Here is a 139,350-nt window from a genome sequence, read left to right on the forward strand (position 1 = left end):
GGTGAGGTAGGGCTATAACAGGAGCTGGGGCGTGGGTGGGAGCTGGGAGACTCCAGTTGCTCTAAGACCAGGGCTGGGCCCGCCAGGACAGGGCCTCAGAGCCCAGGTTGCCACCTGCCATGCCCCGCCTCATCCTGGCACCTGGATTAAGTGACTTTTCAGGTTGTAAAACTACATCTTGATTTGCAAGGAAGCAGAATCCAAGCCTGGCCTTGTCTGGTTGCTGAGCAGGGAGGAAGGGGAGTGTTCCCTTTTATTCTCCTTTTTGTGTTGGCAACCCCTTGCAATCCTGGGCACATCAAAGAACGTAGTACTCTTTGTAACCCAGGTTAAGGTCACATTATCCCCAACTGTTGCTTCAGTTGGTGCTCCTGTCACTCCCCCTATTTAAAAACGCTTCTCTCACTGCTTAGTACCCTCAGGATAAAGTCTCAACTGCCAATACAACCCAGAAAGTCCTGGGTAGTCTGGTCCCTGCCTCCTCGTGGACTTTCTCTCGCTTCCCTGTCCCCCTGCCTCCACGTCTTCTGGCCCTTTCTCAGTTCTCTCAAGCACACCTTGCCCTTTCCTCTGGGTCTTCACACATACTGTTTTCTCTGTCTCGAATGATTTTCCCCATCACCTGATAATTATATTTTATGTTGAGTGCTTTTTTTTGTTTTTTTAACATCTTTATTGGGGTATAATTGCTTTACAATGGTATTGAGTGCTTTTGATGTCTAAGAAATCTTTGCCTATCCCAAGATCATGAAGTTATTGCCATATGTGTTCTTCTAGAAGTTTATAGTGTTAGCTTTCACATTTAGGTCCATGATTCATCGTGGATTAATTTTTGTGCGTTGTCAGACAGGCTGAGACTCATTCCCGCTTTAATTCCTACTCATTCTTGACAGTTCAGCTTATCCCTCACCTCCTTTGAGAAGCCTTCCTTGACTGCTCCCAGATTAGATCAGTTCCTTCCACTCCACAGCCCATAGCACCCTGTACTTTATTGTAGCACTTGTCACAATTGTAATTAAACAATTATTCGTGTAATTAGTTGTTTAACATCTCCTCTCCTCTTGTATACTGTAGCTCTCTGAACTCAATGCTTGTGACGGTCTTCTTAAAAAACTTTGTACTGAAATATACATTCAGAAAACTGCACATATCAAAATATATAGCTTGAAGAATTTTCACAAACTGAACACACTATATAACTGGTACCCAGATCAAGATGCAGACCGTTATGATGCTAAACATTTTCTGTACCCAGGAGTCCCCTCCCCTCAGCTATGGCTGTCTTTTTTTACCCTTATATTCTTCGCACCCAGCACAGAGCTAGACATTATTAAGCTCTCAAAAAAACCAAAAAAATCCCAACTCTTCGCTGAATGAATGAATTAATTGATGATGCTTAATTCTTCTTCAAAGAACTAGACATGGAATCCAATTTTGGCTCTGGGTCTAGCTCAGTGTGACTTTGAGGACGTCCCTCTGCTTTCTGGGTCTCAGGTTGCTTGTTTACAAAATGGGTGGGTGGGTGGGGTGATGGAGGGAGTTTGGATAATAATCCCTTTGGGCCTTTTCCAGGTATGGCATTTGGGGCAGAATTAGCCCCCTTAGGTTCTGACAATACATTGTCAGGAACTATTTTGGTTTTCTGCCTGGAAATGAGGACCTGGCGGGATTAGAAACTATACCCACGTGGAGCACCAGGAGCCTGGGCCTAAGAGTCAGAGGACGTAGGTTTGAGTCTTGGCCTCGCCTGTGGGTGACCTTGGGCAAGTCCCTTCCCTCCCCTGGGTCTCCTTGGTTTCTTCCCTTAAAATGCGGGGTAGGTTGACCTCAAAAGCTTGACGAGCAGTGATTCTGGCTCCAGGCCTCTGAGCACCAAGTTTCTGTTCCTGGAGCGCGGGAAGCTGGCTCTGGGCTCCTCCCTGCCAGGCACTGTGCGGGGAGAGGAAAGCACTCGATGTGATAACCACCCTGCAAAGGGAACTCGCAGTCTGGCCAGGGGGACCCAATGTTCAGCCAGGAACCGAATGGAAAATGGGCTGATGGTCCAAGTGATTCTCTACGTGTGGGGCTGAAGGGAGAGGAGCTGGAGTGTTCCAAGTAGGGGTAGGAGACCTGGCAGTGGGGGTTGGGAGAAGACAGAGATGGCTTCCTGGGGGAGAAGCCTTTGGAAATTGGCAGGGCAGCCCAGGGGCGCTTCCCAGAGATGGGAGGAGGCAGGAAGGAGGAAATTGGGTCCAGGTGACCACAGAGCAGCAACTTGGCCAGGGAGTAGGAGAGGCGGGAGCTTGGGCAGCCGCCCCACAGCTGAGCCTTGAAGGGGAAGGGGGGGCTGCTGCCTCTGCCTTGGCCTTGGGAAAGCGCCATCTTCTCAGGCCACAGGCTAGGAAGGAGGGCATTGTTGTGAGCTCAGGCGAGAGGGGCCTCTCTTGGAGCAGCCCCCCAGGGCCCTGCCCAGCTATGCTGGGGCTGCAGGACTGAGGGTGAGGAGCAGAGTCAAGCCCCAGCCCCCAGCTCCTTCCACAGGGCCCTCCCTTCAGCTTGGATCACATTTCTGACTCTTCCCGGCTTTACAACCAGGGGGCACTCAGAGCATCTTTACTGAATCCCATTCTTCAGACCGATGACTGAGGCAGAGTGGTCAGTGGCCAAGTTGGAGCTGAGTTACAACTATGCAGATGGTAATAGACAGCAGAGCCTAGAGTTAAGAGCTTGACTGCCGGGGTTCAACTCCCAGCTCTTCCATTTACGAGCTGTATGACCTTAGGCAAATCCCTTAACCTTTCCGTGCCTCAGCTTCCTCATCTGTAAAGTAGGATGATAATATTACTTATATCATAGGGTTGTTGTGAGGAATAAATGAGGCAATAGATGTAAAGCATTAAGATATAAAGCACTGCCACCTCAGAGGCAGCAAAATGGACAGGCTTTGGAGTCACTCCTCTAGTCCAAGCCTTAGTTTCTTAATCTCTAAAATGGTGCTAATAGTTCCTGCCTCTCGAGGCATCTGTGAAGATTAGTAAGGACAAGCTGGCCCCTAATAGGAGTCCACTGGAGGCCTCTCTCTCACATCCCTTCCCTACCTCGTCGTTAGCATGTTCAAGCTCTGTTCATCTGTCCCCAGCAAACAGCTGCCCCTTGGCCACCTTGTAGGCCTAGGAATCTACCCTGGCAGTGGGGTTTGGATTAGACAAGGGTCATTCAGTCTCTGGGACCTAGCTCAAGGGATTCTAGGATCTGGGTACCCAGAGGTGGTCTAGAGGGGGTGGAAGAGGGCTCCAGGTGGGCATGGCCTCTTGGCCTCTCTCTGACTCCTCATTCCATTGGGAAGGGCCCGGTAGAGGAAGCCTAGAGTGGGCCCTCTGAAAGGGGGGGTTCCTACCTCCCTGGTGGCCTGGGCCTAAGGGCCAAACTAATTAAGAATAAATGATAGGGAATTCCCTGGCAGTCCAGTGGTCAGGATTGCACGCTTCCACTGCAGTGGGCACAGGTTTGATCCCTGGTTGGGGAAATAAGATCCCACAAAAAACAACAGCAACAACAAAAACTCTAAAAAAAAAAAAAAAGAATAAATGACAAAGCGCATAGTAGACCCTTGGGAAATAGTAAGAATGGCTGCCATCCATTATCTTCACAACATTCCTGAAAAGCAGGCACTATTGAGCCCATTTTGAAGATGAAGAAGCTGAGGCTCAGAGAGGTAAAGTCACTTGCTTGGGGGTCACACAGCTATATCTAAGGGCACATGGGTTTCCCTGGTGACGCAGTGGTTGAGAGTCCGCCTGCCGATGCAGGGGACACGGGTTCGTGCCCCGGTCCGGGAAGATCCCACATGCCGCGGAGTGGCTGGGCCCGTGAGCCATGGCCGCTGAGGCTGCGCGTCCGGAGCCTGTGCTCTGCAACGGGAGAGGCCACAACAGTGAGAGGCCCACGTACCGCAAAAAATAAAAAATAAATAAATAAAAAATATGTATATCTAAGGGCACAGCTGAGATTCAAAGCTGGATCTGTCTGATCCCAAAGGGGCTGCCAGCCAAAGGCTAGGAATCCCAAGGTCACCAGCGGACTCTTGTTAGGGCTGGACCAGAAGCCATGGGCTGGACTGGGCATGGTGTGGTCCCAGGATGATGAGCAGATCTACTCAGGACAGAGGGGTTTAATGTACCCTCAGAAACCTGCCTGTGAACCCGGCTCCCAACCCTCTAGTATCGTTCTTACTAAAGTTATTTATTCATTCTATGCACATTTGCACACCCCTTCCCTAAGTGTAGCCATGTGCTGGGCCCTGGGGACCCTGGATAAGTCAGACTTGGACATTGCCCTCTGAGTGCTGCTAGTCTGCTAGGGGAGACAGAGGCATGGCTAGAAACTGTACTAAAGGGTGAGGTGGACTGGAGAGTAAGCACATGAGCTGTGGCAACCAACTCGCTGGGCCCCAGCTCTATCACTTATTACCCTTAGAAATGGGGCCAGTTACTAAACCTTTCTGAGCCTCAGTTTCATGTGTGTAAAATGGGGATGATGATAAGATATTTTCTTTCTTTTTTTTTTTGGCTGTACCACACGGCATGCAGCATCTTAGTTCCGGGACCAGGGATCTAACCTGTGCCCCCCTGCAGTAGAAGCACGGAGCCCTAACCACTGGACCTCCAGGGAATTCCAAGATATTTTCTTTTAAGATAGCCATGAGGATTAAATAATATCATGAACATGATATGCTTATATAAAGTCTGGCACATAGAAAGAAGCATCCAGGGGACTTCCCTGGTGGTCCAGTGGGTCCTCTCCCAATGCAGGGGGCCCGGGTTTGATCCCTGGTTGGGGAACTAGATCCCGCACACATGCCGCAACTAAGAGTCCACATGCCGCAACTAAGAGTCCACATGCCGCAACTAAAAGATCCTGCATGCCGCAACTAAGACCCGGCGCAGCCAAAATAGATAAATAAATAAATATTTAAAAAAGAAAGAAAGAAAGAAAGAAAGAAGTATCCAATGAGTATTAGCTGTCTGTAATTAAGTGTAATGGGGGCATAGAGGAGAAACCTATTTTTTGTTGGGGAACAGGAGTCAGGAGAGGCTTCTTGGAGGAAGGGACATCTGGATTGGGCCCTGAAGGATGAAGACTTCACCTGGAGAAGTGGGGGAGGGCACTCCAGGACGATGTACCACAAGGACAAGGGCCCAGAGACCGGGAGGATATACCTGTTTGGGTGTGGCTGAGCAGAGTCAGCTGGGAGGAGTGACTGGAAATGAGGCTGGAAAGCCGGTTTCAAGGACCTCGAGTGTCTCACTGCCGACGAGTCTGGACTTTAAAGGGCTGGGGACGGAGCAGGCCTTTAAGAGCTGGGAAGGGACATGACTGTGCCTATTTTAGGAAGATGACTCTCACTGTAGTGTGGAGAGTGAACCGGAAGGGGAGAGACTGGATGTCAGGGAGCGGATCTGAGTGTGTGCCCCCCGTGGGTTAAAGTCCCCCAGGGGCTTCCCAGCAGCCTGCAGATCAGGCTCTGACCTCTTACTTCCCACCTGCCCACAGGCTCTCTCCTTTGCATGCAACATCGACATCGTCCCCCTCGGTTCGCCCACTAATTCCTGGTCCTCCCTCTGGTCTCCGTCTAGCCATGCTTCCTCCGGGAAGCTGTTCTGGGCACCCCAGGTCTAGATGAGGTCTTCCTCCTCCTCCTCGGGACCTGTAAACTTGCCCAGACTGGACTCTGGCCGAGGGCAGGGACTGTGTGGTCCTGCTCAGGCTTGAGTCCACAAGGCCCAGCAGAGCGTGCCCAGCACGTAGGGGGCGCTTATCCCACGATTGGAGGAATGATTGAACCGCTGAGTGAAGGGACAAGCCCGTTAGCAGGCAGGTGTGATAGTCAAGTGAAAATGATGAGGCCTGCGGTGCCGTGAGGAGAGAGATCCAGCAGGTGAATTGACAGGACACACGATTGATGAGAAGTGAGCACAGGGGGAAAAGAAAGAGTTGGCGATAACTCAGAGGTCTCTCCCTCTGATAGCCCCGATGCCTTTAACCAAGATAGGAAACATGGTTGGGGGCGGAGGTGGGGAGGAGGAGAAGGCCTAGGCGGGAGATGGGGCCCCGGTGCACGCTGTTCCCCGGAATGCCCTTCCTCCCTATCTCCCCACCGGTGGGTCCCCATCAATGTCTGTGACTCTGTCAAAATGTTGCTTCCTCAGAGAGACCACTCTGACCACCCTAGGTAGGCTGGCCCCCTGTGGATCACTCTCTACCAACGTGCCCTCTCCATTTCCTTCCCAGCCGTCTTCATGATTGTCATCGGGTATCTATTGATTTGTATTTTGTTTGTGGTGTGTGTTTCTCAATAGATGGGAAGTTCCACGAAGGCAGGGATCTTGCTTATTTCACTGACCACGTATACCTGGCAGGTTTCGTGAAACACAGTAGGTGCTCAAAACAAGATTTATTGGTATGAATGAGTGAAGGAAGGAAGGAAGGAAGGCCGTGATTGCCACGATAGATAAGGAATTTGACTCTCAGCCTCAGAGGAACGGGGAGCCATGGAAAGTTCTTAAGGGAGGCAGTGTCAGGGTTCAGCTTGTGTTTTAGAAAGCTCACCCTGGGGGCTGTGTGGAAGATGAATTGGGGAGGGAGAAAGGGGGAATTGAGACAAAGACAGTACCTGGGGCCAGGCTTGGAAACCCCCTGCCTGTGGGGGACTGGAGGCCCCTCCCTGTCCTTCCCCACCCCCGGCCAGGCCTGTTGTCTCAGACCCCAGCGGCGAGCAGGCGGTGGGAAGAGCAGGGCTGGCAAAGCTGACACTCACTAATCACGGCCCTCACCCCGGAGCCGCACTGACTGTCTGGTCTCCATGGAGACACGGCAACCTCCGGCCACTTGTTAATGGCAGCTCAACAAGGCTGCAGCAACGGGGACGGGCCTGACCAGCATGCCCCAGCCCGGCACCACCTGTCCCAGCCTGGGCCTCTGCAGCAAACCCCAGGGGCGCCTGAGCTGGGGGACAGAACTGGAGGTCTGGTGGCTGGGAGGCTCCCCCCACCCCTCCGGAGCCCCACCTCTCTTGGCACTGCCAAGCAGTGAGAGGGCAGAGGCAGCCTCTGCCCTGGCTGACTCCTCCGCAGGGCTGCTGGGAAGCTGAGCTCATGCAGGTCACCGAGGCAGGGCCAAAGGGCTGGAGGGGGATGGTGAGGAGAGTGTGTGGGGGGGACCTGCCTGCATCCCACACACAAGAGGAATGGAGGAGAGGGCGCTTCGCCTGCCACGACAAACCTCTGCTCTGCTAGCCCGCGGCAGGGACCCGACTGGGAACCATCTGTCCAGAACCTCTTCCCTAGTTTGCTGTCACTACATCTGAAATCTGAAATGCCACCATTAGCAATTCACTCCTTCGGGAGGCAGCGTGGTGGCATAGCACAAAAACACTGGCTTTGCAGTCAGGCAGGCCTGGATGTAAGGCCTGGCTCTGTCTCACCACCTCTGAGCATTGATCTCCCCATCTGTAAAATGGGATAGTAATTGCACCCACACAGACACACATTCGAACATGCACACTTCTCTGGGCCTACTCTGAGTTATCCTAGGAGGCTGAGCTCAATACCTGTGACTCCTCCCACAGGCCTTTCTTCACACCCACAGCTGAGCTCCATGGTCCCCAGGACAGCATTCACCCTCCTCCTGTAACTGTCTGTCCCACCTTTATCCTCCCCACAGACTGCCCTGTAGGGCAGGGCAAAGTGAGCAGCAGGAGAGGTTTGTCTAGTAAACAAAGGAGGCGGGTAGGGGGAGCCTCCCTCTGCCTTTTGTCCTCCTTCCTCCGCAGGGGGTGCTCAACCCCTAGAGCACTGCTTGAGGGCCTCCTTTCCCGCTCTCCTTCATACCTTTGTTTGTCCATCTGTCTGTCCACCCAGCCATCCTGCAAAGACGTGTGAGAGGGCCCAGACGTGACCCCCGCAGGCAGGCGAGGCAGAGACCAGATTCCTCCGGTCAGGCACCTGAGGCCCACCCACAGCCGCCCCCAGCCGTGTTTCTCCTCAGTCACTCCCTAGGCGACATTCCAAGCCGAGAGGGCCCTTGGAAATCAGCTAGTCTAATCCACTGCAGCCAGATGAAGAAACCAAGGCCCAGAGAGGACTGGGGCTTGCCCAAGATCCCACAGCAGCTCTGTTTTTGGGTTGACAATGTACCAATTATGTGGGCCTGCTCGGGAGGTGGCTTTTGGCTCTCTTGGCCCTGCCGACAGCCATGTTCCCAGTGGCAGCTGGAATGCTGGTGGGAGGCCTGTCTGGCCTTTGCACCCTGACTCCCCAGGGCCGAACCAGGTGGCTCTGAGGGGGCTCAGGGCCTGGGGGGGTTGGGGGGGGAGTGGGAGGATCTCAGAGGGGCAGCCCGGATACCAGCAGGGGCATGGGATGTCTGAAAGATAAAGGAGGCAACATTGATCTTAAAGACTAAATCAGAAGCCCTGAGCGTCTGTCCCAGCTCTGCCACACTCACTTGCTGGGCAACCTTGGGTGCATGATTTGACCTCTCCGAACCTTAGTCTTCTTATCTGTAAAATGGTGCTACCTTTGTAGAATGAAAACCGTGTTGTCAATGGCGACAGCAGTTCAGAGGTGAGGAGTTTTTAACTGCTGGACTGAAAAGCTGTCTCTGAAAGGGGAAGGGACTAGCTCGAGGCCACAGAGCGAACCCACGTCTCCCTCCCATGAGGTCTTTGCACTGAACTGGATACCAGGTTTAGGAGCTGGAGGAAGCATCCAGACCAGGCTGTTCGCTTGCTGAAGGAGAAGGAAACAGGATCAGAGAAGGGGAGCAAGTTCCCCAAGGTCACCCAGTGAGTCTGGGGCCAATGTGGGCCCAGAGCCCGGGCTGGGCACGAAGTCCCCTTGCCCAGCTGCCTCGCTTGCTCATCCAGCCCCCTTGGTTTTGTCTCCCCCAGTGAGTGGGCGCAGAACGGGCCCAGCTTCCTTCCTGCCGCCCTGCCCGCCGTCTGCCACGTTGGCAGAGCCGCCCGCAGCCTCCTCGCCCCTGCTGCTGCCGCTGCTGCCGCGCATCAGCCGAGACCAGCCCGCCGGGAGTTTGCCCAGAACAGCCAGGGCTGCCGGAGCCGGGGCTGGGCCGGCTGACGCTGCCAGACAGGAAGGAGCGAGCCAGCCGGCGTAGGGAGGGAACAAGGGTTGAGCCAGCCCCCGACCTTCCCAGTCCTTCCCCACCCTCACCAGCCAAGAAAGGGAGGCAGGAGGCTTGGGTTGGGGTCCTGGGGCTGGGGTGTGTGTGTGTGAGGTTCAGATAGCCGGGTCTGTCTGTGGGAGTGTGCACGCTTAGGTGTGCAGGGAGGAACATGCTGGGGGTGATTCGGGAGGCTGTGTTTGCCTCAATGCACACAGATGACTCTGTGGGTGAGTTTGTGCTGCTTTGTGATACACAGGGGCCACTGCGTGTTTGTGTAAGCACAAGGGAGGATGACAAGACGACGACTGTTAGTGATAAGGAATCTGTGTGCGTAAAAGGCTCAGCATGTGTGTCTGAGTCTGTGTACTCACCTCATGTCTGGGTGTGTTGGGGCCCCTGTGAATTTGTTATTGTGTGCAAGAGGATAATGACGTAACTGTGAGTTTGAGCTCCTCTGTGTGTGCCCAAGGGACGGCGATTGTACGTGCACAGCAGAGTCATGCGTGCAGCTGGGATTTTAGGCCGGTCTCCGTGCCCAGGAAGACACCGTGTAACAGAGCGCGCTGGTCCAAATGTCCAGGGCGTGGGCACGGGGTGTCTCTGTGCCCGGCGGGCTTTGTAAGCGTGGTTATCTCTGGTGATGCAGGGGATGACCGTGTGTGATGGTCGATGCTCGGCTGTGTGTGCAGAGAACAGGCGGCACGGTTGTTGTGTTCCTGGGGCTGCATCCGCACGGGGCCAAAGCAGCCGTGGCGGAGGTGGCAGTTGCACTCTGCAGGGAGAGACAGTATGCTACGGGTTTGCACTTGTTTCTCTGCTCGGCAGGGCCCTGTGTGTGATTGTGTTTGTGCGTGTCTGTGAGCACCGCGTGCTGGAAACTGCGTGCTTCTGAGTCTGTGGTGAGCTGAGTGTAGGAAGGGGGAGTACATGGCCGTGTTGGTACTTGTCTGTGAGCCCCGGGTTGGATGCGCTCCATGTGCTGCCTCCTGTGTGCACAGGTGGCCGCTGTGTCCAACCGTGTCTTTGTGTGTTTCGGGTCGTCTGAATGTGCACAGGAGGGGGACATGGAGGGGGGATTTGAGTGCGTGCCTGTGCAGGCCCCTTTAACGTGGCAAGTCGAAGAAATGTCGGCCTTCCTGGCAGCAGATCTGGGCTTGGTTCCACTGGGGGTGTCTGCAGAGAGGGGCTCTTAGAAGGGACGTGCTTGAGCGAGAGAGACAGGAAGGGAAGGGGGGGCCAGCCCCAGCTCGGGGTTTCCAGGAGGGAAAGCCAGACATTGGAACTTGTCAACGCTACCTCCTTCCCCGCCCCCACCTCCCCGACTGCTGCCTCCCCTCCTGGCGCCTGAAGGCTGCTGGCAGCCGGACAGACAGACAGACAGTGCACACATCGACTGGCTCACCGGCACAGAGCCCGAACGTGAGCCCCTAAATACATGAGCCTGGACGCCTAAGGTCCAGAGAGGGCAAAAGACATGGGCACGTGTGTTTATACGTACTGGGGGGCAGGGGTGCTGTTGGCCTCTGGTGCTTCAACCCAGACTAGAGCCCTGGCCTAGAGGGGGGAGGAGACTGTCGGGGAGCCTCTGAGGAGGGGGCTCTTGTTACTCTGATCAGACTCCCAAGGCTCCCAGGCCCCCGCCCTGTTTATACAACTGCTGCAGTGACTTTGAGAATCTCATTGCCTCAGAAATCACCAACTGCAGCTCTCTCTTTGTTAGAAGCAGAAAAGAGATCCAGAGAGGGGCAGCGGCTGATCCAGGGTAACACAGCAGAGTCGGAACTGGAAGCCAGGGCTGCTCCTTCCCCTGGCTGTGTCTGCTGTGGCCACTGGCCCGTGGCCGTCTGTCCTCTCCTAGCCTTCCCGTGGCCCATTGAGCTGTTTCTCCCTCCCAGTTCTTCACGATACGACAATGACCTCTGGCTTTTGCTTTTCTTTTCTTTTTTTTGTCTCAAGTGATGTGTTTGTGTGCTTCATAGCCCATCTGTTTATCACAAGGGCTCCAACAGCCTCTAGGGCAGCAGAACCTGGAAGAGAAAAGGAGAGTTTGGTTCTGGGCCAAGGGCTACTGGGGAGGTGGCGATGGGATGGGGAGATAGAGAAAGAGAAGGAAAGGAACTCAAGAAGAGAGGGAGGAGGGGAGGAGAGCAAAGCGAGGAGGGGCCTGGTGGCGCCTCTGAGAAGCATAGCCTGCTTCCTGGCTCCACCTCCAGTCTGGGCACCAGGGGCAAACTCTGAGCTCAGAGGGAGTCCTGCCCCTTGCTGGGTTTCTCTAGGGCCTGGCCTCAACCCCCAGTCCCTGGGGTCAGCAGGGTTGGAATCTTGGGGGCAGAATTTTGAGTGCACGTCTGGTGTGCAGTGACCACACTCACCTTGAGAAAAGAGGGAAGGGGCTGGGGGTGGGAGGATGGGCACGAACCTGGGTGTGTGGCCTCTTTGGAGCTTGGGAGTTAGGTGTGTATGTGAAGTTGTGTGATAGGGCTCTGTGTGTACATCTGTGAACACAGGCAAACAGGCTTGGATTTCACTGGGTGGGGGGACGATTGTGGGAATGTGTGCATGTGTGTGTCTGCTATAGGCAGGAGAGGAATTTTACCCTGAGGGGATAGTTGTGAGCATGTGTGTGTGTGCACACGGCATGTAGAGGGGCGTGTGTGAACCTGCACTTACATGCTTCTGCAGAGGCTATATTCTGTGTACGAAGGTAAGTAAATTATATAGCTATGCACAGCGTGTGTGTGGTTGGATCTGTGTGTGTGTATCGTGTGTTTGATTGCATGAGTGTTTACATGGGAAGTGTATAACTGCATATGTGCACAGCTGTGTACACGTCTGTGATTGTTTTGAGGGACAAGGTGGAGTTGTCTGTATGAGTCCTGACGATGGGTGGTGTGTGCAGTTTTGTATATTTGTGGGACAGTGACTGTCAGGGAGCTGTTCACACGTGTGGTTGTGTATTTGGGGGGACTGGGTTAAATGGGTGGTTCTTGAAGCAATACTTTATTTTTTGTTTATGGTCAAACATCCCCCCCCCGCCCCGCCCGGGATGTAAACTCTATGAGGGCTGGAATTTTGGTCTGTATGTTCACGATACCCTTTGTGTCCAGATTAGTGCCCAACACACAGTAGGCACTGAATCATACTTCTCAACTGAGTGCTGAGCGAGTGTGTGCATGCTTGGCTAGGTGTGGGAAGTGTGTTATATGTCTGAATTGTGTGTGCATGTATCTGGGTGTGTGAACAGGTACATTTCGTGTTGTCCGGGTGTGTGAGGTTTTAGGCATAAGTGGCACGTGGACCAAGTGTGTGCACAGGTGCATGTGTGTGTGTCTAGATCCGCACATAACTGTGTACCTGAAGCTGTGCCCCTTAGGTGAGCATTGCGAGTGTTGGGGGACGTGGCTGTGTGCGTGCACAGTTGTGTGTGCATGTGCAACGGGGGCGGGAAGGCGCTGGCGGCTTCTCCCAGCCTTCAGCACTCACTCAGCTTCACCCCAGGTCGCCTGCTGCGAAATGTCAGTGGCAGAGAAGCTAAAAATACCCGCTCTCCTCCTCCTGCTCACTGCTTGGGCTGACAGGGCTGTGGGGCCCCAGCAGGCCCCTTGGGCCCTGGCGGGAGGAGGAGCTGCTGGGGGAGGGGCGGGTGTGGGGTAAGATAAGGAGGCCCTCCTCAGCACACTCCCTCCCCCTTTCCTCCCTGGCTCCAAAACCAGGCCCCAGGCTCACCTCTGTCAGGAAGCCCTCCAGAACCCCCCAGGAGCTGCCACATGCTGGTGTGTGTGTCTATGTGTCCGTCTGTAGTGTCCAGAGCTGCCTGGGAGGGAGGTGCGGCCTCCGTCAGACCGGACCTCATCTGGGCAGGATAGTGCCTCTTCTGTCAGTACAGGCAGGGACTGGGGAGGACAGAGCTTCAGACAGGGCCTCCTGGGGATGGGCTGTATCTTTCCCCTCAGTCTGAGGGCTCCCAGGGAAAGAGCTGGTGCTGTTTCCTCCCTAGTGCTGAGGGTACAGCCCAGGCTGTATGGGTTCATCTGGAGCTGGTACTGAAGCCACTAGGGCCCTCTGACCTCAAGGCACATCTGCTGCTCCTCAGGGCTTGTGGGCAGGGAGGAGTCTCCGCTCCGCTCACACCCTAGGCCGGCATGTGTTTGTGCTACGGGTATTTGTGTGGGTGCGGGTGGGACATGTCAGGGCCCATGGTCCTTCAGGGACTTGTGTCTCTTCACATGTTGGGCTCCTGGGTGTGTCTTTGCTTACATCTGTGCTGTCAGCAACTGCCTGTCTTAAGCATTGTGGGCAATCAATAAAAGTTTGGGGAGTTGTGTGTTTCTCAGTGTGCGTGTGGGTGACTCCATATGTGAGGCTGGGTTTCTTTCATAATGCAGACCTGCAAACTCTAGCTGGAATGAACTGCGTTAGTATGATAGCTGCTGGTGTTACCACATGGGGATTTTGGTGTGTCAGTGTTTTGGAGTGTCTGTCTCTTATCAGATGGTCAGTGCCTGTTTGTCCTCTGTATCAAGAGGTCTGTGCGTATGTCTGTGTGTTGGGGTTTCAATCCCTTGATTACTGCACTTCTGTGTGTCTACCTGGATGTCATTATGTGAATGGGCATCTCTGTGCCTGTGTGTGTGCCTATGTTAGTTTGATTTCGTGGGTCTCTGTGTCCATGTGTCCCTGCAAATGCTGGAGTTGTCTGTGTGGGTTGAAATCTGTGCACAAACTGGGCACCCTCATCCCCCAGCCCTTTCTCAGGGAATTTTTTTTTTCGGCCATGCCACACGGCTTGCAGGATCTCATTTACCCCACCAGGGATTGAACCTGGGCCACGGCAGTGAAAGCCCAGAACCCTAACCACTAGGCCACCAGGGAACTCCCCCAACCCTTTCTTAGTCTCCCACCATTTCTATGTTGAAGGCCTTGGGTTTTTGTGTGTGTGTGTGTGTGTGTGTGTGTGTGTGTGTGTGTGTGTGTATCAACTGTCCCCAGCCCCAAAGCCTCCAGCTCTGTGCTCTGCCCTCCCACTCTCTCTCCAGTTGGACTTGAGGTAGGAGCTGAAGCAAAGAGGGCAAGCAGGCACCAGGCACGAAGCCCACCACAGCCAGGGGCTGGGGCCAGGCTGCCACCAGGGCACTGCCTCAGCTTTCCTCCAAGCAAGCGGGTAAGCCAGAGCCTCGGTTACATGTAAACACCAGCTGTGTCAAGACAGCGCAGCTTCTTCTAGGTCAACAGACAGCTGTGGGGTTGCTAGGCAACCGCCTGGCTCCCCCCCCATTAATCCCCCCCACCCACTGCCTCTACCTGCAAACCCTCTGCTGGCTCCCCCAACCCTAGAATACCGCCACGCCCCTCCATGCCAATTAAAACAGCGGGCCTGAGTGGGTAGGGGGTCAAGGCTGTGTGAAAGGGGGGGCTCAGGGACTGGGATTAAGGTATGGGGAGTTGTAACCCTTCTGGTGCCAATGCCCCCCTGCCCTCAGTCCTCAGCACACTCCTCCACAGCCCCACCTCACCAGTCAGATGAGCAGAACTGGAGTGATGGTAACTGATTCCCACCCCCACCCACCCCCACTCCCACCCCCGCCCCACCGCCACACACACACACCATAGGCCAAGCCAGAACTGGAGAGATGCTGGAAGCAGATGGAAAGTGAGGGGTGTAGACTGTATTAGTGCTTGGTCAAGTCCCCTCAGGCTCCCCAGCCAAGCCTGGCGGAAGACTGGCTGGAGGGACCTCTGGCAACAAAAGGGTTAAATTCCCCCTTTATTTTCCCCCCTCCCAGGATTGCCACCCCGGTTTCCAAGACAGCACCTGCGCTCCCAGCTGCCGTGCCCGTTTGGTGCCCGTGCCCAGGCCGGGCAGCGCCCCAGGCCCTCGCCCCGCGCAGCCTTTCACCTGGCCTCCTCCGGGGGTCCCGCAGCCCCGGGCTTCCCGACCGCCCCAGGCCCCAGGCCAGCATGGGGGAGCGGGGGGAGGCTCTCGCCCTCTGAGTCGGGTGCGCGGGCCAAGCCGCGGGACGGGGCGACTCGGGCTGAGCTGGAGGAAGGAGTGGGAGGAGGGAGCGGAACGGACAGGGGGCAGCGCCAGTGGCCGCCCCATTAGTATGCGGCCGCGCTCTGCGCACCATGGCAACCGCTCCCCCAGCGCCGAGCCGGCCAGGCAGCCCCGGGCGCAGCGCGCACCTCTCCTCCCACAGGTGGCGACGCGCGCGGGGCGGGCACGCTCGCACGGGTACGCACGCGCGGGCACGCACACTCGGGGCGCCTGGGGCCGCCTGGGGGCGAGCCGAGGGCGCCAGGTGCGCTGGGCCGCCCGGGCCCCGCTCCCGCCGCCTGTGGGCGTGTCCCCAGGTGCTCCAGAGTGAGCCCCGAGGCGGGGTGTACCTGAGGATGTTCTTCCTGTGCCTGGGTGTGTCCCTCAGTGTGCCTGTTGTGCCTCTGTCTCTGGTTGTCCTTGAGGCTATTTGCCTGTCTGTGCTCATTTGCCTCCTTACTCCTGGCTGTATGTGGTTCTGAGTGTGACTGCCGTGGTGGATCTGAGTGTGCCTGTGCCCCTGTATATTTGTGTTTCAGTGTGTGATTGTGTCTCCTATCTTTGTGTCTGTGTGTCTGTATGTTTCTTAGGGTGTGTGTACGGTTGTGTCCGTGTGCGTGCCCATGGCCCTGGGTTTTCCTCTGGAAGAATGCCCCGGGTGCCTGTGACTGTGTATCCCGGTGTGCCTAGATGAGTATTTGTCAGTGTGTGTGTGTGATCTTTGCATGTGACCCTCGGTGTTTGGCATCCGTGTGTTGTGGGGTGTAGCTGTGTGTTGAATTGTGTACCTGTATGTCCCCGAGGACCCATCTCTCCATGTATGACACTGTGCGTTCCTGTGAGCTCCCTGAGTATGTGTCCTGGAGTGTGGCTGTGTGTCCAGGGGCTCCTGGCTCTGTGCCCTTCTCAACTTCACTCCCTGCTGCCTGAGTGAGCTGACACCTGCTCCCTGAGCACTGGGCCCCCTCCTCCCACCTGGCAAGGACAAGGAAGGACACGGAGACAGAGGCGGACATAGAGGCAGAGACAGACAGACTTGGAAGGGGACACAGAGAGCCAAGTAGGCTGGAGAGGTGGTGACCCAGAGTCATGTGATCAGCCTCAGAGCCCAAGACCCAGAAGAGAGAAACAGATCCAAGATCCAGACATTAGAGAGAGGGAGACCCAGAGTCACAGAGAGACCCGGAGCACTAAGTCCGGAACTGCTGAAACAGACCAGAGATCAAGGATGTGGCTCCCCAGCCTCCCTCCCTGTCCCTCCCTCCCTTCCTCCCACTCTAGAGTTTCCAGCCCCAGCTGTGCCTCCTCCACACACCCAAAGCAGAATTCTCTTGGCCCTGGGAGTTTGTGCCCTGAGACTGGAACTCAGCCTCCTCTTTGCAGCAGCTGGCTGTGTGTGTGCGCTTGAGTGTGCACGTGCCACCATCTGTGTGCTGTTCTAGGCTGGTGCCTACTTTGCACACAGCCCTCCCCCATCACCCCCTCCTACACACACACACACACACACACACACTGTTGTCCACACTTTCACTGGCCCAGATCATGCACACCTTTATACACATACCACATAGTCAGCCACACTCATTCAAACCCGGAAACATGCCCTGGGTCTCCCTCTCTCAAACACATCTGCACACAGGGCCAGAAGATCCACCCTGCACACAGCCAACCAGCAAGTCTCACCTTCCTAAGCCCTCCCAGCCAGCCATTCACCCCTTAGCAACCCCTGAGGGGTTCCCAAGCCCTGCCACCCACAGGGAAAGACATAAGACCAAATTTGTCAATACTATCAGACCATACACACAAAGGCAGGGACCCCATTTGTCTTGTTCACTGGTGTATCCCCAGGTGCCTGGGACAGTGCTTGGAATCTTATAGATGCTTAAGAAATATCAGTTGAATTAATGTGTTCACACAGTGTCTCTAACAGTCACTGAGAAGAACCCATGGTAATTTACAACCAGCCGCTCAGTGATAACCACTGATGGATACCACAGTGTTCACACAAGAAAGCATCTTATGCACACCTAGGACAACTCATTAAATATAGGTGTGTGCACACAGGTGGCTGCGTGTACGCACTCAGCACGATAGCTAGGTTAGAGGTTCTCAACTTCGGCCGCACTTTAGAACCACCTGGGGAGCTTTTAAAAATCCCCATGCCCAGGCCCCACCCAGACCAATAAAATCTCTGGATTGAGAACCACTGATCTAGATGAATGGACTCAAAAATGTTGACACAAGGATTGTTACCAGGAATGGGGGTAGAATGGGTTTTCACCTTGAACAGTATAGTGAAGCAGACTCCTGAAGGAGATTGCTTGGGTTTCAACCCTGGTGTCATTATTTACTCACTGAGTGGTCTTTGTAAATTACCTCTCTGCACTTGAGTTTCCTGTCTGTAAAATGGGAATGATAATCATTACAGTAAAGCCTCATGGGATTGTTGTGGGGATGGAATGAGTTTATATATATGGCTTAGAATAGTAACTGGTACATAGTGTTATATAATTATTTCTTACTCTTATTTCTATCATTTAAAAATTTTATTATAGATGAATTGAGGGATGAATTTTATAAGCAAGATTTTTTTGCCTTTAAATTGTTATGAAAAAGTAAGGGCTCAGAGCCAGACTCTGGGCCAACCTACTTCTGCCACCTCCTGTGGGATCTTGGACAGGTCACTTACTCCGTGTCTCTGAACCTGTCTTCCCATCTGTAAATGGGGTGAATATTTTTCTCTACCTCAAGGATTGTCTTGAGGAATAAAAACCTCAGGGAAGCGTTTAATAAATGGCGGCAAAACCCAAATATCTAGGAGCCACATTGCCTTGATGTATTCCGGGATCAGGTGTGGGATTGTGGCTGCGAAGCCCCTTCCCCCAGAAGCCCCAGGGCCCAAGGGCCAAGAGAAGCTTCCATCCCAAAGGCTGGGCCCTTGGGCCGTGGCAGATGTCCCTGAGCCTGCTCTCCAAATACACCTCGGCCCCCCTTAGTCCTCTTCAGCCCAGACTAAGCCACAGACCCTAGACTGAGACCCCTCCCCTTGCTGAGCTCCATTCTCTCCAGGAGCCCTTCCTTAACCTTTCAAGGAGCCCCAGTTCTCACCAAGCCTCCCTCCCATCCTGGAAACCACAAGGCCTTCTCTGGGTTCCATCCCTCTCCAGGTGCCCCTCTCTTTTCAGTGAATCCCCACCCCTCCTACAAAGCCCTCTTCAAGTTACAGAGTCCCCTAGCCCGTGCTGGGCTATAATTTCCTCCCTAAACTCCCATTTCCTTCCTGGGTCACCCATCTCCACCCCCACCCCAATTCCTGGGCACACAAGCCTTCACCGTCCTTCCTCCCCATCTTGCAGAGCTGCAACAATCCCTTCCACGGAATAATCCCCCCACTACCCCTTCCCCACTGCACCTCCATCTCCCAGCCCTCAACCCCCTCACCGGGCCCCACCCTCTACCCAGCCGGCCCCACCTGGACAGCCTTCCCTGATCTCTTCCGCTTCCTCAGCAGCCGCTGAACACTCATTTTCTCCCTGCGGGCGATTCTTGGGGCTGAAAACAAACTTCTCCTGGCCTCTCCCACTGGTGCCTTTGAAGCCACCCACCCCTTCCAACCAACCTCCCCCCTGCCCAGGGGTGACCTTTCCAAAGCCCTCTCCCCTCCCCAAACACACACACAGTGTCTACTCCAAACAGACCTAGCCACGTGTGGCTTCCACCCCCTGCCCTGCTCTTTCCTCCTCTGGGAACTCCCTCATTCTTCTGCCTCGCACCCTGGTCTTGGCCTCCAGGAAACCCTCGCCGGGTCTTACTGCCCCTGCCCCGACTCCCAGCCCCACCCCGGCTGCAGCTTGAGTGAAGTGGATGCCTCCGCCCTCACTGCGCAGGAGGGTAGGAACAACGGCGTCTTCAGCTGAGTCTTGGGGCTGCACAGAGGGGGCTTGGTGGGAGGCTGAACCTTCACATCCAGCACAGAGAATGCAGTTTTAGGGACTGTTACCTGCCCCTGTCTGAACCCTCCAGCGTCCTCTTTCAGACAGGGGTGCCCAGAAGGTGGGGGTCTGTCTCCTGCCTCAGGTGGAGGGTTCCTCTGACCCTCCCAAGGCCTGGGCCTTACCGGTAGGGTCAGGGAGGGGGGCAGGTGGTGCGGAGCTGTCCCTTGGGGTCTCCTTGAGCTTCAGCAGGGAGGGACATAGAGCAGAGCTTCAACGTAAACTGGGTCTATGGGAAAAGCGGCTTGCTAGGGACCAGGCAGCCCAAAGTGGGCTTATTTGGTCAAGGGCAGCCAAGAGCTCCCCAAGGTCAGGGGGTGTGATACAGTTCAGCCCTGCCAGGTCCACCAGAAATAGGCACAGGATTAGGAGTTTTCTTCTTCCAAAGTTTACAAAAGCTGGGAGGAAATACAGACCTGGCATTTGGGGTTCAGAGTGGAAAGAAAGGAGAAGGCCAATGGGTTTGGCCTAGTCAAACCCTGGAGTTTGCATAGGCAGAGGCAGGTGTGTTGGGATAAAAAAGAGGGGGGCCTGGAGACAAAGGAGACCCAGGCCCTGGGGTAGATGGGAGACACACAAACAGGGGATACTCCAGTCTCTGTGGGAAAGGGGGGTGTCCCACAAGGGTTCTTGCGCTCAGGATTGATGGAGTGTCTGAAAGACAGGTATCCTGAACCAGAGTACAACGGTGGGGTCCAAAGGCTGAGGGGACACAGGACAAATGAAGGGGCTGGAGTCAGAGACCTGGGACTGAGGATGGAGTAAGGGGATCTAGAAGCAGGGGAGACCCAAGACCGGATTTATAATGGGAGTTCCTCAGGGAGAGGAAACCAAGGACTTGGGGGAGAACAGGGGTCTCAGAATCATGGGAGACCTAGGACTTAGGGCAAAAGGAAGGTCTAAAAGGCAGACTCCTTGGACCCAGGACAGAATGCATGGACCAGGGGCCAGGAAACCCCAGGGGGCAGTCTGGGGAGCCCAGAGGCAGGGGAGACCCAGGGCCTAGGGTGGAAAGGGAGGGGCCCAGATGCAAAGGTGACTCAGATCTCAGGCAGAAGGGAGAGCTCTGAGGGAGGGAACACATGAAGGTATTTCAACTCCTCTGGGGACCCAGTGGCTGGTGACGACCCCCAGCTGTCACACCCCTTCCACTCTGTCCACCCTCACTCACCCCCTTTCACAAGACACGAGGTTGTTTTTTTGTTTTTGTTTTTTTTTTTTTTGCTTTTTTTCATTTCTTTTTAATACAAACTTGGATCTTTGGGTGTGTCCTGCCAACAGAAAACAACAACAACAACAGAAGAGAAAACCCAAAAGAGTGAAAAATAAGAAAAAAAAAACAAAAAAACAAAAAAAAAAGCTCCCGCAAGAGGTTCCTCTCCCTCCCCCCCACCATGCGAATTTGCACACCACGGGACCACAGCAGGTTTACAGAATGCAATATACAATCCACGATTTATAATAAAACAGTATATACAATAAATAGGATATTGTTCATTTTTGTCAAACGACCTGTAGATAAATTTCTCAGTGCATACTTGCAGGGGCTCTGGACACCTTGAGGCCCCGCTCGCAACCTCTTGCACACGCTCGCGTTCTCTCTCTCTCTCTTTTTTTTGTCTTTTTCTAAAACTGTGTTTTGTTTTTAAGTTTTGTACATTTTTAAAAAGTATTTACAATTGCTGGTTTTGTGCAGAAAGGGCTCACCTTCGGCTTCTGCGTGGAGGAGATGGGCAGGGAGGGGTGGGGGGGGCGAAGGGGCTGCAGGGGGTGCAGGGGAGGTGGGGCGGGAGGCAGAGGGGCAGGCGCCTGCCGGAGGACCATGTGGACGCTGGGAGGGGTCTTGGCGTTGGTTTTCTGAAAGCTGCAGAGAAACACAAGAGAAGAGGCAGAAGTCAGCGGCAGGGACAGACCCTGAGCTCTGGGAAGAGGGAGGTTAAAAGCAGGACCTCCACCCGGTTCCTACCAGGATTCTGAGAGAAGGGAACTGCATTGTTCCTTCTCCCAGAAAATTCCAAGTGGCCCCATCCATGAGCCTCCGGACTGCTTTCTGGCCTGCTCTGAGCTCACTTTCCCCATCTGTAAAATAGGTGTGTGTCCAAGGCCCACACCATTGAGAGGTAAAGGATGTACTGGATGAGGAGCTGGGATTCCAGGCAGTGCAATCTGTTCAGAACTTGAGCTCCTGAGTCAGACACAGCTGAGTTCAAACGCTAGCACCACCATTTAATAGCTCTATGACCTTGGGCAAGTCAGTGAATCTTTGTCAGCCTCAGTTTACTCATCTGTAAAAAGGGGATAACAGAACTATCCCGTAAATTCGTTGGGAAGGTTCAGTGGTTTGAGGCAGATTAAGCCTGGTCCATAAATGTGTCATAAATGATCCTAATTAGTACTAGTCATTATCTTCACGGGGCCTGGGCCAGCTAGGCTCCCCAAGCCTCGGCTTCCTCATGTACCAGTTCGTTTAGTAATTCCTCCTACCTAGGCTGTTCTGAGGAATGACATAATGCGAAGGCAGGGCCTTAGCACAGCACAGGTGTGAACCACTGCTTTAATTTCTTCCAAATCCAACCTTCTCCCCATTCCCTATCAATGTCATTCTGTTCCTTAGAGGGGTGAGGTGATGAGGAAGTCTGTCTGAATAAAGAAATTGCCCAACACAATACCATCTGTTTGGCTGCACCCCGCCTTCCTGAAGCTCAGAAAATCTCGAGTCCCCAGTCCCTACAATCACTAGACAATAGAGATCTCAAGTACCCCCTTTCCCTAGACAGTCGGTCCTAATTATGTTTGCAGGGCTCTGGGGACCTGACTCCCTATCCAGAGCCCTAGCTTTGCTGGGGTGAGTGGGAAGATGCCCAGTGGGAAAGGGGTGTGGGCTCAGTTATTCTCAAGACCTCCAGCCGTTAGCCTGGCTCTTTCAGAGCTCTGTCCTCTTCTCAGAGCCCTGAAATTCATGTCTCCTACATTGGGTGAGTGACCAACCCACCAAAATTAAGGGGCAGGTGTGGGGGTCCTAAAACCACCTTCTGAGACTCCTCAGCAAGCCATCCACCCTCCCCCACCCCTGCAGGAACCAGGCGGCCACAGAAAGCCTTCCCTCTCTTGTCCTCTTTCTTGGCTTCCCTTTCCAACGGGGCCACATTTAAATTCTGCTCAGCCTTGGCTGCTGTCTGCTGGGCAGTCAGCCCCCGGGAAGACTTTTGTCCCGAGGCTGGACTTGCCAGGACTCCCCTCAGGGAGCCAGGTGGGCTCCTGGGAGGTGGGACAGCACCCCATCCTGGTGCCTCAGCCCAGGCAGCATGCAGAGGCGTGAGGGGGAGGGTAGGAGCTGCATCTCTGTTAAGCTCTGGGGTCTCCTGCTGGTGAGGGGAGGATGGAATATTAGCCATAGGGTTAAGAGGTGTGCTTGTTAGGGCGACAGCTGTATTACAACTGGGGTGATGGGGAGAAAAGCTGTATCGCAACTGGGGTGATCGGGGCAGGGGATACAGCTGGGGTGGGTGTCAGTTCTCCAGTTAGGGTGATAAGCAGGGTGGGGGGACAGGTTCAGCTGGAGGGCTGGGGGCATCTATCTGTAGGACAGCTTTACTGCAGTTGAAGAACAGCTGTCAAGCTAAGGAACCCCTGTTGGGGTGACAGATATGGTGTATTGGGGTGACGAGGGGGAGATTTAGGACGGGCAGCTCCAAACTACTTAGCAAGCGAACTGTGCTGAACCCCAGCCTTCCCTGCTCCCCTTAAGGGCCCCGGGGCAGGCTGGGAGCCTCTGCACAAATCCCTGTCACCCCCGCCCCCTCCAGCCCTTAGCCACTGCCAGTGACCCTCTCCAAGCCAGGTCTCCATGGTGATCTCAGCCCAGCAGGCAGCTCCTGCCAGAACCATTCCCGTGGTGCCCGCGGCCAGGCAGCAGGGAGGCTTTCTCACCCTCTGCTAAGCCACCGCTGTCTCACCTTCCTCCTCACACCGCCCTCCCCAGCTTTCATGACTTGGCCAGAATCTGGGGGGATGTTGGGGGGTGGGGGATGGGGAAAGAATCAAAACCAGAGGTTCCTGAGCCAGGGAGAAAGCAGAATGCTATGGCCATGCAGAACCCTGACTTCACCAGGTTCAACTCGCCACGGAACAGAAGCAGTGCTGCTGGGCCAGGTGGCCCGGTGCTGGGCACTGGAGACAAAGCAGACGGCAAGACGGATCTGGTCTCTGCCCTTGAGGGGCTCACAGAGCACAGAGGGAAGCAAAGCGGACCCCAAACCAGGCGATCACACGCAGGGAGATGGGGGTGTGTCAAGGGGAGCCCTGGGGGACTCAGGGAGCACAGCGGGGGCACCTCACCCAGCTTTGGTGAGAGGGCCTGTGGCTCTTCAACACACCGCTGAGCACGGCGCCCAGCACATGCTGGGGTCAACAAGGTGCGCCGACTGAACGAAAGAGCCGTGACCGGTCTGAGTCTGATCGGCGAGTCAAGGTCCAGGTCAGGTGTTGCACATCTCCGGACGCCTCCTCAGACCGCCCTGTTACCATAGCTACTGGGGCACTTATCATTCCCTTCCGTGCTCCTCCTGGGCAGAGACCTGCGTGGGGTACCTCCGTATCCCCGATGCCAGCAGTGGCTGGCGCCCCAGGACACCAGCCATTGTTCACGAGACTTAACCTTTTAGTGCCTCCATAACGAAGGACTGCACGTCCCAGAGTCTCATGCTCCAGTAGTTTTACCATCTGTGAGGCCAGGGCTTTAGGTGGTCTCTGCCTGTCAGTGGGCGCTGGCACTGGGGGTGCCAAGGGAGAGCTGAGCAGGGATTTAAAGTGCTACAGATCACATATAAGTCAGGTTGTCCAAAGAGAGCTGCTCTCCCTGGCAAAAGGAGCATTCATTCAAGCAACCAGCAGACATGTATTCACAGCTGCTAACTGCCAGGCCATGCGCTAAGGTCTAACCCTACCTTCTAGTCTCTACCCTCCAGAAAGGGGTCTCAACATCAAACAAGGCAGTGGAGCAGAAGGCAAAGAGTGCATGAGGATTTGAGAGACGGATATGCTGTGTGACCTAGGGCAAGTCCTTTCCCTCTCTGGGCTTCAGTTGCTATGTAAAATAAGGGGGTTGAACAGGGAATGGCAGAGATCTTCAGGCACTGAGATAGAGCACCAAAGACAAGGGGTCAGAGACAAATCACAGCTGTCCAGGGAGGCTGATCCAGCCTTTCTGATGTCTTCAGGCAAAGTCAGGCTTTTGAGTCCCTTAAATGTGGAGAGGATACTGCTTCCCTGAGGCCCAGACCACACCTGACAGATGGAGACCAGAGTTCTCTGAAGGATGTTCTCTGGACCCAGAGTTCTCTGAAGGATGAAGCTTCCAATTGGGGATGGGTAGGCTGTGGCATGTGGGTGGGTGTGTGGCTCTCCTCCTCACTCCAGGGAAGTTTTTCAAAATCTGTCCACCAGTGACTAGAGGCATTCCTTAAACTCTAGCTCTGCCAGTCATTCCCTCCTTAGAGATCTTCTCCTACCTCCCCCACTGCGGGGCATAGAGAGGGATGCTAGTGGGACCAAATGGGGTTTACTTCCATGGTTGCCCACCAAGCTTGTGTGACCTTGCGCGTATCTCTCACCTCTCAGAGCCTCACGCTCCTTACCTGTCCTGGGAGGAGGCTATACACGCCCCCACCCCGAACACCCACACTCTCCACCCTCCTGATCGGAGATGCCTATATAAGGACAGGCATCTGTCCCACATCTGGGTATGTGTTGGGCATGCAACTGAGTGGAGGCTGAGGAAGTAGCAAGAACATGGAACTGGGTGATCCCCGAGCGACCTTCCTGACTCTACCTTTCTGGGCTTCCCTGCCTGGGTGGCTCTGTGTCTTTGGGCGAGTCCCTCTTCCTCTCTGTAAACTGGAAGGCGCTGAATTTACAGAACTCCAAAAGCCCAGTTAGCCTGAGAGTTGGAACTGGTTTATTTATACACCCCTCCCCTGCCTCATCCTTAGGAGCGCATCTGATAACAGTACGGTTGAGAGAAACCAGCTCATGCCCCGTTACCCAATGCCTAACCTTTTCTCTCACAATTCTCCCTAGTCTACGTGCCCTTCTTTGATTCCTGGAAAAAAAAAAAAAATCCTGACCCTTGAAGTGTCCCCGGCCTGATGAAACACTGGGGAGACAGGGACAGTGCACAGAGATGAGTAACCAGCCTAAAGGAGCTGATGGCATGGTGAGGAAAACATTCCCGGGAAGGGCTGTCATGGATGCATAAAGGGCTGGAGATTAATTGCGCCTGGGAAGGATCCTGGAACGCTTCTTGGAGGAGGCAGTGTCTGAGTGAAAGATAGGAAATGACAGGTGGGAGATGGATGATGACTAGGAAAGGGCGGCCCAGGCCAGGGAACAGCTAAAGCAAAGACACAGGGCACACTGGGGAAAGGGCCTGGAAAGCTCCCTCCCGATCCCACAGTATAGAGCTGGAAAGGGAGGCTGTGTGAGCAGGAGGTCAGGGCTGAAGAAGCAGCCTTGAATACCCGGAATACCAGGTTAGGAAGTCGGGCCTTTATTTTGGAGGCAAGGAGGCTGGCGAGGGGAGGACGCAATCAAAAGGTGTTAAGCAATGAAGTCACCAGAGCAGACATGTTTTAGTCAATTCATCCAGTAAATGTTCTGGGGGGGGGGGAGGGGGAGGTTGCTCCAGACACCATGCATCCCAAAATGCTGAGGGACATGCAGCAGCCACAGTGGGGGCTATGGGCTCAGGAAGCGGGGGCAGGTGTTGGGCAGAGACCTGGCACGCACTGGCTGTGCTGACCCAGGTGGCTGAGCTAGGGCGATAGCTGCCGAGGCCTCAAATTTGTTCAAGACCCATTTTCTGCCCCCCCGCACCCCCCCCCCCCAGGAAGCTCTTGCTGTCTGCCCTGCCCTACCACGGTTCAAGAGGGTGGTCCCTGGTATTTCCGGTGGGAGCACTTCAGTCCCTCCCCTGGAGAGTGATGCCCACATGGAGGCTTGTAATGAACACCTGTTTCAAGGCTGTAAACTCCATGAGGGCAGGACACTGCTCATCTTGTTCAGTGGTACCTTTAGTACCGGATGCAATGCCTGGCCCGGGGCAGGCGCCTGGTTCATGCTGGTTGAACACAGAATTAACCTACTTCCTCCTGCCCTCCAGCACAAACAGACGGCACTATGGCAGCAAAAGTTAGGATGACAAGGAGGGCAAATCTGCCGGGAGAGAAATCATGATGTATTACAAAATCACAAGGCAATCTTCTTTCGGAGTATCTGTACCAAAAGAGAGGACTGCTGTGGATAACTGTGTGTGGACAGAGTTTCTAGCTGACCTGGATCATTTAGGAGTCTGGGTCCTGTTGCCCAACAGGCTTCAGGTCCCTTGGTGTGGGGTCTGTGACTTACCTGGTCTCTGGACCGCCCAGGGAGGACTCAGCCCCACTGTTAAGGCATATAACTAGGTGGTATTTCACAGCCTCCTGCCAAAGGCCCCAAACCCATACTAGAATACAAGCTCCTTCCTAGAAGGGAAGCAGGAAGAGCAGGTGAAGGAGTGCTGGCTACAGAGTCCTGAGCTCGGAGGAAAGGGCCAGAGGTGTGTGACGCGCACAGACGGCGGGGAGGTATTTTATTCACCCATCTACCAACCACTGATTACATGCTTCCTGTGTGCCAGGGACAGGCTAAGTGCTTCACGGGTAATCTCATTTAGTTCTCACAAGAGATGCAGTGAGGTGACGTGACTCACCAGGTCACCCAGCTGGTAAGGGATGGAACCGGGCTCTGCACGGAGGCCTGTTTGTGCCCACAGGCATGCTCCTAGCCACCACCCTCCAGTTTCAGGGCCTTGCTCCCTTGGGTTCCTCTGGGTCCACAGGGATGTGGGGAGATGGGCGAGGAGGAGCGTGAGAGGGCATGCTCATGGAGAGATTATATTTCCAGGAAATGAGGGCTGAGCACAAGAAGGCCTGGCCTGAAAATGGCTGCAGGAGAGGCAAGAGATCGGATTGGAGGGAGGAGAGCCCCAGAGAGTGGGAAGAGGAGCCCAGGAGAGGCAGGGCAGGCCTGGCTGACCCCTGACGTGAGGGCCTCTTGCCTAGGGCCAGAGGCAAGATCAGGTGACCTCTTGAGGTTTCAAGACATGGAGAGACAAAGCCCAGAGCGGCCAGTGCCTGGCCCAGGTCCGGGCATGCCTGCTGACCCTGGCTGGTTGGTGGCCTTGGAAGCCGCCTTCTGCTCCGGTGAGGCCCCAGCTGGTGTAACCTTGGAGGACCTGTGACATTTCTCTTGGCCTCAGGTCCAGGCCTGAGAGGGAATAGGGAGGAGAGGGGGGACTCGAGATCCCTAAACACCTTGGAGGGCCCTTCCCACCCTCCCACCCTTTCCCCAGGGTCTGGAAGGGCTGATCTTCAGCCGTGAGGGCCCAAGGCGGAGCCAGTCTGTCTGGCTCTGCATTCCATCTAAGGGACTAGAAGATGTTTGCGGGGCCCAAGTCTCCCTCACCCCCCACCCCCACCCCACCCCGGCCCCACGTCCCTCTCTGTCCCATCAACTCAGCTCCCAGACCATTCAGGTGCCCCATTCCCCGCTCTGGCTCCTCCAAGCTTTCTTCTTCTAATTCACATTGGGTTCACATTGGGATGTGACCTGCCCTGGCTCACGGTTTCCTCGGCCTGGAATGCCCTCCCCCGCCCCCCCCCCCCGCCCCCGTCTCCATCTCCGTGTGTCCAAATCTCGCCTATTCTTCAAGGACGAGCTCAGATGCAGCTTCTTTCACAGAACCTCAAAATCCGTTTAAAATGTCAGACCCAGAAAGGGTTGTAGTGAGCATCCAATCAACCCGTCATTTTGCGGATGGGGAATCAGGGGCGCAGAGTGGAGGGGGAGCAGAGCATCCAGGCTGGGAGGGGGTGCAGTACTGGGTTCAAATCATGACTCTGCCATTTACTACCTATGGACCCCCTGGGCAGGGTTCAGAGCTGCACCTGTTTCCTCAACTCTCTGATGGGGGGTGAGGGTGAGGACCCGCACCTTCCAGGCTGCTGTGAAGGGTCAGTGAGGCAGTGTTGCACAAAGGGCCCGGCACGAATATATGTCCCTTCTCTCACCAAAGGGGCAGAGCGGTGACTTCTGACCCCACGGCCCACCTTCCTGGTGCACGAGCTTTGCTTCTCCCTGCCACTTCCCACCAGGTGTTTGAGGCTCTCTGTGTGCTTGCTTTAGCTTTTTTGGGGTGGATGGGCACTCCTGAGGACAGGGGCCACGTCTGCTTTGTCTTCCCCGTGTCTGGTATCGGGACGGGCATGGAGGGGCTCAAGACGTGAGGCTAAGCTCAGTGACTGCTCCCCCCGTGCCAAGGGTCAAAAGGGCTCAGTGCCTGTCGGTGAATGAGTGTGTCACTGTCCTCCCTGCTTAAGCCCTCTGTTGACAGTGACACTCCCTCTGTTAACTCTTTTTCCTCACTGTTCTCCTTCCCTATATCCCCAAGGTTTCTTCACTCCCACAATGATTGTAATCAGTCCTTGGGCGGGGCGGGGGGGGGTAGAGTTTGCCCGAGATGAGGGAGTGTTTGGATAAAGAAGGGGGACAGCCCTCCCACCACCATGGTCCAAGCCACCACCACTGCTTGCCTGGGCTACCGCAGCCGGTCTCCCTCCTTCAGCACCAGCCCTGCTCCACTGAAGCTGAGAACGCTTCAGTGGTTCCCCATTTGTCTTGGGACAAAGTTCAAACTCCTTCCAATGCCCTGCATGATCTGGCCCTGCCCCCTCACCCCCTCACTCAGTGTTGCCGTCCTCCCATCGGCTCCTCAAAGCTGAGCCGCTTCCTGCCTCAGGGCTTTACCCACTGCTGTTCCCTCTGCCCAGAATGCTCTTCCCACTTCCCATTTGGCTGACGCCCCCTCATCTTTCAGGCATCAGCCTCAGCGTCTGGTCAGCTGGCCGCAAGCCCTCATGGCCTCCTAGCTTTTCCCCTCTTGCACAGTCCTTCCTACAGCGATAATTACCAACATTCTGTTTACTGTCTTTCCCGCTAAACTGGAAGACCCTTGAGGACCAGGACCTCGTTTGAGGTGTTCACTGCTGTGTCCCCAGTGCCTGGCATGCAGTGGGCGCTGGACAGACGTCTCTGGCTGGAACAACTGAATGCATCGGTTTGAGGACAGTGCTGTGAACTCCCAGCTCTGAGTGGGGAGCGGGGCCAGAATGTGGGGCTGGATGGCATCCCAGTTCCTCCTGCGTTCAGGGCTCACTGGGTGGTTCCATTATGTATCTCACTGAGCCGTGACCTGCCCAAACACCCAGCCCCCTCACCCGTTTATTTTCCCACCCAGAGCCCAGGAGGAAAGGTTTTCGGATTATTTCACATGTCTGGATTATCCATGAGACATCTCCCCTCCAGTGAGAAGGATCAGGAGTTTGACATTTTAAACCCTAAGCAGCTTCTCCCTGGCCTGCTTCAGATCTGCGGCTCTGCTGCTTGCAATGAGGTGCATGGGGAACGGAAGGCCATTTTTAATCTTGTTCTGGTTTCATTAGGAGGAAAACTATGCTGTCCCCCAAGAAATTCTGGTCCACTGTCTATGCCATGCAGAGTTTTAAGAGCCCAAGAGATTATCAAAGTCAACTGCCTTCAACAGATGGGGAAACAGAGGCGGGGGTGGGGTGGGGTGGAGGAGGGGCGAAAGCTTGGTCAAGGGCATGTAGCAAGTTGGCCAGTTGGGGAATGGTCCTTCCCCAGGCCTCTTGACTCCCATGTGCTGCCCTCTGCCATCTTCAGGCACCGAGGGAGCTGAGGTCAGGCAGAGAGGGGGTAATAAGTTTCCACTGACATGACTTCAAGACCCTGAGTCACCCTGGCTTCGAACAGCCTTCCCAGAGCAGGGACGGGGCTTTCCAGGAGCCCTCCTATTCATTCTCCAGGAAAAGGCACTCCCAGGAGGCTGCAGTATACTGTAGCAGAGGTCAGGGGGAGTGAGGGGCTCAGAAAGGCCCCCAGCCCACTCCATCACCACCCACCACGTCTGGGTCAATTTTTGTAACAGGTCTGTTCCAAAAGCGGGATCTCATGGGCCAGTTACGGCTGCATTTCTGGAGCAGGTTGTTCATCAAGAAAATGATTCCTCCAACTCTGTCCCGTTTTACCACTTTGCGGGCATTTCCCCTCTTTTATTTTTCTTTTCCTAAACACAAAATCTTAAGAAAACTCAACGAGGTGACAGTACCTGATAAAACAATATCTGAATACCTAACAATATTTAACGGAATTCTTTTTTTTTTTTTTTTTTTGGCCGCGCAGTGCGGCTTGCAGGATCGCAGGATCTTTGTTCCCCAACCCGGGATTGAACCCATGCCCCCTGCAGTGGAAACGAGTCCTCACCACTGCACTGCCAGGGAGTTCCCTAATGGAATTCTTAAGAAAAGCAATTGGCTTCAGGAAAGGGACTGGCTTTTTCTAGGTAGGAAACATCCTGCCTGGGGATAGACCCGCGCTGGCTACAGGTCCCCAGGCACAGGGAGATCCCAACACCCCTGTTGAAAAATAGCCTTTGGGGTACTCTGGGAGACCAGAAAAGGACATACTGGCCACACCCTCAGCCTGGCCCTTGCCAGACTGCATCGTGAACTAAATGAAGCTCCCAGGGAGACAGGGAAGCAGGCAGGGTCAGTATCCTGGATGGGCCTCGGCGGATAATTATCCAACCTGCTTCTTTCTCCATCTGTCACATGCAGGGCGATGCAAACGCCCTCCCTTGCAAGAGGGCAAGTGGTGAGTGCTTCCTGGGACTCAGGTGGTCCCTGCCCACGACCTAGCATGGATGAGGGAAATGAACGCTTGAGGAACCGAACTAGATGGCCCCATCCAGTCAATGGTCCTCCAGCCATTTCAATAACGGGACCCCCTGAATGCCCAAGCCCCACACTGGGTTCCCCACCCAAGACCCCATCTCCTCCCTAAGACTATTCCCAACATCTAACGCCAGACTCCCTGAATCCCAACTCGGGTCCCCAGTCTTGTCCTCAAATCCTTCCTGCTCGTTGCTATACTTCTTCCCCTTGCCCAAGCTCTAATGTCCTCATGCCCCCACCCCACCCCCACCCCACCCCCGGCTTCTTCCCACTGCACCCGCATCCTCAGACTCACCCAGGAACAAAACCTCGAGGTCCAGTCGGCACTTCAGTTGGCACTACAGGGAGGTGACGGTGAATGTGTCCTCAGGGTGAGGTTCCGCCATGGGCCCCAGGAAGCCGCTCTTGGGGCCCCCACCCAGGCCGGGATGCGCCTGCGGCATAAAGCCTGGATACCTGTAGGCGGTATCCTGCAGGGGCAGCAGCGAGTCCCTCGGCACAGGGGACAGGGTTAAGTCACTAAGGAGTGGGCAGCCATAGCCAGCAGCAGCTGCAGCGGGGCCACGGGGGGGGCCGGGCGGCCGGGCCATCTCCAGTGGCTCCTTGTCGGCCTTAGGTGTGGCCGGCGGGCTAGCCAGGTGTGGGGCACTGAGGCACGCGGCCTCCGTCCTGCCCAGGAAGTCAGCCAGCAGCCCTGAACCCACCTTGCCTTCGTAGGGCGGGCTGCGGGCAGCTGAGCCTGGCGGGTACCAATATGCCGTACCCTTGCAGCTGGGGGAGTCGTAGTGGGGCTGGCCCAGCGGCAGGTCCCGGCAGCTCAGGTGGGCCTGGGCTGCAGCTGCATGGCTCAGGCTGGCCCCCTGGAGCCCATGCTTGAGGGGCTCACAGGCAGCCAGCTTTGTGGGTGGCGGCCGCAGCTCTTCCTTGAAGCCCAGGGTCGGGGAGCAGGTGGGGGAGTAGGCCTTCTGCAGGCCAGCATCAAACACCGTAGGCGGGTGGGCCAGCGGCGGGAAATGCTTGCCATCCAGCTCAGGGGCACCGAGGCCGGGCGAGTCGCAGTGGAAGCCTTGGCCGAAGGTGCCGTCCGATGGCGTGGACGGGTTCATGGAGTAGGGTCCCATGAAGTCACAGGGATCTCGCTCGCCCACGCTGAAGGCCCTCGACTGCGAGGGCAGCGGTGACATGCTGCTGTCCCCGCTGTAGTAGTCCAGGCCGAGGTCTGGGCTGTCCTGGAACAGCGGGTTGACCGGCTGGGGCTTGGGGATGAACTTGGCTTTGGCCGCCGCCCCGCCCCGCTCCTTCTTGGCTGAGCAGGCCCCGCCCCCCCGTCCACCCCGAGGCTGCCGGGGCCCGGTGCTCCGTTTGGATGGGTAGCCCGCGGCGCTGGCCGAGGCGGTTGACGGGAAGCCCAGATGTGAGGCCTCGAACAGGTCCACCTTCTTCCGCCGTCCGCGGCCTGGCTTGGAGCTGCTCTGGAAGAGGACGCTCTGGTTCCAGTTGTAACCGGGAGCGGACGATGCCTCGTTCCAGTCCATCATCAGTTTCTCCAGGCTGGACAGGCTCGACTGGCCCTCGCTGCTCGAGGCCTCGCTGTTGGCACGCCGGAAACCGCCGCCGCCGGGCTGATTGAACTGGGTGCTGTCGGAGGATGACTCGGAGAAGGTCTCGGACACGGCTGTCTGCTGCTTCACCTTCTGCGGCGTGTAGTTGGAGATGTCCAGGATCACGTTGGGCTCGCTGACGTGGCAGTCGAAACCGGGATTGTAGAGCTGACTGAAGGCCTCCGAGGCCCAGTCCAGGCCTCCATAGCCCTGCCGGAAAGGCCACTGAGAAGCCCCCGCAAACTGCCGACAGTTCTCAGGCGAGGGCTGGAAGGAGGAGGAGGACGAGGACGCGGCAGAGGTGGCAGAGGCTGTGGTGCCCTTGGGTACCATGTAGCCGCCGGGTGAGACCGTGCTGGCCCGGCTGTCACAGCGCAGGGGTGTGGGGGCCGAACCAGAGAAGGGGCCCCCCTCAGAGCTGTTGAAGAAGGATGCCTTGCTTGGTGGCAGGCAGGGGCCACCGGTAGGCGGTGGGGCGTAGCCAGCGCTGTGGGCGCTGCTGGGTGAGGCAGGGAGGCTGTTGCCACTGCCGTAGGCAAAGCTGCAGTCCTTGCTGTTGGCGCAGTCCTGGCCCGTAAAGGGCTTAGTGGGTGCGAATACACTTTGTCCAGCCCCGTAGCCCCCGTACTGCGGGGGGTAGGTGCTGGCGGGCGGGTGTGCGGTAGGTGAGCGAGCCACGGCAGAAGGCAGAGGAGCCAGCTTCGGGAAGGTCTCGGCTGCCCGGCAGTCTGAAGCGCCGGGGGTCAGCCCATAGCTCGCTGCCCGGCCCGGCGGGAAGGTCTGGCGAGTGGGCAGAACGGGCTGGAAGGAGGGGTCCGCCCCAGCCCCGCTGCTGCCCACCGCCACCGGGCTGGCCTTGGCTCCCCGGCTGGGGAAGGTGGCCAGGCCCCGCTGGGCGGGCAGGGCGCTGCTGGGGGGCCCTGTGTAGGTGCCTGATGCCTTCCGGGACTCGGGGCGAGAGGCTGAGAGGGCAAAGTCCAAGAGGTCGGAGGAGTCATCCGAGTCGAGCAGTGAGCGGAAATAGCCGGTGAAGAGGTTTTGGCGCTCCTGGCTGAGCTCCGTCTGGCCCGCAGGTGCGGCTGTGCCGTAGTAGCTGCCACGGCCCGAAGCCCCGCTCTCTAGCCCAGTGGAGGCAAAGGCCCGGGCCTCGGTCCCCTGGAACCCGCAGTTTCGGCCCGCTTGCCCGCCCGGGTGCCCATGGTGAGGGGCCCAGCCACCACCCTTGTCCCCGGCCCACTCAGTGCCCGCCTCCCCAAAGCCTGGGCCACTGGGCACCTGTTCCGGGAACAGAGTCCCGTTCTTCCGGGACCGCCTCTTGCGTTTGGGCTTCCCAGTCACAGCGTCTACCTCCCCCCGGCCCCGTTTGCGTGGGTGCCCCAACTCAGCGAGGCCAGGGCCCCCGACCCCGGCGGCTGCCACGGCCACCACCTTCTTTTTCTTGCCGATGCCCTCAAAGAAGTCGCTGAAGGAGCATCGGGCCGCCTTGGCCGCGTGGCCCCCACCCCGGCCACCAAAACCGCCTGCTTTGCCACCTCGCCGCCGGAAGCCCTGCACACGGTGCAGGAAGTGGGAGATGCTCTGTGTGTCGGGCGCCTGGTGCACTGACTCGGGCTCACTGGGTGTCCAGCAGCGGGGCGGTGAGCACCGCCCAGCGCACTGGCTCTGGCGGTTCAGGAAGGCCAGCTTGGCGAGGACGTCTGAGTACTCGGCCTTGCTGTCGTTGGCATCTGCTGCGTAGGACGGCTGGGGAGATGCCAGCTTCTGCTTCCGCCGCCGCCGTTTCTTCACCTCCGGCATGGCCATGGTGGCTGCCGCCACAGTGGCTGCCTCGGCCGCCACCACCGCTGGCTCCTTGGGCTTGCCGGGGCCCAGGAGCAGGTTCTTAGGAGGGCGGCCGCGCTTACGCTTGAGAATGATGGGCATCTCGCCGGGTGGGAAGACCACCACCACGTTCCGCCCATTGTTCTTCATCTTCAGCAGCGGGGTGGGCTCTGTGGACACGCGCAGGCCCAGCTCCTTGCCCTCCACGCTCAGGCTGCTGCTCAAAGACGACACCTTGTACGTGGTCTTGTTCCGCCGGCCCAGTGACACGGGGATCTTGGCCATCTTCACCACCATGCGCCGCACGCCCCGGCACTTGCCTCTGCGGGTAGGGACCACTGGGGTCTGGGAGGATTCGGGCTCCAGCTCTGGGACTGGGCCTGGGCCGGGCAGGGTGTGAGGTGGGGGCGGGGGCGGGGGTGGGGGCTCAGCCAGGGCAGCCGCCAGCCCTGTGGGCACAGGCAGGGGCAGCAGACGGCCCTCGGGGCCGGCGTCTGCCTTGCGTCCCCGTCCGGCTTTCCGTCGGCGACACAGGATCTTTGGCCTATCGGTGCGCCGCAAGGCGTATTTGGGGTGACCCTCAGGCCCAGGAGGGCCATGGGGTGAGCACAAGTCCAGGCGCAAGGGCTCAGCCAGCGGGCAGGGTCCCAGGGGCTGCTGGGGCTCCAGGCGGCGGCTAGGGACGTCAAGCAACTTGGGCAGGGGGTCAAGCGCCTGAGGGTCGAGCAGCTGCGACTCCAGGGAGTCGGGCAGGGTATCTAGGGCCTGCAGAGCCAGGCCCGGCAACCCCAGAGGATCAGCAAGGGGTTGCAGGGGCGGCAGCTCCAAAGCTTCCCCGAGCGGCTCTAGTGCCTGCGGGTCCAGGAAGCGGGGCTGGGGGTCTAGGAGCTGAGGCTCTGGCTCAGGCGACGGTGGCTCGAGGGCCTGGGCCTCCAGCAGCTGGGCCTCGGGGCAAGTCAGGGAGGCCAGCTCACTCAGGATGTCGGCGTCAGCGAGTTCTGAGTAATCAGGGCCGTCTGGCTCGGGCTCTGGTGGCAGACCAGTGGCCGCGGCCGTGGCTCCGGGACTATGGCCTTGGCCGGGCTGGGGACTGTCCCTAGGCTCAGGCTCAGGCTCGTAGAGGGGGTGGCTGGACCGCTCAGACTTGGCATGGGGGGTGGCCCGCTCCTCAGGGCTGCGGATGCTGTTGGCCAGGCTGGGTGAGGAGAAGAAGCTATACTGAAGGTCCCCGGGGGGCGGGGCAGGTGGGCGGCTGAGCCGGAGGCCACCGCAGTCCAGGTGCACGCCGCTGTGCTGCAGGTCCTGGGAGAGCCGGGTCAGGTCCTTCATGATGTCAATCAGCTGGACCACTGGACGCAGGTTCACCCGCCCGTTGTCCCAGCGCCGTCGGGAGCTGCTGCCGTCTCCCGCGGGGGTGGGGCAGCGGGCCTGGGAGACAGGACGGGCTGCCCTCGGGGGCAGCGGGTCGTCCCCCTTGGCAAGGACTGGTGGGCGCCGGGTGCTGGGGTCCCGGCGTGGGGGTGGGCGCGGGTTCTCGGAGAAGGTGTGGGCGAAGGCCTTGTCGGGTGGGCTGGCAGGGGGCCGGGCGGGAAGCAAGGGCCGGGGGGTGGGGGGGCCGCCGGGGTAGTACTTGGGCTCCCGGAGGTAGTCAGGAGAGCTGCACACGGCACTGGAAGTCACCACCAGGCCCTGGGGCTTCACACGCATCCTGACCTTGTCCTCCACGGGCCGCCGGGCGGGGCCGGGGCTGACATGAGGGTGCGAGAAGCCGGGACCAGGACCTGCCAGGCAGCACAGCCAGGAGGTCCCTCACCGAACGCCTAAGTCCTCGTCAGCTTCCCATGTCCTCAGTGATCCCCGGCACCCCTCCCCTGAGTCCCCTCCCGAAGCCCCATCCCCTTGCTGACCCCCAGCTTTTCCTAAACCACCACACGCATCGTGAACCCCCACGGGCCCCAGTTCCACTTATTGACAGCTCACCCACTTTTGTCTAGACTCTGGCTAAGGGCTGGGGGAGAACAGTTCACCCGCTTTGGGGAGGGAAGCCCATCAGCAAGGTGGATCAAACGTCAGGAGAGGGCCAGGCCCCTGTCAGAGGGCCCGGAGGTCCTATCAAGGACACGGCCTCTTCCTTCTTGCCCCATCCCCAGGGCTCTAGGAGAAGCCCGGCCACTCACCCTCGGCTCTGCCGCCTGGGCTGTCACACTGGAGATCTCTGTGGGCAGCGAGACAGGCAAGAGGAGATCTCAGCGGTCTGCTGGCCACAGCCCAACCACTGCCCACCTGCCCACGGGGCCCGGTCTCCCCCACATACCGACCCCAGCTCCCCCAGTACTCCCTCCAGCGCACGCCCAGCTGACCTGAAAGAGAGAGGGCCCCCGTGCCTGGGGGCTCTGCCAGTCGCTGGCTGTCAGCTGGGGGTGCTGCGGGGCAGCTTCGGCCTGAGCCCAGGCCTCGGGGCGTGGACAGCGCCTGGAAAGGACCACCGCAGCTCAGGTTTAGTGAGCACCTACTGCGCGCCAGGCGCTGGGCCGGAAGCTGTCCAGGCATCGTTTCATTTAATTCTTCATACCAATCCTGCGAGGTAGGGGCTATGAATAACCCCATTTTGCAGATGAGGAAATGGAGGCTGAGATGAAGTGACATCATTCACTCATTCATATACTCATTATCTATGGAGTGCCTACTTTGCACAAGAGCTGGGTAGACAAACATTTAACAGATTATGGTAAGTGACTTAATTATTAGCGGGATAAGAGCTGCAAAGAAAAACGGAAGAGTGCCTGAGGTCAGAGGTTTAACAATCATACCAGGGAGTCAACAACGACAAAAGCACACATTCTGGGGACGCCTTCTCTGCTGCCAAACACGGGACTAAGCGCTTTATGTGGACTACCTCATCTGACCCCCCTGCAAACCTGGGATCGATACGATTATCATCCCTGCTTCCACAGTCGAGGAAACCATCCGCTGGAAGGTGGTAAGCACCATGAAGGCAAGGATTTCTGTCCTGCTGACTTCTGTGTGTATCTCCCAACCCCCGGATCAGCACATGGCCCACAAATGTGCTTCAAAAAATATTTACTGAACGAACGAATGAATGAATGAGGCACACAGAACAATCAGCCCTGCCTTTCCCCCTGAGGCTCTCTCTCTTTCCTCTCCAGACCCAAAAGTGGGACCCAAGTAGGATGTGGAAGGAGGGAAGGAGATTAAGAATGTGAAAAGGGACATTCTCCGCCCTCCATGCCACCTCTAGCCTCCATCCGGCCCCTGCTACATATTTTTAGAGCCCTCTTTGTTTCGCCTTCACTGTATTTATCATGACTGCAGTCAATTGCTTGTACGACTGGGTGTTCAGTGTATCTGCTCCCTAAGTATGGGCTCTTCAGGGGCAAGGACTGTGTCTGTCTTGTTTTCCGTTGTGTCCCCTGACCCCAGGGCCCAGGCTACGGATGCTACATAAATATTTACCGAGTGACTCCCTGAGCTGGTCAGGGCAGAGTTGGGATTTAGATCCAGGCATGTCTGACCCCCAAGGGAGCCTGGGGACTCAGGGCCCCGGCTGATCCCCAAGAGCTGGGGTTTGGGGGAGCAGGGAGCTGAATGGTCCTTGACCACTGGGAGGATCGCTACCCAGGGTTGTTAACTCCACAGGAAGACTGCAGAGCTGACTTGGGGACAGGGGAGTGTGGGCAGGGACACTCGTCCACTCGCCTTTGGTGGGCGGCAATTTGCAATCTATGAAGCACCTCCACATACATGACCCACTGAATCTTCACCGAACCTGGGAGACATGGTTTACTGTCTCCACGTTACAGAGGAAACAGGCTCAGAGCAGTTGTATAACTTGCCTGAAGTCACATAGCTGCTAAGTGGCAAGATTCCTAATTCTGCCAAGTCCAAAGCCTCCTTCCACTCCCAGCTCCTGCAACTCTCCTTCAGCCACTCCTGAAAGTGCTCCTTCTAGAGCTGTGGCCTCACTTAAGGCTGGAAGGAACCTTAAAATCATCTAACCCATTGGCTTCCAAACCCTGGGCCTGGGGAAGCTATGTAACCTTGCAGATACCCAGACCCTAGTCCAGGGGAGTCTGACTCATAAATCTGAAGGGACATCTGGGATTCTGCATTTTTAATCGGCTCCCCTAGTGGCTATGCTGTTCTAGTGCCACCTCGTGCGCCTCCCATTTTATAGATGAGGAAACTGAGACCGGAAGAGGGAAAGAGACTTTGCCCAAGACCACAAAATGGCATGAGGAGGGCCTCTTTGTTGCTCATCCAGGCAGAACATCCCCTGTCCCTGCAGGTCCCAGGCCTCAGCTGTTCCTCACTGCCCCATTTACTCGATCACTCAGGGTTCTGTTCTCTCTCATGCCTGCCGGCAGGCAGACTGTGGCCTGGCCCCTTCTAGGCTAGGCTCTCTCTGCTTCAAGAATCTCACTGTTGCTCTCGCAGGATGGGCTGCGGGTAAGACACTCACAAAGGAGCGAAGGGGCTCAGACTCTGTGGAGTCTCCAGGTCAGATTTCCAACAGTATGCTCGATCCACAGTGCTGCCCTCTTTGAGATGCCTACCAGAAGCCATCATCCCTCCCTTACTGAGGGTGGGGCTCACCAACCCTCCCTGCTCTGGAGACCTCCCACTTGGGGCCTGAGGGTGTGATCTTGGCAGAAGAGAGAAACCTCCTCTCCAGTGGTTGCTTCTGTTCCACCCACCCGTGAAGACCTTTGGGCACGTCGTCCTGCCAGACCTCCTGACTCTGTCCACTGCTCTCTCGCAGCCTCCAGGATCTGAGGGAAGCAGCTGGCACCCCTCCCCACCACACCCAGGCATCCATTTTCTTGGACCCCTCCCAAGGGCACCACCTATCCCACGTCTGTGAACAAAGTCGAAAAGGTTCTTCTGTCCATCTGTCTGCTTCTGGGTCAGTGTGTCTGAGCCTGCCTATGGGGACACCAGCTGGCTGGGAGGGAAGGGGGCTGGGGGCCCCAACCTGCTGTGCACAGTGCCGGGAAGGGCCAGCCCACATCCTTGAGTCCCCAGCCCCACCCTCCCCCGCTGCGGCTGTGACCACCCCACCCCTTCCCCAGGCAGCCTCCCCTCCCCCACCCACAGCCTCCCCAGGGGAGCCAGGCTGCCAGCCCCAGCTCTCACTTCCGGCCTCATGGCCCTCTCTCTAGCCTGCATACTCCTCCCCGCCCCCCCAACACCGTTTCCCTCCCAGCCCGGACTGAAGCCTCAGGGATGTCCTCAAATGGAAAACTCTGCATCAAAGGGGCTATCACTGCTGCTGTGAAACTTCCCCCATCACCTCCCTTCAGGGCCTTTATCTCCCAGGATCTGCCCCTTCAGGAACTATGCATCACCCCTCTCAACTTCCTTATCTTCAGCCCTCTCCCAGCCACCCAATTGTACCTGAAGATCTTCTTCCAACCTGACTCCAGACCAAAATCATAACAAAAATAACAACGATGAAAAAAATAGTGGCAGCTGTCACTTATTTGGCATGTAAATGGTGGCTCAGAGAGGTTAAGTAATGCCCTTAAGGACAAACAGCCATGACAGGGAAGAGCTGGCGCCTGCACTTAGGTTTGTTGGGCTCCTCTAAACCAAACTTCTTCACTGTCCAGAGAGTCAGCCCCCTCCCCTGAAGCTTCCTCTAACTGTCCTAGTCCCAACCACCAGTTCTAATTTTTGACTTCTAATCTACCCCGACCCAGCTTCGGCACCCCTCCCACCTAGGTCATCTCATGCACTACCCTCCCTCACCACTAGGTGTCCCCTTAGAGCCACTGACGCCCCCGAGGGGAGCAAGCCCCGCCCCACCCCCTGGAATCATCAGGGCTCCCCACCACAGCACAGCACACCCCACCCCACCCTACCCCCAGCCACACAGAGCTCCTTTGTGCAGCCCTTGTCCACCCCCTTCCTGCCCGGAGCGGGGCACCTGGCAAGCAGGTCTGCCCCAGGCCCGCCCCCTGCCAGCCCCCAGCCCTGGGTGCCAGGTGTGTGGGCACCAGCGCCAGCTCTGGCTGAACCTGAGGGTCACCCTGCCGGGCAGCCCTCCCTTCCTCTCTCCGAGGTCACCCAGGGACTGTGCTTCCCGCCCTGCTCCGCCCCCATCCCCTCCTGCCCTTGGCCCTTCCAGACTCCTGTCCTTGTCTTTCCTTCTGTCTACTGGAGGACTTCCCTCCTCCAGCCCCACCAGGCCCTCCCCACAGCCTCTCACCACCGCCCACCTCCTTCCCCTGAGAGCTCCTTGTTCTGCCCCCCCCCTCCCCGCCCAGGTCTGAAGAACTCCTCCTCCTGGAAAGTTGCTGCTGGAAAGGAAGTGACTTCAGCAATTTGGCCACAAGGCTGGGCACTGCTGAGCCCAGCTCAGCTGAAGGCTTGCCCAGCCCACCTCCAAAGCACAAACGGAGCCACGTGCACACACCACCCCCAGTGTGCAGCCGGAACCCTGAACACACGCTTCCCCGGTGATACGCGGAAGGATCTTCGTGTACACACCCCACCCCACTGTACTCACACATCACCCCAGTGTGTTCAGATTCTTGTCTACACACCTCTCCAGTGTACACTAGCGCCCTGCACACAGACACCATCCAGCGTGGCACACACAACACTCCAGTCTCCCCACACCTGCCCAGGACACGCTCTGAATCCTGCACACTCACTCCGATGTACCACATACACAGCCTCTGAATGTCCCCCAGCCCAGTCCACTTACTCTTGTGTGCAGAACCCTGCACACCTGCGGACAGAGTCCTGCACGTGCCTGCTTGCACACAAGTCAGAGGACTTTGCACACGAGATGCTCTGTGCACATACAGTCAGGTACATCCAGCCCTGCATCCTCCACAGCTGAACCTCCCCACGCTTACAATCCCAGGAGGCCCCGCCCCCAGACCTCAGGCCCCAGGAATGCTCTTTTGGAAGTTGGGTGGGGTCCCCAGGCAGGCTGGGATCTAGGGAGCTTCCTGGAGCCCGAGGCTTGAGGCTTCATGTGTCAGTTCGGGGAGTTGCCTCTGCAGGGCAGGGCAGCCCCACCTGGCCTCTGTGGCTCCTGAGCCTGGGTGGGCTAATTCGGGCCCAGAGTCAGGAGGTGGGTCCTGCCCCCACCCCTGCCCCATCTCATCTCAGGAGGGCAGCCTAGCATACCCGAATTACCCAGGTCCTCTCAGCTTCCACAGACTCTAGAAGGGAGGGGTCCTGCGGGGTCAGCTTCACACATCAGGCATTCTGGTCTCTACCTCTGTCCTGGGTTCTGGTCACTGTCACAACCCCTTTCCCTTCCCAGTTCTCTCAGGTCATCCAGGTGCAGGGAAGAGTCCCCAGACTAGGAGGCAGGACTCCAGGGAACTGCCTGTATATCCACGGACCTCACCTTTCTGGATAATGGGGAGTCTGAGTAAGTTGGGTTAAAATATTTTGATTCTAAAGGGCCTCTTTTTGGCTTAAGCTGGGAGGGGGGAAATCCCTGCCATGACTGGGAAGGAAGTACCCCAGATCCCCACTTCCTGGGGTGGCCAGTCACAGACCCGGCTTCCCTATACACTGTTACCTGAGCAGGCTGTGCAGACAGGCCCAGCTCAGCAAGAAAGGCCTGTCTTCGCCAGTGGTTCCAGAGTGGTCTCTTCGGCGGCCTGAGAGTCGCCCCAAAGCCGGGGCCCTCTGCACGCACTCAGCTGGGCAGGCTCTGGGGTCCAGGCCAATGGGCAGACAGGCAGGCAAGCTCCCATCTGTGGAAACAAAAACAGCACCGCAGACATAAGCATGGATACGGGATGAGCCAGAGAGAGGGACCAGGAGGCCATCCTAGATGGGGTCCACTCTTGCACAGGATGAAATTGGCTCCAACTTCATTTCACTGGGGAGTGTGAGCCTACCTCTTGAAACCCCAGGTAGCATCGTCGTGCGGGTAGGTACATGTACGCGTGAACATGAACACACATGCTATGGTGAAAAGAACCTGGCCTTGGGAGTCAGAATGGTCCTTGGCTCAACTCTCACCAACTATGTGATCTTGGGCAAGTCAGTTAACCTCTCTGTCTCTCAGTTTTCTCATCTATAAAAAGGGGAGAGCTTATGAATGGGGAGAAGCACGCTGGGGAAACTATAAATGCTAAGAGCTCACTTACAACGTAGGTGTGAGAGTTGCTGTTCAAAGTGATGGTGAATGCAGATTTTCATGAGAGGTGTATAGGCAGCTGGCATTTACCCTTCTCCATCAGCGACTGGTTATATGTCTCTTGTTTTCTTTAATAATCGTGGCCCTCCTTACCGCCCCCCCCCAACCGGCTTCCTGCCCATTTGTCTGCCTCCCTGAGGTCTGTACTGAAGCCGAGAGTGGGTCTGGGAACCAGGTCTCATGGACTGCTTATAGGTTTTGGTTGCCTGGGAATGTGTATGTGTGTGTGTGTGTGTGTGTGTGTGTGTGAGAGATCCTGCCTGTACAGATGCACGTCTGTGAGCGTCAGCTGTCTGGGCAAATACACCTGTGTGTGGCTTCCTGGGTCTACTTAGCCTTCTGTATGCTTCTCTGGGTGTATTTGTATGTCTATACGAGTATATGTGTAAGAGTGTTACACGTATGGGACTGTGTGTGTGTGTGTGAGCTGATACTTGTGTTCAGTGTCTTCAATTATATGTGTGGGTGTGTGCACCTGGGTCTGTTCAGTTCTTTGTGTGTGTCCAGCTGAGCCTATGTCTGCACGCCTGTGGGGACACAGAGGTGTGAGTGTGTACCTAATGTGTGACAGGTGTGCCCAGCTGTGGTCAGGGGGTGAGTGCCCATGTGTGCACACAGCTCTCTGCATCTCACTGCTGTCAGGAGCTGAACCAGCTTCTGCCCATCTCTGACTCTCTGGGCGTGTGTACTGGGGCGGGGCGTGTGTCCCTGCAGGCTTCCAATCTCGAGGCCTGTGACTGCGGGCACTGGTGTCACTGTGGATCAGTGTTGCCTCCCTCCTACCTCTGCCTTTCTCTGGGTTTTCAGGGTCATGGTGTGATGGCATGACTGGTCACAGTGTCCCTGTGGGTCTGTTTCACTGTGGGTCAGTATGTGCTCACGTGTGTAACTCTGCGTGTGTGTGCTGTATGACTTTATCGTTGTGCATCTGTGTATGTCAGTGGGTCCTTGTGCCATGTCATTGTATGTCTGTGTCAGTGTCAACATGGGTGAGTCTGTGTGCCATGGTATGACTGTCAGTAAAACGGTGCCTCAGTGTTTGTGTGGTGCCTTTATGTAACTTGTCAGTGTGTGTGCGCACGCGTGTGTGTGTGTGCATGGGAGACCCTTTGTGAGACAGTGTGTGTCTGTGTCACTGTGTTTGTATGCCTGCTTCCCTCCTCCCTCCCTATCTCCTGCGTTCTCTCTCTCTCTCTCTCTCTCTTTCTGTAGGAGCCAGACAACTCCCCAAGCCTGGATTAGGGACAATTTATCCACAGGCAGAGAAGGAGAATTCCAACCTGCCAGAGCCTCCCTCCTCTGATCCGTCCCCCCTTCCCCCCTGGTTGGGTGGGCAGAGAAATGCAGCCGGGCAGCTCCCAAGCCCTTGGGGAGCCCCCACCTCTGCAGCTCCCCAGAGGCCCAGGAGGGCGGAAAAGATGGAAATCTGGGTGGCCCCAGAGCCCTCCAGTGGGGGTGGATTGGCCGCCCCCCCCCAGGCCGCCACAGCTCAGCTCATCTTGGCCCTGTTCTCCTACATATGGTGGTGGTGGGTGGGGGGAGTCTGCATGAGGTCTGCCTGGCCCTGGGGGCTGGGGCGACCTAAGGAGTAAAGCTGCTTCCAACCCCTCCACAGCCTGATACTCCCCAACTGATAAACGCCAGCTCCGACACCCCCGGAAATGTAAATGACTGGGGAACTTGCGCCTGTGCCCGCACAGGCTGGGGGGATGCTGGGAGGCAGGGGACAGCGTGGTGGGGGGAACGCAGCAAGGGGGGAGCAGGGGCTGAGCTGGGACTAAGGCTCCCTTCACGGTGCTCCAAGCGCAAGGCAGAATCACATGTTTCCCATTAGCTGCTCTGGCCTCCTTGTTCAGGGGGTGTTGGCTGGGGGAGATTTGTTCTGGTTGCAGACACCAGCCGAGACCACACAAGAGAGAGAGTAAAAGACAGAGAGAGAGAGAGAGAGAGGAAGAGAGAGAGAGAGAGAGAGAGAGGAGAGATTGAACGCCAGAGGGAGAGGAAAAGACAGAGAGCGAGCGAGAAAGATACACAGAGACACACAGGGAGAGAGACAGAGACAGAGAGACATGAGAACAGAGACAGGCACACACAAACACAAAAGCAGAGGGACAGAGACGGGTGATGGGAGAGGCTAACAGAGTGGGGGACAGGGAGAGCGACAGGGAAGGCGACTGCAGTGCAGAGAGACGAGTCAGAGGCTGAGGAGCGAGTCAGTGAGGCACAGAGTGCGAGTCAGGCCAGGAGGGACTGAGGGGGCGGAGGGCGGCGCTGGGGCCGCAAGCCTGATGGAGGGGACCCGAGGGTGACAGAGCGGGAACCTGCTGCAGGGCCAGGGAGGGCAGGGGCGGTGGGTGGGGACGCGGGTGGGCAGGGGGAGTGGCTGCTCCAGCGCCACCGGGCGGGGCGGCCAGGAGCCTGGAGCCTCCCGCCTCCTGACCCTCGAGCCTGGGAGAGATAACAGGCCGGAATAGTGCTGACTTGCGGTTCAGAAATCCAATATCCTCCGCGGCGCACTAATCGACTACCTGAGCTCCCGGTCCGCGCCGCCGAGCTGCCCCGATTAATCCTGCGGCTCCACAGCCTTAATTAGTTTAACAGTTTCAGGGGCAGGAGAGGCAGGCATAGGGGCTCCCAGACCTGCGGGGACACAGGCCCCCATGCCAGCCCTGCCTGGTGCCCCACCTCCCCAGTCACACCTGCCCCAGCCCCAGAGGCCCCTTTCCACACCATCTGCAAAACACTGGGTCTTTCCTCCTGGGGGACAGTCCCAAGGGCTGGCACCTGGGTCAGAAGGTAGGTCTTGTGGAACAGAGACTCCCCCATCCCAGCTTGTCCCTGCGCCCGTGGCCTGGGTGCTTGCTCTGGCCTGCGCTTTGGGGCCCTGCCAACCGTCAGCCCCGTACCACTGAGCAACATGTCGTCTCTTTAGGGTGACAGACAAGCTCCCAAGTTACTGACAACCCCCCAACAGCATGAGATAATCACACATGTCACTCCCCACACCGGCATGAGATAGGCACATGGTGACATGTCACACATACCCAACAGTCAGAGACACAGGAGCACGAGAGTGACTACCCTCCCGACAGGATGAGCTAAGCGCAGAGACTGCCACTTCCTCCAAGGCCTGAGATGGGCACATCTGATACCCCAGACAGTATGAGACAAGAACACAGGTTGTCACCCTCACAATGGTGTAACAGACATACAACCAGGCGCCCCCTCACCCACTGATAGAATGCGAAATGCACAGAGAGCCTGTCTCTCACTCACTGTCTCTCTCTCTCTCTCTCTCTCTCTCTCTCTCTCACACACACACACACACACACACACACACACACACACCCCTCCCTCACCTTCCAGGTGTGACAGAGGTACGGACCCCTCCCCCGAACACACAGAGTATAAGCCAGGGACACGACCTCACCCCTTCCCCATCAGTCCTCCCTCCAGACTGCAGGATGGGTAAACGACATGTCACCCTGGCTGCTCTGGACGGGTGACAGCCCACCCCACCCCTCCCCCCGTCACTGCCAGCCTGGTGGTGCCGTCCTCTGCCTGCAGAGGCGTCACAGCTCACAGGGCATGAATGTCACCCCAGCACTGCCAGAGCCGGGCCCAGCCACATGTTGCCCCAGTGACAAACACCACTGGCCCCAGGAGGTGGAGGTGCACAGGGCTCTGGGCGTGACCTTGGTCCCTGAACACCAGGAGGGGAGGTGCCGTGGCCTCCCTCCTGGGTAACCCACTGGCCCCGGAGCTGGGGAAGATGAGTGCTGGGAAGAAAGCCACCTGGGCACACAGACAACCTGAAAATGCCACCTCCCCAGGCAGCCACCCCCACCCCACTTCTAACTGAATGTAGCTGTTATCGAGGGAGGGGGCAGACTGTGTAGTGGAGGGAGGCTGTCAACGAGGCCTGAGGAGCAGATCCTACAAGACTTCTTAGAGGCAGCGGAGGGTAGGCAGGGTAGGGGTTGCTGTCACCATGCCCTCAGGGCCCAAGACTGAGGGAGTGGGACGATAGCTTCAGACTCCCACTGTGGCCAGGGGAGCCCCTCTTTCTTACAAGGGCCCCCTCTCCAAATTCAGGCCACAGAGCCTGACAAGGAGGCCAAAGTCCAGGGGCATGACTCACCCAGGGAACAGGCCCAGCCTGCTGGCCAGAAAGTGAGGGAGGACAGGAGCCAAGGGGCCTGGGTTCAAGTCTGAACTCCTCCCAGGCCAAGCACAGTGACCTTGGAGCAGAGGCTCAGTCTCTTTGGCTTTGGGGAGGTGGGGAAGAGGCAGCAGCCAGGGAAGCGCTGAGGCTGCAGACCAGCAAGCAGAGAACTGGGGGCCACGGGAAGGAGGACACAGCGGGTCCAGCCCCTGGCTCCACCGCTTCCTCACCAGGAACCTCAGCTTTCTGTACCTCAGTTTCCTCAGCTGTAAAGCAGGAACGATAACGTCAGCCTCACGAGATAACGCAGCATGAAGTGGACAGGTGCTCAGGAAACGGGAGCTTCTTATTGAAGAGGGGAAAAGAGACTAAGAGAGGGCAGGAGACTTGCCCAAGCCACGGATCAAGCCAGTATCGGCTGAACTCGGCCTCCACCTCCAGGCTTCCCACCTGAAGCTGTTTCTTAAGACTGCTTGGAGACTGTGTGTGCACGTGTGTGTCAAGGTGTTGTTGCTTATAGAGCGGCCCTACTGTCCAGTGAGGATCAAGGAAATGGATAGGATATAGCCTGACTTTTACCCTAAACCCCACTTGGCCCACCTTCAAACTTTGGACCAGAGGGCCAGCTCTATGGGAGGGAGGCAGCCCACACTCCAGCCCCCATAAGCAGCACCAGCACCTGGTGCTCCGAAGGACTGGGGGACTGGGAGGTCAGTGTCTGGGGCCCTCTCGTTGTACAGGAGCTCAGAGAGGGACAGGCCTAGCCTGAGGTCACACAGCATGACAGCAGCAGAGTCCAGAGCCCTGGCCGGCGACAGCCTCAGAGCAGAGTTGTCTAGCCCCTAGGGTGGCTGGAGCTGGGGGGCCCTGGGGGACTGAGCAAAACGTGGCGACAGATGGCCTGCCGAGGCAGCGGCGATCTGGGCGGCTGGCAGGCATGCTCGCTCCCGCGCAGGGAAGCGGCTAATTTTAGCTGAGGCCTCGATGCCAGCTTTGTTCCCCCCACCCACCCGCCGAGGGGGCCCAGCATGCCTTGCGTGCAACCCGCCTCCCCCAGGCACCCCTACTCCCCCGCCTGGCCACTTGGTGAGTAGTGCCCAGACCCCAGGGTCCTAGAACTGTCTGTCTGGCCAGGTCTCATCACACCCAGAGGCAAGGGCTGGGCCCTGGAGGCCTGGCATCCCCACCCCAGGGCCTGCTTCCCATGACGGGAAGCTCATTCTGAAGAGGGGCTGTGGGGAGAAAGGCTAGAGGCCACTGCCCAGACTGGGAGGGAGGGCCTGACAGCAGGGGCTGCCAGTCTTTGCGGGGGGTGGGGGTGGGGGGTGGGGGTGGGCATTGTCCTCCACCAGATACTTAAGGAGACAGGACCCTTATTCTACCCCTGCCCCGAGCCAAACAAATTCTTCTGTGCTGGAGTCCCCCTCCAGCACAGCGTAGTGTTGAGCAAGGGGGTGGGAGTCACTTTACCCTTTCCCTGTTCTTTATAAGCCCGATTTTGCTCCAGGAACTCAAAGTACTTTAAAAAAAGTCAGAGATAGAGCAAGGGTAGTACCCCACCCGCACCCCGTGCCACTGGGGGAAACTGAGGCACAGTCTGAAACAGCTTTCATGGTAGCAGGGGAGGAACAAATCCCAGGAATCGGTGAGGGAAGCCTAACCATGCTCTACTTTGAGTTCTTAGAGCTGGGGGCTTCTTGGGCCAGCTCAGCCCCTAAGACTATCCCCTGCCTCCACCTGGGCTGGTAGAAGGTAAGCTAGATGGATGGAGCCCGTCCTCTGAAACCCTGGGAAGGGAGGCCTGGCATTCTTGGTTCCTGGTACCCCACCCGCTGTTGGCTCTTTGACCTTAGAACCTCTCCTCCTCATCTCAGGTTCAACTACATGTGCCCAATGGGGTGCCAGGACATCTGGCCCCCGCTTGAAAGGGGACTCCTTCGGGGTGATTCTGAAGGGGCCCACTCTCCCAGTTCCAACCCAGGGGCCGTGACGGTAATGGCCAAGTGGGAAATAGATAAAGAAGGCTGGAAAGAAATCTATGTACTAGAAGGAGAGAGTCGGAAGAAGAGAGAGAGAATGAGAAACCAAGGCAAAGAATCAGATTCAGGAAGAGAGAGACGGAAAGAGGGGGAATGTGGGGGCAAGAGAAACAGGGCAGAATGAGGGTGAAGAGGCAGGAAGAGCTGAGGAGGGAGGGGCTGCGGGAGAGACAGAGAAGAAGCCAGAGGAAGGAGAAGAGTGAAAAAGAGACTCAGGAAGAGAGGGACAGAGGAGGAGGAAAAAGACAAAGAGACAGAGAGACAGGCAGGATGAGGCAGAGACAAAGACAGAGAGAGAGAGCAAGACACACGCAGAGGGGAAGGAGATGGAGAAGGAGTTGCCGCGGACGGGGCAAGGCTCAGGGAACTGAAGACACCACAGGGAGCTGGAGACACACAGAGGGACTGACACACCCAAAGACCAACAGACACAGAGTGAAAGGGCCAGACGCACTCAAGAGACTGGGGAGGGAGGAAGGGGGAGACACTAAGTGATAAAGTGTGTGTGTGTAGGGGGGCAGCAGGAGTAGACAGAGGCAAGGAGGGAGGGGGCCTGAAGAGGAGGAGGGGGAGATGTCATCGTCAGAGCTGGGGGGGACCGGACAGAAATGGAATGTGGGTCTGGGCATGAGGCTCACAGATGCATCGGCTCCGGTTTCAGCTGGGGCAGTTGGCTGCTGGGGGGGGAGATGGTGATGGTGGGGAGGGAGAAAGGAGCAGAGCTGACAAGGGAGGGGGGCCTGTTGCCATGGCTGCGGGCACGGCAGGGGCACAGTCTGCTGGCACTTGTAGTTCTGGGCATGGTAGGGGGCAGACTGAGGGGGAAAGAGGGCAGTGATGAAGAAGCCTGGCCCCTGCCCTCGGGGCTCCACCAGGAAGAAAGTTTCCAGAGAGAGGATGGGAGACCTTGAGAGCTGAGCAGAGCTCTGGGCCCTGCTCCACTCCATGGGGGGGACCACTCTCTGGGGTGCCGGTGGGCATCCCTGGTTCCCATCCGTGCCTCAGGCTGGCCCCTGGGGATCCTCTTTCTCTGTCCCCTCCAGTCTAGCTGAAGATCCCGCATGCTGCTGCTGCTGCTGTTTCTGCTTGCAGGGGAGCAGCAAGATTGTGAATTCAGGATCTGTAATCCTAACGCAGAGCCCAGGCCTACCGGGCTCCAGTTGCCAAGGCGACGGAGGGTCAGAGGGCAGCGCAGGGCGCCCGCTCCTCCAAGTCAGAATCCCAATTGTTAAAGCCCAAGAATAAACAGCTGAAGCGGCCATGGGGGGGCCGGGAGGGGGGCTGAGGTCTGCATCGGCTCAGTGTGGTGTTGTCAAGCGAGATGTCACTAATTGTCTGAAGGAACGGGCTGAGGCAGCTCTTAACTGCTTCTGTGCCACCGGAGACACCTTGGCTGCCTGGCCCCATCCCCCGGGCCTCGCAGCATTCCACCGGGCCGGCTCGGTGGCGGGGGGAGTGCTGGCCCAGCACAATCCCTGCCTCCCTTGCACTGAACCCCTACATACTTTGGCTCCCAACCCTCCTCCCTGCCCCGCTTGGAACCTCCCACCTGCAAGCGAAATGCTTTATGTCCCCAGAACCAGTACCCTCCAATTACTGGAATCACACTACTCCTTATAGCCCAGAACTGCCACTCTGGCCTGCAAAAGCCCTCCCAGCTCCTCCAGATCTCTTCTTCCTCATCCTCTCAGAAGTCAGGGATTCTGGTACAAGGTGTGTGGACTGCGGAGGAAAACAGATTTCGGGTTCTTCTGATCTTTGGTGGGGGTAGAAGCCCTCCTACGGGAAGAGGGAAGGTCTGTGGCATCCTCTGTGCAACTCCCTACTCTTAGTCACACACCAGAACTAAAGACCTGAACGGAGCCTGGAAACCTGGTTTCTAGCTTTGATTGTTCTACCTACTTGCTGTGTGACTTTTGCCAGGATATTTTCCATCCATGAGCCTATCTCCTCATTTACTATCCATCCTAAACATTTAATAGTGCCTATTCTGAGCCATGCCATGTCTGGAAGCCCTGCCCAGAGGAACTTCCAACCCAGCGGCTGAGAAAGGCTCATAAGACAAGGTAGAAAGCAATCAGAGATCCATCAGGTAAGATATTCAATGAAAAACACGGAGCAGTCTGGTAAATCGTTCAGTGGACGGCTGCTGCTGTTAGGAGCAGTCAGTACTGGTATCGCCGTTATGACGGAGGGTCGCTAAAAGGGTGTAGGTCATCAGAGAAAAGATTGGGGGGAGGTCGGTTCTGGAAGGCTTCCTGCAGAAAGTGGTACCTGGTAAGATTTGGACAGGTGGGCAAGAAGGTAGAGTGCACCAGGAGAGAGATCTTGTGAGCTGCTCTGTACACTCTCAGGGTCGTGTGCTCAGCCCCGCCCAGAGCAGGAAGGGCGAGGCCTTCAATGGTCTCCCCGCCCCATGGGCCGGCGCTGCCTCCTCCTCCACCTACTGCGCCTCCCGATCTCCGGAGAGCGGAGCCTGGGAGGGGCGGGCCGCCCGTGGGCACAGCTCCCGGAGATTGGTAGCACCTGGAGTGATGTCATGGGGCGGGGTCAGGTCTTCGGACACGCCCCTGCCCCAGACCCCGCCCCCCTGCTCCGGGCCGAAGCGTGGGTCCCGGGAGGGGTCGCTCAGGCAGCCTCGCGGCCCCCTCAGGTGGCAGGCGGGGCTGGGGCGCTGTCCGTGGGCAGGGAGCTGGGCGCGGAAACAGGGGATCCCCCAGAGAGGGCCTAGCCCAGCCCCGGGCTGGACTCGTACAAAAGGCGACTTGTTCTTTCTTGGGATGCCTGCGCCTTCTCAAACATACCTAGAGCCACACTCCGGGGAGAGCTACACCCACACATGGCTGCACAAACCCGCCGGGGTGGGGAACAGGGGGCTGTCGCCAGCCCCAGAGGTTGGCGTTAAGAACTTTGCCCCAGCCACCCCTTGCCACAGACTAAACATCATTCACCTCACCCCATCCTAGCCCAAGTGACCTGGATACTCCCACAGTCTCCTGCAGAGCCCTGGGGACACTGACCCAGTCACATTCTCATGACTATCCTCTCCCTCAGACCAACTCTAGCGGCTCACCAACTCCTCTGGAGCCAGACTGCCAGTTTTAAAGCGGGTGCCACACTACTGTGTGACCTTGGGACACAATGAGGCTCACTAAGGGTTACTTTTTACTGAGCACTTGTTCTGTGCCAATCTTTACAATTGCCCTTTATGGTGAGTACTATTAGTCCCATTTTGTAGCTGGGGAAACTGAGGCTTACGTTAAATAGCTTGCCTAAGGCAGAGGCAAGGATTTGAACCCTGGTCAAACTTGACTTCATAGCCCACGTTCTTCCGTGTATTATCTCTGCCTCCCATCACACCATGCTACCCTCTAACACCCCACCACACACAGTAAAGCCATCTCAGAGTTAGGGTGTAATTCTCCACCCCAAACACATCTCAGTGTCACCGTCTAGTATCAGGCAGCTTCTCTCACTAATCAGTGTGTGTTCTGGGGGGTAGTCTCCTACCTTTAAGCTTCCCCAATCCCCAATGTTGGCTATCAGAGTCATAAATGGGACACAGTAGGAGCAAGGCCAGAACAGGCTACCTCTAACCTTTCCAGCAAGCTCACCTCCACCTCCCCTGACCTTAGGATGAAAAAGCACTGCCATACTGGCTGGGGCTCCAGGCCTGTAGCTCTCCCTGACCCCTTGGGCCAGGACCTTCCCCTAGCCCCCAGTGCTTGCTGAGAACAAGTCCTCGAAACAAACTCCTTCCTGGGGATGTCAAAGCACCTTTCCTGGGGGAGGCGGCTCTATGATCCCCTGAGCAGGGCTAGGATCCGGTTACTCTTTCCCCAGCTGTGCCTGGACTCCTTGGGGCTGACCTTTCACCTCATCCAGGCCAGGACCCAAAGGGGGCTGGAGTCCAGCCCTCACCTCCTGTTAACCCTCTGCATTCCTCATCTTTCCATTCCAGAGCCCCCGCGGGGAGGGGGTGGTCTCAGGAAGCCCAGCCGGGCATGCCAACCTTTTCCCACCCTCCCATCCTGGGGTCTGGTTTCCCAGAGAGCTTTACAGAATGCTCCTCCCTGCCCCCTGCCCAAGCTGCCCTGCCCTGCTGGGATCAGATACCTCCGCCCAAGCAGCTGAAAATGACCTGGGCTATTTTCGCTCTGGGATCACGTTGCAAACTCCCCCTTGAGCTGGCAGCTTCCCACAATCCCTCCAGACCGTTGCCCCCCACTCCTCATCCCTCACCCAGAACCACTAACCAATAGGACAGGAGGGCTGTAAGAGACCACTGGCCTGAGCCCCTCAGATGGGGAGACTGAGACCATGAGGAGTCAGGTATAGGACTGGGCAGAGAACCAGGCTTCCTGGGTCCCCGCCCAGGTCTCTTTCTACTATCTAGCACAGCCTGCTCTGTACCCTAGATCTTAGAGCCTCTGACCCAGCCAAAAACCCAGCCGACCTCCTCCAAGCACCAGAAAGTCACACTGGAGGCTACCCACAAATCTCTGGGCCACCCTGCATGTCAGAAACTGCTTCTGCTACACTCTTTTCTTTGTTTAGAACTGGGACCAGATCTGTACCTGTGTCACAGCTATGTGGACCACGGGAATGTTCGGGGGGTTGCAAACTGGCAGGAAAGACAGGGGGACAGACCCAGAGGAATAGGAGGCTGATTCAGGCTTCCAGAGGTTTACATTGCACAATCCTTCCATGTTCCCAGCAGCCCCTTGCCCCACCTTCTCGGTACCCACCCACCCCCCCCGCCCCGATTCCTACAAACCCAGCCCCCTCCAGGCCCCTGCCCCTCCACCTCAAGCCCTGGTTCTCCTGGGCAGGAATGTGACTGGTCAGGTCTGAGCTGACCACATGAGTGGCTATAAGGCGACAGACCCCCATCCTCCCATCCCCCCAGCCTGGGGGAAGCTCACATACCAAGGTGAGGTGGGAGCTGCTTTAACCCTTTGCAGCCAGGCTTCCAGGGTGAAAAAGAGGGATACTCTACTTCCAATGGCCACTCCCAAACGAGTGCTGCCAGGCTGGGGAGTGCAGGCAGAACCTACTTCCCCCAGTGGGTGGAATGGGAGTACTTGCCCTGCTAGTCCCTGTTAAGAAAAATTATCCTTTGCCACACCAACTGTTTAGTCTCATCTCCCATGACATTTAGAAAAACAGTCATGAACTGGTGCTGAGGGAAGAGAAGGAAAGGAGGTATCATGAACCCCAACCTCGGGAGCCCCTGGTCTGATGGGAGAAATACAACCCTGCCCTGGGGAGTCTGATGGGGGAGACCAGGCACAGAAGCTGGGACAAAGAGCTGAGAGCAGAGAAGAGCATGGAGCCGCACAGAAGTGGGAGGAAGCCAGGGCAGGAGCAGAACAAGCCAGGTGGGGTCAGATCGGGCAGGCTTCCCGGAGGCCCCTCTGCCCACACCCCTCCCCCCAGGCTCTGGAATCTCGGGGGTCAGGGCTGAGGGACAGCCCCGCCCCCTGCTCCCCTCGGGCTTAGGAATTCCACCAGCCAAGAGGGGGGGGGCGGCTGCTTCGGCCTCAGTCCAAGTTGGCTCCCACTGGACCGGGAACTACAGCTCCTCCTCGGCCCCCCCCACACACCCAAGCCCCTGGGCTGGCCCCCGGCCCCCTCCCTCGCCCTCCCAGGCTGGCACGGTGTGTGCCAGGCGCTGGCAGAAAACAAACCCGCCGGGGTGGGTTTGCAGGGAGCGGGGTAACCTTGACACAGTTGCGGCAGTCGCTAATGGCAGACACACACTCCGCCTGTTCTGGGGGGACTGTTGCCGTTGCTAGGAAACCGGCAGCCGCGTGAATGGAAATGGGTCAGTAAACCTGGGGAGAGATAGTGTGACACTCGAACCACTGCAGCTGCTCCAGCCCACACCGAAATCCCTCCTCTTCAATATTTATCACTCCCGCCTGGGCCCTCGGCTCCTGCCAGGCCCTGCACCAGCCTGGCCCTCAGGCCCCCCGCAAGGCTCAAGAGAGGAGGGGGAGAAAAGAGATGTGGGGGTTGCTTATCCGCTCCTTGGGTGGGGGGGAGCCCCAGGAGGGATGGAACTGGTTCTGGAGGAGATTGAACAGGAAACAGTCTAATCCCGTGGCAGGGAAGGGGTTAAAAGGTCAATTCACGCCTGTTCCTGATTTAGGCACCGTGGTAAAATTACTGCGAGTGTGAGCGGGTTGCGACTGCCGGCTTGCCTACCTGCGGAGGGACTGATTAAGACAGGAGACCTCTCTCCCAGTGTGTAAGAGATGGCGGGGGAGGAGGCACCCAAAACATGGCCAGGAATCCCTCACAGCCTGGCAATTCCCCCAATACAGCCCAAGGCTTCCTAACAGCCAGAACTGATGCCCCTCGAACAACCTGAGAGTACCCCAAACGGACAAAAGCTGCCTATTGCCTTACAATGTCGTCCTGTACAGACACTCCCCGCAAACAGCCAGACACTTGCTGTTCAGAAAACCTTGACAACACCCCTGCACAGATACCCCACAACAGAACGTGACAACTGCAATTCAGAACACTGCAGTTCAGCACAGCACCTATAAACAAGCCGACAAACCTAGGCACAGGCAAAACTGTGTTCGACTGTGTGTTGAATCTTCTGTAACTTCCCCATAAGGCTGGAGCCTCCCCACACAGCCTGCCCTAACCCAAAGCCTGGCTCTGCGGTTCATCTATGTTTTTTCCTCCCTCCCATTGTCAGCCTCCTTGTCTTGCACACACCCCAGTAAACTGCCCCTGTGTTTGCTCTTCTGGACACACCATCCCACAAGCTAGCTGCCTCATGCACCGCACCCCCCATTCCCTGGAGGCTGGCTGGTCACTGACACACACATTCCCTTCCCCTAGAAGCAAGCAGAGTCTCACAGCCCTGCCTGACACAAGCTCTCGTTCTTAGGCGCAGGCCTCTCTACTGACAACAGGGACCCTGGGAATCAGCAGCACCACTTGGGTGATATGCCCCCTCCACCCATCACAATCTCAGCCAGGATCCCTGGAGGGTGTGTCTTGGGAAGGGAGGCACTCCAGCTTTCTGGAGGAGGGGGGGATACCTCAACAGGAATCTCCCAGCTGACTCGGTTCTGTGTGCTCCTATCTCCTAGGATACATCAGTCAACACAGGCTCCGAGCCTGTCAGAGCTGGAAGGTGCCTTAGGGAGTCACTAATCCAGCCTCCTCTGCTATGCAGGAGGAAACCGAGGCCCAGAGAGGGGAAGTGCCCTGCCCAAAGTCACACAGCCCAACTGCTGCTTCCAGCCCCTTTCTCTTCTACAGTCTCTGAGAGCCCTCCATGATAACTGGGGGTGGGGGACAGTCAGCCTAGGAAGGTTTCTCTGAGGCAGAGCGAGATGGGACTGGATTAGCTAGGAGAGGGAGAGCCTGTAGTCCTAGAGAGTTTATGAGAACTGCCCAGCAGTGTATTCAGACACATGGGCACCTGGCAGCCCTGGAATCTGGGCCACATAAGCTTCCTCGAATTTGTACTTTGCCAAATTTATCTGGTAGACACTCACCCCCAACCCACTTCCTACCCCAGGGCCCCAGAGAGCTGCCTCCCCAAACCAAAGGTAAAGGGAGGCTGCTCTGTTCCCTATACCTGGCCTAGAATGTACATTCTAGGGAATCCCTGCCTTTTATTATTATTATTAATTTGTTATTATTTTTTGGCCACACCATGTGGCATGTGGGATCTTAGTTCCCTGACCAGGGATTGAACCCACGCCTCCTGCAGCGGAAGCGTGTGGAAGCATGATGTCTTAACCACTGGACTGCCAGGGAAGTCCTCGCCTTTTATTATTTAAATAGTTCTCTGCCAGGGAGCCTCTGGGATGCTGTGAAAGACGTTTTCTGCAAGGTAGTTTTAATTTCAACTCCATTTTGCTGAAAAGCAAAACGAGGCTCACAGAGGTGGTGTAGTTTGTTCAAGTTCACACAGACAACAAATGGAGCCTTGAGTTCCTTCCAGTACACAAGGAAGGCCCATCCAACAGGAAACAGGGAGAACCGGGGGGAGGGTGGGATAGGAGGAGAGGGAAGGGTGGGAGTTGACACAGGCCCAGGCCCAACATCCTGGGCTGAGGGGGAGCCAACAAGCATTTGAATTTGAATCTGGGTATCTGGGTTCCACCCCCCACCCACTCTAGCAGAGGTGGAGTGAAAGGTCAGCAAGGAGATGGGAGGGAGAGGAAAGCAGAAGTCCACCGGCTTCTCAGCCTGCATGGGCCATGCCCCAGGGAGCTGGGCCGGGGGCTGCCCCAACTTCCTGGCCCTAGAGCTGTCTGCCAGCCTCCACCCCCACCTCCACCTCCACCCCCCAACAGCAGAGGGAGCTTTGTGAGGAGACCCTGCCTCCTCCCAGGGCCTCAGTTTCTCCATCTGTACTAAGAGCTAGCCTAGCAGGAAGGATTTCTTAAGGGCCCTTCCAACTTTAACATAATGTGGCGAACAGTCCTAATTCTCAGTCTCCACCACAAATGTATGTCTCTCCCCCAGACTGGAACTAGCTGAGAACCACCTTAGATATGTGTTTAATGAATAAATGAACACTCAACAGAACCAATGTCTTTCCATCCTTCCCAGACCAGCTGAGAGGCACTACTTACCTCGGAAGGCTGAATTTCTCGAGGTTGCTGGAAGGGAAGGGGGATTCGAACACTTTGAAGGCTCTGAAGGGGGCTGTCTGATACACAGGTGCCCTTTATTTCCTGTCCTGACCATATGCAGACACTATGGTGATTGCTTTAAATGTTCTTCAACTTCAAGGCCGTGGCTTACCTACTATCATCTAGCTTTTCAAATGAGCAAACGGACTAAGGAGTGAAGGGACTTGCTCAAGGTCACACAGCCAGTGAGTGGAGGAAAAGGTATTGGAACTGCACCTATCCCCCCTGCTTGTTTCGCACGGTGAGGGTCTGCTGGGTTGGGGCAGGACGTGAAGTTGAACAGGGACCACTGGCAAGGGGAGAGCGGGTCCACCCCAGGAGGGGGAGGTGCCTGCTGAGTTGCCAAAAGGTTCATCAGTTTGCAGAGCACCAAATGGTACTGGAACTAGCAGAGTGGTGGGAAAGCATCTCTTCCCCTCCCCCACAAAGGGCAGGGTAGACCTCTTTCCCTCCCGCAAGACACCGTGCCCAGAGTGAGCCCTAAGAGGTCACTTACCTACTCCCCTGGATCCCAGGGCTCCTGTAAAAGGAAGCCCCTCCCTCCCGGGAGCCCTTTTCTTGATTCCAGGACCTGCAAGGTGCAGAGCCGCCCCCAAAGAAAGCTGCCGCCGCCGTCGAGAAAATTGTCCAGGATTTTTCTGGCACATCCGACCACCATGCGGGAGATGGGGGTTGGGGAGTGGTTGCGAGAAGGTGGCCTCAACTCCCTCCTAGAAGCCCTTAGGCGCCTCCAGCTTGAGCAGGAGGCTCTGGTCCGCAGGCCCAGCCGTTCTCAGGCCCGAACGGTCCGTCTCCGACTTTTCCCGCCGCCGCCTCTCGGGCTACCTGGCAGGCCTGCACAGCCCCCTGATCCCTGCCACCCCCGCCCCCTCCCAGATGAGGCCGCAGAGCTTCTGACTCCTGGAGGAGGTGACGGGCCGAGAGGGAAACCAGGCGGCTGGGGGAGGGGCGCTGCCTGCACCTGGCCCCTCTCCGCCGCCCTGGCCGGGAGGGGCGGGACTGGACCCCCGCCAGACCCGAAAAGCACGGCGGGGGATGGGGGTGGTGTGTGCCGCCTGCCTCGCGTGCAGTATGGGGGGCGGGTCTGGAGATCTCCCCCAAGTACCCTCGCCGCGGGGGCGCCCCCTAGGGTCGGGTTGCAAGGCGCCCCTTCCCGAGCCGCGCGCTCAGCCCGCTCCCCCGGCCGGCCGCGCTCTCCAGCTGCAGGAAATTCCAGAAGCTCTCCATCATCCCGGCGCAGCGCGCAGCCCGGGCTGCCAAGGCTCCCCGAAGGAGAGCCACATGCCGGCCGGCCGCGCGGCCCGCCCTCGCCCCCCCCTTCCAACCCGGCCGGGCAGCCACGTCGGGCCGGGCGGGGGCCCGGCCGGCCGCCCCTTCCCGCGCCCCGGGCCCAGCGGAATGCGTGGCAGCCCCGGCTGGGGGCTATTTTGAGCGGGAGGGGAGCGGCCCAGCCTCGGTGTTTTTGGCTTTTTCCTGGCCCCCGGCCCGCCAGCCCGGGCCCTCGGCTGCCCGCGGAGTGGGGGGGGTCACGTGGCGAGGGGAAGGGGAGGGCCGCCGCGATCCGTCTGGGGCTCGGGCCCCGGCCCAGGCCCGGGAGGCGCCCGGCGGCGGTCCGGACCTGCGCTCTCGGCCGAGGCCGAGCCGGAGCAGCGGGATTATTAATAGCGCGCCTGGCTCCGGCTGCGGCTCCAGGGCGCCCGCTACCTGCACGCCCCTCCTCCGGTGAGCGTGGGCGGCCAGGGCACTCCCTCCCTAGCAGCGGACTCAGGCCTCACTGGATAGCGCCACTGGGCACCAGTAGCCAATCACCGGCCTCGATTTCCTTACCTGTAGATTGGGGGTGAGCTACCTGGCTTTATACGGTGGGTACCAAATAAAGGTTTTGCTTGCTGTGTGCCTCTCCTTGGCCAAAATGCCGCCTCTTTTGGGGGCCTCAGTTTTCCCGTTTATAAAATGAGGGGGTCCGAGAGGACTCTTAACAGGGGAAGAATCCCTCATATTCGAATAATGCATTTTCACTTACAACCCATTTGAGCTTATGGTCTACCCGATGGCAAGATCCAACACTGGGCACTTGCCCTGTATAATTAGCATGCATTAACTCACTTGATTATAAAGTTCCCATAAAGCAGGTAATGTTCCTTCTTTACTGATGAGGAAACTGAGGCTCAGGAAGGTTAAGTGACCCGCCAAAGGTCACACAGTGGCAGAGGCCAGAATTAGCAAAATTCTGGCTCCAGAGGCTGCGTAAACCACTGAACTATAGTGCCCTGAGACGAGCAGGACAAACACTGCCCCGTTTTCACAGAAGAGTAAACTGAGGCTCAAAGTGATTTGCTCAAAGTTGCCTTTGACCAGTTAGTGGCAGAGCTGAGCATCTAACACAGATCTTCCAACTCCTAGTCTAATGCCCTGCCGCAGTCCTCTGAATCTGTTCACCTCCTGCCCTGGGGCAGCTACTGGGGCCCCTAGGATGGGATCTAGAAATGGGCACAAAGCTGTGTCCAGGGCCCTGGAAGATCACCCTCTGCTCCCAAGGGTCAGTCCCAGACTCCTGGGCCCCCAGGGTTCACTAATCCACCAAATTCTATCTAGGCTTAGCCCAGCCTCAGAGCCATGGGGGTGAGGACACCTGGGGGTAAGGAGAGATGGCATGCAGGGGTAACAGCCTGGGAGAGGGCCAGGAGTTGCTTCCTGTCCCCCCGACCCCTTAGCAAGGAAGCACAAAGGCTGGCAGGCCCCCCACTCCGCCCCGGAAACCTGGCAGTTTATTTCTGTCTCTGGGCCCCCTGTTTCCACAGAGTCAGTCCAGGAAGGCTGGCAGCAGCTAGCTTGGAGGGGTGGAGCTCCTGCTCCCTCAAGGGTCCAGCTGCTACCCGGCCCCACCCCCACCTGCCAGGCCAGACCAGACTCCAGAGTCAGAGGTGACATTGGGATGAGGGAAGGAGGGGCTGGAGGCCAGTTGGTCAGGACTCCAAGGAAGGGATCCCACCACAACCACTACCACTACCACCTCCCAACCCAGGGCCTAGATGCTCTCCCAGGATAAGCCAGTCTATACCCAGTTCAAGTCTGCTAAGAATATAACCTCTGGTGTGTCCAACTCTATCTACTCCAGATCATCCTGGCTCATGACTCCTCTGGACCCTGGTCCCAAAGAAAAGCCTGCTTCCAAACTGCCCAATGCTGGTAGAATATGCTGCCCAATGTGGTAGAAACTAGGTATTGGGCACTGGGAATGTGGCTAGTTGCAACTGGGATGTGCTGTAAATATAAACTATACACCACATTTTGAAGTCTAAATATGAAAAAAGAATATAAAATATCGCAATGATTTTTACAATGGCTATGTGTTTAAATGACTATATTTTGGGTATATTGGGTTACATAAGATATATTATTAACACTAATTCATTTCTTTCTTTTTATTTTGTTTAATGTGCTACTAGAAAACTTAGATTACATATGTGGCTCCTATTACATTTCCACTGGGCAGTGCTGTTCTAGATCATATGGTGTTCTGGCTTTGGACCAAGATTTTGCCTGCTCTAGATCAATATCTGTGTGGCTTTAGCTCACCCACTTCCCCATATCCAGACCACAGCCTTACGTGTGGGTCTAAATCTCACCATCCCACACCACCCCTCCCCAGCTTTCTGTGAATCTGGCTCAGCCAGAGATTATGGCTTAGTCTGCTTTAAACCACTCTCTAGTACATTTCTTGATCACCAATTCCCAATATCTAGATCCAGCGAGAGTGTGGCTCTAGAGCACCCAGCCTTGCTTGCTTAGATCACTGTCTGGCAATATTTAAGATCTAGACATCTGCAGGAAGAATAAGGTTCTAGATCAGGGATTGGTAAACTATGGCCAGAGGGCCAAATCTAGCCTGCTGTCTGTTTTTATGATTCAAGTATGATTGGACCAGAGCCATGCTCGTTCTTTTTTTTTTTTTTAGATTTTTTTTTTTATGTGGACCATTTTAAAAGTCTTTATTGAATTTGTTACAACATTTATTCTGTTTTATATTTTGGTTTTTTGGCTCCAAGGCACATGGGATCTCAGCTCCCCCGACCAGAGATTGAACCTGCACCTCCTGAACTGGAAGGCAAAGTCTTTAACCACTGGACTGCCAGGGAAGTTCCCACCATGCTCATTCATTCAAGCACCGTCTATGAAGGCTTTCAAGGTGCAATGGCAGAGCTGAGTACTCATGACAGAGACCCAATGGTCTACAAAGCCTAAAATTTTTACTATCAGACTATTTACAGAAAGTTTCCAACCCCTGTTCTAGACGACCAACAAGTGCAACCCACCATAAATCTAGATTCCAGCCTGAGACTATGGCCCAGTCTAATCTCGATCACCTCCTCCTAGATGGTACTGCTGATCAGGATCTCAACCAGAACCTAACATGTACCCAATGCTGTTTGGGTTCCAGATCCCACTCTGATCTCAGGACATGGGCCCCAGTACTCTTCTCTGGGATGGAAAGGGTGTCCCCACTTCCAAACTCCCCTAGAGAGATCAAGGCCCACTGGCCCTTGTCAATGGCCTTGGGAAGGGGGAGGAAGGGTAGATTCCAGAGACAGCACTGGAGGCTGAGTCAAAGAGTCAAGGGTAAGCTCTTCCTGCCAAAGGGGCAGAACATAATCAAGCCAAGAAGACAGAGTAGCCCCACCCCTCCCCAGCAGGCTCCAGAGCAGGTCACTTAGCTGAGGGTCATGTGGGACAGATACCAATCTCCTGGAAGCTACACAAGGCGCCTCCAAACAGAATCTTCACCTCCAACCACCTTGTGCCTGTCACCTCAGGACTGAGCTGGTACCACTATCCGCCCTTCCCACAGTTTCTCTCTAGGTCTCCTTCTCCATGGCTTTCTTTGAAAATTCTCCCACATCTGCCCTCCTCCCTGCCACTTCTCCTTCCTCCATCCTAGAATCCTAGCCTTTAACCACAGCGGTTAAGATCTCAAGCTCTGGAGCTGACACACCCAGGTTTTGAGTCCAGCTCTGACTTTGGGCAAGTCACTCTACCTCTCTAGGCCTCCTCAGTTTCCTCAGCTCTTAACAGAATGATAATAATGGTACCTACCTCATAGGGTTGTTGAGCGGACTGAACGGGATTATGATGTATAGCACTTCGCCCATAATAAGCACCTGGCCCATAATAAGCATGTTAACGCCAGCTGCTATTTTTACTATTACTGATGATCTAGCTTGGTTCCATGAATGGACTTTGACAAGTCTGTAAACCTCACACGATTTTAACCAAAATGTATTTTAGTATTTTTCTGAAGAGAAGGCTCATCATCTTCTCAAAATGGATCCTTAGCCCAAAGAGTTAAAAAAAAAAAGCGGGGGGAAGCCTTTAGTTCAATCCAAATGGGGAAACAGGCACAGAGGGGAAAGGACTAGCCTAAGGTCCCTCAGAAAATGCGAGGTAGGCAGTTCCCTGGTGGTCCAGTGGTTAGGACTTGGCGCTTTCACTGCCGTGGGCCCAGATTCAATCCCTGGTCGGGGAACTAAGATCCCACAAGCCACGAGCTGTGCGTCCAAGGAAAAAAAAAAAAAGAAAGAAAGAAAAAAGAAAATTCAAGGCAGACCCAAGGGTAGCATCCAGGAGTACCATCTCCTGGGCCCCACTCTTTCCACTAGTCCGAGCTGTCTCTCTGATCTGACCTCCTCATCATTTCTTGCCTGGTCAACTATGCTAGCCCCCCGGCAGGCTCCCCACTTCCAAATACCTCCCCTAAATCTGCTCTACCTAGTGTTAGATTCATCTTCCTCAAATCTCATTCTCGGGCTTCCCTGGTGGCGCAGTGGTTGAGAGTCCGCCTGCCGATGCAGGGGACACGGGTTCGTGCCCCAGTCCGGGAAGATACCACATGCCGCGGAGCGGCTGGGCCCGTGAGCCGTGGCCGCTGAGCCTGCGCGTCCGGAGCCTGTGCTCCACGACGGGAAAGGCCACAACAGTGAGAGGCCTGCGTACCGCAAAAAAAAAAAAAAAAAAAAAAAAAAAAATCTCATTCTCATGACACCGTGTCCCTGCTCCAAAAACTTTAATAGCTCCCCACTGCTGACAACAACATCAAGGCCGAGGTCTTTACCCTGATATTCAAGAGCCTGCACAGCCAGCTCTGGCCCACCAACCTCCTCACTGTTCCCTCTTGTCTGGTCAGTCCTCTCCTCAAGCCCCTCCCATATTCTCCATACCACCCACACACTCACTCAGTTCTGGACAGATTCTGCCCCTCTGCTCAATCATGCAGTGTCTCAGGCCCAGCCTGCTGCCCCTGCTCTGCCCTCAGGGTTGCCCCTGGGTCCAGCCACTTCGAACCCACTCTGATCAGGCCACACTGAGGTATGCTGACCTGAGCTCTCGCTCCAGGAAGTAGGCCTCTGCCCCTGCTCTCCAGCTCAGCTCTATCCCGAGACACTGACCCACCTTAGCCACTTTCTATACCCTCTCCAATTAGCCTCTCTCTCCTTCTCTCCAGACTTTCAGGAACAACACTCCTCTGTCACAGGGAGTCAGCCAGTATAGCCTACCCTCGAGTCATGACTCCAAGGTCAGAATCTTCTCTTTGAGCCTCAACGTCCTTATCTACAAAATGGGGACAGAAATACCTACACCTTGAGTGACGCTAATGAAGGATAAATGCCTCCTAAACTGGAAGGTGCTTTTTCTACTAAAACCTGTTATACAAATAATGCTATAATACAGCTATACAATAATTCTATACAATAACCTCCATTTATAAGTTTACTTGAAATTGCAACCACTCTAACCTTGGCACTCCCCAAGCCCTTTCCATGTTTCATTTTTCTGCTTGGCATTTATCAGCATCTAACAAACCATATATTTTACTGATTTTTGTGTTAACTGTTTCACCCTCTAAATGTAAGCTCTTTGAGGGCAGGGATTTTTACCGACTTTGTTTTCTGCCGTGTGCCCTAAAAAAGCGCCTGACACCAAGTGTGCACTTGGTAGTTGAGGAATGAATGAATGAATCAAGTGCTTACCACGTGCCCGGCACCGCACTACGCACTCCTCACAGACGGTCTCATCTCAGGAGGGAGGTACTTTCATTACCCCTCATTTTGAAAATGAGACATCAAGTGCCTTGCTCTGATCACACGGTAGGAAGCAGCCTGACTAGAATGTGACTCTAGAACCTACCCTCTTGTTCACTGTGCTCTATTTCCTGTCCAGATGGGAGGTTATTTCTATTCCTACATTAGCTAGGCCTCTTGAATCTGTCATCCTCCCCATCTCCCTGGGGCTGTCTCTCTCCCTATGCCCCTGAGGCCAGCAGCCCTCCCAACCCTCATTCTGATCTCCCTCAGCCATTCCCTCCCACTTCTCAGCCCTACACCGCGCTGCTCACTCACCTCAGGGCCTTTGCGGATGCTGTGCGCTCTGCCTGGAATGCACCGGCTCCCCATGTCTTTCAACTGCCTATTTCTCAAGACCCACCTCTTCTGGGAAGCCTGGCCTCCAGTCTTCACCCGCTCCCTTCCCTGAGCTCATGCCTTGTTTACTGCTGGGAAAACCCACTGGGGGAGCATATGCTGACTTGGTCCATTCCTCACTATTTGCCGAGGCTGGAGGCTTTGCCCACCTCTGTCCCTCTCCTGGCCAGGTCTCTCCCTCCTTCCTCTGCTGGATCACTGCTCACTGCCCCTACCCCATGCCATCTCTTAATCAGGTTTAAAGCTTTGTAATCAAGAGCCTGGCTTTTGAGTCTCTCAAAACCCAGCTCCACCCGCTACTAGCTGTGTTCCTTTGGGCAGGTCACTACACCTCTCTCGACCTGTTTGCTACCTGCAAAACGGGGATGATGTGAGCACCTCATAAGCTAACGTGCCGAGAACATGGTAAGCACTCACTAAACATCAGCCTGTGATCAGAATGTCGTTCATCCCCGTTTAGGCAAAGACCCTGAAAAGCCTCGGCCTCCTCTTTTCCTCCTCCCTGAACAGTCCCCTGCCTCCTGAAAATGACTGATGATAACAATAAGATCGCTAACACGTACTGACTATTTATTATCTGCAGTGAGTAGAAATATGTCTGGCACCCAGCAGGTGCTCACTATTGCTTATTTAATAAATGAATTAACTAGTTTAATCCTCACAATACCCAATGATGGTGGTGGTGGTGGGGGTGCACTATTATTATACCCATTTTACAGACAAGGAAATCAAGGCCAGAGAGGGTAAGCGACCCATCATGGTTGGGATTTAAACCCAAGCAGTCTGACTCCAAAGCCGCGACCCTCGCTGGCCTCCTCGTCCTCACTATTCCCAGTCTGATCTGCTCCAACGCCATCTGGATGGATGCTCACTGCGCCCCTGCTCCAAAGCTCAAATCCTGCACATTTTATCTAATTTGAGCCTCACGAAATCCTACGGAGTCAGAGCCATCATTATTTCCCCTTGACGGGTGAGGAAACTGAGGCTGAGAGAGGAGTCAAACGGCCACAAAGGATTCCAAGCCCAAACTCTTTCAATGGCCTCGGGTTTTGTGCCGTTTCTCTCCCCGTCTTACACAACTGTTGATAACTGCTCACACACACCTGCCTTGTTTTTCCAGTCAGTCAGAAGGCAAGCTCTCTGAGGGCTCCGTCTGAGGCAATGCTTCTGTCAACACTTCTGTGTCCCCGACCCCCTACCATGGCCAGAACTGTGGCCACGGGGCCATGCTCTAAAGGCATCCTAACTGCTGATATGCGCCTCCCAGCCAGGCACACCCTGACACTCTGCCAGCTTCCCTCACAAAGCAGCTCTAGATCTGTGGGCTCTGTCTGCCCTATCAGACTTGGGTTTGGTGAGGGTGGGGCTGGAGCTCCCCTTCCACCAAGGCTAGAGGCTCCGCAAAGATGCAGTACGTCCTGGGAATTCAGGGCCCTATCTCCCACTTAGAGCATTAAGGGGGCAGGATGGATGGTGGCTCCGAACTAGGACTGTGGATCCCGGTACTCCAAGTTCAAAGGCTGCTCCACCAGGTACTGGCTGCGTGACCTTGGACAAGTTATCCATACTTAACCTTTCTAAGCCTCAGTTTTCTGATACGTAAAATAAAGATGATAATAAGAGGGCTACTATGATGATTAAATGAATATCTATTTATAAAGTTAGAAGAGTATCTGGGACGTGGTAAATGCTATGTGTTTGTTAAAATAAATAAAAGTAGAGTTCCACCTAGCCATGGAAGGGTCCCCCTGGTAAGGTACAGTGCAAGTGACAAGGCAAACCCCAGTTCCAAACAGACAACTGAAGGCACCGAGGGAAATGGAAACAGGTGGCAGAGACCTCACATCTCGGGAAGCCCCTTGTGGCAAGGACCCGCTCCTCTCCTCTCCCCACATCCTCGAAAGCCAGACGACCCCATCTCCTGGCCCCATCAGTCTTCTGACCTAATCCCCCTACCCTAAGCCCCAAGCCACTTCTCTCCAACTGTTAACTCCTTCTATGCAGCCAGATAGATTATAGCCAGAATCCAGACCCTGCTTTCCTTAGTTGCTGTGTGACCTTGGACAAGTCACTTAGCCTCTCTGAACCTCACTTCCTCCTCTCTACAGGGGATAATCCTCCCCTGGAGGTCTGTCCTAGAGATTAACTAATAACTGAAATGATGCCCATGGATGTGTTCACAGGCGTTTGAACATGCTAGTGTCCCATAGGCCTGACCACACCGATGGGCGTGCTGTTTGGGCGCTGGGGTGGGGAAGGGAGCTGCCATTTAAAACTGACCCCCACTTTATAAGTTTTCCCAACAGCTCTTAAGCACCACTTCGGTTGCAAGCCAAGCTCCCTGTCCTTTAATCCACCACCTATGACATTAAAACACAGTTTCTTGGGGGACAGGCAGGGATCTCATGTTGGCCTCTCTTCACCAAGTTACTGCATCTGAGGCCCTGAGGCAGGCCTGAGGGGAGAAGAGGAAGAAGTAGGAGGGGCTACTAGTGAGGGGAGAGGAGACGGCCCATTTGGAGGAGAACCAGGGAGAGTGGAGAAGACCCTTGGATTGAGGGGCAAAGGGGGAGAGGGTCAGGCCCCCAAGGCCGTCCCGTGCCCCCACTGCTAACTCGGCAATCACCTGGCCTGGCCTTCCACCCTTCTGAAAAGGAAGAGGAGCCAGCCGCAGCAAGTTACGATAGACCATTACCCGCCATTAATTAATTAAAATAAACAGCAAATTAAATACAGCAAAATTAAAATAGCACAGGAAATTAATTCTCTGCCGGCCCCACCTCACAGGTGAGATGCTTAAAGAGCCCTTTGCAGCCAGGATCCCGGGCAGCTGGGGTGTCACCAGGACTTGCCTTAGACCACAACTCCTAAATATAAATGAACCCGGTTACCCATGGGCGTTTACTTGGCTCTGCCACCCTGAGATTGGCCTCCTGGCTCCTTAACCCCAGGGGACTCTAAGCCCTGGGCCACATTCTTGAACCCAAGCCCTGCTCCTCTGTCAGTGGGCAGAACAGTCCTGATACCCCCTGGACCAGGGACTGGGCACGTGGCCCACACCTGCCACCACACAGGTCAGGGCGAGAGGGAAGAGGGACCTTGACGTTCTCGTCTGGTTTCCCTCTGGGGCTTGGAGTCAGATCCAGGCACAGACCCCTCCCTTCCGTGTGCAGCTCCTGGCCCCTCATTTGCAGCGCCCCAAACCTGCCTCTGGGGAACCCCTCATTTTGCTCCTTTCTTTGGCTGAGAATGTTCAGGAAGGAAGCACTGCTGAGACCCAGAATCCCAGGCCAGAAGATGCCCAACAGGTAGGCTAGGCCAGCCCCAGGACATGATGCCGGAACTCCCTCCTAAACAAGACTGAACTCATCACACAGATGGGGACACTGAGGTCGAGGAGGGCAATGGCATGCTGTTCACCGTCACCTGACGGCTTACTGGCGGAGCCTGGAGCAGAGTCTCTAACGGACACATTCCAGGTCACCACCAAAACATGGGATTTCTAGAGTGCAGCTCAGCCCGTGCTGACCACCCCCTCTTAGCCTGGCCACCAAGGTCTCGCCTCCATAATCCCATCCCATGACACCCCCTTCCTGTGTCCCACACAACAGCCGGATTAGACCCCTTGCCCTCAGGCTGTCGTTCACAGGGCTCCTTCTTCCCGAAGCTCCTTCTCCCACCTCTGCCTGCCCAAGTTCAACCAGCCTCTTTAGGGTTCGGCTCAATGCCAGCTCCTTCGTGAGCCACCCAGAGCCCTCATGCTCCTCTAACCTTCCGAGGTGCTTTGCCTCCACCCTCACACCCTGCGCTCTGTTGTCCACGTGAGCTGTGGTTACGGTGTGTGAGCTTCCTGAAGCCGCAGATCACCTCCCTCCCCTCTGGGCCCCAGCACCTGGCACAGTACCCAGCACTCAGTAGGTGCTCAGTAAAATCTCCTCCTCATCTGATGCCCTGCCACGTCCTACCGATAACCGACAATAATGGCTACTGTTTATCGAGCATATACCATAAGCCCGGCTCCGGTACTGTCTCCCATCCTCATGTGATGGACCCAGGTCACAGAGGTTGTGTGACTTTCCTGAGGTCACAGCTCTGGAACTGGAACCCCACTGGTTCTTGTGCCTAAATGAGTCTCCTTTCCTTCCCACTCACCTCTTCTAGGTCAGACCACCATCATTTCCTCACCCTGTCCTGTCACTAAAGACTTCCCATGACTCCTTGTGGCCCACTAGACAAAATCTAAACCCCTGAGCATGGCATCTAAACTCTGTGACATCTGGCTTCTTCCCTCTTTGCAGCTTCTCCTCTAGTCTCTGAGCATCACCTCAGTTTCCAGCCTACTGTACCTTGATTTACTTGTAGGCTCTGCACATGCTTTTCCCTCTGCCTAGAACACCCTTCCCCTACTTTTCCTCCTGTGAACTCCTACACATCTCTCAACATCCAAGATCAAGGGTTACCTTCCATTCTAGTCAGATGAGACAAGCAGCAAACGAATTGGACACAAAATTGAGAGCTCTACGAGGGAAGGACCTGTGTCATCATAGTATCCCCAATGCTTAACCCATAATCAGTGCTCAGTCAACATTTGTTGAATGAATAAATGAATACTCTATATATTCTTGTTGACTAAACGGAGAAATGGCAAAAGAATACAAGGCCACAGTATGCAGGGCTGGAGGTGGAAGGGAAGAGACTGAGGCCAGGAAGGCCAAGGACGTGGTGGAGTACAGTGACAAGTACTTCAGGGGCTGCTCTGCAGCAGAGCCACGCTCTTGGCAGAGGGAGTGTTTGTGAGAGACAGAGGAAGGAAAGTGATGGTGTGAGGGAGGCTCTGAAAGTATGTGTGTGTGTGTGCACGCACGCGCGCATGTGAGAAGGCGGTGGGGATGTATGCGGGGGAGTGTGCGTGTGTGTGTGTGCTGCATTTGTGAATTAGTCTGTGAGAGCGGTGCTGAGGAAGTATGTGAAGGAGCGCGTGTACATGGCTTGTGGGTCTGTGGCAGAGAGCCCGTGCGTTCTATTTGTGCATGGGGGTCTGCGTGAGAAGGCGAGGGTGTGGGCCACGAGGGCTGTGCAGGAGGTTGTGCATGTCTGCGGGGCGAGGGGGTGGGGAAATGATTGAGAAAGACAACAAGGAGGGGACACCTGAGGGGGGGTGTGAGGGAGAAACCGTAAGTGTGCGGGCGTGGAGGGTGTCGTGGTGAGCACGTGCGGGAGGAGACGGTGTGACCGTGAGTGTGCATGACGCGGAGGGTAAGGTAGGATGTCAGGGCGCTGCTGAGGGTGTGGCTGCGTGGCCTTGGCCACGGGCCGGGAGCCAGAGGTGGGGGCTGGCCCTGGGCCCAGGGTGGGGGGCTCTGACCGAGCAGAAGGTTCCTCAGAGTTCTCCCTGGAGCCACGGGCGCCAGATCACCACGTCCCCAGGCAGAGAGGCCGAGCAGGAGGCCCAGATGTGTGCGTGCGCCTCACATTTTGTCCACAGCAAAACCTCTGGGCATTTATTTGTCTTTGTCTGTGTCCGGGTGTGCACGCCTGTGCTTGTGTGCGTGCTGCCGGCTGTGTGTCTGTGCCTGTCTTTGTCTCTGTATGTTTTTGGGCCTTTGTCTCAGTGTGTGTGGCGGTTGGTCTAGGCTTGCCCACAAGACTGTGTCTGGGGTTGTGTGTGTCTACGTGTATCTGTGCCTGTGGGGCACCGGGCGTCCTTGATCTGTGCATGTCTAAGTAGGGCTGCGAGCATCCCCCTGGACCGCCTGTTTGTATCTCTGTCTGTGTGGCCTTAGTGTGAGTGGGAGAACGTTGTGCTTTGGAGACTGTGGGTCTAGATCTCGGTGTATCTTTAAGTGTGAGTGTGTGCTTGTGTATCTGCGTGTGAGAGTCTGCCATGCGTTGTAGTATGGAAATGCTTATGTGTGCCTGTGGAAGGTGCATTTGTGAGACCAAGGAACTCCGTGTGTCTCTGTGCCTCTGTGTGTGTATGTGTGTGTTGGGTGTGAGGGGTTTGTCACAGACTGGTGAGCAAGTTAATCTCAGACTCCGTGACACGTGGAATAAAATCACGCTCCCATAATGGGATCATTCGTCTTCCTGTCCAAGGAGAGAACCAACTCTTCACCCTCCGCCCTGGAGGAGCCAGTGGGGCCAGGGCCAGGCTTAGGCCCCTATGCAGGTCCCCCTGTGGCCTCAGCACCCTACCCCCACCTCTCCTCTGCCACACCAGGCTCATTCTGCCTCCAGAGTGCCCCGGTGCCCACTGCTGGCTGGGCTAGGCTCCAGGACATGTGACGGAGCCTTAGAGGCCTGTCCTGGGCCCCCCAGCCCCACCCACTGCTGAGGAGGGCCCTGCCCCAGATGGGAGGGCGGGTGCAGGAAGGAATCTTTGGGCCCCTCCTCCTCCCGGAGGGGAGGGATGAGCTGCAGGCCCGACCGGGATTTTCCATCTCTCAGCAACAAGATTCCTGGTGAGCAGGCTGCGAGGCTTGGCAGGGCGCCTGCCGGAGACCCGCCCTCACCCGCCAGGACGCCTGGGTCCCCAGGGCCGGGCAGCAGCGGGTTCCCTGGGGAGCTAGGAGGGCCCCAGAACTTCAGGCTACAGCTGCCCGGGACTATGGGAAAGCCGGACCCTTCCAGGCTCCCACCCCCAACCACAGACGGCTCCTCAGCCCCCCAGGCAAACCGCCTCCCTTCTCCTGGCCTCTCCCCAGCCTCGGCCTTTGCTTCAGAGAGCAGCCCAGCCACCCAGCACCACCCACTCCCTACCTGAGCCTCAGCGCACACCCAGCCTGAGTTCAAGACCTCACCTCTGGGTGTGAGGGCTCTCAAGGCCAGGACTGTGCTGCTTATCTCAGAATGGGGCTTCTGAGGACAGGGCCATGTGTCCCGCAGCTGTGAAATCCCTCTTGGTCTTAGCACTCCTTCCTGACTGAGCAGTCAGGCACCAGGAGAGGATTTCAAACCCAAGGCTGGGGAAACTGAGGCAGTGAAGCTCTCTGCCCTGCCTACCGTTATGAATCAGAGGCCAAATCCAGGAGTCTAGACACACAAGTTCTTAATTCTGTCCAGCGGCAGTGGCTGCAACTTGTTCTTCCCCATAGGGGGTGCAATTTCGGGGGGGGCATCAGTTGGAGGGAGAGGGGAATGGGCAGGTGGACCCCCCTCAACCCTCAGACTTGGATGAGCAGCCAGAGAGCAGGTTTGGTAGGAGATTAAGGTCGAGGAGAAGAGAACCCAGACGCTCCAAGATTTATGACCCTAATTCTTCTCCCTTAAATTCCCCTCCAAGCCCCCCAGCCCTAGCCTGGTCCCTCCAGGGTCATGCTGTGGCCCCAGGCCAATGTCAAGGCCTTAACCCATCCATCAGCTGTTGCCAGGGAGTTTCCACCCCAATGGGTCCCAAAGGGAGGAGATCAACTGACACTACGGGCCCAGACTGACGGGGAAGGGGCATGGCCCTAAAGAGGTGGCCAACAGCCCCCTGCCCCCTCCCAGGATGCAGGGGCTCACAACCTCCAGGGCCGAAGCTAGGCTGGTGGGTGGGGTCCAGGAGGAGGTGACCTCCCAGCTCTGGCACCACTCCCAGCCCCACCCTTCCAACAGGCCAGGAGACCTGGGGTCCCACGGGGCCCTACAGCTCACAGGGTGTGTGGCCTTGGGCCCTTGCTGCTCCTCTCCAGGCCTCAGCCACCCCACCACGCAATGCAGGAAGTGGTCTGGATACCCCAGGCATCCCCCCTTCAGCTCCGCTCCCTCAGTGCTAAGCCCTGCCCTCTCTCCAGTCCAGGGGTGTCACCTAGAATCTGGGCCAGATGGGGTGAGGCTTTGGCAGTTAACTGGAGGAGCCCCTGAAGCCACCCAAGTCAGAGCTGAAGAGCGTATGGTGCTCACTCCTCCACCGCACACCCATTTTCCAGAAGAGTGAAACTGAGGCCCTGAGAGAAGGTCGGGGTCTGCACCAAGACCTGAGTTTTACTGGTGGGATGGTTAAGAGCACAGGCTCTGGGGACAGAAAGACTTAAGATTAAAATGTCAGCTGCAACAGAAACTTGGTATGTGAAGTCCCTTGCCTTCTCAGCCTCAGATTCCTCATCCATAAAATGGGCAATAGTGCCTCCCTCCTACGACTGCTGAGTTGAAATAAGAAAACGCATGTAAAGGGCTCGGCCAGCGTAGCAAAGGCTCGGACAATGGTAACTATCATGACTGTGGGTCGTATTAACACAAAGCCAAGTGGCCGGGGGGAAGGGTAGGTGGGGTCCCGACCTGGCTCACCCTCCAGACCAGGAGGGCCAGCCAAATTCCTCAAAGCCCCCCAGCTGTCTCCCCTCTTCGTTAAAGGCCTCTCATTAGTGAGCCTGGGCACCTGCCCCTCCACACGTAATAAGCCTCATTAGTATCTTAGCCCCAAGCTCTGAGCCCAGAGTCTGTGCATGTGCACACGCGTGAGGGTGGGGGGCTGCGACAGGCCACCAGCCAGGAGACAGCATCCCCGCCAACCACACCCCCTGCCTGTCATCAGCAGGGCCCGTCACCACCCAGCTTGTCACCTGCCTGCCTCGCACCCGCACCACCTGTCACCCACCCAGCTCATCACCCACCCAGCCCATCACCTGCACCACCTGTCACCCACCCAGCTCGTCACCCACCCAGCCCATCACCTGCACCACCTGTCACCCACCCAGCCTGTCACCGGAGCTGCCTGACAGGCCTCTGGGTGGGGGACAGGAGATGGGGAGGAGAAGACCACAGGGGTGTGGAGCTGGGGGCCCCAGAGACCCTGTAGGACCCCCACTTCAGCTCGGCATCCTGCAGCATCGCCATGGCAACGTCTCAGCCGCAACCACTTTCCCAAACATCCCCCGCCCCCCCACCCCCCCCACCCCCCCAGGCCCTGCTCTTAGCTGAGCTGAGGCTGAGAAGAGCCTTGAGTGACAGCAGAACGGGACAGGAAGGAGGTGCTCATCAGCTGGCTGGCCTTGGCCATCCCTGCCCTCTCTGGACTTGGTTACTCCATCTGCAAAATGGAGGGGCTGGAACTGGGGAGGCCCCTGTACAGCGGGTCATCCCTTCCCGGCCTGGATTTGCTGAGCCAGTGGTCAGTTAACCTGTGAAGGCTGGTGGGGGCGGGGTACAAAAGGACAGGGGGTTCTGGGTTCTTCCACACTCCCTTGCCCTGGCCCAGCTCACATAGGCTGGGCCTCTGGCCCAAGCTCACATAGCAAAAGAGGAGGAGCAGGCTGGAAGGCAGAGGGGCTCTGCCACAGGACTGCCAGCTGGAGATGATGCCACAGTGGGTGACCCAAGGCTGAGTGGGCCCCCACCTCCAAGCTGCATTATTTATAAAACCCAGAGCTCCTAGCCCAGCAACAGCTGCGGTGCCACCCCTCCAGGGGGCACAGGCAGCGGTGGAAGGGTGGTGCCTCCCCGGGGGAGCCCCCTGGGGTCCTGGGCTCCCTCCACAGCTGGCTGGGGCAGGGGCTGAGGTGGGAAAGGGGCGGCCGCGCCATCCTTCCCCTCCCAGCCCCCTCTCCTCTCCTCTCCTCCAGGCAGGCGGCGATAGGATTACTTCTGCATGACTGCCCGCTCCACAGGGTTCCAGAGACCCTCCTGCCTACAGCAATCTTTAAAATTCCTGTAGCCCGGCCTCTCTCCCTTTCTCCCCACAGTGAATGCTCCAGCTTCTACCGCAGTGTGCCCGCGGCCGCCACCACCACCAGCGAGCTGGCCCGGGCCCCAGGTCCCCGGAGCCACGGGCAAAGGTAGACCCATCCTCGGGGTGTCCCTCGGAACCCTCTGAGGCCCAGGCCCTGGCCCATCCCCTCCGGCCCCTGGTGCCCGTCCAGCCCCACAGGGCAAGGCTCAAGCTGGGGTCGGGCCTGCCAGCTGCGCCAAGGAGGACCGGCACATACGTGCAAACACACCTGGTGGGTCCTGGCGTGCCTGGCCACATCCTCTGCTGCCAAAACCTGGATGTCCCCACCTCTGCTCTAACCGCCCCTTCCCTAACCTCACTAATCCTTGCTACCCTGGGGTGGGCAGACAGCTGGGCCAGGCCAGCGCCTGTGGCTCCCCAGGGCACAAGAAGCAGGCAAGAGATCGATCCACTGAATTTTTTAAGGCTCTAATGGAGCCTGCCTCCCCAGACTTGGGGCCTGGGACACAGGCGATCTCTCAGGGACCCCTCCCTCAGCATTGCAGTCGCTTCCTCTTTCAGGTCTAGGGGGTCGGAGCACCTTTCTAGGAGCCTTTCCCCCAGCAAGAGAAGAGGCACGAGGGGCCCCTGGGAAAGAGATGGGATTGGGGGGCTGTGAGCAATACCCAGAGGCCCCCCCAGTCTCCCCAGCCCTAATGCAGGCAGAAGCAGCTCAGCCTCTAAATCACTCCCCTCATGCTGCCCTCTGAGGCGGATTCTGTGCATCTGTAATTAGGGGGTGGAACAGATGGTGGAGATTCCGTTTAAAATCATGCATCTAGTAAAGTAACCTTCACTGTCGGAACTGACTCCCAGGGAGACCAAGCCCCAAGCCCGGATCTGGGGGGGGGGGGGGTGGGAGGGGAAGCATGTCAAGCCAGCACCTTGTCCATCTTTTTTCCTGAAGCTCCAGGCCCAATGTCCCCCTCAGGTGAGCCCAAGAAGAGGGGGATTTGGCAAGCACCTGAGAAAGTGCAGGCTGGGGGTAAATCCCCCTGCCCAGGCCGCCCCCACCTCCCACCCATACACGACAGAGTCAGGGCAGGGCTGGGTACTCAGAGTTCTTGGCTGACACACCAGGATGACCAGGTGCCAAGAAGCCCCCAAAGAGGCCCCAAACCCCCAAAGCCCAGGCCAGGGTGCCCAGAGCACAGGGTCTTGGGTGGGGCAGCTTTGAACCAGATGTACAGCCTCACTGTCCAGGAATGAAAGGCCTGGGGCAATGAGGGGGGGTGGAGATGCCTCCCCAGGCAGAGGAGGCTCTGGGAAGTGGGGGAGGACCAGGCAGCCCAGAAACGAGAGAGAGCACAGAAGAGTGGGCCAGTGTGTCTGCAAGGCTGAGGCTATCTGCGGGGAGGTTTGGGGGAGGGAGGCTGGGGAGGACAAGGTGGGGTGGGGGGGCGGTGATGGAGAGCGCTGAGGAGGGAGGCTGTGCTGGAACGTGTGATGGTGGGAGTGCGGCTGCAGGGTGAGGTGTGGGCGCAGGGCGGAGCTGCTCTGAGGGGTGACTGGGCTGGGGCCCTGTGTGTTTGTGTATGAGTGCGGGACTGGTGTTTGGAGAGGGGCGGGGGCTGTCCCTGGGCCCTTGGATGGCTGAGGAAAGTACTGGAGCTGGAGCTTGCTGGGGAATGCACAGAGGACTGCTTGTTTGAGGAGGTGCTGGGATCTGGGGTGTGTGTGTGCGTGTGCGTGTGCGGGGTGCGCATGCACGTGCACGGCCTGGAAGGTACGAGAAGCTGAGGGGACACTACTGTTCAAAGATGCACCGTGTCTGTGTGTTTGAGGTAAATGGTGTGGCTGCAGCGGTGTCCTCCTCTGCGTGGGTGTTGAGGCGGTGTGTGTACATGTATGTCGCAGGGAGAGTTTGGAAAGGTGTAGGGGGCTGTATCGGTGTGTCTGGGGACGTGATGAGCTGCAGCGGAGGGAAACGCTGGGGCCGTCGGGAGAGTCTGAGGGTGTCTGGTTAGGTGCTGGGACTCTGAGAACCTGAGTGTGTGGAAGGTATTAGGGCTAACAGTAGGGTCCTGGGTGTATCTGGGGAGGTGCTGGGATTGGAGGAAGAGTTGATATGTTTGAGGATGTGGTAGAAGCCTTGAGTGTGTGTTGGGGTGTCTGGGGGTATACTGGGGGTCATAAACATCTGGGTTTTGGTTAAGTACTAGGGCTGTAATATGTGTTTGGGTGAGCAGGCATGTGGTGGTTGTGTGTTTGGGGGCGTGCTGGGGCTGTGTGTTTAGGGGTGCTGGAGCTGTGAGTGGGGAAGTGGTTGTGTATTTAGGAGGTGCGAGGGGCTGGAGTTGGGCCCCTGTGCCCAGACAGGTGATGGGGCTGCGGGGTGAGGGCGGGTGCCCCTCTGAGGAGGTGAAGGGCAGAGTCCTGGCCTTTGCTCAGGGGCCCACCTGGGGGCTGCCCGCTAGAGCCCCTCTGCCGGTGGTGCCCGCCCACCCCCAGACCCCACGTCCGGGTGTCGAGACAGGCAGTCCATCTGTCTCTTCCTGTGCCCAGGCCGAAGGCGCAGTGCCGCCTCCTCGCTCCCTGGGGGGGCGGCAGCAGATCCCAGCCCACCCATCTGCCTTCAGATGGTCGAGGCAGGAGCCTCCACAAAGCTGCCTGGAGGGCATCCCTGTGTTTGAAGAGGCACGGGCTGGGGGGTGGGAGGAACTGCACAGCAAACAGTCCTCGTGGAGGCTCCTTTGAAAACCACTGACGCCAGGAGAGACGAAGAGGGAGGACAGGGGCGGGTATGTCTGTCCTTGTGCGTCTGTGCGGGTCAGCGCCCAACTGTGTGCCTCGGAGCCCCTTCGCATGTGTTCATGCCGGTGGCCTCTGTTCAAGCAGCATCCTTGCCTTGGAAAACAGCCCTCCAACCCAGGCTACGAGCTCACAGCCTCACACAGGCAGCTACCCCCTCATCCATGCACCCTGCCTACACTACACTCACACGCAAACATCCCCCACACCTTCACATCTGCAGAACACTGCACCCTGGTACACATGCCCCTCAGCCCCAGAGTCCCAGTCCTTCACATGTGTACGCCCATGACACACACCCGCACACTGCAAAGCCAGGTACAGCCACATGCACCTGTCACATATGCATGCCTCCACACAGACATACCCGACAAGTAGCTGTCACACCCACACCCACACACTCCACACACCTTGGGGAGTGGATCTCCCTGTCACACCCATATCCCACCTCATATGCACTCAGTCTCTCTCATACACATTGTAACAGACACTCACCATCCCTTATACCTGTACATACGTGCACATGTTTGTACACGTGCATACACACTCTCACCAGCTCTCAGCTCTTTCACACCAGCCAATTTCTCTGTGTCCAGGCCAGGCCCTGCAGGAAGGCTGCCACCGGCTGAAAGTGTCTCCTGCCTCCCTGCCCTGGCAGCTAGGTCAGAGTGGGGGGCATACCCCCCCCATGACACCATGGCTCCCTGGGAACCCTGATCTTCCCCTCCAGAGAGAAAGAGTCCTCTCTCTGCTCTGGGGTGACGGCCACTGTTGTGTGAGAGTGTGACTGTGTATGTGTGTGTATCAACATGTTTCGAGAAGCCACGATGAGGCCTGTGTGTCACTGCCTGTATGGGTAAGAAAGCATAGGGACAGGTTCACCGGTTATGTTTGTGAGATTCAGGATGAGTGTGGGAGCAGAGACATGTATGCCACAAAATGTGTATTTGTGAGTGTGTGTGAGGCCAGGCCCCTGCGGACAGGCGTGAGTATGGGGGGGTGCACTTACACAAGGAGACACACAGTGAGTGTGAGTGGGGAGTGAGTGGGGAGTATTCTGGGATATTTTCTGAGACAAGAGGTATGTACATTTGTGAGTAGGGGTCAGGGCTAGGAGAGGCACCCTCCGCAACTCCCTCCCCCTACAAAGAGCTCAGGAGAAAGGGGTCTCTGGGATCTGGGGGGAGTGTGTGTGTGTGTGTGTGTGTGTGTGTGTGTGTGTGTGAGTGTGTGTGAGTGTGTGTGTGTCTTCCTCTCTCTCTTTCTCCCTGACCTCTTTAGCAGCTGGAAACTGAGCCGGGGGTGGAAGGAATGGAGACTTGGCTGGCCTGGGGGTTTGGGGAGGGAAGCAGGAGAAAACACCTTCCAGATTCTCATCAAATCCTTGTTTGTGGTTTGTAGCCTTCAGTCTCTCCTCTCTCTTTCTCTAGGTCTGGGTTTCCCCCTTTCTTTATCTCTTCCTGCCCCTCCCTCTCTCCCCCATATCTCTCCTTCTCCCATCTCAGTCACCTTGTCTCCCCCCTTGGATCTCCCTGTCTCCAAGTCTCTGTCTCTGTCTGTCTGTTTCTCTCTCCCCAGGCCCTTCCATTTTTCTGACTTCTGTCTCTGCCAGCACCTCTGTATGTCCGTCTCTCCCAGTCCTGGTCCATCTGTCTGTCTCTCTCCGTCTGCCTGTGCGTGGGTGTCTCTGTCCATCTGCTCCGCCACCCATCTGTCTGGTTGTCTGTGCTAGTCCTTCTAAGGGTGCCCACTCGCTCACCAAGACACCCTCCCCCAGGTCAGCAAAGGCCTCTCCTGGCTCAGGGGGCGGGGAGGGGGTGCAGAGCTGCAGCTTCTGGAAGCTTCAGTAGCAGCTGGCGGAGCTGGGAGTTCGAGGCCAGCCAGCTGCAGAAGTGGCCCCTCCCCTGGGCTCCCAAGCCAAGGACCCCAGAGCAGAGAGAGGAGAAAACAGGGCCTCACTGCAGCTGAGTCTGTGTGCGTGCGTGTAGGGGGAGGCAGGGGGCCTCACTTTGCCTTCACTTCACCGTTCCCCCCAAAGCCAGGCCCTGTAGGAGAGGAAGCTTCAGTGCCCACCTCCCTCATCCCCTCACCAATGGAAGAGACGCTGGGGATCCAGGAGGGAAGGGCTGGGGGATGCCAGGCCTTGGACGAAGCCATAGCTTCCTGTCAGATGGGTGGGAGGGGGGCTCCTTCCCTCCTCCCTCCCAAGCAGTCCCTGGGGATCCCTCCAGTGCTGGTCCCAGCTCCGGACACGAGGGGCCCCATAGGCAGTTCTCACCAGCTCCCACAGGGACCATTCCTACCTCCCGGCTGCCCCAGTGCCTCTGACCCACAGGGATAAGGTGGAGGGGGGTGGATCACAAGGGTGTCTCCTCCCTCCCCAAATAGAGGTTGGCTCTGGACATCTGGAGTTCGTGGCCCTGTCTACGCCCTGGCCATCCTGAGAGGCCCCAGGCAGTCCACCTACCATTGCCAGCCCGGCACCACACACACACACACACACTCACACACACACACACACACACACACACACACACACTGCAGCCCAGCACTCGCCACCGCCACTCCCTGGCCCAGCAACTCTGAGGGCTCAAGAGGGGCCCTAGCGCGGAGACCTGCACCCTACACTGACTGGTGGCAGCCTCCAGCAGGGCCCCGGCACAAAGCCAGCAGCTGGAGGAGGTACCCCCAACACTTCCCAGGAGGCTCTGTTCTTCCCTCTCTAAGAAGAGCTCACAGTCCAAATCCCACAATAGATGGGGAAACTGAGGAAGGGATGGGATGACACAGTCAGTCATTCTTCCTGAGACCCTGGGGTGGGATCATAAATGAGGAATAGGGAATGAAAAGGACGCCGGGACGCCGCAGGGGCAGAATCTGGCTCCTTCCTGACCTGCCACGGGCAAAGTCCATGTTGGCTGCACAGCCCTGCACAGCCCTACCGCTGGGCCAGGGCCAGGGGCTGGCTCCCTCCCTCTAGAGCTCTCCTTGCCCCTGGCTGGGCCCCCTCCCTCTCCTCGCTTCTGAGCAGCCCTCCCTGCCCTCTCCCTCCCAGCTCTGGCTCTCTCATCCTCAGCTCTTGGAAGCCTGACTCACTGTTTCCCCTCCTCTCTCCCCTCCCTCCCTCTCTCCCGGCAGCGGCGCCTCCCCCTCCCCTGGGGGGGCTCTGGCCACAAGGGTGCCCGCCTGCTCCTCTCTGCAGGCTCTGGCCCCCTCCGCACCCAGGAGGCCCCCTGCAGCTGTTCCAGCTCTCTAACTACAGAGAGGTGGACGGAAAGAGCCTGGGTCCCAGGCAAGCAAGGGGAGGGGGCCCCTCTAGACTGGATTTCCTCCTGTCAAACAAGGTGGGGGGATCCAATCGGATGACACCCCTGGTGTCTCTAACGGTCCTAATGTTCCCCACTTTTAAAAGCCCGGTGCCTCCTGACACAGAGCGCCCACAACCTGTGGGGCGCTGTACCTGCCTCAGGCTCCGCCCCCAGGTCCAAAGAAGAGGTCGGCTCTGTTCCCAGAAATTTGGGGAGAGGGGAGACGCTGCCCTGGGGCAGGAGCATTAGTCAAGTGACCCCTGGAATCCCCCTGTCTCCCCGTTCTCTCTCCTCCCGTGGGAGAGCTTCCTTCTCTCTCTCTCCCACCTGTCCTCCTCTCTTTTCCCAGAGACGTTCGCTTGTCTCTCCTCCAGATACTATCCTAGCAGCATTTGATCTTGGGTGAGAGGCTCTCAGTGCCCGCTCATTTTGGGCTGTGGGGTGGGGAGTGGCACATGCCTAGGCCTTCTTGGTCCCCTGGATGCCATCTCCAGGGGCTGTGATCCTGGCTCTTCTCCTTGACCGTTTTCTCTCTCACCCCCTCATCACTGGCTTCTGTCACCATCTTTTCCTCTTTCCACCTCAAGTCGGGCTCTCTGGGTCTCTTTCCTCCCCACCTCCCCCAGCTCTCTCCCTGGGGGGCCCATCTGCTGACATTAGCAACAATGTTACCGTTGCTCCCCCCCTTCAGTTCCCAGCTCCACCCCATCCTGGCTTCCCCCTCCCCAGCTCTGTCCCAAGAGACCCAGGGGACCCAGAGGCAGAGCTGGGCTCCATCCCATAATGGTGAGTCTGCTTGACCTCACTAATCACACCAGAAGTGCCTGGGCATCTGGTATGAAGGCATGGCACCCTGTGGTCTTGGGTGGCTGGCCTGGGGCACAGAGCTCTGTATTCCACAAACCAAAAAAAAAAAAAAAAAAAAAAGAAGTTGATTTGGGGTGGGGCAGAGAAGAGGGGAAGTGAGGGGGATCAGGTTTGCCTGGAGAAAGCCCCTGTCCAATGGGGAACAGAGGCAAGAGGAGGTAGTGGCTCGAGCCAGCGCTCCAGGCTGACTGAGAACAAGCAATGTCCCTCTGGGGCTCTGCCGGTCCAGATCAGCCCCCCCTAAAAAAAAAAGGTCTTCTGCCAGGGACAGTTTGCCCCGCAAGCCTCCAGCACAGCCACACCAAGCAGGTAAAGATCCTGTCTCTGTCTCTTAATCTCCTTTAGAATCCAAATCCATCCTCCCTACAGTATACCCCCCACTGAGCTCAGCAGGGGGTTCCATAAGCCTCCCTGCCCCAATCTAACCAGGGGGAATGGGAGGGGACAAAGCCCCCCAGCTCCCAAGCCCCCTCACCAAAGGCCCCATCAAGGGCTGCGGAGCAATGCAAAACAATCCTGGAACCCACACACCTCCAAACTGAGAAGCAGCCCTGTCCATCCACAGCACCTGGGGGTGCTGGGGCTCCCTGCCCCCACGACCCTGCTCCAGACCCCCCAGCCCAGCAACCATAATAACAGCAAGCTCTTTTTCTTTATGACACCAAATTCCCCCAAGCCGAACAGCTCCTTCCATCACTACCTCAGCCATAGATCACATTAAAAACTCACAGAGGGCAACTTAAACACATCACATTTGTTTCTCTCTATATTATTTCAAAAGTAACGGCATTAAAAATGGATTTTACTACAGAAAATAAATATCAACACGTGGGCCGGGAGCCCAGGCAGGGGGAGAGAGCCCACCAGGAGAAGGTCCCTGAGGGCTTGGGCACAGCTTAGGCACTGACCAAGGAGGTGGCTGAGAGGACAGACTACACCTGGGGTGGGGTGGGGTGTGGGGGGAATGCCTGGGGAGGGGGCAATGCCCGCCCACCTGGGCACCTGCCCCAATGCCAGACCAAGAGGGACAAGAGTCACTGGTTTGAACTGGTCCCCCAAAGCTCATGCCCTCACTGATCTTTGCAACCTCTGGAGGGTAGAAGCTCTGGGGCAAGAAGTTCACTAGTCTCTAGGGGTTACTCCAACTATTGACACAGCAGAAGAAAAAAATGAATTCAACTTACTATCCAGTTTGATTTTCCATTACTATAAAAATATACATCTGCTCAAAGGAGGGAGATGGCAAGCTGCAGGCACATGCCACCTGGGGGGTCCCCCCGCAGCTCACCACCACAACCCAGCCTGCCCCTCCAGGCGGCAGGGGTGGGGGCTGTGTGTGGGTGGGGGACGACCAACTGGTAATCTGTCACCTACAGCCCCAGCTCACACAGCTACACACACCGGGCCACACGGAACAGGAACAAGCCAACAATAGAAACACCCCAAATGCTCCTGGCAGGACTCTGCCCAGGCCCGGGCGCATGCCCCCGCCCCGCCGGCGGCAGCAGCGGACAAAATGTGGCCACCCTGACCCGGAGGCAAAGCTTGTCCTCACACCCTGAGCTCTGCCCAGGGAGCTGGGGCCAAGTCCCGCCTGACACCAACTGGTCCGGCGGGAAACGCCTGCCCAGCCAGACAGGCACAGGCCCCCCAAGGGTCCCTCCTTGTGCTCAGGGGCCAGGCTGGTGCAGCCTGGCCCTACCTCCCAGGGTGACGCCTGGGCCCAAATTCAGCTGGCCCTGCCAGTCAGGCACTGGTGCAGAACGGAGGGCACCAGGCTCAGCCCCTCCCAGCCCAGCCCCAGGGCCCCCAAGCTAGGAGAGAGGGGGGGACTCCCCACCCCTCCACATCTGGCCCTGGCCCCCAGGGTCTGCGGTAGAGAATTCCCGCCCCCGCTTCTCTCTCTCTCCCTCCTCCCTCTCAGTGCCCGCTGCCCGCCTCAGGGACGGCCCCAGCTCCCGCCTCCGGCCAGCAAGGCCCACATCCTTCCTCCCTCAGCTGGCCCCTTCGCCTGGCAGGAGGCTGGGGGGTCAGGCTGCTGGGGAACCCCTCCAGCTCCCATCAGTCTTCATCCCCAGCCCCCAAACTCTGGGTTGCTGTCCCTTTTCCTGTAGAACAGGAAACAAGGTTATTTCCTAGACTCAGAGCCAGCCCCCTGCCCCTCTGGCTCTGCCTGGGGACCAGGACCCAGCAGGGGAATGCGCCCTTAGCCAGAAAGCAGAGGGATTCTGCAATTTACCCCCAGCTACCGGCCCAGGGGGCTGACAGCTGTCACTCAGCACCCCACCCCCTGGGGAAGAGGGGGCCGATTCAATCAGAGCCTCAGAGGAAACGCATTGATAGGCGATTATTTATTTATTTATGCAAAAGTGAGCCGACTTTGTTCGCCAGGTAACCGGGCACGCGGCCCAACCCCTACGGCCCTGGCCGCCCCCAAATCCCTCCTCCGCCCCACACCCCCTCCGGGTCATTAGGTCCCCGCCCCTCAACTCCCAGAGCACCAGCAGAACCTTGGGATTTGGGGGTTGAAGGGGAGGGGCTCCTCCCTCCGCAGTCTCCCCCTTTCCCAGGGCCGTTCCTAAAATCCAGCCTTGTTCTCCGCTCCCACGGTCCCCCCCTTCACCCACCCCCCCCCCCACATTCTCAGCAAGCTGGAGAGCAAATTGCAGTTTTAAATCCAAAGACGGAGGGAGGGGGAAGGAGGAGGGGGCGCGCGGCAGCGCTGGGCGCGCACCTCGCCCCCGAGCCGGGGGAGCCGCGGGGCGGCCAGGAAACCCGAGAACCCCCCCTCCCCGCCCCCCCTTCTCGTCCACCTCCCCCTCCCCCTTCCCGGCGCTGCCTGCCAGGCTTCGAGCCGAGCCCAGCCGAGCCGCGGGCCCCGGTGGAAACAAAGACCGATCGCACCGCGGGCACCGCAGCCACGGGGTCCGGCGGACCGGACCCGGGCGCGCGGAGGGGGCGCAGAGCCCCCCCGGTGCGCTGCACAAAAGAGCCCGGCCGGCCGGTCCCCAGCGGGGGTCTAGGGCTGGGGAGGAGGCGCCACTCACCGGAGTGCTGGGCTGCCGGCTCCGTTGGTCCGAGCCAGGCGAGGGGCTTTGGGGGGCGTCTGTCTTCCGGCCGCGGCAGCGACGCGGGCGCTCGGCAGCTGGGGAGAGCAGTCGTGGTGGAGCCCTGAGCCGCCCGCCGTTGCTGACAGCATGGCTCGCGCCTCGGCTCACATTCTCCGCCGCTAACTCCACTGGACACGGCCCCCCGCTCCCGCGGCGCCCCCCACCTCTATCACTCCTTCGCTCTCTGCGCCCCCCTCGCTCCCCCCACCGCGCACACACTCTCACAGCCCTGGACACCCCCGCCCCCACCCCCCCCAATTGCAAACCTGGGAGGGAACGCGCCCCGCGTAGTCCTCCTCCTGCTCCTCCTCCTCCGCCCTCCTCCCTCCTGCTCTCTCTGGCTGTCTGTCTGTCTCTCTGACTGTCTCTATCTCTCGCTCCCTCTGCCTTTCTCTGCTCTCAGAGCTGGGTGGGAAAAGGAAATGAGGACAGAAAGCAGACGCTGGCTTTGGGTGGTGGTAGCTGGATTCCCTCTCTCCCTCCCTCCCCCTCCTCCCCTCCCTCCTCCTGCCTTCTGCTCTCTCCGCTGCGAGCGGGGCTGAGCGCAGCCTGGCGGGTGGCTCGCTTTGCCCGCCCGCCCGCCTGTCTGTCTGTCTGGTCTGCCTCGCTCGCTCCCTCCCTCCGTCTCTCGCCCTCGCCCTGCCTGCCTGCCGCTCTCCGTCTCCGCCGCCGCCGCCGCTGCCTCTGCGAGCTCGCCTTACCTTCGCCGCTCACCATCCGGAACCCCAGGGGGGAGCGCGCGCGCGGCACGCCGGGACTTGTAGTCCCCGCCTCGGCCGCTCGGCGCGCGGGGCGGGCGGGGCGGTGCCAGCAGCTCCGACGGCGCGGCCGGGACCCTGCAGGGACCCCAGCGCCCGGGCCCCTCCGGCCGGGGCGAGTCCTGTTTTACCAAGGGGTGCTGGTTCTCCCCAAGGATTGGGAACGTTTCCCACGTTCCTAGTCCCCCGTGGGGGCTCTGGCTTGAGCGGAGGTTAGGGGCGGGAGCGAAGGGGCGGGGTCTGCGAAGGGAATGAGAGTAGAATAGGGAATCGAGGGATTAGCTAAAGGGCCTGCTACTTTCTGGGGCATCCCAATTAAATAAGAGAGGAAGAGGAAAGAGGAGAGGACCGGCTCCCTGAATTTGGGGGCATTCTCCCTTTATGAAAAGGTTTCCTACTGAGTAAAGCGCAAGGGTTTATGGCGAGAGGGCTGCTCTAGAAACCTCAAAGCCCACCAGCACCTCCTCCTCACTCAGTGACCCCGTCTCAAGTTCTGAGCTCTGGGTTTAGCGACCCCCACCAAAGCTTAGTGTTTCTAGAAGTCCAAGGGCGGCGAGGGCACAAATTCCTGGATAATCCACAGATCTCTCTCTCCCTCTCTCTCTCTCTCTCTCTCTCTCTCTCTCTCTCTCACACACACACACACACACACACACACACACACACACACACACACACACACCTTGCCTTCCTGAATTCGACTGAGCTTTTTCCTTGTGTCAGGAAGCAACATTCAGATTCAACAGTTCAGAGCCCCTGCTGTGCCCAGGGGGCTGGACTCAGCACTTTCACCTACCTCCTCTTCAGGTCACATCTGTTATCCAGCCCCTCGCTCTGGGCCCCCTGCCTGGCCTATCCCCACAGATGGAAATGTGCACTGCCAGGGCCTGGTTACCAAGGGGAGGTATCTGGACAGCCCAGAAAGGAAAACTGCTGCTGCTGCCATTTACTGAACACCGCAGGGCTCTTGAGTCCTGCAAAGACCTGGTGAAATGGTATGGTTATCATTTCCATTTTAGAGATGAGGGCACTGAGGCCCATGACACCCACTGAAGAAGTGGTAGAGCCCAGCCAGACCAGGATCCGTTTCATTCCAAAGCCCACTGCTTAACCTCTGGGCCATGGCAGGGAGCTTTGACTCCGCAGGTCTCTGTCTGACCTTCTCTCCCAGTGTCTGTGTGTCCTCCCTTGGCACTTCAATTCGACAAATGTTAACTGAGGTATGCAGGGCTCACAGGGGACATGGAGATGAATAATGCATGGTGGCTGCCCAGTCCTTGGTGTCTACCAGCACCGGCCCTGACTGGTCCTGCGCTAGTCCCACTTCATCTGTGTTTCTGACATTCCTTTGTCCAGTGTCTGCTGGCTTTTTTCTGTCTTGCCGCATGTCTGAAGTTTCTTCAGCAGTGCCTTTGTCCTTGGCCCACCTGTTTCTGACTCTTCCTTTGGCCCTGCGGGGTGTTGCGAGGTGAGGGCCAGCATGTGACAAAGGCAGGTGGTGTCATTTTGCCAACTGCAGCTCCCTGTCACCACCTTCCCTACACCTCCACCCCTCCCAAGCCCCTCCTCTAGACAGTCTGGAACCCCCAGAGGGCAAAAGAGGGGATCTAGGGGGCACTCTCTGTTGGCCTTTTGCGGGGACCGGGGCACAGCAGCCGTGGGAGAGGTTTAGGGTCTAAATAGTACACCTATTGATCTGGCATCATGGGGCTGGCATGGCCAGTGGCAGAGGCCCCCCATTTGGGAGCAGCTTCTCTTTGCAGGCAAGCCCTGGGTTCAAAGATTTATTCATTGAATGGGAACAGTTATAAGGTCAGATATTAATGAAAGCAGTGGTTAAAGTCGTTAGGGGCCCTTTGCACCTCCAAAGCCTGAGTCTAAAGTTATCACAAATAGATGGGACTTTGGCATCTTGCACCAGCTGGTCCCCCACTGGTGAGACTTATCACTGGGGAGCATAGGAGAGGCCCAGGTTCCCCTTTCTTTTACCCCCTCACAGCATCCTTACCTATTAGGCTCTGTCCAAGGGCATGAAGGTCCCAACTAAGCTGAAGCAAATTTGGGGAGGGAATTGGGTGGGCATACAGGATAGCTTCTGGGAAATAGGCAGCCCCAGGTAGATTGGGATGAAAAGGCATTTGGGAAACGCATGGGAGGGGAGAGGTTAGGTCATAAGGTGCAAGGTGAGTAGGGCCCATGGCTCCACGAGTGAGAGGGGAATAGAAGTTAGGTGGGGCTGTCCGCGCGTTCCCCTCCCACTCTAGGTTGCTTCAGAGACCCCCTCCCCAGACAGGGTGGGTGCTTGGTCCCTAAGGTGTTGGGCATAGCTGGAAACCAAGCATCACAGGGTTTCCCAGTCATTTGGGGGCTGGTCCTTCTCTTGGAGCCTCTTAAAATTGTGTTGGGTGAGGGGGGGTGGTCTCCCCAAACTCAAGCTGAGTCTTCCTGTAGGTGGCTGCTGCCACCTAGTGTCTAATTGACATCTCTGCTTCACCAGCCTAGTCTAAATGGGGACTACCCAGTCCTCAAAAACAGCATCTGGGGTCACCTCAGGCTGGGCAGGGTAGCTATAAGCGCCCAGAGAAAGCAGACTTGAAGGCGGGGACCCAGGTCCTGGAAGAACCTGCATCATCCTTTCTGGGTTCTGCTCACTCCAACCATTTTTGATTCAATATAAGCAGAAGGTGGTATAGCTAGACCCCAGGAAATAGAGGTGAGAGTCCAGAGGTAAAGTTGTAGGGCCCAAGGGTTTGGAGGCCATGTGGAATAGGAGCCAGACAGACCTGGTTCTTTTTTTTCAGCTGTGCCAAGCGACATGCAGGATCTTAGTTCCCCGTCCAGGGATCGAACCTGGGCCCCCTGCAGTGGAAGCGTGGAGTCCTAACCACTGGACTGCCGGGGAATTCCCCAGACCTGGTTCTGATTCTGCATTTACTTGTGTGTCCTTAAAACTCGCTGAGTCTCAATTTCCACATGTGTCAAGTTGAGGAGTAACCCTTTCTCTGTGTTACAGGCAAAGCTGTTGAGAAGATTTACTGAACACATGGATGTGAAAGCACTTTGAAAACTGGCACGGGCATGCTGAGGGATTATTAAGTCATGATAATAATAATGACAATAACTGAGAGGTCACAGCAGCCTGGAACCAGGCCCCTGGAGCTCCTGGAAAGGGCAGAGTGAAGGGAGCCTTGCCTTCCCTGACTACAGAAGTTCTGGGGTTGGTCCCACTCTTGGAGCTACCGCAGGAAAGGTCTGGATTGCTGGAGAGGAATTCATCCCAGTCCACAGAAGGAGAAACTGGGCCAAAAGAGGTTGAGGGCCTGTCCTGAGCCACTGAGCTACTGATCCAGGAACAAGAGGCCCGTTGGACTGGAGCCATTATGGCCTTGGTTTTCCCCTCCTCTGGATGGGAACGGCTCAGAGCTGGGGCCCAAGAGACCATGGAAGCAGGAAGCCCTCCTTCACTGTGGTACAGTGGGAACCAAGGCCCCCAGGTCCCCATTATCCCTCCTCATGGGCTAGCCTCCCTGCACTCATCCCTCCCAGAAAGTCCTCCCACATTCCTCCAGGCAACAGGAAACCCCAGCTGCAGCCCAGACTTCAAACGGCTCCTCCCTCTGGGCAGGGGGTGTGGGAGGAGAGGCCAGAGGCCAGAGGGCAAAGGTCAGCTTTGTTCCTGCCCGAGGTGGTGAGGGACCCAGGGAGAGAGAGAGGGGGGCAGGGTAGAGCCCTTGACAGCCACACTGCGTGTGTGTGTGTGTGTGTGTGTGTGTGTGTGTGTCTGTGTGTGTGTGTGTGTGTGTGTGTGTGTGTGTGTGTCTGTGTGTGTGTGAATTCCTGTGTCCATCAGGGCATGCATGGTTCTCACTGTCAGCCTGTGTCTGGGGGTAAATGTGTGTCCTTGGTTTCCTTTTGGCTCGAGGACCTGAGTTATATGTCTGAGCGTCTGTCAGTATGTGTTTGTTTGTCTGGGTGCTCAGCCTGGGGTCCCACTGACATGTCTGTAGGTGTCATCACGTGTGTTGATATATCTGGTTCACAGGCCTGCCCAAAGCTCTGTGTTCTCCTATGAGTGTGACCTGGTGTGGTTCTTTGTGTCCAAGAAGGGTGTTCCTCTCCCACCTCTTCCCCTCCCATCCTTCCTCCGTGTTGGTCACCACGGGGTTCCTTCTGGAAAGTGAATCTGACTCTGTTATTACCTTGCTCAAAACCTTCAGTGGCTTCCGTGGCCCAAGGTTTGGAATCCTAGCCCGAGGGCAATGGCAGACAAGACCCCCTGCCTACCTCGTCATCTTCATCTTTAGCCACTGATCCCCCTCAAATTTTTTACTCCAATCACACCTACTTAATTGTATCTCTCTGCACGGTCCCATTTCCTGCCTCTGAGCTACTTAATTCTGTCAAGTCTGGAATGCCCCTCTCTTGCTTGCTTCTTTCTTGCTAGCAAACTTTCACTCCTTTTTCAGGTCTCCGGTGGTGAAGCAACACCTCTAATGAGAAGACTTCCCCCTGCCCAATTGAGTTAGGACCCTCCCCTGTTCTCCTACGTCTTCTGCCTGTGCCTGTCTCCTTCACTCTCACTATCATTACATTGTGAGATTTCTGAGAGCAGGAACTGTACTGAATTACTGTCTCTCCCATTCTGATGGATTGGGAGGCTCTGAAGGGACCTGGTCCTCCTGTCTGGGACGAAAGTTTTGGATGTAGTGCCCAGAGTGACCACTAGAGGGAGTATGGACACCACTGCAAAACCATCCGGGTGTGTGTGTGTGTGTGTGTGTGTGTGTGTGTGTGTGTGTGTGTGTGTGTGTGTGTGTGTGTGTGTGTGTGTGTGTGTGTGTGTGTGTGTGTGTGTGTGTGTGTGTGTTACACTGCAAGACCATCCGGGTGTGTGTGGGGGGGGGGGGGGGTGTAATGGATGTGGATGGCCGGGTAGAAGGGAGGCTTTGATACTGTACCTGGCAGAGAATTCCTGGAGTGGATAGTGGGTCCACCCAGCTCAGAACTGGAGCAGTGGGATCCAGAATAGACTCATCCCAATAGGTCCTGGGGCACCGAGATTTTTTCTCTCTGACTTTTCTCCACAACTCAGGGACCATAACCCTTGGTTTTCTCACCCTCCTACCTCTTGCCTTGACTTTCCAACCATCTTCTTATATGCCTCATCTTTTCCCTCAACCCTCCCATACATAATTATTTGCTCTTGCCTGACTTGGCCTTGCTCTCCCATACCTCTGGACCTTTGCACATGCCATTCCCTCAGTGGGAGATGATCTCACCCTCTGGCTGCTTCATCAAGCAGACTTTTCTTTCACCTCCTCCAAGAAGTCTCCCTTGGCCTCCAGACTGACCTTGCCCCTAAGTGTTGTAATTGTTTACTGTTCTGTGTCCTGGACAGGACCAGCCTACAAGAGACATCAGTAGATGTGTGTGAAATTAATAAATGACTTGGCTCTTTTATGAAAACAACCCTCAGCACATATGGGGCTACCCCCACCCCCTATCCTCTCTGGCCCTGACTCTGGTTGAGTATTATACTTCCCCATGCTGCTCCATTAAATAAGGCAACGTGACACAGGGGGATGCATAAGACTTTGAAGTCACGCAAACCTGTGTTCAAATCCTGACTCTATCATCCAGCTGGATGACCTTGAGCAAGCGTTGTAGTCTTTCAGAGTCTTTGTTTCCACTTTTGTAAAACAGGAATAATCATACTTCTGCACTGCCTCATGGCGAGGCTCAAATTAGACGAGGCATGTGAAACATCCAGCATTAGTCAATTAGGTGTCCTCCTCCCCCACCATGAACTTGGAAATAAAATTGCCCTCTGAGTCTTAAGCCAGTAAAATCACGCATCACAGAAGAGAAGAGCCAGGTGGGGGAGTGAATGAGACGAGAGATGGTTTTGTAAATGACTGAAGGGTTTTGTGAACGGTGGAAACCGCAATCAAGGTGACCCGCCTGTAATCTCAGGGAGGCAGGGCGAGGATGTGATTGAAATTGAGAAAACAGAGGCCTAATCAATTGCATTGTGCTCTATCTGAAGGGAACAGAAGGATGCACAGAAAAGGGGGTGCAAGGGAGAATTCGTTCGGCTGCACCAGAGGGAGGGAGGGACAGGGAACCAGTAGACATAGGGATTCCAGGCTCAGGTGGCTCTGGTCTCTGCTGAGGAGTCATGGGGGCCTGGTGGACTCCAGGTGGCTCACTGCCCTGCTGGGCCTCCATTTAAACTAAATGGATATCCAGGTGCCAGGCAGAGCCCCTTTGGGCAGACAGGAATAGTCTGGTCCCAGGAAAAGACTCTAGTTACTGAGAGCACTGATTTTGGAGTCAGAGGACCTGGTTCAAGCCCCTGCTCTGCCATTATGTCTTATAATCTATTTACTTCACTGCGCTTCAGTTTCCTTATTAGTAAAATCAAGATATAATAGCCAAAAAAAAAAAAAAAGATATAATAGCCCTCACCTTATAGGGCTCTGTGCACTTAGTAGGCGGCATGCACTTAGTAGGATGTCTGGCATAGAGTAAATGATTTGTAAGTGGTAGTGACAAAGACAGCTAACATGTATTGTGCATTTATTTCCATTTCAAAGATGAAGAAATTGAGGCTTGGAGAGATTAATAGCTTGCACTAAGTGACACAGCTAGCAAGTGGTAGAGGCAAGATTCACAATACTACACTACAGCTCCAGAACTGTGCTCTTATCTGCTTACTCCATGGCAGGTGGAAACACTAGGTTTATACATCAGGCTCTTGTGAGTTTGGTTTGCCAGAGACCATGGCCTTCTGGAAGCCTTGGCCCCTGAGAGTTGGAATGTACAGAGCTAAGGCTCCCACTCCTGTGACCACTTCTCTAAGCAGCCACTTGGCCTCTACCCATCTTATCGCTCCTGTTCAGCCAACCCCAGCACAGGGCTGAGCACAGGGAATGCTCCATCTGCACTGGCCACCTCATCCACTTTCCTTTAAGTCACTCAGCTTGGGGGGTTTCCAGGGACTCCTTCTACCAATATTTCGAGAGAGAAGGATCACCCAGACATCCACCTGGGACAGATAGGATCTTTTCCCAAGGCCCAGAGGCAGCAAGGTCTGGTAGAAAGATCATGGGCCTTGGTGTGAGACCTGGGTTCAAATCCCAGCTCTGTCACATATATCTGTGTGACCTTGGTACATCATGTAACCCCTGGGCCTCAGTTTCCTCATCTGTAAATGGAGGGGAGCTAATCATAGAACCAGATTCAGGAATGGGTTAAATGAAAAGATGGATGTAAACACATCCGGCATTCAGCTGACACTTAATAAATGAGTTATTATTACTATTATTTCTACCCAGCCGGACTGTGAACTCTTCTAGGACAGGGACAGGTCTTGTTCATTTCTGTGTTCCCAGGGTCCTGCCAGCAAATGGCCCTTCACAGAGTCAATGCTTAGTCATTGTCTGCCAAGCGTAGCAGTGATTCCCAGCCCCCAGACTCTTTCCCCTGGCCATTCCCTTAATAAGTCAGGGGTCAACAACTTCCTGATGGGAGAGGTGGGAATCCTTATTCCCTGTTCGTCTATTTTTTTTTTTTTCAGTACGCGGGCCTCTCACTGTTGTGGCCTCTCCCGTTGCGGAGCACAGGCTCTGGATGCGCAGGCTCAGCGGCCATGGCTCAGGGGCCCAGCCGTTCCGTGGCGTGTGGGATCTTCCCGGACTGGGGCACGAACCCGCGTCCCCTGCATCTGCAGGCGGACTCTCAACCACTGCGCCACCAGGGAAGCCCTCCCTGTTTGTCTTGTTTCCACCCGGAGGCACATCAGCTGCTGGAGTCTCTCAAAGGGGGAGCGGGGGGGGGGGGACAAATCTTCATTGCAGGGTACATGGCAGGCTGTTAAGCAGCCCCCTCCCTGTCCACTACATGCCAGTAGGAGCCCCCAGTCATTGTGACTAACAAAAATGCCTCCAAACCTCTCCAGAAGCCCCCTGGGGGCACAGTTGCCCCAAGTGAAATCCAACGAGCTAGACTCGCAGGCCTCCCCCCACCCCCCCTTGTCCCTTCTGGGGAGCTGCAGAGGGTCCACTGTGGTCTTCCCCCTGCCCCACTCGGGGAGGCCTGAGGGTCTTCTGTGGTGCCTGTGATGAACAGTAGATCTGCTGAAATCAACTAAAGAATTAGCAAAACCACTGCATGCAGACTGAAAGCCACATCAGTAATGAAGGAGATGTTTTGATCTGCAGTTACCTGTCTTCTATATCCATCTCTCAACTCGCCCTAAACTCACAAGGGGATGAGCTTCAGGACTTTGGGGTGTCCTAGGGCACCTTGGGTGCCCTGTGCTTAGTAGGCATTAGGGCGCGCTCTTGCCTCCCCCGCCTCCCAGCGGCCAAAGCAACCCCACTCACCTCCCACCGACCACCATCCCTCCCACAAGAAGGGATTTTCACGGCTCAAGGATTCATATTGTCACTTTTCTTATTTACAAAATCAGTAAACACACACATGATTCAGAGAGGGGATGAGCCCTCAGCAACACTCTCCTTCACCCTGGGCTTGGACCTCAGTCCTGGACTACAGAATCCACCCAGCAGGAAAGGGATCCGGCAAAGTCTTTCCCTCTCTTTGTAACTTACAGACATGAGAGAATTGAGTAGGAGGTGAATTCTGGGGGCCAGGACCAGGGTGGGATGACAGGGTAGGAAAGCAGGGACAGCAGATAAGTGAGGGAAAGGATATACAGTTTTATAAATAACTAGACAAGATCTGAGCATTTCTTTTGTGGGGGGAGTGCAGACAGGAAGACTAGAGGCATGCAGGGGCAGAAGTGGGAAGGGGAGAAATAGAGCTTGGGGCCAGAGTTGGTGAGGGGTTATCTCTGAGCCTTGATTTGCCTCATCTTTAAAATGAATGGGTTGCCCTAGATGATGTCAAAAGCAACTTGCTTGCTCTGACGTGCTAGGACTCTATAGGGTTCTAGGCCTGCGGGGCTTTGGGACCAGAGCCCTGGCAATTGGAAGGGCTGGTGAGCACCCCCGGAGAGGTGGTTGATGCCCAAACAGGCTATGTCTCATCCCCAGGCTGGTACTGGGGTTCTGTGGAGGTGAAGTAGTCCTCCAGGAAGGACTGCAGGTACTCGAAGGTAGGCCTCTCATCCGGGTCCAGACGCCAGGTCTGTTCCATGACCTCGTACAGGGATGCTGGGCAGCCTGTGGGGCACGGCATGTGGTAGCCATGCTCCACCTGTTCCAGCACTTCCCGTTTATTCATGCCTGGAGGGTGGGGCTCCGTCAGTCAGGGGGCTTAGCCCCTCCTGAAGAGGCAACCAGGAAGAAGCCCTTCCCATGACCACCCTTCCACCTCCCCACCTCCCAGCAAACCTGGGTAGGGGACTCGGCCCTTGGTGATGAGTTCAGTGAGCAGGATCCCAAAGGACCACACATCTGACTTGATGGTGAATCTGCCAAAGAGGGCAGCCTCTGGGGCTGTCCACTTGATGGGGAACTTGGTCCCTGGGGAGATTGGGGGAGAAGGGAAAGTTAGTGCAGAAATCCCTGGGGACAGCTGGATTAAGAGAATGGCATCTTTAGGACTGGAGACCCTAAGCACAGAGGTCTCTGGGCATAACAGAAAAGACCTGGTATCTAGCCAGCACTTGTTACTGTGTCTAGTATAGTACCGGGCACTTTATAAACATTGTAATAATTCCCATCATAATAATAGCTAACACTTGTATAGCCTTTACCATGTGCCAGGCACCATTTTAAGCGATTTACATGCATTAATTCAATTAACTTTCATGAAAACCCTGTGAGTTTTATTACTATTTTTTTTACTATTACTATTATTATCCCCATTGTGCAGAAGAGGAAAAGGTGGCACTGAGTAGTTAATAACTTGCCCAAATCACACAGCTTGTAAGTGTCTAGGATTCATACCCAGGCTTTCTGGCTACAGCATTTTCCCTATTACACTCTATGGTCTTTCACTTGAGATTTATAGCAGTGCCTTGCACATAGTAGGTGCTTGGTAAATATCTGTTGACTTACTGTTGTCTGAATATTTTCATTGAGAATTTTATTGTGAGAAAAGACAGCTCCCAGAGAGGTTAGGTGACTTGCCCAAGTCCACATGGTTGGTAAGTGAAGGAGCTGGGTTTGAACCCAGAGTTGCCTCTTACACTACATTAGAGTGGGAATGTCCCGGATGGTCTGCGGGAATGTGGGGCCCCATGGCAGCCCCTTGGTGCACTGGGGAGCTCTTGGAAGGTGGGGTGAGGCAGGGCACCTTGATGGGGGTTGTATTCATCATCCTCGATGAGACGGGCCAGCCCGAAGTCAGCAATCTTGCACAGCAGCCGCTCCCCCACAAGGATGTTGGCTGCCCTCAGGTCTCGGTGGATGTAGTTCATGCGCTCCATGTAGGCCATGCCCTCAGCTACCTGGGGGCGAAGGTATAGAGAGATGGGAACACCATGGTTTGCGTGGGGGATCATTTGAAAAACCCACTTTCCAGACTGGGGCTGAAAGAGAGGGGCAGTGCCCTGCCTCAGGTCGCACAGATGATCCAGGGGGCTGGGGCTGCACTTCCAGGGGTAGGCTAGGCGTTTGAGGACACAGGGATTTGTGGAAAATAATAGGAGGGGCTCTGAGAGTTAAAGGCTGTTGTCCCAGTTTACCTGGGCTGCCATGTCCACCAGTTGGGGCAGCCTCAAATCCCAGCCCTCCCGGTCCTTGAGGAAATCCAGCAAGCTACCTGGGGAGGAGAACTCAAAAAATCAGCATCAAGACACTACTCCCAGCTCCAGGCTTGCCTTCTCTCTCTTGGCCTCGCCCCTCTCCATGACTCCTCTCACATAGTTTGACCCCATCCCTTGCTCCCAGGCCTCTCACCCTAGATCCGCCCCCGCTCAGGATTCTGCCAGGTGCCTCAACCCTTCACAGATCTCGCCCAGGCCCTACTCTCACAGACACCCTGATTCTGCCCACGTCTCATTTCTTCTCTTCCTCCATCTTCCCTAGACAAACCCCACTAAGACTCTGCCCCAGATCCTTTCTCATCACAGATCCCGCCTTCACTCGCCCAAGCTCCACCCACCAGCTGACCACCCACGAGGCTCCGCCCCCAGGCCGGGCCCGCCCCGTCTAACTTGGCCCCGCCCCCACTCCCAGCGCTCCTGTGTTTTCACTCATTCCGGCCCCTCACTCGGACCCTGCCCATTGTTCCTCGCCCCATCCCAAGTCGCCACCCAAGTTCCTCCCCCAGAGACACGCACCTTAACTTCGCCCCAAATCCCGCCCTTCCAGACTCCGCCTCATGACCCCGCCCCTCACCGTGGCACAGGAATTCTGTCACGATGTAGATGGGCTCCTCCGACACGACTGCGTACAGCTGCACCAGCTTGTCATGGCGCAGCAGCTTCATGATCTGCGCCTCCGCCAGGAAGGCCTTCGGGGACATGGTGCCCGGCTTCAGCGTCTTCACCGCCACCTTCGTGCTGCCGTTCCACATGCCTGTCGGGCGGAAAGGCTTGTCAGGACCGGCTCGCCGCCGTCCCAAGCCCTCGCCCCTGCCTCGGGCCCCGGCCCCCGCTCCCAGGACCTCCGTACCCAGCCACACATCCCCGAAGCAGCCGGTACCCAGCCGGCGCTCGAGCGCGATGGAGCTGCGGCTGATCTCCCAGGCGTCCTTGGCCAGGCCCAGCGTCTGCGGCTTCACGGTGGTGCAGGCCGCCGTGAGCAGGTGGCACAGCCCATCGTTCACCTCTGGGCAGTGGGGGATTGGGAGGTTGGAGGTCAAAGGCAGACCAGAATGGCCCACACATTTCTCACCCCACCCCAGCCCCCAAGATCAGTTATAAGGAACTAGGACACAGCTGAGGTCACAGGCCAGGGCAGAAGGCAACCTGGTCCACTGAGTAGGTGAACATGTTGGTGCCCAGGGAACGAGGTGGCACCAGAGGGAGAGATGATCCCTGAAAGGATTGGGGCCTTTGCATAAGAGGTGGCCTCCAGCTGGGCCTGACAGGTAGAAATGGATTTGGGAATTCCAGACAAAGGTGTGGACATGAAGCCCTCACCCTTCCACGGACCTATCCTTGGCCTAACCAACCAAAGCAGAAACCAGGCATGGATGCTAACCTTCCCCTCAACCCCACAGCCCATCCTCCAAGTCAGGTCCACTCAGTCTCCTACCCAGCTCAGACATTAGAGGGCATCGTTTGGCCATGGACAGCTTCATGCCTCAGTTTCCTCTGGAAACCTACAGAGCAGGATCTTGGGCTGGGAGCCCGGATATTTGGGTTCTAGTTCTGGTCCAGCCACTACTGCTTTGGGAGCCCCTTCTCTGGGCCTCAGTCTCAGCGGATTGGTTCAGGAATCTGAAGCACACGCCAGCCTTGAGGGCTGCTCTCACCCAGGTAGTGCTGCACCAGCTCCTGTACCGAGTAGAACTGAGCCCTCGTGGTGATGTAGTAGCCACCTGTGTCCAGCTTGCGGATCTTGTAATGCTTCACGTGATCGCCTCTGGCCTGGTCCCAATCCCGGATGGACAGGGAGTAGGCGCCTGTGGGCAAGGGTCACCTCTGGGCCAGCTTTCCTCGTCATCCCCAGTCTGGGAGCCCAGAGAGGCCCACAGGGCTGGGGACTCTGAGGTTGGATGGCCACATCCCCTGAACCCAGTCCCAGCTTTACCTCTGCCCCTCCAACCCTGTCCCAGTCGTGGCCCTGTCCCAAGCCCCACCCCACGGCTCCTAGCCTCCCCCCTAAAGGCTAGGCTTCCCTGTTGTATGGTCAGTGGCACAGCCCCACCTTTGGTGGTCTCGCTCTCTCGAATGAGAAAGGCCCCCCGGGGGTTCCCCGGGGAGAGCAGCTGCCTCTCTGAGTCCTTCCTCCCGATCTTTCCAAAGTACCACCTGTTGGGAGGGCAGGCAAGAGTCAGATACACCCAGTTCAACCCCCAAACCAGCCTCCTGGGAAAAGTCACCTCAGTAGCCAAGATTCAGCCTGATTGGGAGGATCACAGAGAAGGCGAATGTAGAATGCCTGGTACACAGAAGGTGCCCAATAAAGGTTAGACTTCTCTCCACTCTCTGGGTTTCTCTTGAATTTAAATTGCTAGAACCCCGGTCATCAGTGACCTCATCAGGGTCCATCTCACTACCGCTCCTTCCATAGGCTCATTTACAGATGAGGAACTTGAGGCACAGAGAGGGGAACTGACCTGCCCACAGGGCTGGCTGATGAGCTCTACCTGAAATCCTTTGCCACCCACCCTACTTCTTTTCCCACCATCGCAGGCAGTCGCTCAGATTCCTCTCCCTGCACACATCTCAAACCCTTTCCTCATTTGTCGTCCAGATCGACACCCCTTCCTGCTTCTCTTCCCCTCCTTTTTTTTTCCCCCCTCGGCTGCACCTCGTGGCTTGTGGGATCTTAATTCCCTGACCAGAGATTGAACCCGGGCCACGACAGCGAAAGCGCCGAGCCCCAACCACTGGACTGACAGGGAACTCCCTCTTCCCCTCTTTTTGACGGCTGCTGCCCAGCTCTGACTGCTGCTTTTCCTCCACTCTCTTAAATCTGGATGTTGTTCTAAGTCTCTACTTCAACCTCAGACCTCAAGCATCCCTGCTGTCTCTTGGATATTCTTTCTGGGACTGAACTGTAGCCTGAAACCAACTGTGAGAGTACACTGGGAGAGTCGAGGTGACCGTAGGTGTCATAGAAGACTCAGATGTCGTTTGATCACTAAATTGGCCTGTGACCATCTTGGGCTGAATTAAAAGGAGCATAGTTTTCAAATCAAGGGAGATGGCAGTCTCAGTGAACTCTGGGACTGTCAATCCATACCTGGGTACTACGCACAGTTTGGGGAAGAGGGGAAGGCATTGGCGAATAGCGTGTCCAGGAGGGCAGGCAGGGTGGGAAAGGAGAAACTGTTGAAGAACTATGCAGACAGAACACATTCCCAAGTTTTATCAATGCTCTGCCCCCACTCACACCCATGACATTAGCTACATCCTTAATAATTGACGTAATCATAACACCGCTTATTTTGTGTCAGGCTCTGCTGTCATACATATATGTATTCATTTAAGTCTTATAACAACACTGTGAAGTAGGTACTATTATTAACCCCCATTAGACAGACGAGAAAATTGAAATGCCTAGTGGTTAAGCAACTTACCCACAGCCACTCGACTCTTAAGCTGTGCTGCCGGAACAGGAACCCAAGCTGTCTGCTCTAGGGCATGCGCTCTTGACCACGACACTGTTCTTAACCATGACACTGCATGGAGTGCCTCTCTGAACTTCACAACACTGCCGCCGAGATGTGGACCCCCAAACCTCTCATCTTCTGCCTCATCACCTCTCCTCTCCTCCACGCCTCCTACCACCCTCTCCAGATGAAGGCCTCATCCCATTTGAGCTCAGGACCCCGTTCACTCCCATCTGCTCAAGGACACCTCTCCCCCACCGACCAGCCCCCATCAGCAGCCTCTCCATCCCACCACCAGCCTCTACATATGCCCACATTTCTTCCTTCCCCAAAGGAAACCGTTCTAAGCTCTATCCTGCCATCAACATTCTGCTATATCTCTCACCTTCCTTCACTTGAAAAAGCACTTCACACTTGGGTCTCTACTTCCTCACCTCCCACTCCCTCCCAGGCTCTGCTGTCTGGCCTCCACCCCCACTTCACATGGAGAGATCTCTCACCAAGGTCACCCCCACTGCCAAATCCAGTGGCAGCCTCTGACACTCCCTCTCTTGTTTCCTGAAACCTCCCCTCCACCCTCTTGGCTGTTCTGACTTAGCCTGGCCTGGTTTTCCAACAGCTCTTTCCAAAGTTGGGTCCTAGGGCCAATCTCTTTCTCACTCTTCTCCCTCTTCCTTCACTCCCCTGTGCAGCTCTATTTATCATCTCCACTCTGAAGAGTCCTGCCACCCCAGCCCAGGTGTGCCCTCTGCAGGAGCCACAGCAAACAAACTAAGGAGCCTTAGTTCCAATGAGAATAAGATGCCCCTTCCTCTGGGCTAATTCAGGGGCATGGCTTGGCATGGGCTGGGCACCTCGCATACAAAGCACAACTTAATCTAATTGCTGGCCGTCTCTTCCATGTGGGTGTTCCTCTCCACGAATTCAACCTAACAAGCTCGCTCATGTATCTGTGCCTGCTCCTGTGTTCCCCACTTTAGCAAATGGCACCCACTCAGTTCCTCAGGAAGGTTTTGGGTCACCCTGGATTCCTCCCACTCCCCATAGCCCAATGGCAACTCAGTCACCAAGTCCTGGTGACTCCCATTCTGCCGTCTCTCCAATCTTTACTTTTCCCATATATGTATGTATATGTGAGGCTAGATAAAGAGTTTTTATGAGCCTCAGTTTCCTCATCTGTAAAATGGGACAATAATAATATCCATAGTGTTACTGTGAGAATTAAATGAACCTAGATAGGTAAAGTATCTGTCATAGTATCTCAATTACATCAAGATACTCCATAAATGATACTTGCCTGATTCCTTAATAGAATTAATTCTAAGTAATGCCCCCTTCCATCTGTTTAGCACTTTACAATTCTTTTTTAAAGTTCATACACTGCTGTTATCTCCGAGAGGCTGTATATATATAATGCTTAGCAAATGTAGCCAGACTATCTGGGTTCAAATACCAGCTCCACCTACTTACTAGCCATGTGAACTGGGCAGGATATTTAATTTCTCTGTGCCTCAGTTTCCTCATTTGTAAAATAGGATTCTATTAGTTTCTAACTTTGTTAATGCACAGGAAGCACTTTGAATAGTGTCCAGAACATAGTACATGCTAGATAATATTTACTTACTCTTAGTGTCATCATTATTATCTTTTTATCCTCACAAAGATCTTACAGAATTACAGGTAAGGAGATAGGCTCAGAGTAGAGCTGTGACTTGCCCAAGAGGTGGCCTTGAGTCTGGACTCCAGGGTCCTGTCTGTAAGGCTGGCCTCCCCCCCAACCCCTACTTACTCTTCAGCCTGGATGGAGTCCACAGGGGCCACGTAGTTGCTGGGAATGTAGCCAGTTTGTCCAGAGCTGAGAGACCGAGCCTCCCACCAGTCACCCTCGCTGAAGGCACAGAACAGGCGGCGTCGTTGGCACCCCAGCCCCTGGGGCACCATGGGGCCAGGCAGGGTCACGCCGAGGATCAGGTGGACACTGGCCCTGCCAACCCCTCACCTTGGGTACACACCCTCCCCAAGGCTTTCGTCTGTTCTGCCCCAGCCACTGCAGCTGCCCCGGGAGCTTCTCCCTGCTGAAGGAATATGTCTGGGGACATCTGGGCCTCCTGGCTTTCTTTTCTGACACTTCAGCTGGGCTGGGGTTTGGGCGGGCAGTGGACAGCTAACTAGGTCACTTCTCCATTAAAAACCCCTCCAATGGCTATATTTCCTTCTTGATAAAATCCAGACTCCTCAAGATGGCTTAAAGAGCCCTGCAGAATCTGCTCCCACCCACCTCTCCAGGATCTGCTCTCTCTGTTCTGCACTTCATACTTTATGGCCCACCTATACTGAACCACTTGGTGGTTTCCAGAAGTCATCATTTAGTTTCGTTCTCTCTAGTTTCATTCTCTCTCGCTCTCTCTTCCTTTTTTCTCACCCCTTCTTTCAATGTCTATTCATTTTTCTAGTCTCAGCTTAGAAATCCCTTCCAGAAAGCCTGCCCTGATCACTACTACCCTGGAGACCATGGCTGGTGTTCTTTCTGTGCCCGTAGTTCCTCAGGCTTCCCCTACATAGTAGCAACCACCCCGGCCTGTGATTGTCAAGTATCCCTCCCCAACTAGGCTAGAGCTTTCTGAGGACAAGGAGCAGGCAGGATTCCTCTCTGGGTCCTGCTCCCGGTCTAGGCCGTGTCCTGAGCTGGTGGCCTGATCACTTACATGTTGTTCAGGATGTGGAACTTCTCGCCCTTGGCGAAGGTGAGGTCATCCTCTGTTCGGGCCTCATAGTCATAAAGGGCGATGAACAGGGTCACCCCAGTCCCTGCAGAGTCAGGGCTACTCATCAGGGGGCACCACAGGGGCTGCACCCCCAGAGTCCTGTTCCACAGCCAGGCACTACGCCTCCCCACTGCTGCAGTGCACTGGCTCGCAAAGGTCTTTGGAATGCAGTGGATTTCTGCTTTGGACGTGGATTCAGGACACACACCTTCAAGCCCATCCCTCCCCCCTTGGGGGCTCCCTGGGGAGTCGCTTCTGCTCTCCCCCACCAAGCAGACTTCCCACCGGCATCTGTCATCAGAGTCCTTCTCTCAGACTGGGAACAGAACTATGTCTCCCCCTCAGACTGGGGTTTCTGAAGGTAGGGCTGTACATACTCCCTCAGACTGTGCGCTAAAAGCAGGGCCGTGTCTCCCAAATCATAATGGAGGCTCCTAAGGGCAAGTCCAAGTCTCTCCGTCCCCTAGGTCCTGCCAGGGTCCAGTCAGTGCCTGACTCCAGCCCATTGGACTCACCTGAGATGCCCCTGATGGTGCCCCCATTGAGGAAGGCGGGGCTGGCGGGCTGAGGGGAGAAGTTGTTGTAGTTGGGGATATGGGCGAAGGAGGATGCAGGCCGGCCCTGAGTAGGGGCAGGGCCACAGCAGTCTGCAGCCCCGTAGCCCCTGAAGTCCTCTTCCAGGCCACCATCCTCCTTGGGCCCCGGCTCCAACTTCTTGCAGAACACACAGCCCATTCCACGTGCCCTGCTACAGAACGGGGGCATGCTTCACTTGGGGCCCCTGCCAGATATGCCACCCTAGGCACACATGCACGCACGCAGGCATGCAGCTTTCTCTCTCAGGCCTGGAGTAGGGGGTGTCCTCCCTAGTGAGGGATAGAGGTGGGGCCGGGCCACCGTTGCGTCCACCCCCGCAGCTGCCTTAGTGTGTGTGGAGAGAGTATGTGTCTCCTCCACGGGGCTGGTTTTCTGCTTCACGATGTTGCTGTGTTCATTTACATATTTTTGCCTCCTAGCGCTTCAATGTGTTGGGTTTCCGTGACTCCGTCAGAGTGCTCGTGTGTGTATCTCTGAGTATTTGTGAGTTTGCTGGTGTGTGTGTGTGTGTGTGTATGTGCAGCCTTTTGTGAATGTCTGCGTCTGTGTGTGTATGAGTGTGTGTATGTTTATTGCATGTGATGACTCTGTGTGTTCATGTCTGTATGAGTATTACGTATGCATGTGTTTCTGTGTGAGCGTGCATGTGCGTGCCTGTGTGTGTGTGTGTGTGTGTGTGTGTGTGTGTGTGAGACTGTGCATGCAGGTGGGTGTGTGTGAGTGGGTGCCTCTGTATCTGTGTGTCACGTCTGTGTGCATAGCCCTGAGTGGGAGTATTTGTGCCTGTCTGCGTGTGTGTATCTGTGTGTGTAGGTCTGTGTAAGTAGGTGTGCATGTCTCTGTGGGTATGTGTGTGTGCATGTCTATGTATCAATGTGTGTTTGTGTGTAAGTGTGTGTGAGGGCTGTGTGACTGCACCTGGAGCTTCCCTGCAGAGGGGGATCAAGGCCATTTCCTGTCGTGGGTCCAGCCTCTGGCCTTTCAAGCTGCCTCATTCCGGCTCCCCCATCTGTTACCTAGCAACAGGGTCCTTGTAGGAGGAGGGGGCTGTGAGGAATTGTGGGGCCCAGAAAAGCCACCCCTACCCCATTTCCTGACCCTGAGAGCCCTCCGTCCCCATTCCTCCCACTCACCCCTCAGGCCCCTACTCCTGGGTCAGTGGGGCTGCGGCATGGTCCTTGGGAGGGGCCAGAGACCTGAAGGCGAGACAGAGGACACGGAAGGTGAAGTCTCTGCCAGTGTTCCTGCAGCCAGATGCCGGCGCCTGTCCTCTCCGGGAAGCCAGGCGGCCCGGGCTCGGCCCTAGCGTGCCTTCTGCCTTCATTTTCCTTCCCACAGCCCCGGCTCACTTATACATCCACCCCCAGACAGGACACGCCACCACACCAGCCCTCTCGCGCTCATATCCACCCGACACACCAACACATAGAGTAGCACCCATGGCAGCGCACAGTGACACACCAGTACTCACAGCGCACGCTTGCATGAGTGTGCTCACCAGCACTGCCACACACCAACACAACTGACTCTCACACGAGCCCAGGCCCTGATGCATGGTAGCACACACAGGCACACACACTCCACAGGCTGCCTCTCAGGCTAACAGACTCGTGCACTCACACACTCGGACCTTTGGGTTAGACTCATGTCTCTAATAGGATTTCTGTCAAGCGCTGCTCAGCTCACTACAGGCCTCTGGTCACTGTCTCCTAACAACAAGCCCAGCCTCCGGGTGCTGCCTCTGTTCCCACCCTGGGCTGGGTAAACCCTGGCAACCCCAGGACTATGTCTGGTAGCTGAGTGCAGGTGGACACCTACCTCCAGAGCTTGTTCTTATCCCCACATCAGGGGAAGGCCCAGGTCAGAAGCCAGAGCCACCAGGGTCCCTTGGGGAACCCCTAAGTGAGCCAAGCCTTTGTGTCCTCTGAGCGACACGGCAGGCAGGTCATTGAGCAAGGGCTCTCCACGCCCCTCCAGAAACTCTGCCACTGCAACACTCAGAGAGGAACTGCTGGGGAGAGGGCTCGGTTTCCTCAGATATGAGATATGAGAGGGTTCACCAACCCAGTGAACCCTGATTTCTCCCAGAGGGGCCCAAGGATCCTTGGGACAGGTGCCCGGTCTTGCTTTTCTCAACTCCCAAGTCCAGTTCCCTTTATGGATAGCCTCCCCCGTCTTCTCTATGGGTCCTGCCCCTCCTACCCAGCACGACTCACCTCTTCCAGGAAGCCTTCCTGGATCCACTGTATCCAGCTGCTTGGCTGATGGCTCTGTCACATCAGTGCCCTGACTCCCACTCTAGACCCGCCAGCCTGTCTCATGCTCCACTGTAACCATTCTCCCGTGTTTGTGTGTGGGGGTGACACCCATGTGGTGAGCTGTGAAGCAGGCTGTGGTTTGAGCCCCAAAATAGGCCCTGTTCACCAAGCCATTGCCGAGGTCTTCACCTCAGGACCCCTCCCCTGGGGTGAAGCCACTGTCTGAAGGGCTACAGGGCTGGTTAGACTCAGGGAGAGAATAGACGTGGAGGTGGGGGGCATCTAGAGCTAAGGCAGGGGATTTCAGGCACTGAGGAAACAGATGGGGGTAAGATGAAAACAAAGGTTATAGGGTGAGAATGGAGGTCTTCTCACAGGAAGACACATTGCACGTCTCAAACAACACAGAGCCCTACACGCAGGTCCACACGGCCCTCCCGACACCTTCTCAGACGCACACACGTCACCTCAGCTACACGCAGCGCCTCACACAGGGACTCTGAGCTCCTCTGTACAGATTCACAGATGCAGACATCTGTGAATACACACACACCTTCAGCCCTCACCCATCTACACACACACACACACACACACGCACGCACACACACATGCACACACACATGCACACACACACACGCACACACACATGCACACACACATGCACACGCACACGCACACACACATGCACACACACATGCACACACACATGCACACACACATGCACACACACAGCCTCTCCCAAAGAATAGCATATGGAGGATTTATAGCACTTCCTCTGTGCCAGCCACTGCATTCAACGCTTTAAATATATATATTACCTCATTTTATTCTCACGACAACTCTACGAGGTAAGTATTATAATTATTGATAAGGCGACTGAGGCACAGAGAGGTTTAGAAACTTGCCCAAGGTCACACAGATGATGTATCCTGGCGTTTGGTTCCAGGATCTGAACCACTTCTCTCCATCGCCTGGTCACAGACACAGATGATTACAGCTATTCCTGCAAGCATGCACAGGTGCACAGAGCCCCCAGAGGGAAACCCAGAGATATATGTAGCTCCCCCATCCCTGAGTCACAGACCCACACAGAGCTCCCCTCTGTAAGAGATACAAACTTATACAACCTCTTGGGTCCCCACTTAGATACAATGCGGCCACTTCCAACAATACACAGGTACCTGTTACCACAATGTTTTCAAATCAGCCTAAGGGGAGCCCAGAATTCTGCACGCCTGGAGTGGAACGTGGGTTCAGAAACTGTCAGCTTCCGAGAAGGAGGCGGAAGGCTCTATGGGCTTAGGGAGAGCCCTGGCAAAGCAGCGGGGGCAGGGGTGAGGGTATCCTGGTAGACTGACTTAAAAGAAAAGGGGAGAAAAGGGCCCTGATTTGTAGCAGTTGCTGATTTCCATGGTGTAAATATTCCCACCATGGCTGATTTCAAGTTACTGAAGTGACTTCCTGAACGCTGGGCTGGAAAGAGATTCGCAGAATCAGCTCCCAAGAGCCAGTACCAGCTAGCTAGCTCCAGCATATCACTGCCAGAAAGAAACAAAGAGAAGAGACAAACAGACAGAAATGAGAGGTAGAGAGACAGAGAGGGACAGAGACGGAGAAAGAGAGAGGCAGAGACAGAGAACTAAAGAGCTAAAGCTAGGAAAAAGAGAAAGGGAGCAGGTAGGGTTCTCTCTGCTTGGCATCTGCACGAAAATAGCCCCCCAGGACTCTGTCCTCACCTAGCTCTGATCTCAACTACCAGCCACCAATTCCTAGGAGGGTAATTTGACTTCCTAAAAGTCTGGGGTGGGGGGGCAATGACTATTAGTTCTAAAATGCTAATTTATTAAACACCTACTCAGTGCCTGACATTGTGCCAAGCAATTCCCATGATTGATCTCATTTAGTGACCCTATGAGGTAGGTTTTATTTTTACCCCTATTTTACAGATAAAGAAGCTGAGTCACAAAGGTGTTAAATAACTTCCCTAAGATTAGCTACATAGCAAGTAAGGGGAAGCTAAAATGCAACCCCAATCAATTTGGCTCCAAAGCCCGTCATAAGCGATGTTGCATTTTGAAGTCCTTGTGAAAGCAATAACGTATGTACCTTAATGAGCACCTACAGTGTGCCAGGCCCTGTGCTACATGCCCTGAATTCTCATTACAGCCCAGCGAGGGGAAGTGACCTGCCCAGGGTCTCTCAGGCAATCACTGATTTTCATAGCTCTTAGAATCTGAATCCAGGTCTCTCTTTTCTCAGCGCTGATCTAGGCTGCCTGCTAACACCAGAAAGTCACTAGCTCAGAGAACGGCTACAAGTGTTCTGGTCGCTGCAGGGAGTTGAGTCTGTTAATAAACATGCCTCTTGAACATCTGGTTGACAGGAGTTGGTTTCCAAAGTCTGATCTGGATCAAGATCAGGTTGTGGATGTCAGAGCTGAGGTCCAGTCCTGGACCATGTTGTTCCCACCTTCAGCATCTCCCTCTGTGTGGTCCTACCCAGCTCTGGGGCCTTGGGTGAATAATGTGAGCCCTCTGAGCCTCAGTTTTTGCATCTGTACCTTCTGTGCAGTTATTGGGAAGGCTCTTGCCCAGTGTGGCTGAGTGAGGCTGAGAAGCATATGCTAGAATGACCCCAGGGACCATTTATCAGTCTACCTCCCTCTTGCGTGTAGGGGGGAAGTCACTTGCTGGAGGTCAAACAGCCAGACAGGGGATTCAAAGCCAGGATTATTAATTTGGGTCCAGAGTTCTGTTCCCGGCTATGCTCTCCAAAGCCTGAGCAGGAGGTCATGCTGTCCCTGACTGGTGAATGTCATATTTCCTACCCAGCTCCTGGCCAACTGATCACACCACCCCTGACATATGGCAGCTGGCCACCCAGCAGGGAACCTGCCTCCCTCCCACCCCTACTCCTGGACATAGGAGCCCCAGGCTCACCCATCTTCCTTGAGGTCCATACTTGTCAACGCCACATCAGGGCTTTGATGGAGACACAGGACGTCCTGTGGGATCTGAAGACAGATTTCGCCTCAAATTCTACCCTGCCTGACAACTAGCTTGAGACATTGGGCAAGTCAGTTCACTTCTCTCTGAGCTGCAGTTCCTTCACCTAGAAAATAGGAATCTAAATCTCTACCTCATGGGGTTGCTTCTGCGCATCAACTGAAGTCAAGCCCCTGAAAGCACAGGGCACTCAGTAGTTGCTCAGTGAACTTTCACTTCTGTTCCCTTCCCTTGGGGAAGCCCCCTCTGAGGCTGAGGGAGGAGGAGCTGCAAGGCTGAGAAGAAAGAGAAGTGCTCTGGGTGCGGCTGGAGGGCTGAGCTGACCCAGCTGCCTGGGGGATTTCACCATAAGGGAACTGGGACTGAACAGCAGCAGGAAACCACCATCCAGCAAGAGTTCCGGCTCCTCCTCAGGGCTCTGGGCTGGCCAGGAGCAGGCCCAAGTCTCAGCCCCGCTGCACACCGTCCCTCGCCAAGGCCTGACACCCCTGATGAATGCTTCCACCCCTCACTGGGACCCTCCACCCCTCACTGGCTCTAGTGCCCTTACTGAGCCCTCATCTCCCTCACTGAGGCCCTCGCCTCTCATAGGACCTCCAACCATCTCGCACCATTCCTGCTTGAGGCCTTACCACCTCCAGCCCTGAACACCCAGGGGCTGAGGCCATACCAGAGTCTGACTCTGCCACCCGTAGGGCCAGGTGCCTGCAGGGGGGAGAGGGGCCACCCTCACTTTCCCCTCCACATGGCCCTGAGGGCGTCAGCTGAATTTCCTCCATTTCTTGTGGGTAAAGGTGGTTTCTCATCTGTTGCTGAAAACCTACTCATTAGCCTCTAAAATAGGGGTCTTGAGGGAATGGAGATTCTTGGGGGATGGGAGCCATGGGTGGTTCAGGGGGAGCTGAGGGAACAGGAGCCTAGATTCCACTGTGTGGCCAGACTTCCCCGGGGTCCCATGGTAGCCCAGCCTGGTCTGCTCTGTGCAGGAAGGGCCCTGGCTCCTCCTTCCCCAGTTCTGGGGTCTCCCTACCCATCCTCCCAAAAGTCTGGCCACTTCCTTTGCCACGTCAGCCCCAGGTGGCTGCAGAGAACACCCAAACACCCACACATATGTTCACATGCCCATGCTCATTCACTCAAAGCCCAAAGCACATCCACAGACACTCTCCACCCTCACTCACCACTTCACATCCACTGGGGAGCAGGTGCCAGCCATGAAGCCCAGGAACCCCATACCTTCTTCCATCACACCCCTCCTCACCCGCTCCCCCCTCCAGAGGGCTACGTGGGATTTGGTAGGGTTCGGGGGGAACGCCGGCCTCATCTCTGGCTACTTCCTTCACCACATCAGGGACGGGATGCCCTGGACTCTGGGTCCCTACTGCTAGCCAGTCAGTCCTTCACTCCCAAACCTCCATCTTCCCATCTTAGAAGTGGGAACACAGCCCTGCTCTCCCACCACCACACACAGATGGAAGGATGCCAAAGGACTCAGGGATCACTGGTTTCAATAAAATGAAGTTTCCATAAAACTCATATTGAACTTTGTATTATTTGGAATTGAGAACGGCAAAACTTGCTGACAAACCAGTGCTTACACCATGAACATAAACACAAAAAATAGCAAAAAAAGGGGGGGCAGGGGTGTGGGGGACATATCTCAAACCTGCTGACTTTCCCAGTATGGGGCCTCAACAGACCCACAAACATTTATTTCACTAGAAGTCAGCTGTGTGCTGGTTCCTGGAGGCCCTGTCAGGCTTCTTGGTCCCGCTCCATGCTTTTGGGAAAGTGAAGGGGTGATAAGTCTTAACCCCTCCAGCACACTGGGCAAAAACTGGTTCTCATGACTGGGGATAAGGTGGGGAATGGGAGCTGGGTAGGGGCAGAGATAATGTCCTACATAATTCAAATGAGGAAAATGAGGCCCAGAGAAGCCCCATAACTTGCCTAAAGTAACACAGCAATCAAGGTCCCAGTCTGGCTAAGTCCCTGAGAATGCAGATTCCCCACCTCAGGATCCCTGAACACTGAGCATCATTGCCTTACTCCTCTGTCCCGCAGGCCGCCCTCGACTGAGGACCCAAAATGGGGGGGGAGGGGAGGGGACCAAAGGGGGCACCGCGGGCGTTGAGTCCTGCTGCAGCCAAGCGCTGGGCTCGGTCTCTCCGCCCTCTTGTTGCCATGGAGACAGCCCCTCCCTGCAATCGCGGTCAAAGGCAGGATTTCCGTCGGGGCGGCCAGCAATTCCCGGATCCCGAGAGGAACGTGGACCGAGACCGCCACCGCGGGCCAGGAGGGGGCACCCAGAGAGGCCCATCCCTGCCGAGGGCGGGGACTTCCCCAGGAAACGGGAACCCACGCCTCCAGCAAGTTGAAGGAGTCCCCTAGCCAACCGGGACCCGCCCACCTGTGCTGGGCGGGAGAGTCTAGGGGGCTGCAGCGTGGCAGCCTCCCCTCCCTTCCCAGCTACAGACTTCGCCCCCAACTTCTGCCGATTCCGGATAGGGGGACTTTCTGGACCACCGGAATTGCGCCCCACGTTCTGCGTCCTCCAGAAATGGTTCTCCTTGACCCCTTTCTGGCAAACTCCCTCACCTGATTCTCCCAGGCCCCCCAAATAGTAGTTCCTCTCTTCCAGACCCCTCAGCTTCTCCCCAAATTCTCGCTTTCAAGGTTCCCAGGCCCTTGTGGGGGTCCCCTCAGTTTCCCTCCCCCGACTCAGCCCCTTTCCCAAATTCTGTCTCTACAGGTTCCCTCCGTTTTCCCCACCAGACCATTTTGGGGGGTCCTTTTAGTTTACTTTCCCCATATTCCCTCATCGCCCTCCCCAAATTTTACCGGTTTCACTCTCCAGGCCTCCTCAGTTTTCCTTTACAGGCTCTTTTCAGAGCGGGGTCACTTTGGCCTTCAACTCCCTCAGCAATCTTCCCCAAGTTCACGTCCCCCCACTCCCCAGCAACCCGGACCCTGGGGCCTAGGGCGGGCTGGGGGCGGGGCACCGCCTGCCCCTCCAGCCCCACCTGACTGCACCTACCTGGTCCCAGGGGACACCGCTTCTGACCGACCCCGGGGCTAGCCAGCCGGGGCTCCCAGCAGCCACAAGTACCGACGGGGGTGGGGGCGAGAAAACTGGGGTGCTGCCCGCCTCTGACCGCCGCCCCCTCTGGGCAGAGAGGAGGAAGCAGCCTCGGACTTCTCTTATTGCAGCCGCAGCGGCGCGGTGGCGGTGGCGACGGGGAGAACTTGCAGTCACGCCCCAGCCCCAAGCCAGCTGCCCGCAGCGGGGAGGGGCCCTCAAATCCCAGGCCCTCCCGCCCCCATTTCCCACCTTCCCCCGGGTTACCGCGGCTCGGCTTTCCCAGGCCTCCCCCTGCACCCTGGCTCCTGTCCCCAGACCTGAATCCCCAGCACAACCTTCCCAAGACCCCCTCCAAAGGGGCAGGTTCCTCACACCCAGAAGCACCTGCTCTTTTAAAATCATGGCATTTGAGGTTAAGAGGGGCTTTTCTCTATCACTGCCCCACCCCCCTTCTGCAGCTGAGAAAACTGAAGACAAGATGCGGACAGACCTTAACCCAAATTCTCACAGCCAGTTGACCTCAGACTGCTGTCACCAGGGCCACTTTGGATCCAGTCACCACACCTTGCCATCCTTGGGGACTGAGCGCCGTGGAGGCAGGGATCTAGGACAGTGGGGAGCAGCAGAAGACCCTTCTCTTAGGAAACTGCTTTTCAGAGGATCAGTCACTGGGCTACACTGAGGAAGCAGGGAGATGTCAAGCCTCCCCCCACACCCAAGTTTTAGAAAAACTGAGTAGCATCTTCTATCATAGTTCCAGCCTTTCCAAGGTCAGGGAAGACCCTGACCTCCCCTCAACCTGGGGTTCAATCCCCCCCCCCCCACCACTATTACTTCTTCAGCCTTCAGCCAGGACCAGGAGAATCCCTCCTGTCTGGGGAGGAAGAGATGTGTGTGGGAGGGCTGTTTGGTGGAGAAGTATGTGTGTTGGGATATAGTGGGGAGGCAGGTAGCGTGTGTAAGAACAGGTGTGTGTGTGTGTGTGTGTGTGTGAGTGTGTGATTGGAGGCAATGAACGTGATGACTGCAATTTTGTAATCAACAACTGGGACACATTATGCAGGCACATGTGCTTCTGTGTATGAGCAGGGATGCGTTTGAATGCCTGTGTGTGTCTGTGCACACGCATGGGCTCACGTGTGTCTCAATATGCTTGCGGGGTGGCAGAGAACAGTGGGGTGCAGGTAAGAATGGCTTTCTCTTAGGATAATGGGAGGAAGGATGGGGGGAGGAAGACACAGGGGAGGAGGTGGAGGTGCAGGGACTTGGGAAGGGTGGCGTCACCCTGGCTGGACATCATCACCTCCGCCATCAAGCACTCCCTGGCTGGCTATTGTCCCACCTGTTCAGTTAACAAACAAACATTTATCATTGCCTGTCAGGTGTCAGGCTTCGGGAGCACAGACATGAAAGAGACTGGTCCCATCCCTGGGGATCCCCCAATCTATCAGGCTCTGTCATTCTTCAAGGGCTGGCTTCTTATCCCCAGCTGAGCACTCAGCATCATTTTCCTGGGGTGTGCGGTGTGGGATATGTTTTCCTCAAGGCCAAGGACTAGACCTGGCTCTTGGCAATGCCCCTGGAGCCCAGGCAGGGCCTGGCACAGAGAGGCAGGTTCTCTGGGTACAGGAGTGCATGGATCAATCAAGGAGCAAAGGAATTAATAGGTAAACAAATGAAAGCCCAATGAAAAAATAAACGACTGAATGTAAGAATTAAAGAATGAATGAAAATATTCAAGAATCAATGAATAAGCAAATGAACAGAACAGAACTGCTTCTGCTTTTTTTTTTTTTTTTTTTTTTTTTTTTGCGGTACGCGGGCCTCTCACTGCTGTGGCCTTTCCCGTTGCGGAGCACAGGCTCTGGACGCTCAGACTCAGCGGCCACGGCTCACGGGTCCAGCAGCTCCGGAAAGACGAGTGGGGCACGAACCCGTGTCCCCTGCATCGGCAGGCGGACTCTCAACCACTGCGCCACCAGGGAAGCCCTGCTTCTGCTTTTAAGATACAAATCAGACCACATAAGTTCCTTGCTTAAAACTCTCTCATGGCTTACCTCCCATTTTGCTTGGAATAACAAAAATACAATTCAATAATAGGGAAGAATAATAAAATCCAAATGCTTTGCCATGACCTCCCAAGCCTTGCGTACCTGGCCCGTGCCCACCTCTTCAGGTCCATTGGGCCATCCTCCTTTTCAGCCGCACTGAAATCCTTTTCAGTTCCTAGACTACATTGACTTTTTGCCTCAGGATCTTCTCACATGCAGTTCCCTCTTCCTAGGACACTCTTTCCTTGGCTTTTCACAGTACTGGCTCCTTTCTATCCTTAACCTCAAGTGCTGCCTCTTCAGAAAAGCCTTCCCTGACCACCTCATCTAAGGAGGTCCCTTTACTCTTGCCCTTGGCACCCAGTTTGTCTCCTTCATGGCAGTTGTCACAATCTAGAACTGAGTATTTCTCAGTTCATTGTTGATCGTCTCGGGGTCTCTCTTGACCAGATCGGGGCTCTGACCTCAAGATATACCTGGCTTCACCGAGGACAGAGATAGGCCGAGTCTATGACTCTCATTCATCCATTCAGAATAACCTGGTGGTTAGGAGCACAGACTCTGGGCTCAGACTGCCTGGTTTGCAGTCCAACTCTGCCTCTTCCTAGCTCTGTGACTTTGGACAAATTATTTTACCTTTCCATGCTTCGGTTTCTTCATCTGTAAAATGGGGAGTCTCTACCTTACAGAAGTCTTGAGAGAAATTGATGAGCTGTTAGACTAGTGCTTGGTACATAGTAAGTGCCGTATAAGTGTTCGCTACCATTCATTCATTCGTTCGATCATATTCAACCTTCCCTGTCACTAGTCTGTGGCAGGCTCAAATAGGAGTCAGGTCCAGTCCTTGCCCTCCATGTGGCACGTGCCCCCCATATGACACAGGAGACAATGGGCACAGGGCAAAGAGGCCACGGGGGGGGCCTCCCCCACTATCCTTAGTGCTCACAGCTCCTGCGCTCGCTCATGTGTTCCTTTAAATCAGTTCTGAAAACTGATACCAAAACCAAAAATCAAGGCCCAGCCAGCTGCTGAGACCTCCCATCCATTTCTCATCCAGCCATCACTCTCCCGCTCTCACTTCTGTTTTCAACTATCTTGGATTCTGTGGTCAGTCGTTATGGTGCCCCTTTGCCAAGCCCCTGCCCTGCCTTGCCGCCTCCGGTGTGCTTGCCTGGAAAGCCCCAGGCCTGCAGCAATCCAACCATTCACCTTCTCTGGGTGAGGAGGAGAAAGCCACCTGCCAGACAGCCAAGAGTTACAGCTCCCAGATTCAAAGGATGCGAACCAGGCCCAGCAACCCTCCGGTGCATTTCTTAGTAAGCTGGCCCTGTGTGTCTGCGCAGATGACCAGTTCACACCCTTTCTTCTGCCCTCCCTTTTCCCACCCTTTTTCCCCCTTCCCCAATTGCACTCTACATCCTCCCACCTTTTTAGGACTTTACGCCTTCTGTAACCTCCTCTCCTGCACCATGACTTTCCCTCTCCAAAGAATTATCCTCTCAGCATACAAACAGGTTCTAGAATTTCCCATTAAAAAGAAAAAAACCCCAAAACCTTCCCTTAGAGAATTTAACATTTATCCTGTCTTTTTAGGAGGAGCTGCGGTTCATTCCTACTTGATGAAGGAAAGCTTTTCTTTGTAGAAGAATGCCAGCTAATACACTAGAGGGAATGTGAGAACTAGAAAAACTCCATGTTGCAGCCTCAAGTAGATGATAATCAATTTAGGCAAGAATTGTCAATGATGCGTTAGTCACTTGGGCTGCCATACCAAAAGCCATAGACTGCGTGGCTCAAACAACAAACATTTACTTCTTACAGTTCTGGAAGTTAGCAGTCCCAGATCAAGGTCTGGCAGGGTGGGTTTCTTGTGGGAGCGCTCTTCCTGGCTTGCAGATGGCTGCCTTCTCAATGTGCCCTCACATGGCAGAGACAGAAGGAACTCTGGTGTATCTTCTTTCTTTCTTTTTCTTCCTTTCTTTCTTTCTCGATACGCGGGCCCCTCACTGTTGTGGCCTCTCCTGTTGTGGAGCACAGGCTCCGGACGCACAGGCTCAGCGGCCATGGCTCACGGGCCCAGTCGCTCCGCGGCATGTGGGATCTTCACGGACTGGGGCACGAACCCGTGTCCCCTGCATTGGCAGGCAGACTCTCAACCACTGCGCCACCAGGGAAGCCCTCTTTCTTTCTTTTCTTATGGCTGCGTTGGGTCTTCGTTGCTATGTGAGGGCTTTCTCTAGTTGCAGGGAGCGGGAGCTACTCTTCGTTGTGGTGCGTGGGCTTCTCACTGCGGTGGCTTCTCTTTTTGGGGAGCATGGGCTGTAGGCACGCAGGCTTCAGTAGTTGCAGCACTTGGCCTCAGTAGTTGTGGCTTGTGGGCTCTAGAGAGCAGATTCAGTAGTTGTGGCGCACAGGCTTAGTTGCTCCAAAGCATGTGGGATCTTCCCGGACCAGGGATCGAACGCGTGTCCCCTGCATTGGCAGGCGGATTTTAACCACTGCGCCCCCAGGGAAGCCCTCTGGTGTATCTTCTTATAAGGACACCTGTCTGATTGGATTTGAGCACCACCCTTATGACCTTATTTAACCTTAACTACTTCCATAAGGGCCCTATCTCCAAATACAGTCACACTGGAGTTTGGGCTTCAACATATGAATTTGTGGCGGGGACACAATTCAGTGCATAGCTGGTGCTAAAAACGCTAGTTGAAAGGTTCTAAAGAGCACAATGTTCACATAATGCTGAAGGAGCCCCGCACAGCTGACCTGGCATTTGCGAAGAGGGTCTCTCTTTTCAATGGAGAGGTCTAGTGGACATCCTGCAACTCACCCCGTAACTGGCATAAGCTGGCAGTATATGCCTCCTCATGTGATGACTATTAGGTATACACCATCAGTATGAAGAATTCTTGCTACAGATGCTTAACCTAAATCCAGTCAGGGGTTAGCAAACCATGGGTCAAAGATGGCCCTCTGCCTGTTTCTGTGCAGCCCCTGAAGTAAAAATGGTTTTTACATTTTTATTTTATTTTATTTTTTGCAGTACGCAGGCCTCTCACTGTTGTGGCCTCTCCCGTTGCGGAGCACAGGCTCCAGACGCGCAGGCTCAGCGGCCATGGCTCACGGGCCCAGCCGCTCCGCGGCATGTGGGATCTTCCCGCACCGGGGCACGAACCCGTGTCCCCTGCGTCGGCAGGCGGACTCCCAACCACTACGCCACCAGGGAAGCCCGGTTTTTACATTTTTAAATGGTTCTAAAAAATCAAAGAAAGAATAATATTGCGTGACATATGAAAATTACGTTAAATCCCAATTTCAATGTCCTTGAATAAAGTTGTAACTGAAACACAGCCACGCTCCATTTGCATACTGTGTATGGCTACTCTCATGCTACGACGACGGTGCTGAGTACTTGCAACAGGGACTGTATGAGCTGCAGAGTCCAAAATATTTACTTTTGGCCCCTTCACAGAGAAAGTTTGCTATCCTGTGGTCTCCACCTAACTTCCAGTTACAAGCGACACCGGGTTTAGAGGAATACGGTAAACGACACTAGAGGGAACCTTCATGCTCACCTATAATGTGGAACATTCTGAAAGACAACTGACTAGGTCATTTAAAACAGTTGTTGTCTTTAAGAAGGAAAAAAGGCAGGATGGGGTCACTGTTCTCTATTAAAGGAGACCAGAGAGACATCATTGCCAAATGTAATGTATAAAATTTGGCTAGATAGTTTTGGGGAAAAAAACAGCTATCAGGGTGTGTATTAGTCAATGTGTTTTTCTGCCTCCTGCCTAGGCTTTCGGCTCCACTAGGGCAGGGCTTTTGTCACCAGGTCTGCCCAGCACATCGATCGTGCCTGGCACCTAGTAGGTGCTTGATAGTCGTTGGTTGAAAACAGGAATGAAGAAAGGAATGAACTTTGCTTGGGGGAGAGGGATGACTCCCCAGGGGAGAGGGTATCTAGTGAGTTCTGAAGGAGAAATAGGAGATTGCCCACAGGTGAAAACTCTGATAGAGTCCCTCCCCCGACTTCCACCCCCCGAGGCTCTGGGATGACACTCCTTCTGGGGACCCAGACAGCAAAATTCTGACCAGCGGGTGCAGCGTCAGGCAGCAGAATTTCAGCTCAGAAGCAGGAAGAACTACGTTCTCAGAATAGCTCAGCAGCAGAATGGTTTGTCTCAGGAATCACCAGGGAGAGCAACAGAGGAGATCCTCATGGACTAGCCTCATGTGTGGGCAGGGGATGGGCCCCCATGGTGATGCACACAAGTCCCACTGCCAACCCTTGGCCCAGAGGTCTCCCCAGCTGGCAGCCTCTCTCTCCTCTTTTCTTGCCCAGGCTCAGCCTTCTAGGCAGGTGGTATTTTCTCCCTTCCCTGACCCTCGAGCACTTCTTGTCAGCACCGCTGGAGGGCGATTGGCACGTTCTGTCTTTTATGAGCAGCAAGTCTTCACCTGGGTAAGAGGCAGGGCCTCTGACGGGCTGTGTGACCTTGAATAAGGGTCTGCCCACCTCTGGACCTCTGTTTCCTGATGTGAACAAGCACAGGGTGGGAAAGGTGCCCTATGAGGCCTATTCAACCTCCAGATGTCTGGCTTGGAGTCTAGTCCTCTTGTCCTCTATGGGACTGGGGTCTCTTGGAGGACAGAGATGGCACTGGCTCAGGCCCCACTGCCAGGACCCCCAGGAACAGACCTGGCTCGTGGAGGGCATCAGGGTGTGGCGCTGCTCTGACTTCTTCCTTGTCAAAGGTAGGATGGACCAAATTTAAGCCCCATAAGTTACTAGCTATGTTTTCTTGGGCCGTGACTTAACAACGCTAAGCTTTAATTTCCATATCAGTAAAACCAGAACTTAATATTTATTTCCCAGGATGAGGAGTAAAGGATATGATGCCTTTGAAAGTACCTCGTACATAGTAGGTGTACAAAAGGCTGTCCGGAGCCAGGGAGGGATGTCTGATCAGGAGTTTTAGAATCTCTCCCACCATCACTGTATACCCTAGTCCCTGCACGCACGTAAGCTGATTGATGCAGGGAGAAATAATACATACTTTATGTCTATGTCTGATGCAGACCTGGCACATAGTAGGCACTCAATAAATACTTGTTAAATGCAAGATTCATTCTCTAACTGCTAGTTCACTGGAGCTTTGAAGCAAACTGGTAAGGGGCAAGAAAAGTATTACTATCTGTTTCAAAGGTAAAGCGACTGCAGCTCAGAGGGGAAAAGTGATTGGCCTAAAGTAACACAACAGAGCTGGCCTTGGGACCTAGCTCCTTCCACTTGCTAACCCATAATTAATATCACCTTCCACGCAGCCACCTCACGGTCAGGGACTTGCTAGGTTCTGGCTACACTCACCCTCACATAAGGGTGACCCAGGGGTGGCACTTGAATAAGCACAAAAAAGGGCAGGTAGCCCCCCAAACCCTCCCCAGGTGCCCAGCTCCACTCCCTGGTGACTCAGAAGCCCTACTGGGTCACTGTGTTCCTTGAACAGAGACAGCTTGGCCTTGGCCTAACTGCCCTTTTATCTTAGATCCATGGAGCCACAGGACAGGTGTCTCAGAGCAGCACAAGGGGGAAACCGGTCGGGCGCTGGAGCTGACTGAGCCTGCGGGATTACTCTGGGCAGCTGACCCAGCCAGGGGGTTCCTGACAAGTTGACCTGGCAAGTCAGTGGTGTGCTGTCCCACAGGGCCTGGGCGCCGCCAACCTTTGGGGACTACTATCATGTTTTGTTAGTGGGGCCCTTAACCTGGGTGGGGGTGGGGGGAAGATTTCTAGAAGGGGACTCTGTTTGGCTGGAGGACTGTGAGGAAGCTGGTGGGGTCATCTCACAGCCTCCTCCCAGCAGGGGTGTTGATGCTGCCCTATGCTGATGTCCAGGAGCCATTTGAGGTCCAGGAGGACGCCTGAACCAGCAGGAGCCAGAGCAGGTACTACCTCTCAGTATGTTCTAGGCAGGCCTGGGGGTCCATCTTTGTGGACAGACAGAGCATTACAGAGGTTTGGGGCTATCAGAGTGAGACTGGAGTGTTACTGAAGGGGCTGGAGGATTTTCACTGGGGGTGGAGACTATAATGGGAGTGAGGACTAGAGTATTATCGTGGGGTGAGGAGTATTACGCGTGTTGGCATATTTCAGGGGGACTGGAGTATTGAACTTGGAGCACACATTTAAAGTTGAGCTGCAGGACTTCCCTGGCGGTCCAGTGGTTAAGACTCCGCGCTTCCACTCCAGGGGGCACAGGTTCGATCCCTGGTTGGGGAAGTTCTGCATGCTGTGTGGTGCGGCCTAAATAAATAAATAAAATTTAAAAATAAAGTTGAGCTGCAGCTTAACAGTGGAGTGCTGTTTCAAAGCCGGGGCTGGAGTACTTCAGAGATGATTGGAATATTGTATAGTGAGGGACTACAGAATTTCACTGAGGGCTGGGTTATTTCAGAAAGTGCTAGAATATTATGGGGAGTGAGGAGGATCTAGAGTATTTCAGAGAGAAGCTGGAATGTTGTAGAGAAGGTTGAAGTCTTCTGGGGGAGGCTGGATTATTTCAGAGGCAACAGGAGTACTTCAGAGGGGGCTGGAGTCTTTCACTGAGTGGGCTGGGATATTTCAGAGATGAGTGAGAATAGTGGTGGAGATGGTATATGGTCTTGGAGGCTGCCCAGAGAGCACCGTTCAGCCCCGAGTCTGCAGTCCAAGGATTCTGGGGTCCCTGGAAGTCCCATGCTCTCTCCTGCCCCTCAGGGCAGGTCATCACCCTCCAGTTCAGCCATAAGCAGCCCTTCAGTATGGGCTATAAGGTGATGCTCGTGACCATGGCCTGGGGGGGGGGGGCAACATCCGCTGTGGCCTCCAAGTCAGTGGCACCAAGGAGAAGCCAGTCCTGATGCAGCGTCCCGTCTGAGCTCTGGGGCTTCCAGATAAGGGTCAGGTTAACTTGGCCATCCCTCTGCCTTTGGGCAGGACTCCTTTCCTTTCCTCAGCAGCCCTTTCTCAAGAATGGGACTCCCAGTTGAAGTGGGGAGCATTGCTGGGCACAGACCCTTCTTCCAAGGGTGTCTCTGCAGTCTACCTGCAGTCCCTCCTGCTTTATGGACGGCTTGCTTATTTCCAGAGTATAGGAGCCCTGTTGGGGTGGAGGAGCTACTCTGCTTCATAGCCTGTGGGACCTGAGGCCCTTGGGGGCCAGGGCGCTCAGTGAGAGGGTGTCAGTAGGTGGTGGGCGGAAGAAAGTGGGCCAGTTTGGGTGGCCCAGGCCCTCAGGGTACAATTCCTATTTGTTCCACCATGCGTAGCGTTAGCGACGCACTGGGCTGTCACTTGGACAAGCAGCAGCTGGACTGTGCCAACTTCTCCAGCTGCCGTCCACACAATGTGTTCACCTTCCAGCAGGTAGTAGCCCGGCAGCTCACTCAACATGGGGCAGAGCGCCAGCCACGCCCCTGCAGAGCACCAGCCCTTCTACCTCCTGTGTGCACACGCTAGCCACACACACACTGCGCAATGAGGTGGCACAATGCTGTGGTTTCTGTGTCAGGCCTGGGGCCGGAATAGCCCTTCTCCGACTGGGCTGCTCTCCATCAGCCTGGCGACTATCCCCTAAACCCCAGCAGGCAGAGGCTCCCTGCGAATGGAGTGACCCTGGGACTGAGGGGTGCTCTCAGCAGTCCCCCAGGCCTTTTCAGTATGGGAGGAGGGAACACAAATATTGTCTCTAAGACAGCTAGGTCAGCCCGCAGGCCTGACATCCCTACCAGAGCAGGGAAATAAGGAAGGGAGGAGGGAACACCCTTTACTGAGCACCTACTCTATGCCAGGCCTTGTTCTAGACATTCTACCTGCATTATCTCCCTGTGAAGTAGAGTCATTCTTCCTGTTAATAGGGATAGAGGCCAGAGAGTTCCAGAGACTCACCCAAGGTCACACAACTAGTGAATAAGTGAAAAACTGGGGTTTGGCCCAGGGTCTGCTTGAACCGATTAACACTGCCTTCTCTCCATAACCTTGACGTTGGCCTCTAGACAAATCCTGACTACTCCATTTACTGACTGGGTAACCTTGAACAAGCTGCTTAAACTCCTGAAGCCTGTCTCCTCATCTGTAAAATGGCTATATTAATAAAGTCTGTAATGTGATGAACTGAGATGAGGCATGTGAGGTGCCCATTGTATTGTGTCACTGAGCACACTAAACGCACAGTAAGGTCAATCTCACTGTCCTTATTTTACAGATGGGGAAACTGAGGCCCAGGGAGGCTGAGTTACTTGTCCAAGAATATAGTGATTCATTGATAGTTGTCCCTTGGCATCTGTGGAGGATTGGTTCCAGGACCAATGAGAAAACTGGAGCACAGAGAGGCTAAATAACTTTTCCAAGATTACACAGCTTCTAAGTAGCTGTATTACTACTACAGCTTCTAGGGCTGCTATAAGAAATTATCGCAAACTGGGTAGCTTAAAACAACAGAAATTTATTCTCTCACAGCTCTGGAGGCTAAAAGTCCAAAATTGAGGTGTCAAAAAGGCTCATTCCTTCCGGTGGCTATAGGGAGAACTTCCGTGCCTCTTTCCTATTTTCAGGTGGTTGCCAGCAATCCTTGTCATTCCTTGACTTGTAGAGGCAGCACTCTAATCTCTGCCTCTGTCTTCATATGTGTGTGTCTGTCGCTGTGTCCAAAGTTTCTTCTTCTTAAAAGGACACCAGTCATATTGGATGTAGGGCCCACCCTAATCAGGGATGACCTCATCTTACCTTGATTACATCTGCAAAGACCTATTTCCAAATAAGGTCACATTCACAGGTTCCAGGTGGACATTTGGTGGGACACTACTGAACCCAGTATGGTACTGGAATGTGTATTTGTACTCAGGCAGTCTGGCTTCTGAGCCTGGGCTCTTAATCACTGGTTGCCCTGCTCCTCAGCAGGAATTTGAATATATAGTTGGCCCTTGAACGACACAGGTGTTTCCACTTATACAGGGATTTTTTTTTTCCCAATAAATATAGTACCTGGATTTTCATTTTACAGATCTTTAATTGTGTGGGGAAAAGTTTGTGTTTGATTAGCGATCACAATCTATGGAATCAAAAGAGTTAGAGTCTGAATCCTGATTCTCTCCAAACTGTTTCCGTTCCTGCCCTTGTGTGAGTCATTTATCAAGTCCTTTGTTTATGAGGCAGAGAGAGCAGTATATGGGTTTTTCCACTGTGCAGGGATTCAGAGCCCCTAACCCCTGCATTGTTCAAGGGTCAACTGTGTATATAATTCTCCCCCCTTTTCCTACGAAAGGTGGGATATCATATATGCTGCTCTGCACTTTGTTTTTTAAACTTAATATCCCTTACAGATATCCTTTCCCCATCTGGACACACAGATCTCCCTTATTCTCTTTCTTAGTTGCATAGTATCCCATTTTATGGATAGACTGTGTTCTACCTAACCTAACACTTACTAATGGACAGTTGACTTGTTTCCAGTCTTTTGCTATTGCAAACAGTGCTGCAGATAATAACTGTATCCATACATCATTTCTCACTTGTGCAAGTATATCCAAAGGATAAATTCCCAGATGTAGAATACCTGGACTCATTTGTAATTTTGATAGATTTTGCCAAAATGTCCTTTTGGGGACCTGTACCAATTTATATTTGCAGGTGTGAGAGTACGGTTTCCTTACAGAAATGCCCACAGAGTATATTATTAAATTTTTGGATTTTTTGCCAGACTGATAAGAAATGGTATCCTAGTGTGGTTTTCCTGATTTTCATTTCTTTCGAGTGAGTTTGATCTTCTTTCTATATCTTTAAAAGCCATTTGTATTGACTTTTCTGCAAACTGTCAGTTCATATCTTATGCCTATTTCTACAGATTGTTGGCCCTTTTAATGGACTTCTGGGAATTCTTTATAAATTAGAGAGATGACCCTTTATCTGTGATCTGAGATGCAAATATTTTCCTTTAGTTTTTCATTCATCTTATGACTTGATTTATATGAGTTTTCCATGAAACAGTTTTTAATTTTATATAGTTGACTTTATCAATCTTTTCTTTTTTATTTATTTATGTATTTAGGTTTTCTTTCTTTTTTTTTTTTTTGGCTGCGTTGGGTCTTCGTTGCTGCGCATGGGCTTTCTCTAGCTGCGGCGAGTGGGGCCTGCTCTTCGTTGCGGTGCGCAGGCTTCTCGTGGTGGTGGCTTCTCTTGTCGCGGAGCATGGGCTCTAGGTGTGCAGGCTTCAGTAGTTGTGGCATGTGGGCTCAGCAGCTGTGGCGCGTGGGCTCTAGAGTGCAGGCTCAGTAGTTGTGGTGCTGGGGCTTAGTCGCTCCGCAGCATGTGGGATCTTCTCTGACCAGGGCTCAAACCCATGTCCCCTGCATTGGCAGGCAGATTCTTAACCACGGCGCCACCAGGGAAGTCCCTATCAATCTTTTCTAATGACTCTTTTTGAGTCATGGTTAGACTTTTCCCACTATGAGATTACAGATTCTTTCCCGTTTTCCTTTAGTGCTTTTATTTTAAATTTATTTATTTATGACAACTAAGTGGCACACAGGCTTAGTTGCTCCGCGACATGTGGGATCTTCCCGAACCAGGGCTCGAACCCGAACTCATGTCCCCTGCATTGGCAGGCGGATCCTTTTTTTTTTTTTGCGAAGGCAGCTCTGTAACTTTGTTGGAGAATCAGCAGTTAGTTCTCATCCACATTAACTGTCTGTAGATTTTTGAAAGTGGTGACAGGTACATAGGTAACCAACGTGCAGAGCTTGTTTGGTGAATCTTCATCTTCATTCCGTTTTCTGGACAACAGCACACGGATACGTTATGGGACATTCCTCATTCCTTTGGCTCAGACAGCTTTGTTGAGCCTGGTGTCAATGCGTACATCTGGAGTTCCCATCTCCTTCATGGCAAATTTCCGTATTTCTTTGAGTGCCCGAGGGGCACGCTTCTTGAAACCCACTCCACGGATGCGCTTGTGAATGTTGATGGTGTATTCTCTGGTCACCACCTCGTTGATGGCGGACCGGCCCTTCTTCTTCCCGCCACCCTTCTTTGCGGGAGCCATCTTGCCTAGCCGGGGTTAGAAAGGAACGGCAGGCGGATTCTTAATCACTGTGCCACCGGGGAAGTCCCAGTGCTTTTATTTTATTTTAATATTTTTTAACATTTAAATCTTTGGAGCTTATCCTAATGCTCCATGTGAGGTAGAGATCTCATTTTTCCCCCAGTAGGCTACCTAGTTGTCCTAGAACAATTTACTAGAGAGTCCATTCTCCACTTTGAGATGACACCTTTATCAAATACTAAATTCTCCTGTGCAGTTGGGTCTATTTCTGGACATTCTAGTCCAGCCCATTCCTTTGTCTCTTCCTGCAACCAAAGCAAGTTGTTTTAATTATTGAGGCTTTAAATATAATTATCTATAGTAGTATGGTTAATGGTGTCTTTTCTTTCTTCATAGTTTCCTGATATTCTTTTCTCTTTCCCCCCCTTTTTTTTTCTCCTGAGGGGTGGGGAACTGTAGGAGATTTCATGGGACTTATACTCCTGTAAGGGAACACACAATAAGCAATACCTGTCATTTGGTAGGGCCAAGAAAAAGATAATAAAGCAGATAAAAGGACAGAAGGCAAGTAGGAAGTAGTATTTAGATGGGCAGTGAGGGAAGCCCTTGGACGAGGTGGAGACATCTGAGTGAAGAGAGGGAGGCCACCTGGATACCTGGGGAAGACATTCCTAGCAGCACCAAGGGCAAATGCAAAGGCTTGAGGCAGAAGCATGCTTGGCAGGTTGAAAAACAGCAAGGCAGCCCGTGCAGCCAGAATAGAGCTCTCAGAGGGGAGAGTGGGAGGCGGTGAGGTAGCTCATGCAGGCCTTGCAGGTCACAGCAAGGACACTGGTTTTTCCTCTGGGCTAGGGAGCCATGGGAGGGGGTTGAGCATAAGAGTGACATGTTCTGACCTCCCTTTTATCGGGATGGCTCAAGCTGCAGTGTGGAGAGCAGACTGCACCGCTGAGGGCAGAACAGGGGAAGGCAATAGGATTGGGGATGGGTGAATGAATTATAACGTGGTTTCCTTGTCAGTCTCTCCCTTTGCAAGGACCAGCACTGAGCTTATTCAGTGACACAGAGTAGGCATGGATAAACATTTGTGGGAGGAAGAAGGGAGAGAGGACAATAGGAGGAGGCAGGAGAGGCAGGGTCCCTTGGGGAATGGCTCTGCAAAGGCCACAGATAGTAGAGGGAGCAGAGGTGATGAGATCCGGCTCCTCAGCAGAGATGGAGGCCAAGCAAATAATTACCTGCCGTTTGGTAGTGCCAAGAAAAAAATAATAAAGCAGATAAAAGGACAGAAGGCAAGTGCGAAGTAGTATTTAGATGGGCAGCAAGGGAAGGCCCTTGGACGAGGTGGAGACACCTGAGTGAAGGGAGGGAGGCCACCTGGATACCTGGGGAAGCTATGCCCTCTCCCACCTGGTGCCTGCCCAACCCAGGATCTGTGACCCCCATGTGCTGCCCAGACACAGCTGCTGAGGCCCCAGTGGGGGTGGGATCCAGCTGTGTGGAACAGGAGCCATGGGACCCTCAGGACTTTATGATGCTTCCGGCAGGATGGGCCTGGTAGCAGGGCAGGTGGACAAGAGACACCAAGCTGAGGGGTAGAAGAAAGAGGTTGGGCTTTGAAGTTTGCCCTGGCTTGGCCACTGTCTCACATGTGACCTTAGGTAAAGAGCATCCATCCAGAGACCCCAGTTTGTGCCTCTGTAAAATGGGAACAGCATCTCCTGCGGGGCTGGCATGGGGTCTGAAGGAGGTAGGAGTCCAGTGCTACTCCTCGTCCAGCTCTTTGGGGTCTGAGTTTGGGGTGGGGGGAAGAGGTGAAGCGTGTCCAGAGGTGTGAGGGGGGAGTGTGGGGCTGTGTTTCTGGGACTTTCCTCGCTGAGGTCAGCGGCCCGAAATAGCCGCGCTTCAGTGAGCGCGTCGAGGTTTGGTCACTGGCTCTCTGCCCCGCCCGCTGCGGGCAGCCGTCCAGCCACAGCGCGGGCCCCTTCCGCTGTCACATCTCCCTGCAGGATGGCGAGAACCTGGCCAAGCGCTCGGCGCTACGTGAACGCGACCTCAGGGGACTCCGATGAGCTGAGGCTGGCGCGGCTGCGGACGGCCTCGCCGAGGTCCACGGGCACGCCTTGCTGCGTTCCCTCGCCTTGGGTCCCACTGCATCTACTCCGACAGCAGTGGCTGTGAGTGCTGCCTGTCGTGGCGCCCGCCAATCAGGGAGCAGAGGCTGACTCCGGGCACGCCTCCCGTGCCGTCAATCATCCGGCCCCCGGAAGCCCCGCCCAGTGGCCTGGCCTGAGAAAGGCCTTGAAGGGCTGGTGGGTGGGGCCTCTAGAAGGATGAAAATAACACCCCTGTGAATCGCGCACTTCATAGCTGACCTGAGAAATACAGGCAGGTGAATAGTTTTATAAGTTTTAAAATATATTTGTTCACTCAGTCACTCGTCCACCCATCCGTCTGTCCATCCAGCTGTCCACCCACTCAACCAAAGCTATTGGACGCCTCTTGTGTGCCAGGCGCTGAGCTGGGTGCTGGCGGTAAATAACGATGAGTCCTGTGCTTGTGCTCAGAGAGCTCAAGTCTAGTGAGCAGGTCTGACAGTAACAAAATGCTTATACCAATCGTGCTGTTATTGCAACCGTGATCAATTCTAGGAACATAAGGTACAGGCTGCTGGAATAACGGAGTGTTTAATTTAGACTGGGGGCTCAGGTCTCTGGAGAAGTTACATTCCAGCTGACTCCTGAAGCAACAAGAGTGTTCCAAGCAGAGGAAAGAGCTTGTGGACAGGCACTGAACTTGGCAGGCTCTTGGAGGGTTCTGGGAAGGGAAAAGAGGCCAGTATGGCTAGAAAAGAGTTGGGGGAGGGGAAGGAAGGTGAGGTAAGACTGTGGAGATTTAGGGGAGCAGGTTATTAAAGACCTTGAAGGCCAAAGCAAGGAAGTAGAATTTTTTAAAAAAATAAATTTATTTATTTATGTTATTTTTGGCTCTGTTGGGTCCTCGTTGCTGCGCGCGGGCTTTCTTTTAGTTGTGGCGAGCGGGGGCTACTCTTCGTTGTGGTGCGTGGGTTTCTCATTGCGATGGCTTCTCTTGTTGCGGAGCACGGGCTCTAGGCACGCAGGCTTCAGCAGTTGTGGCACGCGGGCTTCAGCAGCTGTGGCTTGCGGGCTCTAGAGCACAGACTCAGTAGTTGTGACACACGGGCTTAGTTGCTCCACGGCATGTGGGATCTTCCCGGGCCAGGGCTCGAACCTGTGTCCCCTGCACTGGCAGGCAGATTCTTTACCACTGTGCCACCAGGAAAGCCCAGGAAGTAGAATTTTATGCTAAGTGTGATGGGCAGCCACCGTTGGTTTTGAGGGGGTTGGGGCGGATGTCACTTGATCTACTTTGTTTTCAGATCTTCCTGACTCTATGTGGAGAATAGACAAGAGTGAACACAGGGGGGCAAGAGTGGACACAGGGAGACCCATTAGAAGGACCTTGTAGTTGCCCTCCAGGCCTGAGGGTAGTGAGCTAGATGCTGAGAGGGGGGCCATGTGGGTGGAGACGTGTGAACAGACTAAAGAAATAATTAGAAAATAGAATCTCCAGGCTGCCTGGTTGCTCAGTTGAATGGGGTTGGATGGGTGAGGCAGAAGGAGATTAACATTAAGTTCCTTGACTGGACAGTCACTTATAGAGTCCCCTCTGGGTGCCAGGCACTGTCCTAGTGAGGCTGACTGGGTTTGAATCCTGGCCTGTCACTTGCCAGCTGTTTACCTCGGGGAAGTGATTTGACCTCTCTCTGCCTTGATTTCTTTTCTGTAAAATGAGGATCCTAATAACACCTAAGAAGATTGTGGTAAAGGGACTTCCCTGGTGGTCCAGTGGGTAAGACTCTGCGGCCCCGGTTCAATCCCTAGTCGGGGAACTAAGTCCCACATGCACGCCGCAACTAAGAGTTCGCACGCTGCAATGAAGATCCCGTGTGCTGCAACTAAGACCTGGCACAGCCTAAATAAACAAATAAATATTAAAAAAAAAGAAGATTGTGGTAAGGATGACATGAGTCAATATATGTAAAACCTTGGATCTGGGTGTTTGGGACTGGGTTCTGAAGCTGAGTACTTGGACTTGAGTATTTGGGGCTGAGGGCTTGGGCCTGCTTCTTGAAGTAACCAAGCCCCATTTCTTTACTGGCCTTACATAGAAAATCGAAACAGGATCATATGCTAGCACAGTGGTCCCCACACTTGCCTGTCTGCACATTAGAATCACCCAGAGATTTTTTTTTTAACTGCCGAAGCCCAAGGCTACACCCCAGACCAGTTAAATCATAATCTCTGTGGGTGAGACACAGGTATCTGTATGTTTTGAGGCCTCCAGGTAATCCCCAGCAGCGGATAAGTTTGGGAACCACTCTGGTAGAGAGAAACAAGGAGGCTGCTTTAAAGTAGTGGTCAGGGAGGGCTTCTCCGAGTAGGTGACATTTGAGCGGAGACCCCAGAGTGAAGAAGGAACTGTCACTGGAAGGTCATGGGGAAGGCCTTTGTCTAGTCTCGGTTCCTGCATGCCTGGAGGTGCCTTTGGGCCTACTTCTTTGAGTAACCAAGGTGCCATTTGTTTACTGGTCTTGTACAAATGAACTGCCCCTAACCTGACTCTCCTCTCTGTGGCTTCACAGCACGTGGGAAAGGTGTGACCCTGCCTGTCTGCACTGTCTGCTTCATGGAGACCCCAGAGGGAAAGGAAATAGAAGGCTGCCCTGGGCCACTTCCTAGGGTCTTCCTAGGGCCTTCCTCTCCCTCTGAGCCAGGAAGCCCGCGCTCTCTAATCTTCTGCCCCTCCCTCACAGCCATCTGCTTAAAGGAAGTGGCTCTTTAGTTCTTCACAGGAAGCCACAGGCCTCCTCTGCCTCAGCTCCCTCCGGCTACTGCTGACCCAGGCCCTCTGCTGGCCCAGGTCCCCTTCAAGTCTGGGTCCAGGGATGCCCTCTTCCTGGCATCACCATCTGCTGCCCAGACAAGAAATGTTTGTGTGGAGTGCTCCTCTCATTGCCTTTAAATCCCTGTGGCTCAGGTCTGGAAGCACAGGCTGGAAGTGAGACCTGATTGCAGAGGGTCCTGAATGCTGTGCTCAGGAGATCCCAGCATTGCAGGACTGAGGGTCTGGAAGGAGAGGAAGAGGCAGGCCCTGCAGGGATCCTGAGCGTTGACCACTCCTGTGAGCTTCAGGAGCTCCTGCTGCAGAGCAGGCGCAGGGCCTGAATCTTTTTGGTCTCTAACATCTATGGGGGGCCTGGCCCCAGGGAGGGCTGTTGATCTTGGTGGAGCTGCTGGAGGAGAATTCAGGCTGAGGATTCCAGGCTGGGACTGTATTGCCACCTGGTGGCCACATCCATGCATAGAGCAATGGAATTGTGGGAGGCTTGCCTGGAGAGGGAGTGAGTGGACTTTCAAGGGTCTGGGGGCCAGGGAGGGCCTTAAAGAATAAAAGAAATCTCTAGATAAAGGGATTTTTATCAAAGAGCAAGACACCTCTAACTTGAGCACTTTGGAAAGACATTCTAGGTCTAGAGGAGAGTCTAACACTTCCCTTCCTCTGTTTTATAGACTAGGACACTGAGGTCCAGAGAGAAATGATGATGTCAGAGGACCTCAATGCTGTTTTCCATCAAGTAAGCCACACAGATGGGATCTATTTTTGGGCTTGTGTTAGGGTGTGGTCCCAGAGTGAGGAACTGCCCTGCTAGTTTCTAGCCACCCTCATTTGTGACCAAACAGGCATCTCTCAGCACCATCACCCACCTTAGTCACCAAAGTTGGCACCACAAGGTGGCTTTTGTTAGCTTCCAAAAATAAAATCTCAGAGGACCGGGACCTGACAGGACCCAGGGGATTCAGAAGTCTGTGCTTCAGGCTCAGCAGTTGTAGAGCAGGAAGCGCTCGGAGACTCTGATGTCCAGCCCCCCTGGTTTTGAAAATGAGGAAGCTGGGACTCAGAGAGGGCAAGTAACCTGCCTGAGTGCCCCCCCCGGAGCTGGGCCAGGACTCAGCATTGTGTCTTTCTGAAGGCCATTGTCAAGGAGAAGTCCAAAGGTGATTAGCATGTCCGGACTTGTTGCACTAGTGAATTCTGGTTTGTATTCATCATTCTGTCTCATACTTTGTAGACAAGACAATTGTGGTCCGTGAAAGTTGACAAGGGCCAGGATGGGTGAAAGGAGATGGGAGTGAGGAGGTGGTGACAGGGAGGGAGAAAGGGGGTCATGGATGCTTTGGGGGGCTCCTAGTTTGTACGCTATGGGCTCCAAGTACGTAGGAACTGGGTCTCTTCCACTGCAGTGTCCTTAACACTTGGCACAGTGCCTGACACAGAGTGAGCGCCCAGCAAACCGCTGCAGAATGAAAGCAAAGATTTATCCTGCACAGGCCCAAAGGGATCCTGTGGTAGGCAGAGGATCTCCTTAAAGACAAGTCATTGCCAGTGTCATTCAGCTTGAGAATTGCTGAGGCCTCAGATCTAAAATCTGGGGGTAGAGCTGTCCATTTCTCTCTGGCCTTGACGCTGTGCAAGGCAATATGATGTCTAAGGAGGGTGTTTGCCCCTGGGGCAGGCTGCCCGCTCTTAGGAGGAAGGAAGAACAGGGGCTGTGAGCCCCAGAAAGTAAACCCTGACTCCACAGTTAGAGCATCTCATTCTTGGCTGTTGTTTGGCTCTTTCCTCTTTGCTTCATGCAAGTCCTTAATCATAATAATAACGGACATTGACTGAGTGCTTACTATGTGCCAGCGTCATGTTAAACTTTCTGTTCATTATTTCATCTAATCTCATAACAAAAACCCCACGAGGTAGATGCTATTATCATTCTCAGTTTACAGGGGAGGAAACTGAGGCACAGAGAAGTGAAGGAACTTGTGCCAGGGCATGCAGGTAGGAGATGGCAGGGCGGGTTTGAACCCAGGTCTGTGGGACTCCAGAGGGACATCCCTATCCACTCTGCTCCACTGCCTTATTGAAAACCCAGCCTCATCTGTGCTAGAGAATATTGAATAAAAGGTTAGGGGCCTGTGTTTACTTGACCACAGTGTTAAAGGGGGTTGAGGTCCCCTCTCCGAGGCCTGCATGGCAGTGACAGCGGGTATTATCAAGGGCTCCCCAGGGAAAGAACAAGTGGTCCAGTCCCTCCTTCCCATGAAAGTTGGGAAAGGTAAAGGGACAGGTAGATGGGCGGAGACTAACCTCAGGTTCAATTCTACCCACATATATTGAGCACCTACTGTGTGCCAGGCACTGGGGAGGAGAGATGAATTAGACGCAGTGCCCGCCGTGAAGGGGCTGAGGGATACACGTTTCTGTCTCTGGGATATCAACTCTACAGACTGGGGTGCAGTTACCAGGCCTGGGAGAGTGTGATGCTTGAGACCCCATCCCCTCCTGGGCAGAGGTCCACTCCATCTGCCCCTCAGTGAATGGCCCGAACAAAGGCAGGACTCAGCTGAGGCCCAGTGGTGATTATCAGGGCAGGGGACTCAGCTCAGCTTCCGCTCTTGGACACAAGCTGTGGAGACAGTGTTTGAGGTGCAGATAGTGCTTGCACCACCTGTGTCCCCTCTTCCACAAACACTGCTTCTCTGGGGGCCTGGGGCAAGCCAGCTGAGGCAAACCATTGCCACCTGCAGGGGTGGCGCTGGACCTGGGGATGGGAGCAAGCACGAAGGAGCCTCTTACCCACCTCCATACATTTGTAATCGAAGAAGAAATTCTGGATTAGAAGTGGGGCTGGGTAGGGGAGGCCTGAGGACAGCTGGCTTGGCCCTTTAGTGACCAGCTTTTGTAGTTCACACATGGCCACTTCCCAGGGGTGCAGATCTCTCTAGAAGGCTGGTCTGGTATCGAGGCTGGTACACCCACTCAGACCAGAACCACAGCACGATTGGTGCTAGAACCAGCCCTAGCTTTACTACCAAACAATTTCCAGGGCCTTTTTGCCCTCCCCCTGCCTAAGTCCTGGCACTCTCGTTCACTGAACAGGCCTCCCAAACCTCAGATCCTCCCAAGGGCTTGGCCTTCCCTTCCCCCTCAGAAGGCATGTAGGCTCCGCATGAAAACTGCCTACCCTGTCCCCAGAGTTTTCTGAGGGAAGGGAGGCCTTGTTGACCCCCCAGAAGCTGCTGTTACACCGTTTCCCCAAGACAAATGTCTGGCCTTCTATCCTGCGCCTGAGGGAGACTACTCTAGCACTTCTTTGGAGAATGGAGATCTGGCTTCTCCATCTCTGCCCAATCAGGGAAGTAGTTGGAAACTTCTCTCACCGAAAACAGAAAGAATCTGCCTCCCCAGGAACCCTGAGAAATAGAGCCTGAGCATTCAGGCTGTGACAGGAGTAGCAGCTCTGCTGGGAAGGAGTCCCGGAGGAGGAGATGTCTGCGCTGGGTTATGAGCTTCAGAAGGACATTCTAGGCAGAGAGAACAGAATACGCCGAGGCTCAGAGGCAAAATCAGCTAGTTCTGCCCCAGGAGCTGTGATGGCCTTTGGGGGAAATGCGGGTGGGGTGTGTGGATGAGGCAGCCCAGAGCCAGATCTTGTGGGGCTTCTCATAGCCAGCACGACTCACAGCAGGACAGAGTGTTTTCTGAGAGACGTTTATTCTGTTTTACCTAGGTCATTGCCAAGTGTGAAAGAGGAACCTCTGGACTGCAGCTGGAAAAGGAAGACAAGGAGGAAGGAGGGGGGTCCAGGGAGCTGCTAGCTACTCCTCATCCGCTCTCTCCTTCCCTCTGCTTTCGATTTGCTTGTGGACAGTATAGCCCAGAAGGGCCCCAATCTTGGCCATGAGGGCACTGCCACCGTTAGCCCCTGTAAAGCAAATACAGTTGGTGAGAGAACAACCACCTTATAGCACAGGACTGTTTCTAGCCTTGCCCACACCCTTCACCTCTCACTGCTGGGGTGCAGCCTGGTCTGTGTCTTCCTCTCTGCCCCCTCTGAGAAGGGCTGTGTCCTTTTGGGCTGGTTCTTTGGGCTTTTGCCATCCAGAATTGAGGGAAGATGGAGGGTTCAGAAAGGCAGAGGGGCAGTTGGTCAGGGGTGGTTTTTCTGTAGGATTTTGGACGCCTCAGAGGGGGAGAGAAAAAACAAAAAAGAAAGGGCTGGAAGAAAGAGAGAGAGGTGAAAGCACGTATTTTAGAAGCACCATTCTGTGCTCTGTATCCATCCCCTTCATGATGTTCAAGAAATGCAAGAGCAGGGTTAGTATGAGATTGAATCGGGTCGCTTCACCACATTTCTTTGGCACTCTGGTTCTCTGGGATTGAGGAGACTCATAAAATGTTAAATTGAGGATGTTTATCCTGGTTAACGCATGAGGAAACTGAGAGACTTGTGACTTGGCCAAAGCATTAGTGAAGGCTCTGGCCTTAGAGTCTGAAAACCAGAAGGCAGACTGACTGGGTTTGAATCCTGGCCGTGGTGCTAACTATATGGGAGAATTTGAGTAAATTCCTTAATCCCTGGGTGCCTCAGTTTCCCCATTAAGTGGTGGGGATTAGAAGAAGCCCCACCTAGTAGAGCTGAGTTAGCCTGTGAAAAGGGCTCAGGACAGAAAAGAGGGCCACCTGGGCCGGCCCACACTCACCCAGGCTCTGCAGCGTGGCCACCAGCCCCCCGGCGGGCACTCCGCCCCCGTTCGCCACGGCCGACCAGCTCATCAGCGAGGCAGCCACCGAGTTGGCGGCGATGCCTGTGCTCGTGAAGCCCAGCGCGGGCAGCGCCACGGCCATGAGCCCTGGAGGAAGATGAAGCAGTGAGGGACGCCAGCCGCAGGGCCCGCCCCACCTTCCGGGGCTCCCCGCCCTCCAGACCCACCTCCTCCGACGGCCATGTAGGTCAGCGTGCCCCAGAACCCGGACTCACTTTCTTCTGGAAGGAGAGTGGGCAATGTCCAGTGGGGAGCAGGGTCCCCCTACTCTGTGCCTGATGCTCCGGACCACCCCCGGAGGTGGGGCCACCATCCTCCCATTTCGGAGAGCCTCAATGAAGGGAAGGGACTTTTCCCAGGGCGCTCTGCCTGGTACAGAACTGGCATGAACTCATTTAGGGAGAATGGAAGAATTGACAGAGCAGGGATTCGAATCTGGGACTCCAGCTACAGGGACCCCGCGCCGCGCTGTCCATTGGAATAGCTTCTCTCGTTCAGAGGCACGCCTGGGTCTCGAAACCAGGGATCCTGAAACTCTCCGCTTCTTTATCCCGGAGTCCCCAGGTGCCCCAGGATCCTTACCTGTCTCCTCGCAGCCGCAGGTGTTGAGTAGCAGGTAGCACAAGACGAGCGATACCGCCTTCTGCCGCATGGTGGCACAGCGCAAGGCTTTGTCGCCGTACTTGGGATGAGGGAGAGGGAAGAGACGGTCCCCAGAGCCCTATTGGAGCCACTCCCGCTCTATTGTATTCCCTTTAGATTCGAGGGGGAGTCCACAAAAAGCAGCAAGATGCTCTGGACTGAGCCCAGGACCCCTCTAAGGAGCCGCAGGCTTTCCGTTTCCTCACGGCACCAGCGGGCTGATGTTCCTGCCACACCGGTGGTTATGAGAATTACAGGATGGAATCCTCTCCGGTACAGTGCCTGGCATGCACTGTGCACTCAGCGGAAGTCAGCTAGTATCATTACTGTGGTTTCTGTTTCTGGCTTTGTCTGGTTTTGTCATAAGCAGGATACCTGGGGCTTCTCTGAGCCTGTTTCCTTATCCCTAAGGTGGGCCTATTAATAAAGCCTATTTCGGAGGGTGGCTGTGAGTTTTGCAACCGTTCACCACTATATCCCTAGCAATTAGAACGGTGCCTGTCACACAGAATGTTCTAAACGATGGTTGATGATAGATTTATTCTCCCACTGCATTGAATATTTACAGGCCCCAAACACTGGCTTCACATCAACTTCCTTTCTCACAAAGAAAGCAGAGAGGGGTAAAGGAGCTTGCCCAGGGTCACACAAGGAATTGTGCAGCCTAGACACAAACTCAAGACTGCAGAATCCAAAACCTATGCTCTTTCCATTACACAGCAAAATAGAAACACACTTCCCTTCCCCCACCACAACTCACCTCTAATGTGAACTTTGTCCGCTCAAAGCATTTTCCTTGAATTGAAAACGAACAAAAACCCCAAACCACTTCCCCTCTACTGAGCACTTCCTCAGCACTTTATGGTACAAGGTTATTTATACCCATAGCAACCCCATAAAGTAGGTACCTTTGTTCTAAACCACACGTTATAGATAAGGAAACTGAAGCTCAGAAAAGTAATAATCCCAAGCCTGCTAAACTAGGGAGTAGCAGTCAGGATTTAAAGCCACAATTGACTAATGCCCAAACCCACACTTTGAGTATCTACTTCAGATCACTTCATCTATCCTCAAAGATAAACTCACTGTCACATTAGATTCTGCAATAAAGGGGTTTCAGAAATCGTCCAGTCCTTTGGACAGGTAGCTTGATTCCCATTTTACAGATGAGGAACTAAAGCCCAAGGAGGTGAAGTGGCAGGGTTAAGGCCAGAGACCGCTGACATGGCGCCTATAAGCTAAGTTTCATGACTCTTGGGGTTTTGCAACCCAACCCCCTAAAAGCCCACCAACACATCCCCTCAGTCCACTCTGAGTCCAGGGCACTCAGGGGTGTAGACTCCCTGAAGAATGGGCATCCCGGCTCTCATGGCATGAGCCTCAAGGGCAGGCAGCCTGGCAGAGGTTGGCAGCTTGACACCCACATCTCATAGCTTCTGGGTTTACCTTTGAGGAGAGCAGAGAAGGAAGCTTCCTGTCTGCAGCCTGCTGATAGACGGGAACAGCAGTGAGGTAACAGCTCTTAGGCTTGTTTTTTATAGCTCTTTCAGATTGCCCCCAGGTGGCCAATCCCTGTCAGAGTTTCTAGTTTTGGTTTCCCCGAGCTCTGCGGAATCTTTTCTCTTCCCCTCCAGCTCTGCTCAGTGACAACATCTCTGCTGAGCTGCCTACTGGCCAAAAAGTGTAATTCAAGTCGGAGACTTTCCGAATAGCTAAGAGTATTCAAAGCAGGTCAAACTAGAGTGAGATCCACAGCCCTACTGGGCTTAGTGAAGCCCGATCACCAGCTCCTCCTGGGGCAGAAGGTCTTTCACAGTTTAATTCAATTAATAATAATGCCTACCACTTATTGAGCACTTGCAGCATACAAGGGCCAAGAAAGAGATCCAATCCCACAACAGTCTTGTGAAGTACCAGAACTGTTTATAATCCTATTTTGCAGAAGAGGAGATTAAAACTTGCGGAAATGAAATCACTCCATTCCATTGTTCTCTCAGGCTGGCTGCTTCTGGGTGATGGGCATATGGTAAGACCAGTGAAGCCCATGTTCATGAGGCCATTGTCACATATCCTTTGCCATAAAATGAGTCTTCTGGCTCTGGGTAATGGATTGAGCATTCTTTCAACCTTTGGATGGCGATGCTTGCAGAACTAGAAATGCAAACCATATTTGGAGTACATAATTCCAGTAAGGATGAATCATTGCTTCCTGCAAGGTGGAAGGGGGTTGATACAATTGACCTGCCCACGGAGGGCTGGCTGCCCTCCCTGACCAATGTTTCTATGCTGCTGCCTGCTGCTGGCTGGTTGACTAATTGTTGGCCGTTGTCAGATCAGCCTCGATGAAAGGGAGCCCAAGTTGTTGGGTCCATTCATAGCCTCCATCCTTGCCACTATGGCCACCATTTTATGGGTCTTTTGCAAAGCAACAGGGTGGCTAACTTTAGAGGCTAGCTGACATCCATAAGATGGGACATTTGGCCATCTGGCTGGAGAGCCTCGATGGTCTCTGGTGAGCATTAATGTGAGACACAAGATCTGCATACTTTGCACCCACTCCGATAAGTTCATCTATGTGCCCCTTACCCAGACCTGCTTGTCTCTGAAATTCTGCTCTTTCTCTTTCCATGCCCTTGACCAACTAGCCAAGCCATTTGCCAGTTATTAGGAATTAGTGTATATCTGTGCTTCAGTCATATCTTCCTCCATACAAAAGGAAGGACAAAGTATATTGCTTGGAGTTTTGCCCCAAGGGAGTTTACCGCCGTCCTTCAGGGCTACCCCCACTTGGGGTTGTAATAGAGTGGTTCATTTCCAGCTTGTGCCTATACTGACTTGCATGTAAATTGGCTTCTACTCCCTTCCTCCTTTATCAGTTTGCTATAGGGCACCGTCCATGAGGCCATAGGTATGAATTAAAGGAGAGGTGTCAGATCAACAGAGTTAGATGCCATGGGAGTCTGAGCTGCCTGTTCATTTGATTTACTCATGCCTCTGAACTCTTTGAGCCCAGCCCTGAATGTACCACTTCCATCATATTGGATTGCTGCTGTGCCTGTCTGATAACATCTAGCTTTAGACGTACAGCCACCTGACATCTGGTGGTCACATGCTCAGTCACTACTGGGGCCCAGTGACACATCAGAACCTTTTTGTTCAAATGGACCATGGTAATTATGGCCTTACTCCAGAATCCTAGGGGTCCTCACTGCAACTCTCCTATTTGAGCTTTCAGAGACTCCCCACAGAAACTTTATCCACCACAGATTCCTCAAGCAACATTGTATCTGCAGGATCATATAATCCAAAGTGGCCGCATTGCCTGTTTTATGATCTGAACCTGCTATACAGTCCTCTGTTGGTCTGGGCGCCACTCAGAATTGGCAGCTTTCCAGGTCACCTAATAAAGGGTTGGAGAAGTAGTTCTAAGCGTGTCTATTCTGTCTCCAAAATCTAAAGAGGCCCCCCCAAAACTGTGCATTTTTCTAAGAGATATGTGAGGTGAGATAACTTGTCCTGGCATGCCCCAAACCACTGAACCCCTAAAAATATTCCCAGTGTGGCAGGACCATGAATCTTCACGCAATTTATCTTCCACTCCCTGGCAAATATGGTGCTTACCATTTCCTTTTCATGTCCAATGAGCATGACATCATCAATATAGTGGACCAATATGATGTTCTGTGGGATGTCAAGGTGATCAAGTTCCCTGAAGACTATAGATAACAGAGAGCAGGAAAGTTAACAAAGCCCTGAGGGGAGAGAGTGAAGGTGCTCTCACTGTCCTATTGTGATGTAAAGGCAAACTAACTGCCTTTGATCATCTCTTCTCTCGGGTATTGAAAAGAAAGCATTTGCTAAATCAATAACCACACACAAGTGTTCGAGATTGTGCTGATATGCTCCAGTAAAGATACCACATCCAGGAGAACATCTCTGATTGGGGCTATCACATGGTTAAGTTCACAGTGATCTATCCATCTTCTACCTGATCCATCTGTTTTCCTGGAGGCTAGACAGGTGAATTGAATGGGGATACGATGGGGAATCCAAGCTCAGCTAAAGTATTAGATCAGAAATAATACTGCACAAATCAGCTGTAGGGCAGTGTAATGGTTAATTTTACGTGTTAACTTGGCTAGGCCACAGTACCTGGATATTTGGTCAAACGCTACTCTAGATGCTGCTGTGAGGTAGTTTTTACATGAGATTTATATTTAAATCAGTATACTTTGAGTAAAGAAGATTACCTTCCATAATGTGGGTGCGCCTCATTCAGTCAGTTAAAAGCCTTAAGAGCTAAAAAATCCTGACTCTCCCTTGGAAGAGGGAATTCTGCCTGCAGTCTGCCTTCGGGCTCAAGCTGTATTATCAATTCTTCCCTGGGTCGCCAAGTGGCCAGCCTACCCTGAAGATTGTGCACTTGCCGGCCTCCACAATTGCATGAGTTAATTCCTTAAAATAAATCACTCTCTTACTATATATGTACACATCCTAT

The 139,350-nt window shown here is 55.1% G+C and overlaps 4 protein-coding genes across 10 annotated transcripts; all 4 read right to left on the bottom strand.

Moving 5' to 3' along the window:
- Positions 1-20,458: 20,458 nt before the first annotated feature.
- Positions 20,459-85,451, bottom strand: AHDC1 (AT-hook DNA binding motif containing 1). 2 transcript variants are annotated; one of them, XM_079926277.1, is made up of 7 exons: positions 85,433-85,451; positions 84,669-84,766; positions 42,027-42,204; positions 36,823-36,934; positions 36,640-36,677; positions 31,336-36,243; positions 20,459-21,055 (listed from the first exon to the last, which is right to left on the bottom strand). In XM_079926277.1, exon 6 carries the CDS (start codon positions 36,167-36,169, stop codon positions 31,379-31,381), a length of 4,791 nt encoding a protein of 1,596 aa, XP_079782403.1. In that variant the 5' UTR covers positions 36,170-36,243; positions 36,640-36,677; positions 36,823-36,934; positions 42,027-42,204; positions 84,669-84,766; positions 85,433-85,451; the 3' UTR covers positions 20,459-21,055; positions 31,336-31,378. The 2 variants fall into 2 exon arrangements, with proteins under 2 accessions (XP_079782403.1, XP_079782402.1); XM_079926276.1 differs by lacking the exon at positions 85,433-85,451 and adding an exon at positions 84,998-85,178.
- Positions 85,452-93,942: 8,491 nt separating this feature from the next.
- FGR (FGR proto-oncogene, Src family tyrosine kinase) lies at positions 93,943-111,472 on the bottom strand. 4 transcript variants are annotated; one of them, XM_079926296.1, is made up of 13 exons: positions 111,351-111,472; positions 104,184-104,246; positions 102,969-103,198; positions 102,394-102,496; positions 101,478-101,576; positions 98,278-98,381; positions 97,883-98,032; positions 97,078-97,233; positions 96,802-96,981; positions 96,147-96,223; positions 95,756-95,909; positions 94,849-94,980; positions 93,943-94,740 (listed from the first exon to the last, which is right to left on the bottom strand). In XM_079926296.1, the coding sequence occupies exons 3-13, from the start codon at positions 103,186-103,188 to the stop codon at positions 94,532-94,534; spliced, it is 1,584 nt and encodes a 527-aa protein (XP_079782422.1). In that variant the 5' UTR covers positions 103,189-103,198; positions 104,184-104,246; positions 111,351-111,472; the 3' UTR covers positions 93,943-94,531. The 4 variants fall into 4 exon arrangements, with proteins under 4 accessions (XP_079782422.1, XP_079782420.1, XP_079782423.1 ...); XM_079926294.1 differs by having other exon boundaries at positions 102,969-103,201; XM_079926297.1 differs by lacking the exon at positions 101,478-101,576 and having other exon boundaries at positions 102,969-103,201.
- Positions 111,473-124,116: 12,644 nt separating this feature from the next.
- LOC307182922 (large ribosomal subunit protein eL31-like) lies at positions 124,117-124,573 on the bottom strand. Its single transcript, XM_079914651.1, is given in 3 exon segments — positions 124,117-124,281; positions 124,285-124,308; positions 124,312-124,573. Coding segments are annotated over 3 exon segments (372 nt in total). The 5' UTR covers positions 124,528-124,573; the 3' UTR covers positions 124,117-124,149.
- An 8,583-nt stretch (positions 124,574-133,156) lies between these two features.
- IFI6 (interferon alpha inducible protein 6) lies at positions 133,157-136,343 on the bottom strand. Of its 3 annotated transcripts, none has more exons than XM_079914663.1 (5): positions 136,299-136,343; positions 134,793-134,892; positions 134,378-134,431; positions 134,148-134,297; positions 133,157-133,369 (listed from the first exon to the last, which is right to left on the bottom strand). In XM_079914663.1, the coding sequence occupies exons 2-5, from the start codon at positions 134,860-134,862 to the stop codon at positions 133,263-133,265; spliced, it is 381 nt and encodes a 126-aa protein (XP_079770789.1). In that variant the 5' UTR covers positions 134,863-134,892; positions 136,299-136,343; the 3' UTR covers positions 133,157-133,262. The 3 variants fall into 3 exon arrangements, with proteins under 3 accessions (XP_079770789.1, XP_079770791.1, XP_079770790.1); XM_079914664.1 differs by having other exon boundaries at positions 133,271-133,662; XM_079914665.1 differs by lacking the exon at positions 134,378-134,431.
- Between the last annotated feature and the right edge of the window lie 3,007 nt (positions 136,344-139,350).

Source organism: Stenella coeruleoalba (genome assembly GCF_951394435.1).
Source record: "Stenella coeruleoalba genome assembly, chromosome: 1".
In the NCBI taxonomy this organism is placed as follows: domain Eukaryota; kingdom Metazoa; phylum Chordata; class Mammalia; order Artiodactyla; family Delphinidae; genus Stenella; species Stenella coeruleoalba.

What these genes read in the sequence shown, in the direction of transcription:
- IFI6 (XM_079914663.1), bottom strand. Translation starts at nt 134,862, where the DNA reads ATGCGGCAGAAGGCGGTATCGCTCGTCTTGTGCTACCTGCTACTCAAC. An exon ending in CTGCGGCTGCGAGGAGACAG is followed by an intron (nt 134,432 to 134,792) that starts GTAAGGATCCTG and finishes CTCTCCTTCCAG; the next exon opens with AAGAAAGTGAGTCCGGGTTC. An exon ending in CTACATGGCCGTCGGAGGAG is followed by an intron (nt 134,298 to 134,377) that starts GTGGGTCTGGAG and finishes ATCTTCCTCCAG; the next exon opens with GGCTCATGGCCGTGGCGCTG.
- AHDC1 (XM_079926277.1), bottom strand. Translation starts at nt 36,169, where the DNA reads ATGCGTGTGAAGCCCCAGGGCCTGGTGGTGACTTCCAGTGCCGTGTGC.
- FGR (XM_079926296.1), bottom strand. Translation starts at nt 103,188, where the DNA reads ATGGGCTGTGTGTTCTGCAAGAAGTTGGAGCCGGGGCCCAAGGAGGAT. An exon ending in CACCATCAGGGGCATCTCAG is followed by an intron (nt 102,497 to 102,968) that starts GTGAGTCCAATG and finishes CTGACTCTGCAG; the next exon opens with GGACTGGGGTGACCCTGTTC. An exon ending in GACTCCATCCAGGCTGAAGA is followed by an intron (nt 98,382 to 101,477) that starts GTAAGTAGGGGT and finishes CCCTCCCAACAG; the next exon opens with GTGGTACTTTGGAAAGATCG.